The sequence below is a fragment of the Apium graveolens genome, chromosome 11 (genome assembly GCF_009905375.1).
Source record: "Apium graveolens cultivar Ventura chromosome 11, ASM990537v1, whole genome shotgun sequence".
Taxonomy (NCBI): domain Eukaryota; kingdom Viridiplantae; phylum Streptophyta; class Magnoliopsida; order Apiales; family Apiaceae; genus Apium; species Apium graveolens.
In genome coordinates this window covers 205848567-205985285 of record NC_133657.1, presented here as the reverse complement: position 1 = coordinate 205985285, position 136719 = coordinate 205848567, and the positions used below count along the sequence as shown (strand labels likewise).

General features: G+C 33.4%; 12 protein-coding genes and 1 pseudogene across 13 annotated transcripts; 12 read left to right on the top strand and 1 right to left on the bottom strand.

Moving 5' to 3' along the window:
• Positions 1-8382: 8382 nt before the first annotated feature.
• LOC141696605 (uncharacterized) lies at positions 8383-8952 on the bottom strand. The gene has a single exon (XM_074500728.1). It carries the CDS (start codon positions 8950-8952, stop codon positions 8383-8385), a length of 570 nt encoding a protein of 189 aa, XP_074356829.1.
• A 4989-nt stretch (positions 8953-13941) lies between these two features.
• LOC141696604 (uncharacterized) lies at positions 13942-15171 on the top strand. Its single transcript, XM_074500727.1, has one exon. The coding sequence runs from the start codon at positions 13942-13944 to the stop codon at positions 15169-15171; it is 1230 nt and encodes a 409-aa protein (XP_074356828.1).
• A 2047-nt stretch (positions 15172-17218) lies between these two features.
• On the top strand, positions 17219-17980 carry LOC141696603 (secreted RxLR effector protein 161-like). The gene has a single exon (XM_074500726.1). The coding sequence runs from the start codon at positions 17219-17221 to the stop codon at positions 17978-17980; it is 762 nt and encodes a 253-aa protein (XP_074356827.1).
• Positions 17981-36259: 18279 nt separating this feature from the next.
• Positions 36260-37360, top strand: LOC141696602 (uncharacterized). The gene has a single exon (XM_074500725.1). It carries the CDS (start codon positions 36260-36262, stop codon positions 37358-37360), a length of 1101 nt encoding a protein of 366 aa, XP_074356826.1.
• A 2169-nt stretch (positions 37361-39529) lies between these two features.
• LOC141696601 (secreted RxLR effector protein 161-like) lies at positions 39530-40204 on the top strand. Its single transcript, XM_074500724.1, has one exon. It carries the CDS (start codon positions 39530-39532, stop codon positions 40202-40204), a length of 675 nt encoding a protein of 224 aa, XP_074356825.1.
• A 12923-nt stretch (positions 40205-53127) lies between these two features.
• On the top strand, positions 53128-53889 carry LOC141696600 (secreted RxLR effector protein 161-like). The gene has a single exon (XM_074500723.1). The coding sequence runs from the start codon at positions 53128-53130 to the stop codon at positions 53887-53889; it is 762 nt and encodes a 253-aa protein (XP_074356824.1).
• A 14696-nt stretch (positions 53890-68585) lies between these two features.
• On the top strand, positions 68586-69686 carry LOC141696599 (uncharacterized). The gene has a single exon (XM_074500722.1). It carries the CDS (start codon positions 68586-68588, stop codon positions 69684-69686), a length of 1101 nt encoding a protein of 366 aa, XP_074356823.1.
• Positions 69687-71855: 2169 nt separating this feature from the next.
• Positions 71856-72530, top strand: LOC141696598 (secreted RxLR effector protein 161-like). Its single transcript, XM_074500721.1, has one exon. It carries the CDS (start codon positions 71856-71858, stop codon positions 72528-72530), a length of 675 nt encoding a protein of 224 aa, XP_074356822.1.
• A 20065-nt stretch (positions 72531-92595) lies between these two features.
• LOC141695051 (cation/H(+) antiporter 18-like) lies at positions 92596-97506 on the top strand. 2 transcript variants are annotated; one of them, XM_074499286.1, is made up of 4 exons: positions 92596-92764; positions 94010-94213; positions 94978-95979; positions 96071-97506. In XM_074499286.1, the coding sequence occupies exons 2-4, from the start codon at positions 94016-94018 to the stop codon at positions 97295-97297; spliced, it is 2427 nt and encodes an 808-aa protein (XP_074355387.1). In that variant the 5' UTR covers positions 92596-92764; positions 94010-94015; the 3' UTR covers positions 97298-97506. The 2 variants fall into 2 exon arrangements, with proteins under 2 accessions (XP_074355387.1, XP_074355389.1); XM_074499288.1 differs by lacking the exon at positions 92596-92764 and adding an exon at positions 93343-93870.
• Positions 97507-98457: 951 nt separating this feature from the next.
• LOC141696597 (cation/H(+) antiporter 18-like) lies at positions 98458-100449 on the top strand (annotated as a pseudogene).
• Positions 100450-101063: 614 nt separating this feature from the next.
• On the top strand, positions 101064-105484 carry LOC141696596 (uncharacterized). The gene is made up of 6 exons (XM_074500719.1): positions 101064-101306; positions 101382-102165; positions 102310-102401; positions 102498-102656; positions 103332-104225; positions 104288-105484. Exons 1-6 carry the CDS (start codon positions 101064-101066, stop codon positions 105482-105484), a joined length of 3369 nt encoding a protein of 1122 aa, XP_074356820.1.
• Positions 105485-107029: 1545 nt separating this feature from the next.
• On the top strand, positions 107030-114199 carry LOC141696931 (calcium-dependent protein kinase 1-like). The gene is made up of 8 exons (XM_074501084.1): positions 107030-107775; positions 109646-109789; positions 110225-110377; positions 110761-110876; positions 110989-111156; positions 112312-112439; positions 112573-112672; positions 113829-114199. Exons 1-8 carry the CDS (start codon positions 107148-107150, stop codon positions 113910-113912), a joined length of 1521 nt encoding a protein of 506 aa, XP_074357185.1. The 5' UTR covers positions 107030-107147; the 3' UTR covers positions 113913-114199.
• A 13098-nt stretch (positions 114200-127297) lies between these two features.
• On the top strand, positions 127298-128441 carry LOC141697919 (ethylene-responsive transcription factor 5-like). The gene has a single exon (XM_074502481.1). The coding sequence runs from the start codon at positions 127541-127543 to the stop codon at positions 128126-128128; it is 588 nt and encodes a 195-aa protein (XP_074358582.1). The 5' UTR covers positions 127298-127540; the 3' UTR covers positions 128129-128441.
• The last annotated feature ends 8278 nt before the right edge of the window (positions 128442-136719 follow it).

The window sequence follows — 136719 nt, the reverse complement described above, 5'->3', positions numbered from 1 at the left end:
GACACTTCTAAAGAATCTCATCTATATTACCTGCAACATCATTATCATCACCATTATTATCAGCAACATCACTAGGATGTGGCATGCATGTCAGGATCATCATTATGAGAGAACTGTTCTACTACACCCTTAAGTTTTAGGTCAACTTTAGATTTGATAATTTTCTTATCCTGATGTGTAGATGAAATAGAAAGACCCTTAAATCTATTTATTATTTTAAAACAATCTCATCATTTCTCACACATATATCACTTTTCAATAGCAATATTTAAGGCACTAAAAGTCCCAGACTTCGCTCTCAAGTCTACCTCTCATTTTTCCACCATAAAAGACGATCTCTCAGTTTCTTAATTTTTCACTAATTATTTTCCCAAACTCCCACTTTAAAGGCTCAAATCACTCCCAAATGAAGAAATAAGATAGGGCCAGAAAGAGTGGTCTACAGTTATATAAATAGGGGTATCCTCACACAAGGGTCTATTTTTAGTCATAATAGCAGATAAAATAATAGTACTAATTAGATATGTACCTTCAACAGAAGAATCCATATGAATGGATATTAGAGGAGTTACAAGAATAACAATAGTATTCTTCTTTGCAGCAAACCATTTTCAACCTTAGGATCAAGAAATATTGAAGTGTTAGCATATGCAGCATCATCGGGAGTCGTAGTGGTGCATTCATCAAGACTTTGACTTGATCGTTCTTGTAGGGCATGACGCTTTGAAGCTTCTTCAACCCTTTGAACTAAGGGTTCTTTTTGGGTTATCGTAAATATTGAATCATTCAATAAAGTATCAAACTCAGCTCTATGATCGTGATGAGCTTCTTTATCCTTTGTGTGTGGTATAATATCAAATTCCACTTATTCAGAACCTCCTTCAGCAGTGTCATGGAATGTCCTTCCAATAGCAGTGTGTGAACCTTCACTTTGAGAAGCTCGGTCTTATGTGATAAGGTCATTTAGCACCCGTTGAATCCCTTTGAGATTCAACTTCTTGTATGTTGTAACCTTTCTGTGGAGATTGATATCTTGATTTCTTTCTGTAATATACAACTTTATCTTTTATCTTCCTTTTCAAATTGTCAGTACCAGGTTGACCAGCATCAAGACTAGATATTGACTTGTCAAGAATTCCACCAACATCAGGAATAGAAGCATCTTTATCTGTATTGGCCTCCTTTAGAGGAATAGCTCCTGATGATTCATGTTCTATATAAAAGTAGACTGTGTAGGAGAGTAATGTATAGTCATTTGCACCTTGAGCAATATCCTTTTCCTCTTTGACAAAAGTCCAGATGCAGTGACCTCCTTACTTGCGTCATTATCTGCAACTTTATTAATATTTAGCTTTGAATTTAGAGTTGTAGTGTCATCTTCATCAGAATCTGACTTAACAGTCATTCTCAATGCCGTTATTTTCTTCTATTTTACAAATAAGCTTCTTGTGTCAGGAACATGGTTGGAAAGAAGTGACAAGAGAAGCGTCAAGATTTGTTGCCACATACTGAGTAAAGTTTTCTTTGGAAAAAATGCTTGACCTCCACAAGAATCACAACCTTTCATGTAATTTATTTTTCTCGTCCCTACTCTCATTATCTTGAATGTCATTATTAGTAATTTTGAACATAAGTAGCCATTCATCATCAACGGTATGAATAACCAATTTGCAGAGACACAACTAGAAGAGTATCAAAGTTAAATACATTGCTGACAAAGCATCTAATAATACTGTCAAAATAGAAATTCTGCATTTCCTAAGCTTGGTTCTGAACAAAGCATATATAAAAAGATATTAAACAATGGAAGTGTGGACTGACAATCACCCTCCTACTAATGCAGAAAATTTTGAATGACTAATAATAATTCTCTTAATCAATTAATTCTCTAGTTAAGAGTATTTCACCAGACCAAACTCTGGGTATATGTCATAATGATCCAACAAAAACTTAAAACACATTTAATTGTAAGACACGGTCAATTACATAAAGCAACACTTGAAAGCTACAATAAATTTAGCTTATCCTGCACTAGTCCCCCAACTTGCGCAAACCACTAGTCAAAATCTTCATGGCCTGAATTTGCTTATCCTGCCATGCATTGTTAGTAATTCATGTGAGATTCAGTATGACAAGCAGGAGAACGTGCAACACGCATGTTTGTTCTATGAATTTATCTTAATTATGTAATAATATTAGCTGGGGCAGAAATAAAATTTTATATTGCAGAAGTGTACCCTAATTTTGACACTAATCATTTAAGGCATCAAACTTTATATAATCATGGTCCTCATGGACGGATGAAGTTGTGTGGATGGGCAAAGGTGTGCCACAACAACTAATAAAAGGTCATCTTCTCATTTACAAAATCAAATGTGATACTATATATATATATAGTTATCATTATATTATCTGTAGTCATCATGATCTAGACCATGTAACAAGTTAATAACATTTTCATCTCAAATTTTAGAAGAATTGTAATGATGGTCCTCCTGTTGAAAAATAATCTTAAACTTATTTTATTTGTAGTAAATTAATAATGTTTTCTTATTTGATTTGTTCAGTTGATGACTTAGTCATGCTGTTAGTGAAAAAATTGTAGGACTCATAATAAGTGGCGGGGGATTAGTAGGAGTTGTTAGGCCCATTACTAGTTTTCGTGATTTATAGCTACCAGTACCTTAGTTCCTTTCTATATATATTGTATCATTGATTAAAGAAAAGTAGATTTTTTGGTGTGCAAATCTGTGTGTGTGATTTGTGTTTTACTAGTGAGAAGTATACAGATATATACTTATGTATAAATAATCATTAAAATTCTACACTTAGTATCCGAGCGTCATGATCTAGGGCTTTGTGAGATATTTTAAAATATACACCTATATATACATATGTTAAGTATTTATTTATCATATTTAATGGCATCAAAAAATTTATCAATTTATATTTAATGAGGTATCAAGAAAAAAGTCTACTAGAGAGAAGCATGGGCAGAAGAAAGAGAAGCATGATAAAAAAATTAAGGAGAAAATTTAGCAGTGAAAATAATGAGAAAGATAACATGGCACAAGTGGTTATGAAAGAAATTTTGTTTTAGAAGTGTGGGTGATTATGTGCACCAGGAGAGAAGTGCTTCAGCAAACAAAAATGACGTTGATGAGAAGTGCATCAACAAAAAAATTATTTTTGTTGAGAAGTGCCTCAAACTTGATAGTGGTGAGAAGTACATCACAAAATGAAGAGATGGTGGTGAGAAGTGCATCATAAAATGAATAAAATGAAGAGAAGTGCTTCATAAATTTTGTTCAGGTAAGTTTAAGATTACAGGGGAGATTGTTGAAAAATTATCTTAAACTTATTTTTATTTGTAGTAAATTAATAATGTTTTCTTATTTGATTTGTTGAGTTGATGACTTGGTCATGCTGTTAGTGGAGAAATTGTAGGACTCATAATAAGTGGTAAGGGATTAGTAGGAGTTGTTAGGCCCATTACTAGTTTTCCTGATTTATAGCTACCACTACCTTAGTTCATTTCTATATATATTGTATCATTGATTAAAGAAAAGTAGATCTTTTGGTGTGAAAATCTGTGTGTGTGATTTGTGTTTTACTAGTGAGAAGTATACAGATATATACTTATATATAAATAATCAGTTAAAATTCTACACCTCCTACAACAATAATGGTTAGTTTTCTCAGACGGCCTAAATATTATATGTAAGCAAGTGACCTGAAGGAAGATAAACAAACTAAAGAAATACCTTGACGAGAGCCAAATCAGTTTCAATTTTGTTGAGCTTTTCTTTTAGTTGCTGATTCTCTATTGTAAGAGACTTGTTTTCAAGATTAAGAGAATGACAACGTTCTTTAAGTTCCTCGACATGGTTCTGGTATAAAATATGGTTATGAATCTTATAGTAGTAGACGTTAAAACATACAGTAGAACATGTATTAGGCATACCTTTTTTCTTTTTCTGTATTCACGAGATGCGATTTTTCTTTTCTCTCTTTTCATCTCTTCTGGATCTTGTTCGCTATGCAGAATCAATTAGATCAGTTTAGCAATAATAAAAGACAGTTTCATGAAGAGAGTGTTGAGCCTATAAAACAAATGGAAACTTTATTATAAGAAAAATAAAGGGGTCGTAATTTTTCAACTACAAGCTGCCCATATCAGCACAAAGGCTGTGATGCATATTCTTTAGTTACTTTGGGTTTTAGTGAAGTTGGTTTTTGATTTTTTGGTAGAGGCTTTGGTTCGTTGTTGTCAAATTTGGATTCAGTTGATTGTTGTAAAATAAAGTGAATGAAGTTTCATGATGCAGTTGATGATTATATCTTCCTGCTTGATTATCATATCTTGATACGTAATGAAATTATCATTGTTTTATGCAGTAAATGAGACTGATAATCACTTATTTCTGCTCTGCCACTATAGTCGTTTTGTTCCCCCTGACTTGTTGTATAAGTTAGATCTATCAATTGTTGGCGACACCTGGTTGGAAGTTCTCAACCACATGCTGCATATTCAGGACAAAGCCAAGAGTAGTGTAGCTCTTGGTTTCATCCAGGTTTTTTTTTGCCAGCTATGGCAAGAAAGAAATGTTGGAAGAAAGGATCTCACTCAAACCTACTCAAGACAATTTAGGAGAAGAAATGTATTACTTGAAAAAAAAATTACTTGATTACAAATGACTTGGTACAAGGCTTTATATAGGACTCCATAGAAAGATCTAGATAACTCTTATACTCCAATAGACATCACTTGACCAAGATACATGTATGTAGAGATTATATATACCTACACCAATACATTGAACATAGAAAAATACTAATACATGTACCAAGATAGTAATACATGTACCAAGATTATTCCAGAGACTTCCACACAATTCTATTATTTTAATAGTCAAAAATATATTATTTATTTTTAACACCCCTCCTTAATTTTGACTATCCCAAGTAGACTTCGGATGAAGGCGTCACTTTTGAGAGGCTTTGTAAATATGTTACTAATTTGATCTTGGAACTTCACATAATTCAACTCCAATTCACGCATTTCGATACATTCCCGAATAAAGTGATATTTTGTATCAATGTGCTTGCACCGTTCATGAAAGACCGGATTTTTGGCCGAAGCTATTGTCGACTTGTTATCAACCAATACTTCCGTGGACTCATTTTGTGGCATGTGGAGCTCTTCCAAAACTCTCCTTAGCCATATAGCTTGACAAACACAAGAACACGCCGCCACATACTCCGCCTCACAAGTGGACAGGGTAACAATGGGTTATTTCTTTGAACTCCATGAAAAAGATGTGTCACCAATAAAGAATACATATCCGGTGGTACTCTTTCGATCATCAATGTCACCGGCTCAATCACTATCACAATAACCAACAAGTTTGAACTCATTTGAGTAATGATACAACAATCCATAATCCATTGTGCCTTTGAGATAATGAAGAATTCTCTTGGCCGCCTTCATGTGTGTTGTTGTTGGAGCCTCCATATAGCAACTAATAAGTCCAACACTATTGAGTATGTTGGGCCTCGTGCATGTCAAATATCTCAAACTTCCCACAAGACTTTTGAAATATGTAGGATCAACCTTCTCACATTCTTCAAATTTCGACAACTTCGTTCCACATTCAATGGGGGTGCTTACGGCTTGACAATTTTCCATCTTGAATTTCTTCAAAATCTCCCTTGTATAGCTTCCTTGTGATATTAGTATTCCATCATCCATTTGCTTTACTTCAATGCCAAGATAATATGACATAAGCCCAATATCGGTCATCTCAAATTCTCTTGTCATGTCTTGTTTAAATTTCTCAAACATACTTGGACTATTTTCCGTGAATATTAAATCATCCACATACAAGCACGCAAGAAGAAATTCTCCATTTTTAGCAACCTTGGCATATAGAGCATGTTCATGAGGACACTTGTAAAATCCTTGAGCTTGAAAGTATTTGTCAAGTCTATTATTCCAAGCCCTCGGCGCTTGTTTCAATCCGTACAAGGCCTTCTTTAACTTTAAGACTTTTCCTTCTTGTCCTTTTACGATGTATCCCAATGGTTGCTCCACATACACGGTTTCTTCAAGAACACCATTCAAGAAAGCGGACTTCACATCCATTTGATGAATTTTCCATCCATTTTGAGCCGCTAATGAGATGATTAGCCTTATAGTCTCCATTCTTGCAACCGGGGAAAAAACTTCGTCATAATCAACTCCATGTCTTTGATTGTAGCCTTTGGCCACCAATCTTGCCTTATATTTTTCCACCTTACCTTGGGCATTCTTCTTCACCTTATAAATCCACTTTACACCAATAGCTTTTTGTCCTTTTGGAAGTGTTGCTAACTCCCATGTGTCATTCTTCTTTATAGACTCAATCTCGTCGTCCATTGCTTTCTTCCACCTTTCATCTTGCACGGCTTCTTTGAAGCTTGTTGGTTCGGTTTCCGCTAGAAGACAAAGAAGTGTTAATTTGGAAATAGCGGGAACCTCTTCCGTTTCATCGTATATTTCTCCAAGACTTCTATAACGTCTTGGTGGTGTCTCCTCATCATCACTTGAAAAAGATAAAGGAGTTTGTCCATTACTTGTTGCTCGTGGTGATGTGGGAGGAGTGATATTTTCTTCACTTTCTTCATCAATAAATGGGAAGAAATTATAATCTTCTTATGTGTTGCTCTAATCCCATGAGCTCTCTTCGTCAAATACAACATCTCGACTAATAACAATCTTTCCATTGATGGGGTTGTAAAGTTTCTACCCCTTTGCTCTTGCATCATAGCCAACAAACACATACTTTTCACTCTTATAATCCAACTTTGTTCTTAGCTCATCATCGACGTGTGCATAAGCTATGCTTCCAAAAACTCTTAAGTGAGCAATAGATGGTCTCTTTCCTTTCCATGCTTGTTGCGATGTTATGTCTTTAACACTTCTCGTGGGACATCTATTTGACAAGTAGACGGCACAATCTACCGCTTCGGCCCAAAATTCCTTAGGCATATTCTTGCTCTTTAGCATGCTTCGAGCCATGTTAAGAATGCTCCTATTTTTTCTTTCGGCGACTCCATTTTGTTGCGGTGATCTTGGAACCGTTGCGGGTCGTCTAATACCATGAGCTTCACAAAATTGCAAGAACTCCTTTGAATTGAATTCACCTCCTCGATCCGAACGAATGGCTTTTATTTGATACTTGGTCTCTTTTTCAACTTGGGCTTTGAACTTTTTGAAGCATTCAAAAACTTGAGACTTCTCTTTGAGAAAGTACACCCATATCTTGCGGCTAAAATCATCAATGAATAACAAGAAATAGCAATTCTTACTAAAAGATGGAGGATTAAAAGGCCCACATACATCGGAGTGAATGAGTTCAAGTGACTCCTTTGCTCTTGACATAGATTCCTTTGGAAAGCTCTTTCTTGATTGTTTTCCGAAAAGACATCCTTCACAAATTTGGTTTGGATGGTTGATGTGAGGCAATCCATTCACCATATGCTTCTTTGATAGTGAATTTAGTCCATCAAAGTTCAAGTTCCCAAACCTAAGATGCCAAAGCCAAGAAGAATCTCCAACACAAGCCTTAAGACATTTTGCAACATCATTTTGAATTTTGAGAATAAACATACGATTCTTCGTCATATGCACCTTTGCAATTAAATTATCATTAGAATCTCTCAAATTGAGAAATCCATCTTTCATGGTGATGGTATAGCCTTTCTCCATTAGTTGCCCCAAACTCAAGATATTATTTTTCATGCTAGGCACATAATAAATACTTGAAATAAAATTATGATCTCCATTTTTCAAGCGAATTAAGATGTTACCTTTGCCTTTGATGGGCACTCCCGAAGAGTCTCCAAAAGTAACTTTTCCATTCACTTTCTCATCAAGATCCACGAACAAATTTTTACTGCCACACATATGATAACTTGCGCCGCTATCAAGATACCACAAATTATCTTCACAATTTACTTCTCCTTTATGCGCTAGAAATAAAGTGGGTTCATCAACATTGCCTTTATCTTCAACAAAATTAGCTTTCTCCTCCACTTGATTTTTTGAAGTGTGACACTCGGAAGCATAGTGACCAAATTTTTGATAATTATAGCATTTAACATTTGACTTGCCATACCTTGGTGTAACTCTTCCTCTTCCACGGCCTCTTGAATTTCTTGTCTCGTACAATCTTTCATACTTTTGACTTTCCTCCCTTTGTTGGCCACGACCTCTTCTTTGTCCATATAGAAATCCTCTTCCACGTCCTTGTCCAAGACCTCTTTGGTTCCTCATATACCTTCCATCATTATCTTTAAAAGATAACTTTGATTGTAAGGCTTGTTCAATTGGCTCCTTCTTTAACATTTTTTCTTCATGGGCTTGTTATCTTTAGCCTCCTCAATTGCCACAACTTTGTAATCAAATTTAGAGTCAAGTGAACGAAGAACTTTTTCAATAACACGAACATCACTTACCTCTTCTCCATTGCTTTTCATTTGATTGACAACGGTCAAGACCCTTGAAAAATAATATGAGATTGATTCGGATTCCTTCATTCGCAAAGCCTCAAACTCGCCACGAAGTGTTTGTAGCCGAACTCTCTTTACTTTAATATCGCCACTAAAAGAAGATTTGAGAGTATCCCAAACTTTCTTTGACGTTATTGCGGAAGTCACTTTTTGTAACATTGAATCATCCAAACATTGATGAATGATCATGATCGCCTTTTGATCATTCTTTCTTTGGGCTTGAAGTTGATCTTTTTGAACTTGATTCAAATTTGCTTCATTTTCGGGCACCTCCAATCCTTTCTCCATAATTTCCCACACATCATTTGCTCCAATGATCGCCTTCATACGAATGCACCAATTCTCATAATTATCTTTGGTGAACTTTGGCATTTGCCATTGAGACATTCCACTTTCCATGATCTTCTTCTTCTTTACACCACACAAGCATTCTTTGAAGACAAGTAGAAGTAGAATTTTTGGCTCTTGATACCACTTTGTTGGAAGAAAGGATCTCACTCAAACTCACTCAAGACAATTTAGGAGAAGAAATGTATTACTTGAAAAATTACTTGATTACAAATGACTTGGTACAAGGCTTTATATAGGACTCCATAGAAAGATCTAGATAACTCTTAGACTCCAATAGACATCACTTGACCAAGATACATGTATCCAGAGATTATATGTACCTACACCAATACATTGAACATAGAAAAATACTAATACATATACCAAGATACTAATACATGTATCAAGATTATTTCAGAGACTTCCACACAATTCTATTATATTAATAGTCAAAAATATATTATTTATTTTTAACATGCCGAGCCCATGACAAAGGAATTTTTGGCCCAATGAAGCCTATAGATTGTATTCTAGTTGATGTTAAACCAGGCTTAACAGCTCAACTTGGTTCTCTAGAGTAGTATATAATAGGCCTCATCTTATTTTGATGTAATCAGCTTATAGTTTTGCTTTCTATCTCGAGAATTGGTTATAGAGCATGGGAGATCTCCCTTGTATATTCTCTTTTCTAATACATCTCTTAATTTAGCAAAAAAATAGCACTTCTGCTATTGTCATTTCTTTCGGCCTACAACTAATTTGTAACACTAATTATAAAAAAGAATGACAGAACTAATTTGGATATTCCCTTACATTTTTCTTCAGATAAAAATTTGGAATCATATGAAGGCCTAAGGGTAACAAACCTTTGGGTATCCGAGGAGAGAACGATCAATGTTGGTGGAAGAGAGGCTCGCGACATATCACCCTCCTGACATTACAATACATGTTCAACTCTAATAAAGATATTAAGTTATTTAAGGTTGTAACTCTATAGGTATCTTAGTACAGTGTAGGTAATCACTCCTACCACATATAAAAGCATGAAAATGTTACAGTACAACTTCATATGATAGAGCATTGTTTTGTTTTTCTTTTAATATCTAAAAAAGTAATTGGAAGAGATATACATATCAATTAATATATAGGTAGAAAAGAGAGAGAAAAAGGAGAGAAAATCTTGAGTGATATCATAGCTGCTGTAACTTAGATAACTAATAATTGAAACATAAATTTGTAATTTGAAAACCTGGAGTGATACCATAATTGCCAAAATTGATTAGTAATTAGTTCAAGCATAAAGTTAGTAAATAATTGTCAATTATAAATGTATGCTTTACAAGAGTACTGCATATTATCATTATATAAATTTCCATCTAAAGTGGAAACATCCTGCAATTGCAACTTAGATTAAAATTATAATTATAAATATTATCTGCAATTATAATATTGCAACTTAGATTGTCTCAACGGGCAACTAAGCCAAATGCCAAGTATGTGCAACGTGAATAGTGCATGATGAATGTTTTGTTTGTTCGACAATGCAATGCACTTCTGAATCTATGCTTTGTAATTCTGTTACTAAAGTACTATATATGCATGTAGATGTACATCTTTTTTTAGACAATGCAATGTCAGAACTCAAAATGCTTATAAAAATCGATGCTGCAGAAACTGTGAAATGCTCTGAACTTGAGTGTCAGTAATATTGGCATTGGATAAGCCTAAAAATATTAATGGAGTCTGTAGCTCCCATACCAGCTCCGGTACTGTTAGAGTTTTAGGTACACTTAAACTCTCAAAGCAATTGCAGGATGTTAACTTTACAAGAGTACTGCATATTATCATTATATAAATTTACATACTTGCACGAAAAGGCTTACTTGCATGTCCATTTGTTCTTTCACGACAGCTTTACCCTTCTCCATCTGTTTAAAGCAAAAACAATGACTTTCTACAGGTTAATGAAACAGAGGTTACTATGTATTCGCCAACTACAGGTTAATGAAACAGAGGTGTGGATGGTATATTGGAGAAGTTAAGATATTAGCAGGTTTGTAATATGTTTTGTTTAAACATTGTAAATTGTAACTTTTGAGTTTGGATGATCGAATTTATATTATAATAAAATTATTTTTTAATGTACAAGGAGTGCGATAAACAAGTAACTTATTTAATAGGTAGAAAGGGAAGAACCAAAAAGTTGAGAAAACCTCTTAATAAATAAGACAATAAGATAGTTAGACTAATTTGTTTACACTAAGATTATATGTAGACTAAACATTAAGATTGTGATTAGTAATTCAAGTATAAATAGCTTACACTAAAATTATATGTAGACTAAGTTTATATTAAAATTGTAATTAGTAATTCAAGTATAAGCTTAGTAATTTTTTACTGCTATATCTCCATATATATAACAAAAGGCTTACCTGGGTGTCTATTTGTTCTTCCATAACAGCCTTGCCCTTATCCATTTGTTTAATTTCCTAAAAATCTAAGTAACTCATCAAAGTGGCACAAAACAGAAGTTGAAGAAAAAATAATGGCTTGAGCTGTGACTTAAAAAAAACAGAACAATGTGAGTGTCATGATAAACTATCAAAATTATTCTAAATACCGTTATACTACTCCCTCAGTCCCATCCAATTTCCGTTATACTACTCCTCAAGTCCCATCCAATTTTTTATATTCAACTCTACACACAGTTTAAGATTCTTATAAAAGTATAGTTGCCAACATTTAAAAAAAAAATCTTCTAAATAAGAATATAATGGCCATATTTTTATACAGAAAAGGAAAATTTCAAAAATAAATTATGAAACTATACATTATAATCGCCTTAAAATGCGTGTCAAATACGTAAAAACTGTAAAAAAATGAGAGGGACTACAACAGTATTATGCAACTTATACTTAGAAAACTACAAATCGAATTTCAATTTCGTACACAATCGAAAAGTGCGTATTAATTAACAAACTTAAACAACCATTTTCGGTTTGAGGCAGAATGAAATATAAACATATACTTACACACTACAAAGCTAAAATTTATATTCAAAGAACACTTCCTCACCTAATCTTCTTTGAATTTGTTAAATGATATAGATTGTAACAATTTTGCAAAAAAAACAAAAGGTTTATGAAAAGTATCATTTCTTTCAAAAGGTCCATTGACAAAAGAGGTAGATTAATGGATCTAACATGTAAATCCTTCTCAATAATCTTTGTAAGAACTATTAAAAAACATATATAAATCAAAGATAGAGATAAATAGTTTACCATCAACATGATCCACAAGAATTAAGATGCACATATATAAATCACAAAACATAGAATTCAATACAACAATAGATAATAATTTTATCAAATAATGAGAATTATAGAAGCACAAAAATAAAATCTTAAGATTAAATATAAAAAAGCATAATTTCACAACAACAAAACTAGCTACACAATTTTAAAAGCTATATACCTCTTTCAAACGATCTGCTGGAGCCTATACTCACCTCTGTAGCAATGAAATGTTTTAGCCTACTAAATACTTATAAAAATATGTTCGTGAACAATCTTTAATAAAATCATAATATATAAGTCAAATTATAAAATCATAATAAGTCAAATTATGACGACATTATCTGCATAAACTTTTAAATTTACATGCAGAAGCATTCAATTTTGTCATTATGATTAAAGATAGAGATAAAAAGGTTACCATCAACAACTTCTTTTTGTCTTTATTTGAGTAATTTAAAATATTTAAAAATTATGTAACTTAATATTTGGTAGTAATGCATTTATCTTTTCTTATCAAACGCAGAAGAGGCCACTAATATTTAATTGTGTCAAAATATTTACTCTCTAAATGCCCCACCCACCGCCCAACCACCATCCCCCCACCCCCACCTCTCACCCATCCAATTGTTAATGTTTATGATATTGTGTTTGACACACACTTTAACATAAATATAAAATATATCTTTATAATTTATTTTTATTTTTTTATTTTTTAAATAAATATTTAAAATATTCTACTTTTATTTTTTTTCTAAAATAATATAATTATACTTTACATTAATCTTAAAATATTTTTCGTAACACTCTCCCACAAACACATTAACAATTGGGTGAGATGCTAAGTACATTTACACTTTAATTTTTAAAAAACTACTCTTACATACATGTTAAAAATTGGTGGGACGATGTTAGGGTGGGGACAAAGAGAGTACATTTCAGTTTTAATTCTTAAAAATGCACAGACGTACTTGTTTGAAATAGTCACATTAATTTGAAATTTTATGAATGTATGTTATATATAAGTTTGGTGTATAATTGATATGTACTATAGTATATTCACTTTTCAAGTTTAAGTAGCAGAATAAATATTGTTTTATTAATGTAAAATTTGAATATTTCATAAAAATTAAGCATATTTTGTTTATATTTTTAGTTTTGATAAAAAAGATTTTAGTAAGCTGTGAAATTACCTTAATCAACTTATAAACTAAATGTTCTTAACCTCCTTTACATATCCCTTTGGCTGAGTCGCACACCTCCAGCGACTCAGTAATCATTGTTTTCACGTCTAAATGATGAACTTGCCAATTATTTTTGGTTGACACAGCCAATAACAAACGAACAGTTTCCAACATCTCACTAGTGCAAAAATCTCATGGTAGTCTATCTTGTGCTCTTGAGCATATCCTTTTGCAACCAATATTGTTGGGCTTGGGCTTAATCTAAACATATTTATTTGAGTTTATGTTATTGAATAAAAAGTCTCGATTATTGTAGTTGGTTATAGTAGTGTGCCGCAAGTTTAGGATTAAAATAAGTGAGAGATAAATTAGGATCAATTATCCTAGTTTATAGCACAATTCTGTTACAAGTTGTTTAAGTAGCAGTGCTGGTTTATTCTGTAAGATCTCATCAATTGTAAGAATTTCATACAAGTAATCAATCAAATATTAGCTGTGTTATCTCTTTCTTTATTTGCTCTAACATCTGGTATCAGAGCACTCAAGTCACCTGTGAAACACGATCGTGGTTAAACAGTGAAATGGAAGCTAGCAAGAACAAGGAGGGGTCATTTGGACTGAGTTATCCTATGCTAACTAAGACGAACTACACCACATGGGCCATCAAGATAAAAGTCTTTATGCAGGCACACGGTGTTTGGGATGCAATAGAACCAAAGGATCCAAAGGGTACAGTCGAAGAAAAAACAGACAAGCGAGCACTAGCCATTATCTATCAAGGGATTGCAGATGACATGCTGTTAACGATAGCAGAAAAGAAAACATCGAAGGAGGCTTGGGGGGGTATAAAAATAATGTGCCTAGGTGCGGATAAAGTAAAGAAGGCTAAAGCTCAGACCCTAAAATCAGAGTTTGAGTCTCTAAAGATGAAAGACACTGAAATGTTGGATGACTTTTGTATGAAATTAAACGGCTTGGTTTCGAAAATCAGGGCGTTAGGAGAGACAATTGCTGAAGAGTATGTCGTTAAAAAGCTACTAAGGGTTGTCCCAACTAAGTTCCTCCAAATTGCGTCTGCAATCGAACAATTTGGTAACTTAGACACTATGTCCGTGGAGGAGGTCGTTGGTTCTCTTAAAGCCCATGAGGAACGCTTGGGTGGACAAACGGAGAACAACGAGGGGCAGCAACTACTCTTGACTGAGGATGAGTGGCTCAAGAGAGAAGGCAACGACAGGAAACTTCTTCTCACTCGAGAAGAGTGGTTGAAGAAGTCAGGAAAGGCTGGGCAAAGCAGTGGTAGTGATTATCACACAAGGGATAACCGTATGGCTCGAGATAGAAGCCAGGTGAAATGTTACAATTGTGCTGCATATGGACACTTCGCTTATGAGTGTCGTAAGCCTAAGAAGAACAGGCCACAAAGAGGGGAAGCAAATATGTCATTTATAATCGACGAAGAACCTGCACTCTTGATGAATTTATGCGAAAACATCAAACCTGATGTGATTGGCATTACCGAGGATAAGATTATAGTAAACATCAAGGAGAGAGATGAAAACGTATGGTATCTTGATAATGGAGCTAGTAATCACATGACTGGACGTCGTGAGAAATTTGAAAAGCTTGACAGGACTGTGAAAGGGGAAGTGAAATTTGGTGATGGCTCAGTAGTCCAAATTCAGGGCAGAGGTTCAATCAAATTCCTGTGCAAGAATGGGGGAGACCAGAATTTTAAGCGAAGTCTGCTACATACCTACTTTGTGAAGCAACATCATCAGCTTAGGACAGCTCTCGGGGGAGGGAAATAGAGTTGTCATGAACGGAGAGAAGCTGTGGGTTTATGATAGTTGTGGAAGGATGCTTATGCAAGTCTAAAGGTCTGCAAATCGACTCTATAAGATTCACATTCAGGAAGCTAAACATTATTGTCTACTAACAAAGGGTGACGAGGAAGCATGGTTGTGGCATAAGAGACTCGGACACGTAAATTTCAAGGAAATGCAACTGTTATCAAAGAATCATATGGCTCATGGTGTACCAAACATTGTTCACCCCAAAGAAATCTGTGAGAGTTGCCTTATGACAAAACAAACACGTAAGCCTTTTCCAAATAAATCTAATTTTATTGCTAAGTCTGCTCTAGAATTGATACATTTGGATTTATGCGGTCCTATATCCCCTTCCACACCGGGGGGGAACAATTATTTTATGCTTCTTGTTGATGACTACAGCCGTATGATGTGGGTTTATTTCCTTAAACACAAGAATGAGGCACTGAATTATTTCAAGAAGTTTAAAGTTCTTGTTGAGAATTGAAAATGACAGGGTATTCAAGTTTTAAGAACCGATCGAGGAGGCGAATTTTGTTCAAAAGAGTTCAACCTTTTTTGTGAGGAACATGGCATACTTAAGCACTACACGGAATCCTACACACCACAACAAAATGGTGTCGTAGAGCGCCGGAATCGTACAGTAGTTGCCATGGCATGAAGCATGCTCAAGGAAAGACAGGTGCCAGCTACTTATTGGGGAGAGGCAGTCACTCATGCCATTTATATTTTAAACAAGCTGCCAACACGAGCAATGTCGAATCTTACTCCTCATGAAGCCTGGTTTGGAACAAAACCAAACTTGCATTATGCCAAAGTATTTGGTTGTACTGCTTATGTCAAGATTCCAGCTGTACACACAAAAAAACTCGACGATAGAAGTCGACTAATGGTTCATTTTGGCAGAGAAGCTGGAACCAATATATTTCGATTGTTTGATCCTATAACTGGCAGTATTCACATCAGCAGAGATGTGTTTTTCAACGAACAGAAAGCCTGGAATTGGGATGACTCTATTAAATCTGCGCCTAACAGCGGTGCACACTTTATCCTGGAAAATGATCCCACCGAACCTGAGAATTCTAGCGAAGAAAAAACTGACAGTACAACACCTACCACTCCAGACACGACATCTTCTGATGAAACTGCAGAAACACCGCCCCCAAGGCTCCGCTCACTTGCAGATATTTATGACCACACGACTGAGGTGGAATTAGCTGAAGATGAACTTATGTTAATGGGTATTGATGAACCCATTTCTTTTGAGCAGGCTGTTGAGGACGATGCCTGGAAGACAGCAATGGATAATGAAATCGCCTCTATTGAAAAAAACAATACTTGGCAACTAGTGGATCTTCCAAAAGGGCATAAACCTATAGCACTTAAATGGGTTTACAAGTTGAAGACTGATCAAAATGGAGCTATCACTAAACACAAAGCCCGTCTTGTGGCTAAAGGATATGTTCAACGTCATGGAATCGATTATGAAGAAGGCTTTGCCCCGGTTACTCGACTTGAAACAGTCCATTTACTCCTTTCATTGGCAGCTAAAAATGATTGGGAGATTCACCATCTTGACATTAAATCTGCTTTCTTGAATGGTGTTTTACAAGAGGAGGTTTATGTAACACAACCCAAAGGCTATGTCAAAAACGGCTCCGAACATCAAGTCTATAGGCTTCCCAAGGCTTTGTATGGGCTTCGTCAAGCCCCTCGAGCGTGGTATGCTCGTCTCAACCAGTACCTTCTCACACTCGATTTTGTTAAATGCCCATATGAGCATGCTGTATATACTCAGAAGGATGGAGCTCATTCTCTAGTTGTTGGTGTCTATGTCGAAGACTTATTAGTTACTGGCTCATCTCTGTCACACATTGCCAAATTCAAGGGGGAAATGAATCGTGAATTTGACATGTCTGACTTAGGGCTGCTGTCTTACTATTTGGGGTTGGAAGTTACTCAAGACAAGGAGTTTATTGAACTCAGGCAGTCGACTTATGCGCAGAAGGTGCTCGAATAGGCAGGCATGGCAGAATGTAATAGTGTGAGATATCCTATGGAGCACAAGATACAATTACATGCTGACAGCTCGGGTGAAGTTGTAAATCCTACGCAGTTTAAAAGCATTATAGGCGGGCTCAGATACCTAGTGAATACAAGACCTGATATTGCTTATTCTATAGGGATTGTTAGCAGGTTTATGGAAAGGCCTACACAGCTGCACATGAACGCAGTTAAAAGGATTTGTCGATATCTGAAGGGAACGCTACAGTACGGACTAATCTACACAAAAGGCCAAGGAAATTATATACTTTCGGGTTTTTCGGATAGTGACTTAGGAGGGAGTATGGATGACCGAAAGAGTACGGGAGGAATGGCTTTCTATCTTGATGAGAATTTAATTACTTGGGTGTCACAAAAACAACGGTGTGTTGCACTCTCTTCGTGTGAGGCTGAGTTTATGGCGGCTACGGCGGCTGCCTGCCAGGCGATTTGGTTGCAGCGGGTACTGAGTCATATCATGGGCATCAAGGTTGCTCCTGTCACATTGTACATTGATAATAGGTCAGCTGTGGACTTGGCACGTAATCCAGTTTTCTATGGACGAAGCAAGCATATTGACTTGCGCTATCACTTCATCCGTGATTGTGTTGAACAAGGATTGATAATTATAAGACATGTCCGCACGAATGAACAACGAACTGACATCCTAACGAAGGCATTGGCAATATCCAAGTTTGAGAAGATGCGTCAGTTGCTTGGTGTCAGAAAGCTGGAGAATGTTTAGATTAAAGGGGAGTTATGTTGGGCTTGGGCTTAATCTACACATATTTATTTGAGTTTATGTTATTGAATAAAATCAATAACAAGTCTCGATTATTGTAGTTGGTTATAGTAGTGTCCCGCAAGTTTAGGATCAAAATAAGTGAGAGATAAATTAGGATCAATTATCCTAGTTAATAGCACAATTCCTTAATGATATAAAGTATAAGAATATAAGATATAGATATAAAATTACCCATTTTTCCTTTGTAATATCATTATTATTAATTTTAGTACACATATTATATATGGTGCTGGATTGACCCGTTGTGAGGTACTACATGTTTATAGTGTCATAAGTTAATCTCACAGTAATAATGATGTATTGGTCTTTTGACTTGAAATCATTATATTTCTATACGAGAATTAATATACTTTGATACTATTGAAAGTTATCCTTGACCGGGTAATAATAAAAGTAGAGATTGGGTACATTATGAATCGTATGAGAAATATGAATGATCTAGATGGGATTTAGCCCTCATGTATTAAAGGAGTGATATTATTGGCCCTTGATTGAGTAAGACTATAAAATGCATGGTCGTGCTCAAATACTGATTTGTTTAATAGTTTACTCATTGATCAAGGAAAGAAGGATTGAACGTTAACAGGGGATGACACAATGCATGCCTCGAGTTTGATCTATAATATAAGGCTAAAGGGATTATATTACATTGTACATTATTCACGAAAGGTTTAATTGATCACTGATTAAATAATTAATACTTGGGTAACAATGATGTATTACTAGATGCCGCTCATTGTTTATGATTTGAAATTAGATTTAAAATTGTTGCCAACGTAACAATAACCTAAAGGGTCGCACAAAGAATGATTGAAGGATTATTTAATTTAAATTCGGACTTAAATAAAATGTAAGTATTTCGAATTATTTGTTATTAATTAAGTGTGACTTAATTAATTAAATAAATAGGAAATTCGAATTTAATATTGCATGACCAATTTTTTAGATATATTATGTTATGTTATTCAGCACTGCATGTTTCATCGATAAATTATTTATTTCTTTGAAGTTGCTTTTATGTCTTTGGTTTCTTTTATGCACACATTATTTACTTTCAAGTTCTATCTAGTTTTGTGATTTTTATGGTCATTCCGGCTTATATTTGATTATCTAGATATGGTGATGGTATGTAGTTAGTGATGCCACTGGTTATTGTGATGGTGGATACGTGGTGAAAAGTGGTCGCTAAGTAGTCGTTCCTGTGATATTTAAATATTTGGAATTTGTGACAGTTTGATTTTAGTAAGTGTGTATGATTGTGATAATATTCTTAAATCAGGTGGTTTACATATAGTTTTTGGTATTGGCATATGATATTGAGTGGAAAGAAATGGATGGAAAAAGTGGTCATGCAATGATTTGAACTTTGAATGTAGTTATTTTTTAAAATAAATTTATTATCTACGTAATGATATTGGTGGCTAAAGTTCATGGTTGTATGTGGTAGTGGATGGTTGTGGGCAATCGTTGTTCAAGTAGAAAAGAGATGATTGTGGTTTATGAAAATTTGGATAGAATTAAAGAGTTGTGGAAAATGAATATAAATCATATATTGGATTAATATACATAGATATGTATGACTGGCTGGAATTAAATTTTATTATTTATTAATTAAGTGTTCTCATTGAAATATGAATATCTCTCAATAAATATATCCTAATATGTTAGAATCTTATAAGACGTTTTAATCTTAGAAGACGTTTTAATCGAGGATATCTTTCTTTTGTGACTAAATATCTCCTAAGATAGTATCTTACAATCTTAGTCAAATCCCACCATATTTCTTTTTTGACTAAATATATCATAATATCTCCTAATATCTTACTATCTTAGAAGACATTTTAATTTTTAAACATCCATGGATTTCATTGAATAAATTCAAAATCAAAATCGATCTTTGAAACATATATGCTCACAATCTCAATTTTATTATACCCCTAAATTTCATATAAATACACAATTATGTATTAGTTTCATACATGTTTAATAAGTTTAAAGGATAATATAGAATTTTAGTCAAATATTAAGATCTTTCTTTTTTGACCCAATATATCATAATATCTTAATATTCTAAAAGACGTTTTAATTTCCATGATGTCCATGGATTTTACTAAATTAAGTCAAAGTCAAAAATCCAAATTGAATCTTTGTAATCTAGCATATCCTGTCAATTCCAATTTATTATACCCCTAAATTTCATATAAACAAGGCATATGTATTAGTTTCAACATGTCAATGTCTTAAAAAAACATCTCCATTTTCATTCATGGATAAATCTCATACATGTCTCCGCTAAATTATAGACAATGCAGAACCCATATCTGGCGATGCAAGGAGTAGATGAAGCTGATATCGAACTAAGAATCCTGAGATGTGATGTTATCATCAAATCACATCAGTCACACACTGTTCCTAGGATGGGCTATCCTGCGGCATATGCATCTTTCAAGATTAAGCCTCGAAATTTTCCAGGAAATGCTGTGGTTATTGTTTCACATACGCAATTGGAGAATCGGAAGGGGAACTCACAACTTGCAGGCTGGAAGGAAAAACTGAATCGGGACGTACGGACTATTGAGTTAGAGTTAAATATATTTAGCAAGGTGTTTAACGAGCATGGATTTGAATGTCCGCAGATCAGAGGATCAACAAAAGAAGAAAAAGTCTTGAGCGGTAAAAACTTCGAGAAAGTTATTAAGGGGCTTGAAGTCATCACTTTATTCAAGCTCTACCAAAGATGTTAAACTTAAGCATATGCTAGAATGTTTTACGAATTATGTATGATTTGAATTAATTGTACTCTAATATTATAAATATTTTTGTGAACTGATGTATATTATACATAATAGTACAATACTAGTATTTTATGATTTTATAAATTTAAAATTAATTGATATTAGATGTTACTAATAATTAGTTACACTAAAACTTGAGTTCATTACTTTTTTATCACAATAATGAATTATTTGATTGATGGCAACGAGAAGTTATTGATAAATATATTTAGAAGTTGTGCGAATAATAATAAGAAATTACGACGAACATGAACATAAACTTTTTGTGGGACACATTTTTGATGTGTTTGGTCATATTAAATTAATGAATGATATTGTTAGATAATTTATCATAAATACTATATTGAGGAACACCGATAGAAAAATTTGAATGATGATTTTATAATATCTATGTATTATATTATACATTTCATGCATGATTAATTAATAATATAAAATATAATTGTAATACAATTTTTATGATAATATATTCATTTCAATATTTTTAAAATTAAAAAGTAACTAATGTGATACACGGTATTGGTGTTACAGTTTTCTTCAACATTAGCTTTATCGCTATTGTAACACTAATTGAGAGCGGTAACAATAGAATAACAATTTTTTAACTAATGTAACGTTGCTTGTAACACTGACATTATAGTATCCCACTTATGGCATATTGGTAGTAGCTTTAAGAGCAACAACATGAACATGTGCAACTTGATAAGAGATATTTTTTGTCGATAATCTCCAAGAATTGGTACATTCATGTTATCTTAATATCTTCAATTCAACATCAAGGCAAGATGAGAGAATCGAAATATATAAGCTTTAGAGGCTTTGATCATAGATTTTAGAATTGTTGGGCTTTTGCTGAGAAGGCCTAAGTCCACATTAATATGATATTGTCCACTCTAGGCCGAGCCCGCACGGATTTGTTTTTGGGCACCTCCCAAAAGGCCTCATACTAATGCAGTTATCTGGCTGCTTATATTCTAGTCATCTGCCCCTCCCACAAATGATGTGGGATAACTCCTGACAATCTCACCCTTCAAATATCGAGCCCAGCACCTGTCGATTTTTCCTGCTGATTGTGTGATCTGGATCCCCCTTGACCCATACTGGAATTCTTTTAGCTTTCTGCCTCCCCCTTGGCCCATACTGGAAGTTCCACCTGCCTTTTCCTTGAGCCCATATGGGGTTAGCCCATCTGCCTTTCCCTAGGCCTATCTGGGATTCCGTCTGAGATTGTTTTGGACCGTTACAACCTCAAGCTCTAATACCACTTGTTGGGCTTTTACTGAGCAGGTCTAACTCCATATTAGTATGATATTTTCCACTCTGGGCCGAGCCTGCACCGATTTGTTTTTGGGCACCTCCCAAAAGGCCTCATACTAATGGAGTTATTTGGCTGCTTATATTCTAGTTATCTGCCACTCCCATAAATGATGTGGGACAATTTCTAATAAGAATCTCATCTATATTACCTGCAATATCATTATCATCATCAATATTATCATCAATATCACTAGGATGTGGCATGCTTGTCAAGATCATCATCATGAGAGAAATGTTATACTATACCCTTAAATTTTTAGTCAACTTTAGATTTGGAAATTCTTTATCCTAATATGTAGCTGAAACAGAAAGACCTTTAATTCTCTTTATTATTTTAAAGCGATCTCATCACTTCTCACACATATATCACTTTTCAAAAGCAATATTTAAGGCACTAGAAGTCCCTGACTTCTCTCTCAAGTCTACCTCTCATTTTTCCAGCATAAAAGACGGCCTCTCAGTTTCTTAATTTTTCACTAATTGTTTCCCACATTCCCACTTGAAAGGCTCAAATCACTACCAAATGAAAAAATTAGAGAGGGCCGGAAAGAGTGGTCTACAGTCATATAAATAAGGGTATCCTCACACAAGGGTCTATTTTTAGCCATACTAGAATATAAAATAATAGTACTAATTAAATATGTACCTTCAAAAGAAGAATCCATATGAATGGATATTAGAGGAGTTACAAGAATAACACTAGCATTCTTCTTTGCATCAACCACTTCAACCTTAAGATCAAGAAATATTGAAGTGTCAGCATATGCAGCATCATCTGGAGTCGTAGTGGTGCCTTCATCAAGACTTTGACCTGATCATTCTTGTGGGGCATGAAGCTTATATAACCCTTTAAGCTGAGAGTTCTTGTTGGCTTATCGCAAATATTGAATCATTCAATATTGCATCGAACTCAGCTATATGCTCCTTATGAGCTTCTTTATCCTTTGTGTGCGGTACAATATTAAATTCCATTTTTTCAGAACCTCCTTGAGCAGTGTCAGGGAATTGTCCTTCCAGTAGTAGTGTGTGAACCTTCACTTTGAGAAGGTGGTTCTTTTGTGACAAGGTCATTAACGCCTGTTGAATCCCTTTGAGATTCAACTTCTTGTGTGCTGTAACCTTTCTGTGAAGATTGATACCTTGATTTATTTCTGTAATATACAATTTTATCTTCTGTTTTCGTTTTCAAATTGTCAGTACCGGCTTGACCAGTATCAAGACTAGATAATGACTTAGCTGATGACTTGTCAAGAATTCCACCAACATCAGGAATAGAGGCATCTCTATCTATATTGGCCTTGTTTAGAGGAATAGCTCACAACTTGCAGGCCGACAGGAAAAACTGGATCGAGATGTACGGACTCTTAACTTAGAGTAAAATATTGTTAGCTTTGGCAAGGTGATTAACGAGCATGGATTTGAATGTAGCAGATGAGAGGATCATCCACAGAAGAAGAAGTCTTGAGTGGTGAAGAGTTGGAGAAATTTATTAAGGGGCTTGAAGTCATCACTTCATTCAAGCTCTACCAAAAATGATAAACTTAAGCATATGTTAGAAAGTTTTACTTATTATGTATGATTTGAATAAATGGTACTCTAATATTATAAATATTTTTGTGAATGTGATGTATATTATACATAATAGTACAATACTATTATTTTATAATTTTATAAATATGAAATTAATTGATATTGGATATTACTATTTGTAATAATTAGTTTCCCTAAAACTTGAGTTCATTAATCTTTTTATCACAAAAAAAATGAATTACTTGATTGATGGCAACGAGAAGTTAGTGATAAATATATTTAGAAGTTGTGTAAATAAAAATGAGAAATTATTGCGAACAGGAAAATAAACTTTTTGTGGGACACATTTTTGATGTGTTTGGTCATATAAAATTAATGAATGATATTGTTAGATAATTTATCATAAATACTATATTGAGGAACACAAATAGAAAATTTTGAATGATAAATTAATAATATATATGTATTATATTATACTTTTCATGCATGATTAATTAATTATACAAAATATAATTTTAATACAAGTTTTATGAAAATATATTCATTTCAATTTTTCAAAATTAAAAAGTAACTAATGTGATACACGGTATTGGTGTTACATTTTTCTGCAACATTAGCTTTATCGCTATTGTAACACTAATTGAGAGGTGTTACTATAGAACAATAATTTGTTAACTAATGTTAAGCTTTTAACACTTGCATTATAGTAGCCCATTTATAGCATAGTGGTAGTAGCATCTAGAATAGTTTGCATATCTGGATTTGAAAGTGCATTGGGAGTCAGATCAGCATGAACATGTACAACTTGATAAGAGATATTTTCACTCGACAATCTCCATGAATTGTTCCATTCATGTTGTCTTAATATCTTCAATACAACATCAAGGCAAGATGAGAGAATCGAAATATATAAGCTTTAGAGGCTTTGATCATAGATTTTAGAATTGTTGGGCTTTTGCTGAGTAGGCCTAACTCCACATTAGTATGATATTGTCCGCTCTGGGCCGATCCCGAACGAATTTGTTTTGGGCACCTCCCAAAAGGGCTCATACTAATAGATTTATCTAACTACTTATATTCTAGTCATCTGCCCCTCCCACAAACAATATGGTACAACTCCCAATAATCTCCCCCTTCACACATCGGGCCCGACACCTGTCTTCTGGCTTTCTGCCTCCCCATTGGCCCATACTGGAAGGTCCACCTGCCTTTTCCTTAAGCCTATATTGGGTTAGCCCATCTGTCTTTCACTAGGCCTATTTGGGAGCCCTTCTGAGATTGTTATGGACCGTTATAACTTGAAGCTCTGATACCACTTGTTGGGCTTTTGCTGAGCAGGCCTAACTCCATATTGGTATGATGTTGTCTGCTCTGGGCCGCGCCCGCACTTATTTGTTTTTGGGTACCTCCCAAAAGATCTCATAATAATAGAGTTATGTGGATGCTTATATTCTAGTCATCTGCCCCTCCCACAAATGATGTGGGACAACTTCTAATAAGAATCTCATCTATATTACCTGCAACATCATTATCATCACCATTATTATCAGCAACATCACTAGGATGTGGCATGCATGTCAAGATCATCATCATGAGAGAACTGTTCTACTACACCCTTAAGTTTTAGGTCAACTTTAGATTTGACAATTTTCTTATCCTGATGTGTAGATGAAATAGAAAGACCCTTAAATCTATTTATTATTTTAAAACAATCTCATCATTTCTCACACATATATCACTTTTCAATAGCAATATTTAAGGCACTAAAAGTCCCAGACTTCGCTCTCAAGTCTACCTCTCATTTTTCCAGCATAAAAGATGATCTCTCGGTTTCTTAATTTTTCACTAATTATTTTCCCAAACTCCCACTTTAAAGGCTCAAATCACTCCCAAATGAAGAAATAAGATAGGGCCAGAAAGAGTGGTCTACAGTTATATAAATAGGGGTATCCTCACACAAGGGTCTATTTTTAGTCATAATAGCAGATAAAATAATAGTACTAATTAGATATGTACCTTCAACAGAAGAATCCATATGAATGGATATTAGAGGAGTTACAAGAATAACAATAGTATTCTTCTTTGCAGCAACCATTTCAACCTTAGGATCAATAAATATTGAAGTGTTAGAATATGCAGCATCATCGGGAGTCGTAGTGGTGCATTCATCAAGACTTTGACTTGATCATTCTTGTAGGGCATGACGCTTTGAAGCTTCTTCAACCCTTTGAACTAAGGGTTCTTTTTGGGTTATCGTAAATATTGAATCATTCAATAAAGTATCAAACTCAGCTCTATGATCGTGATGAGCTTCTTTATCCTTTGTGTGTGGTATAATATCAAATTCCACTTATTCAGAACCTCCTTCAGCAGTGTCATGGAATTGTCCTTCCAATAGCAGTGTGTGAACCTTCACTTTGAGAAGGTGGGTCTTATGTGATAAGGTCATTAGCACCCGTTGAATCCCTTTGAGATTCAACTTCTTGTGTGTTGTAACCTTTCTGTGGAGATTGATATCTTGATTTCTTTCTGTAATATACAACTTTATCTTTTGTCTTCCTTTTCAAATTGTCAATACCAGGTTGACCAGCATCAAGACTAGATATTGACTTGTCAAGAATTCCACCAACATCAGGAATAGAAGCATCTTTATCTGTATTGGCCTCCTTTAGAGGAATAGCTCCTGATGATTCATGTTCTATATAAAAGTAGACTGTGTAGGAGAGTAATGTATAGTCATTTGCACCTTGAGCAATATCCTTTTCCTCTTTGACAAAAGTCCAGATGCAGTGACCTCCTTACTTGCATCATTATCTGCAACTTTATTAATATTTAGCTTTGAATTTAGAGTTGTAGTGTCATCTTCATCAGAATCTGACTTAACAGTCATTCTCAATGCCGTTATTTTCTTCTATTTTACAAAATAAGCTTCTTGTGTCAGGAACATGGTTGGAAAGAAGTGACAAGAGAAGCGTCAAGATTTGTTGCCACATACTGAGTAAAGTTTTCTTTGGAAAAAATGCTTGACCTCCACAAGAATCACAACCTTTCATGTAATTTATTTTTCTCGTCCCTACTCTCATTATCTTGAATGTCATTATTAGTAATTTTGAACATAAGTAGCCATTCATCATCAACGGTATGAATAACCAATTTGCAGAGATACAACTAGAAGAGTATCAAAGTTAAATACATTGCTGACAAAGCATCTAATAATACAGTCAAAATAGAAATTCTGCATTTCCTAAGCTTGGTTCTGAACAGTTCTCTCATCTTGGAAAACTCATAACTGTACATCAATATCCTGAGATAATAAAATAGGACCTCAGTAGAATGATATAAGGAGATTTGTCAATTAGAATAGGTAGCTATAGAGCTGCTTGAATCACTTCAGGGGTGATTTCATACCTCCTATTGCCATTGTGAAAAAAGATACTACCTTTTTTCTTATGTACTTTTTTGTGTCCCAAATCCGCATAGCATCTAATAGTGGGGTTAGTTAAGGCAAAATCAATGTTGCTTTTTTCAAGAAAATCTTGAATGACGTGAAAATTAGGATGGATTTCATTGTGATCATGATGTGCTTTGAAGTTGTTTGGGCCGATTTCATGATTATGTTGAAAGTAAGGTTTTGTTGAAGAAGCTTGAAAGGCATGTAGAGACACTAGTATTTGTCATTGTAGAGAATTAGAGTTCTAGTTTAAGTTTACGAGAGAGGGGAGAAATGATATTTGTGTATAAAAACTGATGTGGAAATATTATTAGTTTTATAAAAACTAACATGATTTTAGACAGTCTATAGACAAACAAAACAAGCGACTTGATGTGATTTGTGAGAATAATTGGCGGTGCTAGTTTCTTGTAATCATAGTTAATTTATTAATGTATATCTACAATAGACAATAGACTTGTATACTACGCCTAGAAATACGCAACTGTGTGCATAATTATCTCACATGAATTAGAATCGTTTCCGCATAATTATCTCACATGCATTAGAATAGTTTCTTTAGAAACAAAATAATTAAAATTTCTTCACTTAACTCATAAAATCATGTGATATCAAAGAGATATTAGTATTTATTTTTAGAACAAATACTGAATTTGAATGGTTTATATATATTATTGATGTGTCATAAGGATTACACAATACTTTTAGAATTTTACTCGATCAGGATTTGACGTGCAATAGGATTTGACCATGTTAGTATTTTATCTACTTTGTCTCACCTGTGCATCAGTATTTGTACTACTTACTACTTTTTATAACTTATCATTTCAAGTTCATTGATTTGGTTTGTGAATGTGACTTCTAATAATGACTTGGCGAAAATGTCTGTCGTTTATTGTTACTTTCATGACATGATCCGTTACAAAATGAAATCTAATATTAATATGCTTTGTCAGGAAATTGGGTACTGGACTTCCTGTTGTGGTAATAACATTTGTATTGCCTAGTAAGATAATAATTATTTCAGACCGTTGGATATAATTGTATAGATGAATGGAATAAGTAAGGATGTAAATATGAAACAATTTTATAATTTGTGATATAAAACTGTTACAAACTCATCAGCTAACTAAAATGATACTAGAGATAATCAAGCAGTTAACCTATTATGCTAAGCTATATCTCCCTCATATCTTTATAAGCTTTTTATTCTTATACAGAGCAAAATTAATAAATAATGGAGGTATAAAATATTACAAATGTATTGGTTGTTCTTAATTATAATTAGAAATGGGATTGTAATGTTTGTATTGCAATAAAGAGATTATTATTATGTACAATATATATAGAGGATGTACCCTAGGATTCAAAAAGTAAAATTTAAGAAATATAAACTTGGACTAGTGCACTTCAATTGCACCAAACCACTTCTCCCAAAGCATATATATATATAAAGATATTAAACAATGGAAGTGTGGACTGACAATCACCCTCCTACTAATTAATTTAAACAAATAATTTTTACGTTAAGCCTTTTATATATGTAAGTGACAAAAATTGTACGAGTAGGCTCAAATGGAGAAGTATGTTCTCCAACAAGTTTTGCTTTAAAGTATTACAAAACATAATGCGGAAAATTTTGCATGACTAATAATAATTCTCTTAATTAATTAATTCTCTAGCTAAGAGTATTCCACCAGACCAAACTCTGGGTACATAATGATCCAACAAAAACTTAAAACACATTTAATTGTAAGTCACGGTCAATTACATAAAGCAACACTTGAAAGCTACAACAAATTTAGCTTATCCTGCACTAGTCCCCCAACTTGCGCAAACCACTAGTCAAAATCTTCATGGCCTAATATTAGCAGGAGAACGTGCACACGCATGTTTGTTCTATGAATTTATCTTAATTATGTAATAATATTAGCTGGGGCAGAAATAAAATTTTATATTGCAGAAGTGTACCCTAATTTTGACACTAATCATTTAAGGCATAAAACTTTATATAATAATGGTCTCATGGACGGATGAAGTTATGTGGATGGGCAAAGGTGTGCCACAACAACTAATAAAAGGTCATCTTCTCATTTACAAAATCAAACGTGATACTCTATATATATATAGTTATCATTACATTATCTGTAGTCATCATGATCTAGACCATGTAACAAGTTAATAACATTTTCATCTCAAATTTTTACAATTGTAATGATGGTCCTCCTATTGAAAAATAATCTTAAACTTATTTTATTTGTAGTAAATTAATAATGTTTTCTTATTTGATTTGTTCAGTTGATGACTTAGTCATGCTGTTAGTGGAGAAATTGTAGGACTCATAATAAGTGGCAGGGGGTTAGTAGGAGTTGTTAGGCTCATTACAAGTTTTCCTGATTTATAACTACCAGTACCTTAGTTCCTTTCTATATATATTGTATCATTGATTAAAGAAAAGTAGATCTTTTGGTGTGCAAACATGTGTGTGTGATTTGTGTTTTACTAGTGAGAAGTATACAGATATATACTTATGTATAAATAATCAGTTAAAATTCTACACTTGTATGCGAGCCTCATGATCTAAGGCTTTGTAAGATATTTTAAAATATACACCTATATATATATGTTAAGTATTTATTTATCATATTTAATGGCATCAAAAAATTTCTCAATTTATATTTAATGAGGTATCAAGAAAAAAGTCTACGAGAGAGAAGCATGGGAAGAAGAAAGAGAAGCATGATAAAAAATTAAGGAGAAAATTGAGGAGAAAATTGAGCAGTGAAAATAATGAGAAAGATATCATGGCACAAGTGGTTGTGAAAGAAATTTTGTTTTAGAAGTGTGGGTGATTATGTGCACCAGGAGAGAAGTGCTCCGGCAAACAAAAATGACGTTGATGAGAAGTGCATCAACAAAAAAATTGTTTTTGTTGAGAAGTGCATCAAACTTGATAGTGGTGAGAAGTGCATCACAAAATGAAGAGATGGTGGTGAGAAGTGCATCACAAAATGAAGAGAAGTGCTTCATAAATTTTGTTCAGCTAAGTTTAAGATTACAGGGGAGATTGTTGAAAAATAATCTTAAACTTATTTGTATTTGTAGTAAATTAATAATGTTTTCTTATTTGATTTGTTCAGTTGATGACTTAGTCATGCTGTTAGTGGAGAAATGGTAGGACTCATAATAAGTGGCAGGGGATTAGTCGGAGTTGTTAGGCCCATTACTAGTTTTCCTGATTTATAGCTACCAGTACCTTAGTTCCTTTCTATATATATTGTATCATTGATTAAAGAAAAGTATATCTTTTGGTGTGCAAATCTGGGTGTGTGATTTGTGTTTTACTAGTGAGAAGTATACAGATATATACTTATTTATAAATAATCAGTTAAAATTCTACACCTCCTACAACAATAATGGTTAGTTTTCTCAGACGGCCTAAATATTATATGTAAGCAAGTTAAAGCAAGTAACCTGAAGGAAGATAAACAAACTAAAGAAATACCTTGACGAGAGCCAAATCAGTTTCAATTTTGTTGAGCTTTTCTTTTAGTTGCTGATTCTCTATTGTAAGAGATTTGTTTTCAAGATTAAGAGAATGACAACGTTTTTGTTAAGTTCCTCGACATGGTTCTGCTATAAAATATGGTTATGAATCTTATAGTAGTAGACGTTAAAAACATAAAGTAGAACATGTATTAGGCATACCTTTTTTCTTTTTCTGTATTCACGAGATGCGATTTTTCTTTTCTCTCTTTTCATCTCTTTTGGATCTTGTTCGCTATGCAGAATCAATTAGATCAGTTTAGCAATAATAAAAGACAGTTTCATGAAGAGAGTGTTGAGCCTATAAAACAAATGGAAACTTTATTATAAAAAAATTAAAGGGGTCGTAATTTGGATTAAGTTGGTTGTTGTAAAATAAAGTGAATGAAGTTTCATGATGCAGCTGATGATTATATTTCCTGCTTGATTAACATATCTTCCTACGTAATGAAATTATCATTATTTTATGCAGTAAATGAGACTGATAATCACTTATTTATGCTCTGCCACTATAGTCGTTTTGTTCTCCCTAACTTGTTGCATAAGTTAGGAACTTCTCAACCACATGCTACATATTCAGGACAGAGCCAAGAGTAGTGTTGCTCTTGGTTTGATCCAGGTTTTTTGCTGCCAGCTATGGCGAGAAAGAAATGCCCGAGCCCATGACAAAGGAATTTTTGGCCCAATGAAGCCTATAGATTGTATTCTAGTTGATGTTAAACCATGACAAAGGAATCAGCTTATAGTTTTGCTTTAATTGGTTATAGAGCAAGGGAGATCTCCCTTTTATATTCTCTTTTCTAATACATCTCTTAATTTAGCAAAAAAATAATAGCACTTCTTCTATTGTCATTTCTTTCGGCCTACAATTAATTTGCAACACTAATTATAAAAAAGAATGACAGAACTAATTTGGGTATTCTCTTGCATTTTTCTTCGGATAAAAATTTGGAATCATATGAAGGCCTAAGGGTAACAAACCTTTGGGTATCCGAGGAGAGAACAATCATTGTTGTTGGAAGAGAGGTTTCCGACATATCACGCTCCTGACATTACAATACATGTTCAACTCTAATTAAAATATGAAGTTATTTAAGGTTGTAACTCTATAGCTATCTTAGTACAGTGTAGGTAATCACTCCTACCACATATAAAAGCATGACAATGTTACAGTACAACGGCATATGATAGAGCATTGTTTTGTTTTTCTATTAATATTTAAAAAAGTAATTGAAAGAGATATACATATCAATTAATATATAGGTAGAAAAGAGGGAGAAAAAGGAGAGAAAATCTTGAGTGATATCATAGCTGCTGTAACTTAGATAACTAATAATTGAAGCATAAATTTGTAATTTAAAAACCTGGAGTGATACCATAATTGCCAAAATTGATTAGTAATTAGTTCAAGCATAAAGTTAGTAAATAATTGTCAATTATAAATGTATGCTTTACAAGAGTACTGCATATTATCATTATATAAATTTCCATCTAAAGTGGAAACATCCTGCAATTGCAACTTAGATTAAAATTATAATTATAAATATTATCTGCAATTATAATATTGCAACTTAGATTGTCTCAACGGGCAACTAAGCCAAATCCCAAGTATGTGCAACGTGAATAGTGCATGATGAATGTTTTGTTTGTTCGACAATGCAATGCACTTCTGAATCTATGCTTTGTAATTCTGTTACTAAAGTACTATATATGCATGTAGATGTACATCTTTTTTTAGACAATGCAATGTCAGAACTCAGAATGCTTATAAAAATCGATGCTGCAGAAACTGTGAAATGCTCTGAACTTGAGTGTCAGTAATATTGGCATTGGATAAGCCTAAAAATATTAATGGAGTCTGTAGCTCCCATACCAGCTCCGGTACTGTTCGAGTTTTAGGTACACTTAAACTCTCAAAGCAATTGCAGGATGTTAACTTTACAAGAGTACTGCATATTATCATTATATAAATTTACATACTTGCACGAAAAGGCTTACTTGCATGTCCATTTGTTCTTTCACGACAGCTTTACCCTTCTCCATCTGTTTAAAGCAAAAACAATGACTTTCTACAACTTAAATAGTAACATTGTTAAATAAAAAAATTACCAATGTGAGTACCATTAAACTAGTAAAACTAATCAAAACATCATTACATTATGCAACTTATACATAGAAAACCTAAATATTGGTCTTTCAATTTTGTACACACAGCTAGAAGAATATCCATTAGTTAGCAAACTTAAACAAACATTTTGCACTTATGGAATGAAAATTAAAATACAAGAAATTGACACGGAGGACTTGTTGTCAGGTCCGTTTTTAGTATGGAGCTTCCCAAGTCTATAGTTGATTGTTAGGAGAGTAAGTGTTTACTTGCTTGTAATGTACTTAGTTGTAATTTTGTTATTGTTTCAAAACTAGTACCCAATATTATTTTACACTCTCCACAATTATTGGACTTATTTAGGTTGATCCATTTTTTTAAATTAAAAATTTCAGGTTACTATGTATTCGCCAACTACAGGTTAATGAAACAGAGGTGTGGATGGTATATTGGAGAAGTTAAGATATTAGCAGGTTTGTAATATGTTTTGTTTAAACATTGTAAATTGTAACTTTTGAGTTTGGATGATCGAATTTATATTATAATAAAATTATTTTTTAATGTACAAGGAGTGCGATAAACAAGTAACTTATTTAATAGGTAGAAAGGGAAGAACCAAAAAGTTGAGAAAACCTCTTAATAAATAAGACAATAAGATAGTTAGACTAATTTGTTTACACTAAGATTATATGTAGACTAAACATTAAGATTGTGATTAGTAATTCAAGTATAAATAGCTTACACTAAAATTATATGTAGACTAAGTTTATATTAAAATTGTAATTAGTAATTCAAGTATAAGCTTAGTAATTTTTTACTGCTATATCTCCATATATATAACAAAAGGCTTACCTGGGTGTCCATTTGTTCTTCCATAACAGCCTTGCCCTTATCCATTTGTTTAATTTCCTAAAAATCTAAGTAACTCATCAAAGTGGCACAAAACAGAAGTTGAAGAAAAAATAATGGCTTGAGCTGTGACTTAAAAAAAACAGAACAATGTGAGTGTCATGATAAACTATCAAAATTATTCTAAATACCGTTATACTACTCCCTCAGTCCCATCCAATTTCCGTTATACTACTTCAGAAGTCCCATCCAATTTTTTATATTCAACTCTACACGCAGTTTAAGATTCTTATAAAAGTATAGTTGCCAACATTTTTAAAAAAAAAATCTTCTAAATAAGAATATAATGGCCATATTTTTATACAGAAAAGGAAAATTTCAAAAATAAATTATGAAACTATACATTATAATCGCCTTAAATGCGTGTCAAATACGTAAAAATGTAAAAAAAATGAGAGGGACTACAACAGTATTATGCAACTTATACTTAGAAAACTACAAATCGAATTTCAATTTCGTACACAATCGAAAAGTGCCTATTAATTAACAAACTTAAACAACCATTTTCCTTTTGAGGCAGAATGAAATATAAACATATACTTACACACTATAAAGCTAAAATTTATATTCAAAGAACACTTCCTCACCTAATCTTCTTTGAATTTGTTAAATGATATAGATCATAACAATTTTGCAAAAAAAACAAAAGGTTTATGAAAAGTATCATTTCTTTCAAAAGGTCCATTGACAAAAGAGGTAGATTTATGGATCTAACATGTAAATCCTTCTCAAGAATCTTTGTAAGAACTATTAAAAAACATATATAAATCAAAGATAGAGATAAATAGTTTACCATCAACATGATCGACAAGAATTAAGATGCACATATATAAATCACAAAACATAGAATTCAATACAACAATAGATAATAATTTTATCAAATAATGAGAATTATAGAAGCACTAAAATAAAATCTTAAGATTAAATATAAAAAAGCATAATTTCACAACAACAAAACTAGCTACACAATTTTAAAAGCTATATACCTCTTTCAAACGATCTGCTGGAGCCTATACTCACCTCTGTAGCAATGAAATGTTTTAGCCTACTAAATACTTATAAAAATATGTTTGTGAACAATCTTTAATAAAATCATAATATATAAGTCAAATTATAAAATCATAATAAGTCAAATTATGATGACATTATCTTCTTTCTTCGATCGTTCTATGATTAAAGATAGAGATAAAAAGGTTACCACCAACAACTTCTTTTTGTCTTTATTTGAGTAATTTAAAATATTTAAAAATTATGTAGCTTAATATTTGGTAGTAATGCATTTATCTTTTCTTACTAAACGAATTTTTATATTGCAGAAGAGGCCATTAATATTTAATTGTGTCAAAATATTTATTCTCTAAATGCCCCACCCACCGCCCAACCACCATCCCCCACCCCTCACCTACCTCTCACCCATCCAATTGTTAATGTTTATGATATTGTGTTTGACACACACTTTAACATAAATATAAAATATATCTCTATAATTTATTTTTATATTTTTATTTTTTAAATAAATATTTAAAATATTCTACTTTTATTTAGATTTTTTTCTAAAATAATATAATTATACTTTACATTAATCTTAAAATATTTTTCGTAACACTCTCCCACAAACACATTAACAATTGGGTGAGATGCTGAGTACATTTACACTTTAATTTTTAAAAAACTACTCTTACATACATGTTAAAAATTGGTGGGACGATGTTAGGGTGGGGACAAAGAGAGTACATTTCAGTTTTAATTCTTAAAAATGCACAGACGTACTTGTTTGAAATAGTCACATTAATTTGAAATTTTATGAATGTATGTTATATATAAGTTTGGTGTATAATTGATATGTACTATAGTATATTCACTTTTCAAGTTTAAGTAGCAGAATAAATATTGTTTTATTAATGTAAAATTTGAATATTTCATAAAAATTAAGCATATTTTGTTTATATTTTTAGTTTTGATAAAAAAGATTTTAGTAAGCTGTGAAATTACCTTAATCAACTTATAAACTAAATGTTCTTGACCTCCTTTACATATCCCTTTGGCTGAGTCGCACACCTCCAGCGACTCAGTAATCATTGTTTTCACGTCTAAATGATGAACTTGCCAATTATTTTTGGTTGACACAGCCAATAACAAACGAACAGTTTCCAACATCTCACTAGTGTAAAAATCTCATGGTAGTCTATCTTGTGCTCTTGAGCATATCCTTTTGCAACCAATATTGTTGGGCTTGGGCTTAATCTAAACATATTTATTTGAGTTTATGTTATTGAATAAAAAGTCTCGATTATTGTAGTTGGTTATAGTAGTGTCCCGCAAGTTTAGGATTAAAATAAGTGAGAGATAAATTAGGATCAATTATCCTAGTTTATAGCACAATTCTGTTACAAGTTGTTTAAGTAGCAGTGCTGGTTAATTCAGTAAGATCTCATCAATTGTAAGAATTTCATACAAGTAATCAATCAAATATTAGCTGTGTTATCTCTTTCTTTATTTGCTCTAACATCTGGTATCAGAGCACTCAAGTCACCTGTGAAACACGATCGTGGTTAAATAGTGAAATGGAAGCTAGCAAGAACAAGGAGGGGTCATTTGGACTGAGCTATCCTATGCTAACTAAGACGAACTACACCACATGGGCCATCAAGATAAAAGTCTTTATGCAGGCACACGGTGTTTGGGATGCAATAGAACCAAAGGATCCAAAGGGTACAGTCGAAGAAAAAACAGACAAGCGCGCACTAGCCATTATCTATCAAGGGATTGCAGATGACATGTTGTTAACGATAGCAGAAAAGAAAACATCGAAGGAGGCTTGGGGGGCTATAAAAATAATGTGCCTAGGTGCGGATAAAGTAAAGAAGGCTAAAGCTCAGACCCTAAAATCAGAGTTTGAGTCTCTAAAGATGAAAGACACTGAAATGTTGGATGACTTTTGTATGAAATTAAACGGCTTGGTTTCGAAAATCAGGGCGTTAGGAGAGACAATTGCTGAAGAGTATGTCGTTAAAAAGCTACTAAGGGTTGTCCCAACTAAGTTCCTCCAAATTGCGTCTGCAATCGAACAATTTGGTAACTTAGACACTATGTCCGTGGAGGAGGTCATTGGTTCTCTTAAAGCCCATGAGGAACGCTTGGGTGGACAAACGGAGAACGAGGGGCAGCAACTACTCTTGACTGAGGATGAGTGGCTCAAGAGAGAAGGCAACGACAGGAAACTTTTTCTCACTCGAGAAGAGTGGTTGAAGAAGTCAGGAAAGGCTGGGCAAAGCAGTGGTAGTGATTATCACATAAGGGATAACCGTATGGCTCGAGATAGAAGCCAGGTGAAATGTTATAATTGTGCTGCATATGGACACTTCGCTTATGAGTGTCGTAAGCCTAAGAAGAACAGGCCACAAAGAGGGGAAGCAAATATGTCATTTATAATCGACGAAGAACCTGCACTCTTGATGAATTTATGCGAAAACATCAAACCTGATGTGATTGGCATTACCGAGGATAAGATTATAGTAAACATCAAGGAGAGAGATGAAAACGTATGGTATCTTGATAATGGAGCTAGTAATCACATGACTGGACGTCGTGAGAAATTTGAAAAGCTTGACAGGACTGTGAAAGGGGAAGTGAAATTTGGTGATGGCTCAGTAGTCCAAATTTAGGGCAGAGGTTCAATCAAATTCCTGTGCAAGAATGGGGAGACCAGAATTTTAAGCGAAGTCTGCTACTACCTACTTTGCGAAGCAACATCATCAGCTTAGGACAGCTCTTGGGGGAGGGAAATAGAGTTGTCATGAACGGAGAGAAGCTGTGGGTTTATGATAGTTGTGGAAGGATGCTTATGCAAGTCCAAAGGTCTGCAAATCGACTCTATAAGATTCACATTCAGGAAGCGAAACATTATTGTCTACTAACAAAGGGTGACGAGGAAGCATGGTTGTGGCATAAGAGACTCGGACACGTAAATTTCAAGGAAATGCAACTGTTATCAAAGAATCATATGGCTCATGGTGTACCAAACATTGTTCACCCCAAAGAAATCTGTGAGAGTTGCCTTATGACAAAACAAACACATAAGCCTTTTCCAAATAAATCTAATTTTATTGCTAAGTCTGCTCTAGAATTAATACATTTGGATTTATGCGGTCCTATATCCCCTTCCACACCGGGGGGAACAATTATTTTATGCTTCTTGTTGATGACTACAGCCGTATGATGTGGGTTTATTTCCTTAAACACAAGAATGAGGCACTGAATTATTTCAAGAAGTTTAAAGTTCTTGTTGAGAATTGAAAATGACAGGGTATTCAAGTTTTAAGAACCGATCGAGGAGGCGAATTTTGTTCAAAAGAGTTCAACCTTTTTTGTGAGGAACATGGCATACTTAAGCACTACACGGAACCCTACACACCACAACAAAATGGTGTCGTAGAGCGCCGGAATTGTACAGTAGTTGCCATGGCACGAAGCATGCTCAAGGAAAGACAGGTGCCAGCTACTTATTGGGGAGAGGCAGTCACTCATGCCATTTATATTTTAAACAAGCTGCCAACACGAGCAATGTCGAATCTTACTCCTCATGAAGCCTGGTTTGGAACAAAACCAAACTTGAATTATGCCAAAGTATTTGGTTGTACTGCTTATGTCAAGATTCCAGCTGTACACACAAAAAAACTCGACGATAGAAGTCGACTAATGGTTCATTTTGGCAGAGAATCTGGAACCAAGACATTTCGACTGTTTGATCCTATAACTGGCAGTATTCACATCAGCGGAGATGTGTTTTTAACGAACAGAAAGCCTGGAATTGGGATGACTCTATTAAATCTGCGCCTAACAGCGGTGCACAATTTATCCTGGAAAATGATCCCACCGAACCTGAGAATTCTAGCGAAGAAGAAACTGACAGTACAACACCTACCACTCCAGACACGACATCTTCTGATGAAACTGCAGAAACACCGCCCCCAAGGCTCCGCTCACTTGCAGATATTTATGACCACACGACTGAGGTGGAATTAGCTAAAGATGAACTTATGTTAATGGGTATTGATGAACCCATTTCTTTTAAGCAGGCTGTTGAGGACGACGCCTGGAAGACAGCAATGGATAATGAAATCGCCTCTATTGAAAAAAACAATACTTGGCAACTAGTGGATCTTCCAAAAGGGCATAAACCTATAGCACTTAAATGGGTTTACAAGTTGAAGACTGATCAAAATGGAGCTATCACTAAACACAAAGCCCGTCTTGTGGCTAAAGGATATATTCAACGTCATGGAATCGATTATGAAGAAGGCTTTGCCCCGGTTACTCGACTTGAAACAGTCTGTTTACTCCTTGCATTGGCAGCTAAAAACGATTGGGAGATTCACCATCTTGACGTTAAATCTGCTTTCTTGAATGGTGTTTTATAAGAGGAGGTTTATGTAACACAACCCAAAGGCTATGTCAAAAACGGCTCTGAACATCAAGTCTATAGGCTTCTCAAGGCTTTGTATGGGCTTCGTCAAGCCCCTCGAGCGTGGTATGCTCGTCTCAACCAGTACCTTCTCACACTCGGTTTTGTTAAATGCCCATATGAGCATGCTGTATATACTCGGAAGGATGGAGCTCATTCTCTAGTTGTTGGTGTCTATGTTGAAGACTTATTAGTTACTGGCTCATCTCTGTCACACATTGCCAAATTCAAGGGGGAAATGAATCGTGAATTTGACATGTCTGACTTAGGGCTGCTGTCTTACTATTTGGGGTTGGAAGTTACTCAAGACAAGGAGTTTATTGAACTCAGACAGTCGACTTATGCGCAGAAGGTGCTCGAATAGGAAGGCATGGCAGAATGTAACAGTGTGAGATATCCTATAGAACACAAGATACAATTACATGCTGACAGCTCGGGTGAAGTTGTAAATCCTACGCAGTTTAAAAGCATTATAGGCGGGCTCAGATACCTAGTGAATACAAGACCTGATATTGCTTATTCTGTAGGGATTGTTAGCAGGTTTATGGAAAGGCCTACACAGCTGCACATGAACACAGTTAAAAGGATTTGTCGATATCTGAAGGAAGCGCTACAGTACGGACTAATCTACACAAAAGGCCAAGGAAATTATATACTTTCGGGTTTTTCGGATAGTGACTTAGGAGGGAGTATGGATGACCGAAAGAGTACGGGAGGAATGGCTTTCTATCTTGATGAGAATTTAATTACTTGGGTGTCACAAAAACAACGGTATGTTGCACTCTCTTCGTGTGAGGCCGAGTTTATGGCGGCTACGGCGGCTGCCTGCCAGGCGATTTGGTTGCAGCGGGTACTGAGTCATATCATGGGCATCAAGGTTGCTCCTGTCACATTGTACATTGATAATAGGTCAGCTGTGGACTTGGCACGTAATCCAGTTTTCCATGGACGAAGCAAGCATATTGACTTGCACTATCACTTCATCCGTGATTGTGTTAAACAAGGATTGATAATTATAAGACATGTCCGCACGAATGAACAATGAGCTGACATCCTAACGAAGGCGTTGGCAATATCCAAGTTTGAGAAGATGCGTCAGTTGCTTGGTGTCAGAAAGCTGGAGAATGTTTAGATTAAAGGGGAGTTATGTTGGGCTTGGGCTTAATCTAAACATATTTATTTGAGTTTATGTTATTGAATAAAAAGTCTCGATTATTATAGTTGGTTATAGTAGTGTCCCGCAAGTTTAGGATCAAAATAAGTGAGAGATAAATTAGGATCAATTATCCTAGTTTATAGCACAATTCTGTTACAAGTTGTTTAAGTAGCAGTGCTGGTTTATTCTGTAAGATCTCATCAATTGTAAGAATTTCATACAAGTAATCAATCAAATATTAGCTGTGTTATCTCTTTCTTTATTTGCTCTAACAAATATTAACTATATTACCATTGGCATCCTTCTTAAGCTTAAAAACCCACTTCAAACCAATCACTTTATGCCTCTTGGCAATTCATTTAACTTCCAAGTGTCGGTTTTCTCAATCGAATTGAACTCACTTTTCATGGCATGTTCCCGGTCGTGTTCCTTAATTTTTTACCCATAATTTGAATGCTCATATGTTCCAATGAGAATTAATTATTCATGAATTTTTATCTCTTTAAATATCATTTAGCAATCTGAAATATTTTGGTTCACCGTTATCATCATAATTCTCAGCATTTGAGTTGTCAGAATGTGTATGCATTAGAGTTGTATCACTTGCTCCCCTTTGTCACCAGTATATTCATCTTCAGTGCTCGTACGTCCCACTTCTGTTATGTACGTCTCAATTGTAGAAAAATTACCAAGCATCGCGACTCTTTCTCCTTCTGTTGTGACCATGGCCAACTTTTTCCTTCGTCAAAAAATGACATCCTTGATAACATGAACTTGATTGCTTACTAGAACATATAAACGAAATTTATATAAACATATAAATTTCCAGGCAGTTTTACCGCATGTATGCTTCGATCATCTAGTTGCTTTCTATGGACGTTTGAAACTTTCTATAAACATACAAAAACCCGATTATGTCCAAAGTTTGGTTTTCAACCCGTCCAAGCATTCTATGGAGTCTTTCTTGTAAGAGCTCGAGTTGGGAGCCGATTCAAGACATAAATAGCATGCCTCATAGCCTTTCCCCATAGCATTTGTGATAGAGTCATCTCCTTTAAGTAACTTCTAGTAATCTTGATAGAGTCCTATTTCTACTCCCTACGAAAATTCCATTTTGTTGTGGTGTGTTTTGTGTAGTTAAGTGTCATTATATTCCAGATTTCTCACAATACATAGTAAAATCCTTGGACACGAACTCACCATCTTGGTAAATTCTAAAAATCCTTATTATCATGTCTGACCTATGCTCCATAAGAACTTAAAACTTCTTGAACGCGGTGAATGCCTCATCTTTATTTTTTATTTTTTGCCCGCAAGGGTCGGTGGTGTCACTGGTCCACCTAGATCACCATAAACTCACTGTAAAATATGAGTAGCACTGTAGAGTGTCTTTGATGGAAAAAAGCTCCTAGTTTATTTTGATATGAGATACTCGGTACATGTTTTCTTGGACTGACTCGCATTTGGTAGACCATACACCATTCCATCCCTAAATGTTAATATCATTGACTGGTAATTCATACATCCTAGGAAGCATGCCACATACGTGATTTTTCTTAAGATTTTGAAAGCATAAAATCAGGTTTAACATTTTTAATAATAAGTCTATACAATCTGTTATGAGATCTCTTAACCTTCATAAATATTCTCCCACTTTTTTTAAAAACCCACAAGTAATTTCCATTCAACACCACTTTGTTTCCTTCTTCTAATAGTTGTCCTAAACTTATTATAGTACACGTTCTTTCCCGTTCTCGCACTTGAAGACTATGGAACTCTTTCCCTCGTCGATATTTAATTCCCTCATCGAGTTCCTTAAATTTTTAGTCTTTTCACCTCGCATATGGTTACTAGTGTCGTTGTCAAGATACCACAAATTTGATTCCACTATTATTTCCTTCCCATTAGTCACCAACTTTGGTACAACATCCTTCTCATTAACAAAAACACATTGTTATATTCTTGTTCATGTTTCACCAGTAAAAGTGTAGGTTTATCATCTTCCATTTGCACGATATAAACTTCCAATGGTATCAACTTCTTGTTTCATTTCCTTCATACGTTGAGGCTTCCGGCACTCTGTTGCATAGTGACCATATATATTAAAATTCTAACATTTTATTTTAATTTTGTCTCTTCCCCAACGTTCCTTCCATAAGCTGACACCTTCTTTTTTTTATTTCTCTCAAGTATGAAGTAGCTTCCCTCATTCGCCTTCTTTTTTTGGGCCATTCTCCCTCTGTAAGTAATAACTGACCACCTGACCTCTCCATTTGTACCTTCAGTCGGTCTTCATATAATTTCAATAATCCAATGACTTCCATCACAACCATGGTTTGAATATTTCTAAAGTGTTCCATCGTAGAAATTATTTAAAGAAACTTTTGAGGTATTGCATACAATAGCTTCTTCACCATATAGGGTTTCCTTCATTCCTTTTCCAAGGGCCATTATGTTTGTAACAAGACCATTAAGTGGCATACAAAAATCATCTAGCTATTTTATATCTTTCATACTCAATGACCCAAATATCGTCTTAAGCGTTTGAACCTTAAGAATTTTCAGATTTTCAGCACCTTGACATAAGGTCTTAATCGCCTCCCAGGCATCCTTATCTTTCTTCTTCTCAGGTATCCCCTAATAAATCATGGCAAGAGCATTTTATTTGTTCTTTCTTCTGCCCCTCCTTTTGGATCTCTTGGTTTGTTAGCCCCCCAAACTGTGTGAGCCTGCATAAATAGTCTCATCTTCAAGGCCCATGTTGTGTAATTAGTTTTGGTTATCATCGAATAACTCAAGCCCATCGTTCCTCCCTTACTCTTCTCAAATCCATCATGGTCTCGTTAAACATGTACTGTGTAAACAGAGATCACCAAGAGCTCTGATACTAAATATTAGAAACGTTTAAATAGGTAACTATATATAAAAATATATGTATTAGCTGTTTCGAAAAAAATATAGAGAACATAAGTACATTTACCCAAAAGCTCTATTCTTCAATGACTTCAACCAATATAGATGTAAAGGTAACAGCTCCACAAAGTGGCTAAAAACTAGGAAATAACTAAACATACTCTTATGAACAATCTCCAGTACTATTGTTATTAAACCACGATCCTAAAAATAATCCAGCTAATACTCTGACTAAATCAATCAACTGATATTCTGGACTGCAGAATATAAAAAAAATAGTTAGTTTAAGTTAAAAACCAGCATATGGTACTTTTAATGTTCTTGTTTTCCTCTTGCAACCGATTATTCTCAAATGTAGGAGATGTTATTAGAAGAGCCTTCCCTTGACAACTTTCTTCCAGAGATTTGATATAGGTCATGTATCAAATATCATTATGAATCATGTAGCAGCACTTTAGAAAGCATACACAAGAACATATATCAGGTAAACATTCCTCCAGCTTCACGGTTTGCGAGGATGACCTTCTGCCGTTTCTCCTCCTTGTGTTCCTGTTCACTATAAAGAATAGATTCCATCAGTTAAGCAATTATAATCTTTAGTTTACGGTGATATATATCTATCTCTATATATATATTATGAGAATTTTGAAAACCAAAAGTTACTTAACCAATAGTCGCTATGCACTACAACAAATCTGACCATTTACGACGGTTTTTTTGAACTGAAATCGTCATAATTGAGCCATTTACGACGGAAAAAAATCGTTGTTTTTGGTCGAGTAGTAAGTTCGTTTTTTCGTCACAAGATAAAATTGCGTCGCAAGTTAGAAAGTAGGGGCCCACGTGTTCAATAAAATAATAAATATACTTACGATGGAAAATATTGTCGTATGTTTAGAACTTACGACAGATAATATTATCGTATTTTTAGAACTTACGACGGAAAAAGCGTCGTATTAACGAAAATAAGAATTAAAAAAACATCGGAATCTGGAAAATACAGATTCCTTTGAAGCACCAAACTCAACAAAAATATCATTTTTAATGCAATTTAACATGTCAAATAACTATAAATCTATGAAGCATGAACGAGTTTAACCATTCAAAGAGTTCACGCCGGAAAATCTTGACTTCCGACCAACAAAGCACAGTTAATCATTACACTAAATGTCCTGGAAATACAGAAGTTACTAGATTTAACCATCAGGAACGTAACCATCAACAATACGTGCAATCACCACAACAATTACTTTAACCATCAACAACATTTCTGTTTAATATAATTTGCAGTAGCGATTAATCACAATAAGATTACAAGGTTCGTAAAAAAGTACAACCCAGAATATAATTTAATTGAAACACAGATGATGGGCATGCAAATTCGCCGGACACGGCCGTCGACCTTGCTGTGCCGGTCCTTCGCCGGCGGTTTCTTCACTGGCACATGGACGACGCCTCGTTGTTGTGTGCCGATAATTGTGCTTTTGAGTCCATCAGAGTTTAACATGCTGAGTTAGTTTTAGATAAAGAAAGTGAGGGGTTTTAGAGAGAGGTGGGAGAAGAATGAGAGAGAGAGAGAGGAGGATGTAATCCTCTGAGGATGTAATCCTTGTTGTTGTAGTGATGGTCAGTAATACACTAAACCCGGCAAATTGTTCATAAAGTGATCAAGTTTTAATATTTATTTTACCATGAGGTGGAGGTGATATATTGTTGTTTGTCATTAAATCATGTATGTAAACTTGCCTAGTTATAATGAGATAACACTTTTAATATTTATTATAGGGAAAATCAAAAAATATAGTTGAGACATACTTTAAAAATTCTCGGTATAAAAGATATATACATTTGAAAAAAAAAAGCTAACCTCATTCATAACTTGTTTATTAACCTCAATTTTGTGAGATACCTTTTGACTGTGAGCCTTCTCTAATTGTTTAATTTTAACAAACTATTTTATTTTCTATAATGTAAAAAAATATAGCAATTGAGTATTGATATTAAACACTAGTAAAATATACCTAATGAGATAGATAAAAACAAGTGATATTATTTTTATTGGCGTTTTACTCGTGCTATGCATAGAACCACCTACCCATAATTATTAATATTAATGATATAAAGTATAAAAATATAAGATATAGATATAAAATTACCCATTTTTCCTTTACGTATATCATTATTATTAATTTAAGTACACATATTATAAAAGATGTTATCGTATTATGAAATTATATAATTTTATATATATATCCGGTAAATTAGTCATTATTATTTGTTAGATAGATTGTGCAATATTGGCATAATTATTATATATATATTCGATAAACTTTTTGAAAATACAGTTTTGGAAGTAATTATAATCACTCATTTTTTGTAGGACTTTCAATTTAGACCACTAATTTTAAATCTTACATAAAAAATAATATATATATATATATATCTTTTTATATTTTTCGCTGATCTTTGTGTTTTGGACAATATCATGGAATATGAATTTTAGTTATTACTTCCGCTTTTTCTAACTTTTATTCTCGGCCAATTTTTTAGATATATTATGTTATGTTATTCACAAATGCATGTTTCATCGATAAATTATTTATATCTTTTAAGTTGCTTTTATGTCTTTGGTTCCTTTTACGCGCACATTATTTACTTTCAAGTTTTGTGATTTTTATGGTCATTCCGCCTTATATTTGATTATCTCTATATGGTGATGGTATGTAGTTAGTGATGCCATTGGTTATTTTGATGGTAGATAGGTGGTGAAAAGTGATAGCCAATGGCAATATAGTTGTGGTGGTAGTCATATTTAAATATTTAGAATTTGTGATGGTTAGATTTTTGTAAAGTGTGTGTGATTGTGATAATTTTTTTAAATCCGGTGGTTTACATATAGTTTTTCGTGTTGGCATATGATATTGAGTGGAAAGAAATGGATGGAAATGGTGGACATGCAATGATTTGAACTTTGAATGTAGTTATTTTTTAAAATAAATTTATTAATTATGTAATGATGTTGGTGGCTAAAGTTCATGGTTGTATGTGGTAGTCGATGGTTGCCGGAAATGGTTGTTCAAGTAGAAAAAAGATGATTGTGTTTTATGAAAATGAAGATAAATCATATATTGGATAAATAGACATAGATATGTATGACTGGCTGGAATTAAAGTTTATTATTTATTTATTAAGGATTCTCATTAAAATATGAATATCTCTCAATAAACATATCCTAATATCTTAGAATCTTATAAGACATTTTAATCTTAGAAGACCTTTTAATCAAGGTTATCTTTCTTTTGTGACTAAATATCTCCTAAGATAGTATCTTACAATCTTAGTCAAATCCCAGCATGTTTCTTTTTTGACTAAATATATCCTAATATCTCCTAATATCTTACTATCATACAAGATATTTTAATTTTTAAACGTCCATGGATTTCATTGAATTAATTCAAAATCAAAATCCAACCTGAATCATTGAAACAGATATGCTCACAATCCCAATTTTATTATACCCCTAATTTTCATATAAATAGACAATTATGTATTAGTTTCATACATGTTTAATACTTTTAAAGGATAATATAGAATTTTAGTCAAATCCCAAGATCTTTCTTTTTTGACCCAATATATCATAATATCTTAGTATTCTAAAAGACGTTTTAATTTCCATAACATCCATGGATTTTATTAAATTAAATCAAAGTCAAAAATCCAAATTGAATCTTTGAAATCCAATATATCGTGGCAATTTTAATTTATTATACCCCTAAATTTTATATAAATAGGGCATATGTATTAGTTTCAACATGTCCATGTCTTAAAAAACATCTCCATTTTCATTCGTGGGTAAATCACATATTTGTCTCCGCTAAATTATAGACAATGCAGAACCCATATCTGGTGATGCAAGGAGTAGATGAAGCTGATATCGAACTAAGAATCCTGAGATGTGATGGTATCATCAAATCACATCAGTCACACACCGTTCCTAGGATGGGCTATCCTACGACATATGCATCTTTCAAGATTAAGTTTAGAAATTTTTTAGGAAATGTTGTGGTGATTGTTTCACATACTCAATTGGAGAATCAGAAGGGAAACTCAGAACTTGCAGGCCGGCAGGAAAAACTAGATCGGGATGTACGAACTCTTAACTTAGAGTTAAATATTGTTAGCTTTAGCAAGGTGTTTAATGGGTATGGATTTGAATATCCGCAAATTAGAGGATCATCCATAGAAGAAGAAGTCTTGAGCGGTGAAGACTTGGAGAAAGTTATTAAGGGGCTTGAAGTCATATCACACACCGTTCCTAGGACGGGCTATCCTACGGCATATGCATCTTTCAAGATTAGGCTTGGAAATGCTGTGGTGATTGTTTCGCATACTCAATTAGAGAATCAGAAGGGGAACTCACAACTTGCAGGCCGGCAGGAAAACTGGATCGGGATGTACGAACTCTTAACTTAGAGTTAAATATTGTTAGCTTTAGCAAGGTGTTTAACGGGCATGGATTTGAATATCCGCAGATCAGAGGATCATCCACAGAAGAAGTCTTGAGCGGTGAAGACTTGGAGAAAGTTATTAAGGGGCTTGAAGTCATCACTTCATTCAAACTCTACCAAAGATGCTAAACTTAAGCATATGCTAGGTTTTACTTATTAAATATGATTTGAATAAATGGTACTCTAATATTATAAATATTTTTATGAATGTGATGTATATTATATATAATAGTACAATACCAGTATTTTATTATTTTATAAATATAAAATTAATTGGTATTGGATATTACTATTTATAATAATTAGTTTCCCTAAAACTTGAGTTCATTACTCTTTTTATCACAAAAAAATAAATTACTTGATTGATTGCAACGAGAAGTTAGTGATAAATATATTTAGAAGTTTTGTGAATAATAATGAGAAATTATTGCGAACATGAACATAAATTTTTTGTGGGACACATTTTTTATGTGTTTGGTCATATAAAATTAATGAATGATATTGTTTAGATAATTTATGATAAATACTATATTGAGGAACATCGATAGAAAAATTTGAATGATGATTTTATAATATCTATGTATTATATTATACATTTCATGCATGATTAATTAATAATAATAAATATAATTTTAATACAAGTTTTTTTATAATATATTCATTTCTATATTTTTAAAATTAAGTAGTAAATAATATGATACACAGTGTTGATATTACATTTTTCTGCAACATTAGCTTTATCGCTATTGTAACACTAATTGAGAGGTATTATAATAAAACAACAATTTTTTAACTAATATAACGATGTTTGTAATACTTACATTATAGTAGCCCACTTATGGCATAGTGGTAGTAGCTTTAAGAACAGTTTACATATCAGGATTTGAAAGTGCATTGGGAGTCAGATCAGCATGAACACGTGTAGCTTGATAAGAGATATATTTTCACTCGACAATCTCCAAGAATTGTTCCATTCATGTTGTCTTAATATTTTCAATTCATCATCAAGGCAAGATGAGGGAATTGAAATATATAAGCTTTAGAGGCTTTGATCATAGATTTTGGAATTGTTGGGCTTTTGCTGAGCATGCTTAACTCCACATTAGTATGATATTGTCCGCTCTGGGCCGAGCCCGCACGAATTTGTTTTTGGGCACCTCCCAAAACGCCTCGTACTCATGGAGTTATCTGGCTGCTTATATTCTAGTCATCTGCCCCTCCCACAAACTATGTGGGACAACTTCTAACAATCTCCCCATTCACACATCAGGGCCGACACCTGTCAATTTTACCTCCTGATTGTGTGATCTGGCTCCCCCTTGACCCATACTGGAATTCTTCTGGCTTTCTGCCTCCCCTTGGTCCATACTGTAAGGTCCACCTGTCTTTTCCTTGAGCCCATACTGGGTTAGCCCATCTGTCTTTTCCTAGGCCTATTTGGGAGTCCGTCTGAGATTGTTTTGGACTGTTACTGTTAGTGTTTGTGCCCTAGAGACAACACTATGATGTTTTAGTTTAAGAAATTAGGATATTAATGTTTATGTTCTATCGATTATTCTCTTTATAATTTATTAATTCTTAATTTACTGCGATATAAATGTTAGATTAATAAATATCCTTGGAATATGATATGCAATTCTATATTTCTAAGTACGTTACTTAGAAATAAGATTTTGAGATTAGTATCAATATTCCTAAAGGTCTCAAGTCGAGTATTATTATTAAGGGACAATAATAATGTATTAAGACTGATGTGTTTGTTGACTGATGATCACATCTCATTGATCATAGGTATAGTGATACTAAAGTCAAAAACACTGGCAGATGTATATGCACATGGTGCTGGACAGACCCAATGTGAGATTCTACATGTCGGTTGTGTCATAAGTAATTCTCACAGTGATAATGATGTAATGGTCCTTAGACCTGAAGTCATTATATTTCTATACGAGAATTAATATACATTGATTCCATTAAAAGTTATCCTTGACCGGGTAATGATAAAAGTGGACGTTGGATATATTATGAATCGTATGAGAAATATGAATGATCTAGATGGGATTTAACCCTCCTATTTTAGGAGTGATATTATTGGTCTCTTGTGTGAGCTAAACTATGAAATGCGTGGTCACGCTCAAATGTTGATTTGATATGATAGTCTACTCATAGATCAAGGAAACTTGGATTAAACTATGATGAGGATGACACGTTACATGCCTCTAGTTTAATCTATAATATTTGGTTAAAGGGATTATAATACATTGTACATTATTTACAAAAGGTTTAATCAGTCACCGATTAAATTATTATTACTTGTGTAGCAATGATGTATTACTAGATGTTGCTCATTGTTTACAATTTTAAATTAGATTTAAAATTCGTTGCCAACGTAATAATAACCTATAGGGTCACACACTAAGAATGCTTGAAAGATTATTTAATTTAAATTGGATTTAAATTATATTAAAGTAATTCGAATTATTTATAATATTAATTAAGAATTACTTAATTAATTAGATAAATATTGATATTCAAATTTACTAATATTAATTATGAAATTTATTTGTTAAATTATTAAGTGAGACTTAATTATAATACAAACAGAAATTTCAAATTAATAATAACTCCTAATTAGTTAAGAGTTATAATTCGTTTTTCTACTCTCTATATAATATCTCTTGTGTGGCTGATTTTGGAAGCAAGACTTTTACTACTAAAACCCTAGCCACCAAGAGAGAAGATGGAGAGAGCAAGAAGAAACAAGTTTGTGCTAGTACACATTCAATCCTTGAGTTGCATTCGTGTGGATACCGATAGAGCGTATATCGCGAGAGCGGGATGCGTGGTGATTGAAGAAGCTTTGGATCTCAATTAGTCAACCAATTGGTAAAGTTTCTTAAGGTAAACAATCTGATCTACGAATTAAATATATGTTTTTTGCATGGATCCTGCTGTGGATTTCGAAAATTCTGATTTTTTAACATTTTTAATTACTGTTTCTGTTGCGTTTATCTGCTAGAAACCCAACAATGGCATCAGAGTTACTTGCAAAAAGTGTTTAATTCGTTTATGTGTTTACTGGTTTTATGATGATAACATGTATACAATATTCCATGACTGTTACGTATGCGATTTTGTATGTTTTACATGTTGTTATGTTTATATATGTGTATGTATATATATGTATTGAATATATGATATTCATGAGAGTTGTATAATCATATGATGATTATATAATCTGTATATATACTGATATATACATGTTTTGTGTTTGTTCTTATTATAAGAATCGTATTTGATACGATTCTGAATCGGATGCAGCGGATTAGCTGAAATCTGGGTCTGGTGTCCGATTTTGGCAAACAAATACGTTATTTCATATGTAATTGAGCTTCTGAACGTAACTGATAGCTTTTGCTATCAGCGACTGATCTGTAAGGCGTTTGACTTCATTTAGGCCCTGTAATCTGTGATTTAATGTTATCAGATTTAATTTCAAATTTTCTGATTTTTTCAATATTTGGTTTTTATGATTAGATCATGATGGGTATAATATGTTAATATCAGATTATGTGTTTTAACATGTTATTTTGTGTTAATTGATCATGGTGGATGGTTATGGCTTATGACCTTAGGTTAATGGTTTGGGTTTTTCAAATACGGCTTGCATGTCTTTTAATCTTGTAATTATTAAATCTCGAATGTAACTCGAGTTCTTCTTGTAATTTCATTAGATTTGTTTTCATATTTCATTCTTGTAATGTACATGAAGACATGAAGATTTGAAGATCAAGGGTAATCCCACAAGGAGGCCATCCAAGGAAGCAATACAAGAAAGAAGACATGTAATAGTTAGCCTGTATTTATTTTCCACCTTAGATTGACCTAGATCTTTGTCATTAACTTGATAAAGATCACATAGGATGAAGTCATAACCAACCACATTTATTTATTGCACTTTACATATATATGCGCATATGATGAATGTATGTGTAGAGTAGTTTATAAAGATGCATGATTAATTAGATTAAGGATGTATGTATTAGATACGACACCCATGTCATGCTTGTTAAACAAGATAAAATCTGTAATGACTCAAGATTTTAAAATGAACAAACGATTATGAGATTCTCGTGTTTATGAAACACAGAATAAAATACAAAGTTTCTTTGTTTCTCACATGGGGTGATTTTGTCAAAAGCGAGTTCATTGAACTTGTAAGGTTGTGGGTTTTAAGCGAGACCGTTGTGACTCCCTCACTACGTGGAAATCAAACCATTGACGAATATTGATTTGAAATATTTTATTCACGGAAAAATTGGGAATCTCTTTATGATGGGATCATGATCATTTTAAAATTAACAAAACCCTAAAGTTAATATTAAATCTGCGCCTAACAGCGGTGCACACTTTATCCTGGAAAATGATCCCACCGAACCTGAGAATTCTAGCGAAGAAAAAACTGACAGTACAACACCTACCACTCCAGACACGACATCTTCTGATGAAACTGCAGAAACACCGCCCCCAAGGCTCCGCTCACTTGCAGATATTTATGACCACACGACTGAGGTGGAATTAGCTGAAGATGAACTTATGTTAATGGGTATTGATGAACCCATTTCTTTTGAGCAGGCTGTTGAGGACGATGCCTGGAAGACAGCAATGGATAATGAAATCGCCTCTATTGAAAAAAACAATACTTGGCAACTAGTGGATCTTCCAAAAGGGCATAAACCTATAGCACTTAAATGGGTTTACAAGTTGAAGACTGATCAAAATGGAGCTATCACTAAACACAAAGCCCGTCTTGTGGCTAAAGGATATGTTCAACGTCATGGAATCGATTATGAAGAAGGCTTTGCCCCGGTTACTCGACTTGAAACAGTCCATTTACTCCTTTCATTGGCAGCTAAAAATGATTGGGAGATTCACCATCTTGACATTAAATCTGCTTTCTTGAATGGTGTTTTACAAGAGGAGGTTTATGTAACACAACCCAAAGGCTATGTCAAAAACGGCTCCGAACATCAAGTCTATAGGCTTCCCAAGGCTTTGTATGGGCTTCGTCAAGCCCCTCGAGCGTGGTATGCTCGTCTCAACCAGTACCTTCTCACACTCGATTTTGTTAAATGCCCATATGAGCATGCTGTATATACTCAGAAGGATGGAGCTCATTCTCTAGTTGTTGGTGTCTATGTCGAAGACTTATTAGTTACTGGCTCATCTCTGTCACACATTGCCAAATTCAAGGGGGAAATGAATCGTGAATTTGACATGTCTGACTTAGGGCTGCTGTCTTACTATTTGGGGTTGGAAGTTACTTAAGACAAGGAGTTTATTGAACTCAGGCAGTCGACTTATGCGCAGAAGGTGCTCGAATAGGCAGGCATGGCAGAATGTAATAGTGTGAGATATCCTATGGAGCACAAGATACAATTACATGCTGACAGCTCGGGTGAAGTTGTAAATCCTACGCAGTTTAAAAGCATTATAGGCGGGCTCAGATACCTAGTGAATACAAGACCTGATATTGCTTATTCTATAGGGATTGTTAGCAGGTTTATGGAAAGGCCTACACAGCTGCACATGAACGCAGTTAAAAGGATTTGTCGATATCTGAAGGGAACGCTACAGTACGGACTAATCTACACAAAAGGCCAAGGAAATTATATACTTTCGGGTTTTTCGGATAGTGACTTAGGAGGGAGTATGGATGACCGAAAGAGTACGGGAGGAATGGCTTTCTATCTTGATGAGAATTTAATTACTTGGGTGTCACAAAAACAACGGTGTGTTGCACTCTCTTCGTGTGAGGCTGAGTTTATGGCGGCTACGGCGGCTGCCTGCCAGGCGATTTGGTTGCAGCGGGTACTGAGTCATATCATGGGCATCAAGGTTGCTCCTGTCACATTGTACATTGATAATAGGTCAGCTGTGGACTTGGCACGTAATCCAGTTTTCTATGGACGAAGCAAGCATATTGACTTGCGCTATCACTTCATCCGTGATTGTGTTGAACAAGGATTGATAATTATAAGACATGTCCGCACGAATGAACAACGAACTGACATCCTAACGAAGGCATTGGCAATATCCAAGTTTGAGAAGATGCGTCAGTTGCTTGGTGTCAGAAAGCTGGAGAATGTTTAGATTAAAGGGGAGTTATGTTGGGCTTGGGCTTAATCTACACATATTTATTTGAGTTTATGTTATTGAATAAAAAGTCTCGATTATTGTAGTTGGTTATAGTAGTGTCCCGCAAGTTTAGGATCAAAATAAGTGAGAGATAAATTAGGATCAATTATCCTAGTTAATAGCACAATTCCTTAATGATATAAAGTATAAGAATATAAGATATAGATATAAAATTACCCATTTTTCCTTTGTAATATCATTATTATTAATTTTATACACATATTATATATGGTGCTGGATTGACCCGTTGTGAGGTACTACATGTTTATAGTGTCATAAGTTAATCTCACAGTAATAATGATGTATTGGTCTTTTGACTTGAAATCATTATATTTCTATACGAGAATTAATATACTTTGATACTATTGAAAGTTATCCTTGACCGGGTAATAATAAAAGTAGAGATTGGGTACATTATGAATCGTATGAGAAATATGAATGATCTAGATGGGATTTAGCCCTCATGTATTAAAGGAGTGATATTATTGGCCCTTGATTGAGTAAGACTATAAAATGCATGGTCGTGCTCAAATACTGATTTGTTTAATAGTTTACTCATTGATCAAGGAAAGAAGGATTGAACGTTAACGGGGGATGACACAATGCATGCCTCGAGTTTGATCTATAATATAAGGCTAAAGGGATTATATTACATTGTACATTATTCACGAAAGGTTTAATTGATCACTGATTAAATAATTAATACTTGGGTAACAATGATGTATTACTAGATGCCGCTCATTGTTTATGATTTGAAATTAGATTTAAAATTGTTGCCAACGTAACAATAACCTAAAGGGTCGCACAAAGAATGATTGAAGGATTATTTAATTTAAATTCGGACTTAAATAAAATGTAAGTATTTCGAATTATTTGTTATTAATTAAGTGTGACTTAATTAATTAAATAAATAGGAAATTCGAATTTAATATTGCATGACCAATTTTTTAGATATATTATGTTATGTTATTCAGCACTGCATGTTTCATCGATAAATTATTTATTTCTTTGAAGTTGCTTTTATGTCTTTGGTTTCTTTTATGCACACATTATTTACTTTCAAGTTCTATCTAGTTTTGTGATTTTTATGGTCATTCCGGCTTATATTTGATTATCTAGATATGGTGATGGTATGTAGTTAGTGATGCCACTGGTTATTGTGATGGTGGATACGTGGTGAAAAGTGGTCGCTAAGTAGTCGTTCCTGTGATATTTAAATATTTGGAATTTGTGACAGTTTGATTTTAGTAAGTGTGTATGATTGTGATAATATTCTTAAATCAGGTGGTTTACATATAGTTTTTGGTATTGGCATATGATATTGAGTGGAAAGAAATGGATGGAAAAAGTGGTCATGCAATGATTTGAACTTTGAATGTAGTTATTTTTTAAAATAAATTTATTATCTACGTAATGATATTGGTGGCTAAAGTTCATGGTTGTATGTGGTAGTGGATGGTTGTGGGCAATCGTTGTTCAAGTAGAAAAGAGATGATTGTGGTTTATGAAAATTTGGATAGAATTAAAGAGTTGTGGAAAATGAATATAAATCATATATTGGATTAATATACATAGATATGTATGACTGGCTGGAATTAAATTTTATTATTTATTAATTAAGTGTTCTCATTGAAATATGAATATCTCTCAATAAATATATCCTAATATGTTAGAATCTTATAAGACGTTTTAATCTTAGAAGACGTTTTAATCGAGGATATCTTTCTTTTGTGACTAAATATCTCCTAAGATAGTATCTTACAATCTTAGTCAAATCCCACCATATTTCTTTTTTGACTAAATATATCATAATATCTCCTAATATCTTACTATCTTAGAAGACATTTTAATTTTTAAACATCCATGGATTTCATTGAATAAATTCAAAATCAAAATCGATCTTTGAAACATATATGCTCACAATCTCAATTTTATTATACCCCTAAATTTCATATAAATACACAATTATGTATTAGTTTCATACATGTTTAATACGTTTAAAGGATAATATAGAATTTTAGTCAAATATTAAGATCTTTCTTTTTTGACCCAATATATCATAATATCTTAATATTCTAAAAGACGTTTTAATTTCCATGATGTCCATGGATTTTACTAAATTAAGTCAAAGTCAAAAATCCAAATTGAATCTTTGTAATCTAGCATATCCTGTCAATTCCAATTTATTATACCCCTAAATTTCATATAAATAAGGCATATGTATTAGTTTCAACATGTCAATGTCTTAAAAAAACATCTCCATTTTCATTCATGGATAAATCTCATACATGTCTCCGCTAAATTATAGACAATGCAGAACCCATATCTGGCGATGCAAGGAGTAGATGAAGCTGATATCGAACTAAGAATCCTGAGATGTGATGTTATCATCAAATCACATCAGTCACACACTGTTCCTAGGATGGGCTATCCTGCGGCATATGCATCTTTCAAGATTAAGCCTCGAAATTTTCCAGGAAATGTTGTGGTTATTGTTTCACATACGCAATTGGAGAATCGGAAGGGGAACTCACAACTTGCAGGCTGGAAGGAAAAACTGAATCGGGACGTACGGACTATTGAGTTAGAGTTAAATATATTTAGCAAGGTGTTTAACGAGCATGGATTTGAATGTCCGCAGATCAGAGGATCAACAAAAGAAGAAAAAGTCTTGAGCGGTAAAAACTTCGAGAAAGTTATTAAGGGGCTTGAAGTCATCACTTTATTCAAGCTCTACCAAAGATGTTAAACTTAAGCATATGCTAGAATGTTTTACGAATTATGTATGATTTGAATTAATGGTACTCTAATATTATAAATATTTTTGTGAACTGATGTATATTATACATAATAGTACAATACTAGTATTTTATGATTTTATAAATTTAAAATTAATTGATATTAGATGTTACTAATAATTAGTTACACTAAAACTTGAGTTCATTACTTTTTTATCACAATAATGAATTATTTGATTGATGGCAACGAGAAGTTATTGATAAATATATTTAGAAGTTGTGCGAATAATAATAAGAAATTACGACGAACATGAACATAAACTTTTTGTGGGACACATTTTTGATGTGTTTGGTCATATTAAATTAATGAATGATATTGTTAGATAATTTATCATAAATACTATATTGAGGAACACCGATAGAAAAATTTGAATGATGATTTTATAATATCTATGTATTATATTATACATTTCATGCATGATTAATTAATAATATAAAATATAATTGTAATACAATTTTTATGATAATATATTCATTTCAATATTTTTAAAATTAAAAAGTAACTAATGTGATACACGGTATTGGTGTTACAGTTTTCTTCAACATTAGCTTTATCGCTATTGTAACACTAATTGAGAGCGGTAACAATAGAATAACAATTTTTTAACTAATGTAACGTTGCTTGTAACACTGACATTATAGTATCCCACTTATGGCATATTGGTAGTAGCTTTAAGAGCAACAACATGAACATGTGCAACTTGATAAGAGATATTTTTTGTCGATAATCTCCAAGAATTGGTACATTCATGTTATCTTAATATCTTCAATTCAACATCAAGGCAAGATGAGAGAATCGAAATATATAAGCTTTAGAGGCTTTGATCATAGATTTTAGAATTGTTGGGCTTTTACTGAGAAGGCCTAAGTCCACATTAATATGATATTGTCCACTCTAGGCCGAGCCCGCACGGATTTGTTTTTGGGCACCTCCCAAAAGGCCTCATACTAATGCAGTTATCTGGCTGCTTATATTCTAGTCATCTGCCCCTCCCACAAATGATGTGGGATAACTCCTGACAATCTCACCCTTCAAATATCGAGCCCAGCACCTGTCGATTTTTCCTGCTGATTGTGTGATCTGGATCCCCCTTGACCCATACTGGAATTCTTTTAGCTTTCTGCCTCCCCCTTGGCCCATACTGGAAGTTCCACCTGCCTTTTCCTTGAGCCCATATGGGGTTAGCCCATCTGCCTTTCCCTAGGCCTATCTGGGATTCCGTCTGAGATTGTTTTGGACCGTTACAACCTCAAGCTCTAATACCACTTGTTGGGCTTTTACTGAGCAGGTCTAACTCCATATTAGTATGATATTTTCCACTCTGGGCCGAGCCTGCACCGATTTGTTTTTGGGCACCTCCCAAAAGGCCTCATACTAATGGAGTTATTTGGCTGCTTATATTCTAGTTATCTGCCACTCCCATAAATGATGTGGGACAATTTCTAATAAGAATCTCATCTATATTACCTGCAATATCATTATCATCATCAATATTATCATCAATATCACTAGGATGTGGCATGCTTGTCAAGATCATCATCATGAGAGAAATGTTATACTATACCCTTAAATTTTTAGTCAACTTTAGATTTGGAAATTCTTTATCCTAATATGTAGCTGAAACAGAAAGACCTTTAATTCTCTTTATTATTTTAAAGCGATCTCATCACTTCTCACACATATATCACTTTTCAAAAGCAATATTTAAGGCACTAGAAGTCCCTGACTTCTCTCTCAAGTCTACCTCTCATTTTTCCAGCATAAAAGACGGCCTCTCAGTTTCTTAATTTTTCACTAATTGTTTCCCACATTCCCACTTGAAAGGCTCAAATCACTACCAAATGAAAAAATTAGAGAGGGCCGGAAAGAGTGGTCTACAGTCATATAAATAAGGGTATCCTCACACAAGGGTCTATTTTTAGCCATACTAGAATATAAAATAATAGTACTAATTAAATATGTACCTTCAAAAGAAGAATCCATATGAATGGATATTAGAGGAGTTACAAGAATAACACTAGCATTCTTCTTTGCATCAACCACTTCAACCTTAAGATCAAGAAATATTGAAGTGTCAGCATATGCAGCATCATCTGGAGTCGTAGTGGTGCCTTCATCAAGACTTTGACCTGATCATTCTTGTGGGGCATGAAGCTTATATAACCCTTTAAGCTGAGAGTTCTTGTTGGCTTATCGCAAATATTGAATCATTCAATATTGCATCGAACTCAGCTATATGCTCCTGATGAGCTTCTTTATCCTTTGTGTGCGGTACAATATTAAATTCCATTTTTTCAGAACCTCCTTGAGCAGTGTCAGGGAATTGTCCTTCCAGTAGTAGTGTGTGAACCTTCACTTTGAGAAGGTGGTTCTTTTGTGACAAGGTCATTAACGCCTGTTGAATCCCTTTGAGATTCAACTTCTTGTGTGCTGTAACCTTTCTGTGAAGATTGATACCTTGATTTATTTCTGTAATATACAATTTTATCTTCTGTTTTCGTTTTCAAATTGTCAGTACCGGCTTGACCAGTATCAAGACTAGATAATGACTTAGCTGATGACTTGTCAAGAATTCCACCAACATCAGGAATAGAGGCATCTCTATCTATATTGGCCTTGTTTAGAGGAATAGCTCACAACTTGCAGGCCGACAGGAAAAACTGGATCGAGATGTACGGACTCTTAACTTAGAGTAAAATATTGTTAGCTTTGGCAAGGTGATTAACGAGCATGGATTTGAATGTAGCAGATGAGAGGATCATCCACAGAAGAAGAAGTCTTGAGTGGTGAAGAGTTGGAGAAATTTATTAAGGGGCTTGAAGTCATCACTTCATTCAAGCTCTACCAAAAATGATAAACTTAAGCATATGTTAGAAAGTTTTACTTATTATGTATGATTTGAATAAATGGTACTCTAATATTATAAATATTTTTGTGAATGTGATGTATATTATACATAATAGTACAATACTATTATTTTATAATTTTATAAATATGAAATTAATTGATATTGGATATTACTATTTGTAATAATTAGTTTCCCTAAAACTTGAGTTCATTAATCTTTTTATCACAAAAAAAATGAATTACTTGATTGATGGCAACGAGAAGTTAGTGATAAATATATTTAGAAGTTGTGTAAATAAAAATGAGAAATTATTGCGAACAGGAAAATAAACTTTTTGTGGGACACATTTTTGATGTGTTTGGTCATATAAAATTAATGAATGATATTGTTAGATAATTTATCATAAATACTATATTGAGGAACACAAATAGAAAATTTTGAATGATAAATTAATAATATATATGTATTATATTATACTTTTCATGCATGATTAATTAATTATACAAAATATAATTTTAATACAAGTTTTATGAAAATATATTCATTTCAATTTTTCAAAATTAAAAAGTAACTAATGTGATACACGGTATTGGTGTTACATTTTTCTGCAACATTAGCTTTATCGCTATTGTAACACTAATTGAGAGGTGTTACTATAGAACAATAATTTGTTAACTAATGTTAAGCTTTTAACACTTGCATTATAGTAGCCCATTTATAGCATAGTGGTAGTAGCATCTAGAATAGTTTGCATATCTGGATTTGAAAGTGCATTGGGAGTCAGATCAGCATGAACATGTACAACTTGATAAGAGATATTTTCACTCGACAATCTCCATGAATTGTTCCATTCATGTTGTCTTAATATCTTCAATACAACATCAAGGCAAGATGAGAGAATCGAAATATATAAGCTTTAGAGGCTTTGATCATAGATTTTAGAATTGTTGGGCTTTTGCTGAGTAGGCCTAACTCCACATTAGTATGATATTGTCCGCTCTGGGCCGATCCCGAACGAATTTGTTTTGGGCACCTCCCAAAAGGGCTCATACTAATAGATTTATCTAACTACTTATATTCTAGTCATCTGCCCCTCCCACAAACAATATGGTACAACTCCCAATAATCTCCCCCTTCACACATCGGGCCCGACACCTGTCTTCTGGCTTTCTGCCTCCCCATTGGCCCATACTGGAAGGTCCACCTGCCTTTTCCTTAAGCCTATATTGGGTTAGCCCATCTGTCTTTCCCTAGGCCTATTTGGGAGCCCTTCTGAGATTGTTATGGACCGTTACAACTTGAAGCTCTGATACCACTTGTTGGGCTTTTGCTGAGCAGGCCTAACTCCATATTGGTATGATGTTGTCTGCTCTGGGCCGCGCCCGCACTTATTTGTTTTTGGGTACCTCCCAAAAGATCTCATAATAATAGAGTTATGTGGATGCTTATATTCTAGTCATCTGCCCCTCCCACAAATGATGTGGGACAACTTCTAATAAGAATCTCATATATATTACCTGCAACATCATTATCATCACCATTATTATCAGCAACATCACTAGGATGTGGCATGCATGTCAGGATCATCATCATGAGAGAACTGTTCTACTACACCCTTAAGTTTTAGGTCAACTTTAGATTTGACAATTTTCTTATCCTGATGTGTAGATGAAATAGAAAGACCCTTAAATCTATTTATTATTTTAAAACAATCTCATCATTTCTCACACATATATCACTTTTCAATAGCAATATTTAAGGCACTAAAAGTCCCAGACTTCGCTCTCAAGTCTACCTCTCATTTTTCCAGCATAAAAGATGATCTCTCGGTTTCTTAATTTTTCACTAATTATTTTCCCAAACTCCCACTTTAAAGGCTCAAATCACTCCCAAATGAAGAAATAAGATAGGGCCAGAAAGAGTGGTCTACAGTTATATAAATAGGGGTATCCTCACACAAGGGTCTATTTTTAGTCATAATAGCAGATAAAATAATAGTACTAATTAGATATGTACCTTCAACAGAAGAATCCATATGAATGGATATTAGAGGAGTTACAAGAATAACAATAGTATTCTTCTTTGCAGCAACCATTTCAACCTTAGGATCAATAAATATTGAAGTGTTAGCATATGCAGCATCATCGGGAGTCGTAGTGGTGCATTCATCAAGACTTTGACTTGATCATTCTTGTAGGGCATGACGCTTTGAAGCTTCTTCAACCCTTTGAACTAAGGGTTCTTTTTGGGTTATCGTAAATATTGAATCATTCAATAAAGTATCAAACTCAGCTCTATGATCGTGATGAGCTTCTTTATCCTTTGTGTGTGGTATAATATCAAATTCCACTTATTCAGAACCTCCTTCAGCAGTGTCATGGAATTGTCCTTCCAATAGCAGTGTGTGAACCTTCACTTTGAGAAGGTGGGTCTTATGTGATAAGGTCATTAGCACCCGTTGAATCCCTTTGAGATTCAACTTCTTGTGTGTTGTAACCTTTCTGTGGAGATTGATATCTTGATTTCTTTCTGTAATATACAACTTTATCTTTTGTCTTCCTTTTCAAATTGTCAATACCAGGTTGACCAGCATCAAGACTAGATATTGACTTGTCAAGAATTCCACCAACATCAGGAATAGAAGCATCTTTATCTGTATTGGCCTCCTTTAGAGGAATAGCTCCTGATGATTCATGTTCTATATAAAAGTAGACTGTGTAGGAGAGTAATGTATAGTCATTTGCACCTTGAGCAATATCCTTTTCCTCTTTGACAAAAGTCCAGATGCAGTGACCTCCTTACTTGCATCATTATCTGCAACTTTATTAATATTTAGCTTTGAATTTAGAGTTGTAGTGTCATCTTCATCAGAATCTGACTTAACAGTCATTCTCAATGCCGTTATTTTCTTCTATTTTACAAAATAAGCTTCTTGTGTCAGGAACATGGTTGGAAAGAAGTGACAAGAGAAGCGTCAAGATTTGTTGCCACATACTGAGTAAAGTTTTCTTTGGAAAAAATGCTTGACCTCCACAAGAATCACAACCTTTCATGTAATTTATTTTTCTCGTCCCTACTCTCATTATCTTGAATGTCATTATTAGTAATTTTGAACATAAGTAGCCATTCATCATCAACGGTATGAATAACCAATTTGCAGAGATACAACTAGAAGAGTATCAAAGTTAAATACATTGCTGACAAAGCATCTAATAATACAGTCAAAATAGAAATTCTGCATTTCCTAAGCTTGGTTCTGAACAGTTCTCTCATCTTGGAAAACTCATAACTGTACATCAATATCCTGAGATAATAAAATAGGACCTCAGTAGAATGATATAAGGAGATTTGTCAATTAGAATAGGTAGCTATAGAGCTGCTTGAATCACTTCAGGGGTGATTTCATACCTCCTATTGCCATTGTGAAAAAAGATACTACCTTTTTTCTTATGTACTTTTTTGTGTCCCAAATCCGCATAGCATCTAATAGTGGGGTTAGTTAAGGCAAAATCAATGTTGCTTTTTTCAAGAAAATCTTGAATGACGTGAAAATTAGGATGGATTTCATTGTGATCATGATGTGCTTTGAAGTTGTTTGGGCCGATTTCATGATTATGTTGAAAGTAAGGTTTTGTTGAAGAAGCTTGAAAGGCATGTAGAGACACTAGTATTTGTCATTGTAGAGAATTAGAGTTCTAGTTTAAGTTTACGAGAGAGGGGAGAAATGATATTTGTGTATAAAAACTGATGTGGAAATATTATTAGTTTTATAAAAACTAACATGATTTTAGACAGTCTATAGACAAACAAAACAAGCGACTTGATGTGATTTGTGAGAATAATTGGCGGTGCTAGTTTCTTGTAATCATAGTTAATTTATTAATGTATATCTACAATAGACAATAGACTTGTATACTACGCCTAGAAATACGCAACTGTGTGCATAATTATCTCACATGAATTAGAATCGTTTCCGCATAATTATCTCACATGCATTAGAATAGTTTCTTTAGAAACAAAATAATTAAAATTTCTTCACTTAACTCATAAAATCATGTGATATCAAAGAGATATTAGTATTTATTTTTAGAACAAATACTGAATTTGAATGGTTTATATATATTATTGATGTGTCATAAGGATTACACAATACTTTTAGAATTTTACTCGATCAGGATTTGACGTGCAATAGGATTTGACCATGTTAGTATTTTATCTACTTTGTCTCACCTGTGCATCAGTATTTGTACTACTTACTACTTTTTATAACTTATCATTTCAAGTTCATTGATTTGGTTTGTGAATGTGACTTCTAATAATGACTTGGCGAAAATGTCTGTCGTTTATTGTTACTTTCATGACATGATCCGTTACAAAATGAAATCTAATATTAATATGCTTTGTCAGGAAATTGGGTACTGGACTTCCTGTTGTGGTAATAACATTTGTATTGCCTAGTAAGATAATAATTATTTCAGACCGTTGGATATAATTGTATAGATGAATGGAATAAGTAAGGATGTAAATATGAAACAATTTTATAATTTGTGATATAAAACTGTTACAAACTCATCAGCTAACTAAAATGATACTAGAGATAATCAAGCAGTTAACCTATTATGCTAAGCTATATCTCCCTCATATCTTTATAAGCTTTTTATTCTTATACAGAGCAAAATTAATAAATAATGGAGGTATAAAATATTACAAATGTATTGGTTGTTCTTAATTATAATTAGAAATGGGATTGTAATGTTTGTATTGCAATAAAGAGATTATTATTATGTACAATATATATAGAGGATGTACCCTAGGATTCAAAAAGTAAAATTTAAGAAATATAAACTTGGACTAGTGCACTTCAATTGCACCAAACCACTTCTCCCAAAGCATATATATATATAAAGATATTAAACAATGGAAGTGTGGACTGACAATCACCCTCCTACTAATTAATTTAAACAAATAATTTTTACGTTAAGCCTTTTATATATGTAAGTGACAAAAATTGTACGAGTAGGCTCAAATGGAGAAGTATGTTCTCCAACAAGTTTTGCTTTAAAGTATTACAAAACATAATGCGGAAAATTTTGCATGACTAATAATAATTCTCTTAATTAATTAATTCTCTAGCTAAGAGTATTCCACCAGACCAAACTCTGGGTACATAATGATCCAACAAAAACTTAAAACACATTTAATTGTAAGTCACGGTCAATTACATAAAGCAACACTTGAAAGCTACAACAAATTTAGCTTATCCTGCACTAGTCCCCCAACTTGCGCAAACCACTAGTCAAAATCTTCATGGCCTAATATTAGCAGGAGAACGTGCACACGCATGTTTGTTCTATGAATTTATCTTAATTATGTAATAATATTAGCTGGGGCAGAAATAAAATTTTATATTGCAGAAGTGTACCCTAATTTTGACACTAATCATTTAAGGCATAAAACTTTATATAATAATGGTCTCATGGACGGATGAAGTTATGTGGATGGGCAAAGGTGTGCCACAACAACTAATAAAAGGTCATCTTCTCATTTACAAAATCAAACGTGATACTCTATATATATAGTTATCATTACATTATCTGTAGTCATCATGATCTAGACCATGTAACAAGTTAATAACATTTTCATCTCAAATTTTTACAATTGTAATGATGGTCCTCCTATTGAAAAATAATCTTAAACTTATTTTTATTTGTAGTAAATTAATAATGTTTTCTTATTTGATTTGTTCAGTTGATGACTTAGTCATGCTGTTAGTGGAGAAATTGTAGGACTCATAATAAGTGGCAGGGGGTTAGTAGGAGTTGTTAGGCTCATTACAAGTTTTCCTGATTTATAACTACCAGTACCTTAGTTCCTTTCTATATATATTGTATCATTGATTAAAGAAAAGTAGATCTTTTGGTGTGCAAACATGTGTGTGTGATTTGTGTTTTACTAGTGAGAAGTATACAGATATATACTTATGTATAAATAATCAGTTAAAATTCTACACTTGTATGCGAGCCTCATGATCTAAGGCTTTGTAAGATATTTTAAAATATACACCTATATATATATGTTAAGTATTTATTTATCATATTTAATGGCATCAAAAAATTTCTCAATTTATATTTAATGAGGTATCAAGAAAAAAGTCTACGAGAGAGAAGCATGGGAAGAAGAAAGAGAAGCATGATAAAAAATTAAGGAGAAAATTGAGGAGAAAATTGAGCAGTGAAAATAATGAGAAAGATATCATGGCACAAGTGGTTGTGAAAGAAATTTTGTTTTAGAAGTGTGGGTGATTATGTGCACCAGGAGAGAAGTGCTCCGGCAAACAAAAATGACGTTGATGAGAAGTGCATCAACAAAAAAATTGTTTTTGTTGAGAAGTGCATCAAACTTGATAGTGGTGAGAAGTGCATCACAAAATGAAGAGATGGTGGTGAGAAGTGCATCACAAAATGAAGAGATGGTGGTGAGAAGTGCATCACAAAATAATGGCTTGAGCTGTGACTTAAAAAAAACAGAACAATGTGAGTGTCATGATAAACTATCAAAATTATTCTAAATACCGTTATACTACTCCCTCAGTCCCATCCAATTTCCGTTATACTACTTCAGAAGTCCCATCCAATTTTTTATATTCAACTCTACACGCAGTTTAAGATTCTTATAAAAGTATAGTTGCCAACATTTTTAAAAAAAAAATCTTCTAAATAAGAATATAATGGCCATATTTTTATACAGAAAAGGAAAATTTCAAAAATAAATTATGAAACTATACATTATAATCGCCTTAAATGCGTGTCAAATACGTAAAAATGTAAAAAAAATGAGAGGGACTACAACAGTATTATGCAACTTATACTTAGAAAACTACAAATCGAATTTCAATTTCGTACACAATCGAAAAGTGCCTATTAATTAACAAACTTAAACAACCATTTTCCTTTTGAGGCAGAATGAAATATAAACATATACTTACACACTATAAAGCTAAAATTTATATTCAAAGAACACTTCCTCACCTAATCTTCTTTGAATTTGTTAAATGATATAGATCATAACAATTTTGCAAAAAAAACAAAAGGTTTATGAAAAGTATCATTTCTTTCAAAAGGTCCATTGACAAAAGAGGTAGATTTATGGATCTAACATGTAAATCCTTCTCAAGAATCTTTGTAAGAACTATTAAAAAACATATATAAATCAAAGATAGAGATAAATAGTTTACCATCAACATGATCGACAAGAATTAAGATGCACATATATAAATCACAAAACATAGAATTCAATACAACAATAGATAATAATTTTATCAAATAATGAGAATTATAGAAGCACTAAAATAAAATCTTAAGATTAAATATAAAAAAGCATAATTTCACAACAACAAAACTAGCTACACAATTTTAAAAGCTATATACCTCTTTCAAACGATCTGCTGGAGCCTATACTCACCTCTGTAGCAATGAAATGTTTTAGCCTACTAAATACTTATAAAAATATGTTTGTGAACAATCTTTAATAAAATCATAATATATAAGTCAAATTATAAAATCATAATAAGTCAAATTATGATGACATTATCTTCTTTCTTCGATCGTTCTATGATTAAAGATAGAGATAAAAAGGTTACCACCAACAACTTCTTTTTGTCTTTATTTGAGTAATTTAAAATATTTAAAAATTATGTAGCTTAATATTTGGTAGTAATGCATTTATCTTTTCTTACTAAACGAATTTTATATTGCAGAAGAGGCCATTAATATTTAATTGTGTCAAAATATTTATTCTCTAAATGCCCCACCCACCGCCCAACCACCATCCCCCACCCCTCACCTACCTCTCACCCATCCAATTGTTAATGTTTATGATATTGTGTTTGACACACACTTTAACATAAATATAAAATATATCTCTATAATTTATTTTTATATTTTTATTTTTTAAATAAATATTTAAAATATTCTACTTTTATTTAGATTTTTTTCTAAAATAATATAATTATACTTTACATTAATCTTAAAATATTTTTCGTAACACTCTCCCACAAACACATTAACAATTGGGTGAGATGCTGAGTACATTTACACTTTAATTTTTAAAAAACTACTCTTACATACATGTTAAAAATTGGTGGGACGATGTTAGGGTGGGGACAAAGAGAGTACATTTCAGTTTTAATTCTTAAAAATGCACAGACGTACTTGTTTGAAATAGTCACATTAATTTGAAATTTTATGAATGTATGTTATATATAAGTTTGGTGTATAATTGATATGTACTATAGTATATTCACTTTTCAAGTTTAAGTAGCAGAATAAATATTGTTTTATTAATGTAAAATTTGAATATTTCATAAAAATTAAGCATATTTTGTTTATATTTTTAGTTTTGATAAAAAAGATTTTAGTAAGCTGTGAAATTACCTTAATCAACTTATAAACTAAATGTTCTTGACCTCCTTTACATATCCCTTTGGCTGAGTCGCACACCTCCAGCGACTCAGTAATCATTGTTTTCACGTCTAAATGATGAACTTGCCAATTATTTTTGGTTGACACAGCCAATAACAAACGAACAGTTTCCAACATCTCACTAGTGTAAAAATCTCATGGTAGTCTATCTTGTGCTCTTGAGCATATCCTTTTGCAACCAATATTGTTGGGCTTGGGCTTAATCTAAACATATTTATTTGAGTTTATGTTATTGAATAAAAAGTCTCGATTATTGTAGTTGGTTATAGTAGTGTCCCGCAAGTTTAGGATTAAAATAAGTGAGAGATAAATTAGGATCAATTATCCTAGTTTATAGCACAATTCTGTTACAAGTTGTTTAAGTAGCAGTGCTGGTTAATTCAGTAAGATCTCATCAATTGTAAGAATTTCATACAAGTAATCAATCAAATATTAGCTGTGTTATCTCTTTCTTTATTTGCTCTAACATCTGGTATCAGAGCACTCAAGTCACCTGTGAAACACGATCGTGGTTAAATAGTGAAATGGAAGCTAGCAAGAACAAGGAGGGGTCATTTGGACTGAGCTATCCTATGCTAACTAAGACGAACTACACCACATGGGCCATCAAGATAAAAGTCTTTATGCAGGCACACGGTGTTTGGGATGCAATAGAACCAAAGGATCCAAAGGGTACAGTCGAAGAAAAAACAGACAAGCGCGCACTAGCCATTATCTATCAAGGGATTGCAGATGACATGTTGTTAACGATAGCAGAAAAGAAAACATCGAAGGAGGCTTGGGGGGCTATAAAAATAATGTGCCTAGGTGCGGATAAAGTAAAGAAGGCTAAAGCTCAGACCCTAAAATCAGAGTTTGAGTCTCTAAAGATGAAAGACACTGAAATGTTGGATGACTTTTGTATGAAATTAAACGGCTTGGTTTCGAAAATCAGGGCGTTAGGAGAGACAATTGCTGAAGAGTATGTCGTTAAAAAGCTACTAAGGGTTGTCCCAACTAAGTTTCTCCAAATTGCGTCTGCAATCGAACAATTTGGTAACTTAGACACTATGTCCGTGGAGGAGGTCATTGGTTCTCTTAAAGCCCATGAGGAACGCTTGGGTGGACAAACGGAGAACGAGGGGCAGCAACTACTCTTGACTGAGGATGAGTGGCTCAAGAGAGAAGGCAACGACAGGAAACTTTTTCTCACTCGAGAAGAGTGGTTGAAGAAGTCAGGAAAGGCTGGGCAAAGCAGTGGTAGTGATTATCACATAAGGGATAACCGTATGGCTCGAGATAGAAGCCAGGTGAAATGTTATAATTGTGCTGCATATGGACACTTCGCTTATGAGTGTCGTAAGCCTAAGAAGAACAGGCCACAAAGAGGGGAAGCAAATATGTCATTTATAATCGACGAAGAACCTGCACTCTTGATGAATTTATGCGAAAACATCAAACCTGATGTGATTGGCATTACCGAGGATAAGATTATAGTAAACATCAAGGAGAGAGATGAAAACGTATGGTATCTTGATAATGGAGCTAGTAATCACATGACTGGACGTCGTGAGAAATTTGAAAAGCTTGACAGGACTGTGAAAGGGGAAGTGAAATTTGGTGATGGCTCAGTAGTCCAAATTTAGGGCAGAGGTTCAATCAAATTCCTGTGCAAGAATGGGGAGACCAGAATTTTAAGCGAAGTCTGCTACTACCTACTTTGCGAAGCAACATCATCAGCTTAGGACAGCTCTTGGGGGAGGGAAATAGAGTTGTCATGAACGGAGAGAAGCTGTGGGTTTATGATAGTTGTGGAAGGATGCTTATGCAAGTCCAAAGGTCTGCAAATCGACTCTATAAGATTCACATTCAGGAAGCGAAACATTATTGTCTACTAACAAAGGGTGACGAGGAAGCATGGTTGTGGCATAAGAGACTCGGACACGTAAATTTCAAGGAAATGCAACTGTTATCAAAGAATCATATGGCTCATGGTGTACCAAACATTGTTCACCCCAAAGAAATCTGTGAGAGTTGCCTTATGACAAAACAAACACATAAGCCTTTTCCAAATAAATCTAATTTTATTGCTAAGTCTGCTCTAGAATTAATACATTTGGATTTATGCGGTCCTATATCCCCTTCCACACCGGGGGGAACAATTATTTTATGCTTCTTGTTGATGACTACAGCCGTATGATGTGGGTTTATTTCCTTAAACACAAGAATGAGGCACTGAATTATTTCAAGAAGTTTAAAGTTCTTGTTGAGAATTGAAAATGACAGGGTATTCAAGTTTTAAGAACCGATCGAGGAGGCGAATTTTGTTCAAAAGAGTTCAACCTTTTTTGTGAGGAACATGGCATACTTAAGCACTACACGGAACCCTACACACCACAACAAAATGGTGTCGTAGAGCGCCGGAATTGTACAGTAGTTGCCATGGCACGAAGCATGCTCAAGGAAAGACAGGTGCCAGCTACTTATTGGGGAGAGGCAGTCACTCATGCCATTTATATTTTAAACAAGCTGCCAACACGAGCAATGTCGAATCTTACTCCTCATGAAGCCTGGTTTGGAACAAAACCAAACTTGAATTATGCCAAAGTATTTGGTTGTACTGCTTATGTCAAGATTCCAGCTGTACACACAAAAAAACTCGACGATAGAAGTCGACTAATGGTTCATTTTGGCAGAGAATCTGGAACCAAGACATTTCGACTGTTTGATCCTATAACTGGCAGTATTCACATCAGCAGAGATGTGTTTTTAACGAACAGAAAGCCTGGAATTGGGATGACTCTATTAAATCTGCGCCTAACAGCGGTGCACAATTTATCCTGGAAAATGATCCCACCGAACCTGAGAATTCTAACGAAGAAGAAACTGACAGTACAACACCTACCACTCCAGACACGACATCTTCTGATGAAACTGCAGAAACACCGCCCCCAAGGCTCCGCTCACTTGCAGATATTTATGACCACACGACTGAGGTGGAATTAGCTAAAGATGAACTTATGTTAATGGGTATTGATGAACCCATTTCTTTTAAGCAGGCTGTTGAGGACGACGCCTGGAAGACAGCAATGGATAATGAAATCGCCTCTATTGAAAAAAACAATACTTGGCAACTAGTGGATCTTCCAAAAGGGCATAAACCTATAGCACTTAAATGGGTTTACAAGTTGAAGACTGATCAAAATGGAGCTATCACTAAACACAAAGCCCGTCTTGTGGCTAAAGGATATATTCAACGTCATGGAATCGATTATGAAGAAGGCTTTGCCCCGGTTACTCGACTTGAAACAGTCTGTTTACTCCTTGCATTGGCAGCTAAAAACGATTGGGAGATTCACCATCTTGACGTTAAATCTGCTTTCTTGAATGGTGTTTTATAAGAGGAGGTTTATGTAACACAACCCAAAGGCTATGTCAAAAACGGCTCTGAACATCAAGTCTATAGGCTTCTCAAGGCTTTGTATGGGCTTCGTCAAGCCCCTCGAGCGTGGTATGCTCGTCTCAACCAGTACCTTCTCACACTCGGTTTTGTTAAATGCCCATATGAGCATGCTGTATATACTCGGAAGGATGGAGCTCATTCTCTAGTTGTTGGTGTCTATGTTGAAGACTTATTAGTTACTGGCTCATCTCTGTCACACATTGCCAAATTCAAGGGGGAAATGAATCGTGAATTTGACATGTCTGACTTAGGGCTGCTGTCTTACTATTTGGGGTTGGAAGTTACTCAAGACAAGGAGTTTATTGAACTCAGACAGTCGACTTATGCGCAGAAGGTGCTCGAATAGGAAGGCATGGCAGAATGTAACAGTGTGAGATATCCTATAGAACACAAGATACAATTACATGCTGACAGCTCGGGTGAAGTTGTAAATCCTACGCAGTTTAAAAGCATTATAGGCGGGCTCAGATACCTAGTGAATACAAGACCTGATATTGCTTATTCTGTAGGGATTGTTAGCAGGTTTATGGAAAGGCCTACACAGCTGCACATGAACGCAGTTAAAAGGATTTGTCGATATCTGAAGGAAGCGCTACAGTACGGACTAATCTACACAAAAGGCCAAGGAAATTATATACTTTCGGGTTTTTCGGATAGTGACTTAGGAGGGAGTATGGATGACCGAAAGAGTACGGGAGGAATGGCTTTCTATCTTGATGAGAATTTAATTACTTGGGTGTCACAAAAACAACGGTATGTTGCACTCTCTTCGTGTGAGGCCGAGTTTATGGCGGCTACGGCGGCTGCCTGCCAGGCGATTTGGTTGCAGCGGGTACTGAGTCATATCATGGGCATCAAGGTTGCTCCTGTCACATTGTACATTGATAATAGGTCAGCTGTGGACTTGGCACGTAATCCAGTTTTCCATGGACGAAGCAAGCATATTGACTTGCACTATCACTTCATCCGTGATTGTGTTAAACAAGGATTGATAATTATAAGACATGTCCGCACGAATGAACAATGAGCTGACATCCTAACGAAGGCGTTGGCAATATCCAAGTTTGAGAAGATGCGTCAGTTGCTTGGTGTCAGAAAGCTGGAGAATGTTTAGATTAAAGGGGAGTTATGTTGGGCTTGGGCTTAATCTAAACATATTTATTTGAGTTTATGTTATTGAATAAAAAGTCTCGATTATTATAGTTGGTTATAGTAGTGTCCCGCAAGTTTAGGATCAAAATAAGTGAGAGATAAATTAGGATCAATTATCCTAGTTTATAGCACAATTCTGTTACAAGTTGTTTAAGTAGCAGTGCTGGTTTATTCTGTAAGATCTCATCAATTGTAAGAATTTCATACAAGTAATCAATCAAATATTAGCTGTGTTATCTCTTTCTTTATTTGCTCTAACAAATATTAACTATATTACCATTGGCATCCTTCTTAAGCTTAAAAACCCACTTCAAACCAATCACTTTATGCCTCTTGGCAATTCAGTTAACTTCCAAGTGTCGGTTTTCTCAATCGAATTGAACTCACTTTTCATGGCATGTTCCCGGTCGTGTTCCTTAATTTTTTACCCATAATTTGAATGCTCATATGTTCCAATGAGAATTAATTATTCATGAATTTTTATCTCTTTAAATATCATTTAGCAATCTGAAATATTTTGGTTCACCGTTATCATCATAATTCTCAGCATTTGAGTTGTCAGAATGTGTATGCATTAGAGTTGTATCACTTGCTCCCCTTTGTCACCAGTATATTCATCTTCAGTGCTCGTACGTCCCACTTCTGTTATGTACGTCTCAATTGTAGAAAAATTACCAAGCATCGCGACTCTTTCTCCTTCTGTTGTGACCATGGCCAACTTTTTCCTTCGTCAAAAAATGACATCCTTGATAACATGAACTTGATTGCTTACTAGAACATATAAACGAAATTTATATAAACATATAAATTTCCAGGCAGTTTTACCGCATGTATGCTTCGATCATCTAGTTGCTTTCTATGGACGTTTGAAACTTTCTATAAACATACAAAAACCCGATTATGTCCAAAGTTTGGTTTTCAACCCGTCCAAGCATTCTATGGAGTCTTTCTTGTAAGAGCTCGAGTTGGGAGCCGATTCAAGACATAAATAGCATGCCTCATAGCCTTTCCCCATAGCATTTGTGATAGAGTCATCTCCTTTAAGTAACTTCTAGTAATCTTGATAGAGTCCTATTTCTACTCCCTACGAAAATTCCATTTTGTTGTGGTGTGTTTTGTGTAGTTAAGTGTCATTATATTCCAGATTTCTCACAATACATAGTAAAATCCTTGGACACGAACTCACCATCTTGGTAAATTCTAAAAATCCTTATTATCATGTCTGACATATGCTCCATAAGAACTTAAAACTTCTTGAACGCGGTGAATGCCTCATCTTTATTTTTTATTTTTTGCCCGCAAGGGTCGGTGGTGTCACTGGTCCACCTAGATCACCATAAACTCACTGTAAAATATGAGTAGCACTGTAGAGTGTCTTTGATGGAAAAAAGCTCCTAGTTTATTTTGATATGAGATACTCGGTACATGTTTTCTTGGACTGACTCGCATTTGGTAGACCATACACCATTCCATCCCTAAATGTTAATATCATTGACTGGTAATTCATACATCCTAGGAAGCATGCCACATACGTGATTTTTCTTAAGATTTTGAAAGCATAAAATCAGGTTTAACATTTTTAATAATAAGTCTATACAATCTGTTATGAGATCTCTTAACCTTCATAAATATTCTCCCACTTTTTTTAAAAACCCACAAGTAATTTCCATTCAACACCACTTTGTTTCCTTCTTCTAATAGTTGTCCTAAACTTATTATAGTACACGTTCTTTCCCGTTCTCGCACTTGAAGACTATGGAACTCTTTCCCTCGTCGATATTTAATTCCCTCATCGAGTTCCTTAAATTTTTAGTCTTTTCACCTCGCATATGGTTACTAGTGTCGTTGTCAAGATACCACAAATTTGATTCCACTATTATTTCCTTCCCATTAGTCACCAACTTTGGTACAACATCCTTCTCATTAACAAAAACACATTGTTATATTCTTGTTCATGTTTCACCAGTAAAAGTGTAGGTTTATCATCTTCCATTTGCACGATATAAACTTCCAATGGTATCAACTTCTTGTTTCATTTCCTTCATACGTTGAGGCTTCCGGCACTCTGTTGCATAGTGACCATATATATTAAAATTCTAACATTTTATTTTAATTTTGTCTCTTCCCCAACGTTCCTTCCATAAGCTGACACCTTCTTTTTTTTATTTCTCTCAAGTATGAAGTAGCTTCCCTCATTCGCCTTCTTTTTTTGGGCCATTCTCCCTCTGTAAGTAATAACTGACCACCTGACCTCTCCATTTGTACCTTCAGTCGGTCTTCATATAATTTCAATAATCCAATGACTTCCATCACAACCATGGTTTGAATATTTCTAAAGTGTTCCATCGTAGAAATTATTTAAAGAAACTTTTGAGGTATTGCATACAATAGCTTCTTCACCATATAGGGTTTCCTTCATTCCTTTTCCAAGGGCCATTATGTTTGTAACAAGACCATTAAGTGGCATACAAAAATCATCTAGCTATTTTATATCTTTCATACTCAATGACCCAAATATCGTCTTAAGCGTTTGAACCTTAAGAATTTTCAGATTTTCAGCACCTTGACATAAGGTCTTAATCGCCTCCCAGGCATCCTTATCTTTCTTCTTCTCAGGTATCCCCTAATAAATCATGGCAAGAGCATTTTATTTGTTCTTTCTTCTGCCCCTCCTTTTGGATCTCTTGGTTTGTTAGCCCCCCAAACTGTGTGAGCCTGCATAAATAGTCTCATCTTCAAGGCCCATGTTGTGTAATTAGTTTTGGTTATCATCGAATAACTCAAGCCCATCGTTCCTCCCTTACTCTTCTCAAATCCATCATGGTCTCGTTAAACATGTACTGTGTAAACAGAGATCACCAAGAGCTCTGATACTAAATATTAGAAACGTTTAAATAGGTAACTATATATAAAAATATATGTATTAGCTGTTTCGAAAAAAATATAGAGAACATAAGTACATTTACCCAAAAGCTCTATTCTTCAATGACTTCAACCAATATAGATGTAAAGGTAACAGCTCCACAAAGTGGCTAAAAACTAGGAAATAACTAAACATACTCTTATGAACAATCTCCAGTACTATTGTTATTAAACCACGATCCTAAAAATAATCCAGCTAATACTCTGACTAAATCAATCAACTGATATTCTGGACTGCAGAATATAAAAAAAATAGTTAGTTTAAGTTAAAAACCAGCATATGGTACTTTTAATGTTCTTGTTTTCCTCTTGCAACCGATTATTCTCAAATGTAGGAGATGTTATTAGAAGAGCCTTCCCTTGACAACTTTCTTCCAGAGATTTGATATAGGTCGTGTATCAAATATCATTATGAATCATGTAGCAGCACTTTAGAAAGCATACACAAGAACATATATCAGGTAAACATTCCTCCAGCTTCACGGTTTGCGAGGATGACCTTCTGCCGTTTCTCCTCCTTGTGTTCCTGTTCACTATAAAGAATAGATTCCATCAGTTAAGCAATTATAATCTTTAGTTTACGGTGATATATATCTATATATATATATGGCTGAGTTCTATGGAGTCCACCTTTTTGTCGGAGTCCTCGGAGTCCATCTACGTTCTGCAAATAAAATATCTTGTAAAACGTGTTATTTTGCAAAACATGTCAAACAAATAGCATAACTTTAACAAAATCATGCAAATCTCATATATTTACAGTACAATATGTATGTTCTGTAATATGTTCTGCAACATGAACATTTATGTTCTGCAAACTAAACATGTTTTGTAGAATAATATATTTTTGTAATGTTCTGCTTGTAAAATGTATGCAATCTACAAGATTTTTAATAGAATAGTGATGTTTGACAAAAAATAATATGTTTTGCAATATTTTAAGCTATATTTTACTTGCAGAACATATATGGACTCCGAGGACTCCAATTAAAAGTGGACTCCATAGAACTTTACTCTATATATATATTATGAGAATTTTGAAAACCAAAAGTTACTTAACCAATAGTCGCTATGCACTACAACAAATCTGACCATTTACCGAAATCGTCATAATTGAGCCATTTACGACGGAAAAAAATCGTTGTTTTTGGTCGAGTAGTAAGTTCGTTTTTTCGTCACAAGATAAAATTGCGTCGCAAGTTAGAAAGTAGGGGCCCACGTGTTCAATAAAATAATAAATATACTTACGATGGAAAATATTGTCGTATGTTTAGAACTTACGACAGATAATATTATCGTATTTTTAGAACTTACGACGGAAAAAGCGTCGTATTAACGAAAATAAGAATTAAAAAAACATCGGAATCTGGAAAATACAGATTCCTTTGAAGCACCAAACTCAACAAAAATATCATTTTTAATGCAATTTAACATGTCAAATAACTATAAATCTATGAAGCATGAACGAGTTTAACCATTCAAAGAGTTCACGCCGGAAAATCTTGACTTCCGACCAACAAAGCACAGTTAATCATTACACTAAATGTCCTGGAAATACAGAAGTTACTAGATTTAACCATCAGGAACGTAACCATCAACAATACGTGCAATCACCACAACAATTACTTTAACCATCAACAACATTTCTGTTTAATATAATTTGCAGTAGCGATTAATCACAATAAGATTACAAGGTTCGTAAAAAAGTACAACCCAGAATATAATTTAATTGAAACACAGATGATGGGCATGCAAATTCGCCGGACACGGCCGTCGACCTTGCTGTGCCGGTCCTTCGCCGGCGGTTTCTTCACTGGCACATGGACGACGCCTCGTTGTTGTGTGCCGATAATTGTGCTTTTGAGTCCATCAGAGTTTAACATGCTGAGTTAGTTTTAGATAAAGAAAGTGAGGGGTTTTAGAGAGAGGTGGGAGAAGAATGAGAGAGAGAGAGAGGAGGATGTAATCCTCTGAGGATGTAATCCTTGTTGTTGTAGTGATGGTCAGTAATACACTAAACCCGGCAAATTGTTCATAAAGTGATCAAGTTTTAATATTTATTTTACCATGAGGTGGAGGTGATATATTGTTGTTTGTCATTAAATCATGTATGTAAACTTGCCTAGTTATAATGAGATAACACTTTTAATATTTATTATAGGGAAAATCAAAAAATATAGTTGAGACATACTTTAAAAATTCTCGGTATAAAAGATATATACATTTGAAAAAAAAAAGCTAACCTCATTCATAACTTGTTTATTAACCTCAATTTTGTGAGATACCTTTTGACTGTGAGCCTTCTCTAATTGTTTAATTTTAACAAACTATTTTATTTTCTATAATGTAAAAAAATATAGCAATTGAGTATTGATATTAAACACTAGTAAAACATACCTAATGAGATAGATAAAAACAAGTGATATTATTTTTATTGGCGTTTTACTCGTGCTACGCATAGAACCACCTACCCATAATTATTAATATTAATGATATAAAGTATAAAAATATAAGATATAGATATAAAATTACCCATTTTTCCTTTACGTATATCATTATTATTAATTTAAGTACACATATTATAAAAGATGTTATCGTATTATGAAATTATATAATTTTATATATATATCCGGTAAATTAGTCATTATTATTTGTTAGATAGATTGTGCAATATTGGCATAATTATTATATATATATTCGATAAACTTTTTGAAAATACAGTTTTGGAAGTAATTATAATCACTCATTTTTTGTAGGACTTTCAATTTAGACCACTAATTTTAAATCTTACATAAAAAATAATATATATATATATATCTTTTTATATTTTTCGCTGATCTTTGTGTTTTGGACAATATCATGGAATATGAATTTTAGTTATTACTTCCGCTTTTTCTAACTTTTATTCTCGGCCAATTTTTTAGATATATTATGTTATGTTATTCACAAATGCATGTTTCATCGATAAATTATTTATATCTTTTAAGTTGCTTTTATGTCTTTGGTTCCTTTTACGCGCACATTATTTACTTTCAAGTTTTGTGATTTTTATGGTCATTCCGCCTTATATTTGATTATCTCTATATGGTGATGGTATGTAGTTAGTGATGCCATTGGTTATTTTGATGGTAGATAGGTGGTGAAAAGTGATAGCCAATGGCAATATAGTTGTGGTGGTAGTCATATTTAAATATTTAGAATTTGTGATGGTTTGATTTTTGTAAAGTGTGTGTGATTGTGATAATTTTTTTAAATCCGGTGGTTTACATATAGTTTTTCGTGTTGGCATATGATATTGAGTGGAAAGAAATGGATGGAAATGGTGGACATGCAATGATTTGAACTTTGAATGTAGTTATTTTTTAAAATAAATTTATTAATTATGTAATGATGTTGGTGGCTAAAGTTCATGGTTGTATGTGGTAGTCGATGGTTGCCGGAAATGGTTGTTCAAGTAGAAAAAAGATGATTGTGTTTTATGAAAATGAAGATAAATCATATATTGGATAAATAGACATAGATATGTATGACTGGCTGGAATTAAAGTTTATTATTTATTTATTAAGGATTCTCATTAAAATATGAATATCTCTCAATAAACATATCCTAATATCTTAGAATCTTATAAGACATTTTAATCTTAGAAGACCTTTTAATCAAGGTTATCTTTCTTTTGTGACTAAATATCTCCTAAGATAGTATCTTACAATCTTAGTCAAATCCCAGCATGTTTCTTTTTTGACTAAATATATCCTAATATCTCCTAATATCTTACTATCATACAAGATATTTTAATTTTTAAACGTCCATGGATTTCATTGAATTAATTCAAAATCAAAATCCAACCTGAATCATTGAAACAGATATGCTCACAATCCCAATTTTATTATACCCCTAATTTTCATATAAATAGACAATTATGTATTAGTTTCATACATGTTTAATACTTTTAAAGGATAATATAGAATTTTAGTCAAATCCCAAGATCTTTCTTTTTTGACCCAATATATCATAATATCTTAGTATTCTAAAAGACGTTTAAATTTCCATAACATCCATGGATTTTATTAAATTAAATCAAAGTCAAAAATCCAAATTGAATCTTTGAAATCCAATATATCGTGGCAATTTTAATTTATTATACCCCTAAATTTTATATAAATAGGGCATATGTATTAGTTTCAACATGTCCATGTCTTAAAAAACATCTCCATTTTCATTCGTGGGTAAATCACATATTTGTCTCCGCTAAATTATAGACAATGCAGAACCCATATCTGGTGATGCAAGGAGTAGATGAAGCTGATATCGAACTAAGAATCCTGAGATGTGATGGTATCATCAAATCACATCAGTCACACACCGTTCCTAGGATGGGCTATCCTACGACATATGCATCTTTCAAGATTAAGTTTAGAAATTTTTTAGGAAATGTTGTGGTGATTGTTTCACATACTCAATTAGAGAATCAGAAGGGAAACTCACAACTTGCAGGCCGGCAGGAAAAACTAGATCGGGATGTACGAACTCTTAACTTAGAGTTAAATATTGTTAGCTTTAGCAAGGTGTTTAATGGGCATGGATTTGAATGTCCGCAAATTAGAGGATCATCCATAGAAGAAGAAGTCTTGAGCGGTGAAGACTTGGAGAAAGTTATTAAGGGGCTTGAAGTCATATCACACACCGTTCCTAGGACGGGCTATCCTACGGCATATGCATCTTTCAAGATTAGGCTTGGAAATGCTGTGGTGATTGTTTCGCATACTCAATTAGAGAATCAGAAGGGGAACTCACAACTTGCAGGCCGGCAGGAAAACTGGATCGGGATGTACGAACTCTTAACTTAGAGTTAAATATTGTTAGCTTTAGCAAGGTGTTTAACGGGCATGGATTTGAATATCCGCAGATCAGAGGATCATCCACAGAAGAAGTCTTGAGCGGTGAAGACTTGGAGAAAGTTATTAAGGGGCTTGAAGTCATCACTTCATTCAAACTCTACCAAAGATGCTAAACTTAAGCATATGCTAGGTTTTACTTATTAAATATGATTTGAATAAATGGTACTCTAATATTATAAATATTTTTATGAATGTGATGTATATTATATATAATAGTACAATACCAGTATTTTATTATTTTATAAATATAAAATTAATTGGTATTGGATATTACTATTTATAATAATTAGTTTCCCTAAAACTTGAGTTCATTACTCTTTTTATCACAAAAAAATAAATTACTTGATTGATGGCAACGAGAAGTTAGTGATAAATATATTTAGAAGTTTTGTGAATAATAATGAGAAATTATTGCGAACATGAACATAAATTTTTTGTGGGACACATTTTTTATGTGTTTGGTCATATAAAATTAATGAATGATATTGTTTAGATAATTTATGATAAATACTATATTGAGGAACATCGATAGAAAAATTTGAATGATGATTTTATAATATCTATGTATTATATTATACATTTCATGCATGATTAATTAATAATAATAAATATAATTTTAATACAAGTTTTTTTATAATATATTCATTTCTATATTTTTAAAATTAAGTAGTAAATAATATGATACACAGTGTTGATATTACATTTTTCTGCAACATTAGCTTTATCGCTATTGTAACACTAATTGAGAGGTATTATAATAAAACAACAATTTTTTAACTAATATAACGATGTTTGTAATACTTGCATTATAGTAGCCCACTTATGGCATAGTGGTAGTAGCTTTAAGAACAGTTTACATATCAGGATTTGAAAGTGCATTGGGAGTCAGATCAGCATGAACACGTGTAGCTTGATAAGAGATATATTTTCACTCGACAATCTCCAAGAATTGTTCCATTCATGTTGTCTTAATATTTTCAATTCATCATCAAGGCAAGATGAGGGAATTGAAATATATAAGCTTTAGAGGCTTTGATCATAGATTTTGGAATTGTTGGGCTTTTGCTGAGCATGCTTAACTCCACATTAGTATGATATTGTCCGCTCTGGGCCGAGCCCGCACGAATTTGTTTTTGGGCACCTCCCAAAACGCCTCGTACTCATGGAGTTATCTGGCTGCTTATATTCTAGTCATCTGCCCCTCCCACAAACTATGTGGGACAACTTCTAACAATCTCCCCATTCACACATCAGGGCCGACACCTGTCAATTTTACCTCCTGATTGTGTGATCTGGCTCCCCCTTGACCCATACTGGAATTCTTCTGGCTTTCTGCCTCCCCTTGGTCCATACTGTAAGGTCCACCTGTCTTTTCCTTGAGCCCATACTGGGTTAGCCCATCTGTCTTTTCCTAGGCCTATTTGGGAGTCCGTCTGAGATTGTTTTGGACTGTTACTGTTAGTGTTTGTGCCCTAGAGACAACACTATGATGTTTTAGTTTAAGAAATTAGGATATTAATGTTTATGTTCTATCGATTATTCTCTTTATAATTTATTAATTCTTAATTTACTGCGATATAAATGTTAGATTAATAAATATCCTTGGAATATGATATGCAATTCTATATTTCTAAGTACGTTACTTAGAAATAAGATTTTGAGATTAGTATCAATATTCCTAAAGGTCTCAAGTCGAGTATTATTATTAAGGGACAATAATAATGTATTAAGACTGATGTGTTTGTTGACTGATGATCACATCTCATTGATCATAGGTATAGTGATACTAAAGTCAAAAACACTGGCAGATGTATATGCACATGGTGCTGGACAGACCCAATGTGAGATTCTACATGTCGGTTGTGTCATAAGTAATTCTCACAGTGATAATGATGTAATGGTCCTTAGACCTGAAGTCATTATATTTCTATACGAGAATTAATATACATTGATTCCATTAAAAGTTATCCTTGACCGGGTAATGATAAAAGTGGACGTTGGATATATTATGAATCGTATGAGAAATATGAATGATCTAGATGGGATTTAACCCTCCTATTTTAGGAGTGATATTATTGGTCTCTTGTGTGAGCTAAACTATGAAATGCGTGGTCACGCTCAAATGTTGATTTGATATGATAGTCTACTCATAGATCAAGGAAACTTGGATTAAACTATGATGAGGATGACACGTTACATGCCTCTAGTTTAATCTATAATATTTGGTTAAAGGGATTATATTACATTGTACATTATTTACAAAAGGTTTAATCAGTCACCGATTAAATTATTATTACTTGTGTAGCAATGATGTATTACTAGATGTTGCTCATTGTTTACAATTTTAAATTAGATTTAAAATTCGTTGCCAACGTAATAATAACCTATAGGGTCACACACTAAGAATGCTTGAAAGATTATTTAATTTAAATTGGATTTAAATTATATTAAAGTAATTCGAATTATTTATAATATTAATTAAGAATTACTTAATTAATTAGATAAATATTGATATTCAAATTTACTAATATTAATTATGAAATTTATTTGTTAAATTATTAAGTGAGACTTAATTATAATACAAACAGAAATTTCAAATTAATAATAACTCCTAATTAGTTAAGAGTTATAATTTGTTTTTCTACTCTCTATATAATATCTCTTGTGTGGCTGATTTTGGAAGCAAGACTTTTACTACTAAAACCCTAGCCACCAAGAGAGAAGATGGAGAGAGCAAGAAGAAACAAGTTTGTGCTAGTACACATTCAATCCTTGAGTTGCATTCGTGTGGATACCGATAGAGCGTATATCGCGAGAGCGGGATGCGTGGTGATTGAAGAAGCTTTGGATCTCAATTAGTCAACCAATTGGTAAAGTTTCTTAAGGTAAACAATCTGATCTACGAATTAAATATATGTTTTTTGCATGGATCCTGCTGTGGATTTCGAAAATTCTGATTTTTTAACATTTTTAATTACTGTTTCTGTTGCGTTTATGTGCTAGAAACCCAACAATGGCATCAGAGTTACTTGCAAAAAGTGTTTAATTCGTTTATGTGTTTACTGGTTTTATGATGATAACATGTATACAATATTCCATGACTGTTACGTATGCGATTTTGTATGTTTTACATGTTGTTATGTTTATATATGTGTATGTATATATATGTATTGAATATATGATATTCATGAGAGTTGTATAATCATATGATGATTATATAATCTGTATATATACTGATATATACATGTTTTGTGTTTGTTCTTATTATAAGAATCGTATTTGATACGATTCTGAATCGGATGCAGCGGATTAGCTGAAATCTGGGTCTGGTGTCCGATTTTGGCAAACAAATACGTTATTTCATATGTAATTGAGCTTCTGAACGTAACTGATAGCTTTTGCTATCAGCGACTGATCTGTAAGGCGTTTGACTTCATTTAGGCCCTGTAATCTGCGATTTAATGTTATCAGATTTAATTTCAAATTTTCTGATTTTTTCAATATTTGGTTTTTATGATTAGATCATGATGGGTATAATATGTTAATATCAGATTATGTGTTTTAACATGTTATTTTGTGTTAATTGATCATGGTGGATGGTTATGGCTTATGACCTTAGGTTAATGGTTTGGGTTTTTCAAATACGGCTTGCATGTCTTTTAATCTTGTAATTATTAAATCTCGAATGTAACTCGAGTTCTTCTTGTAATTTCATTAGATTTGTTTTCATATTTCATTCTTGTAATGTACATGAAGACATGAAGATTTGAAGATCAAGGGTAATCCCACAAGGAGGCCATCCAAGGAAGCAATACAAGAAAGAAGACATGTAATAGTTAGCCTGTATTTATTTTCCACCTTAGATTGACCTAGATCTTTGTCATTAACTTGATAAAGATCACATAGGATGAAGTCATAACCAACCACATTTATTTATTGCACTTTACATATATATGCGCATATGATGAATGTATGTGTAGAGTAGTTTATAAAGATGCATGATTAATTAGATTAAGGATGTATGTATTAGATACGACACCCATGTCATGCTTGTTAAACAAGATAAAATCTGTAATGACTCAAGATTTTAAAATGAACAAACGATTATGAGATTCTCGTGTTTATGAAACACAGAATAAAATATAAAGTTTCTTTGTTTCTCACATGGGGTGATTTTGTCAAAAGCGAGTTCATTGAACTTGTAAGGTTGTGGGTTTTAAGCGAGACCGTTGTGACTCCCTCACTACCTGGAAATCAAACCATTGACGAATATTGATTTGAAATATTTTATTCACGGAAAAATTGGGAATCTCTTTATGATGGGATCATGATCATTTTAAAATTAACAAAACCCTAAAGTTAATATTAAGTTGATCAGATGCCTTCCAATGAGTCCAATGCGTTAACCCCTAGATCGACCAGGAGTGGGTTCGCCAAAGCGAAGTACTCCTATCTATCGTGGGAGATGTGTTGAAGTATATTGATACTTTTTGACTATTGGGTTTGACTTAACTAAGTTATCATAATAGGATTGTGAACTTAGAGGCATAGATTTTGGCGAGATTTATTAGATAAATATGAACAAATGTTGTTCCACCAAGCTATCCAAGAGTTATATAGTTGATATAATTGACAAATGTTGTCTACCTAAATAATAATATTTTAGGAGAAAAGCCAAAGCTGACCTAACGCATGGTGAAATATGGATCTTGGCTCACTAGAAAGGATATAGAAGATATTTTTTCTGAATTAATAGTTAGTGCTATTGATTTGATAAAAATAGTGGGAGATATATATTGTATATTTATATATATGAATAATCACTTGAACATAATTTAATGATAATCTGTAGATTAAGTCATTTTATGCACTTTAATATTGTAGATATCAAATGACACATAACATAAATAACTTCTTTATGTAATAGTCCTTGAGAAGGACAAGCTCACATGAAATAATTTCCTCAATTGACATGGGAACTTGAGGATTGTCCTCAGGTTCAAGGATGTCACTCAAGCCTCTCCCTTATTTTTTCTAGCTGAGAATGAAACATGTATTGAACAAAATGCTTACCATAAGCAAATTGATGATGCAACTGATGTTTCATGTCTCATGTTTGTAATTATAAATGTTGAGCTTTAAAAGCAACAAGAGCATAATGATGCTTATGATATGATTGATCACCTTCAAAGGATGTTTGAAGGATAGGCTCGTCAGAAAGATTTGACAATAATAAGGCACCATACTTTTGCATTAATGGGAGAATGATATCTGGTTGGACCACATTATAGACATATGTACCTTGATATTTTGGGTTTCAAGAATGGTCTAGAGACTCAGCTTGATTTGATCAAACAATCTTTGAACAACTTTTATTCTTAGTTTGTTAAGAACAAAAGAAATGAGATAGACAGAACACTCACTAAGTTGTTAAGCATGTTTAGAATTGCTGAAAATAACACGGTAAAGGCATGAATTACGTCCATATTGATGATGTACACATGGAATGCAAATGGGAAAGGAAAGTGGACAGGCAAGTTGAAGATTTGGTCTTATTCGGTGCCAAACCAAAGTCCAATCCCAAAGTGCTTTTGAAGCTTGATAGTGGTGTTGCTAAAGGAGATGATTGTCATTTCTGTGGAAATAACTGGATGATTGGAAGTTAAATATTCGAGCTTGTTTGGAAGATCTAAAGAAGAAGACTAATAATGGTCAAGTTTCAGGTATCGGGTTAGAATTGGAGCAAATGTTGTTGCTCTAGTTGAATGAACTCGATACCTAATTTTGCCCATACAGGAGATATTGAGAATTTGATAAATTGTTATTACGTACCTGCCTTTAGGGGATACATTAAATCAATTTCCTATCATGACAAGAAAGGCTTTTATTTTAATTAAATAAATAATAGTTGTTTATTCTATTTTAATGATAAGGCCTATAATGTTGCACAAGTAGTTAACAATTTATATGTTCTAAGATGACTCAAATCAAACATTACCTCTACCATTGTCGTTAAGCCATATAAATGAGAAACGCATTTCTGAGTTACATATAGATGAATACTTGGATAAGTTTGATTTTGAATCATACGGAAGATGCGAACTTTGTCTCATTGGCAAAATGACTAAAGCTTCTTTTACCTGATCAGGTGTAAGGGCCACCGAATGATTATGACTTATACATAATGATGTATGTGGTCTAATGCATATAATCGTAAGGGGTGGCTTATACTACTTCATAACATTTACTGATAATTTCAGTAGATATTGATATATGTTTCTTATGAAGAATAAATTTGATTCTTTTGAAATATTCAAAGAATATAAGGCCGAAGTAGAAAAGCAAACAGAGGAAAGTATAAAAGTTCTACGATCAGATCGTGAAGGAGAATACTTAAACCTCAATTTCAAGAGTTTCTTGAAGGAGTGTGATAGTGTATCATAACTTACTCCTTCTGGAACACCTCAATGGAATAGAGATTCTAAGAGGAGAAATCGTACCTTGTTGGACATAGTGCGATCGATGATGAGTCAAGCGGATCTTCTATTCAGTTTGTAGGGTTATGCTCTAGAAATGGTTGCATATACACTTAACCAAGTTTCGACTAATGCTGTTCAAAATACTTCGTATGAGATATAGAGTGATGAATGTCATAGCATGTCATTTATGAAAATTTGGGGACGTGAAGCCTTTGTAACACGTTTAGCCTCTGACAAGCTTGGACCAAAATTAGATAGATGATATTTTGTGGGATATCCAAGTGAGACTAGGATATAGTTTTATAATCCTTTCGAGAATAAAGTGTTTGTTGCTCGGGCCGCTGTATTTTTTAGGGAGAACTACTTTCTAAGAAAATCAGTGGGATAATACATCTCGATGAAGATCGAGAACCACATGATAACATTGAACCAGAGTTGGAATAAGATCATGATGTACATCAAAATATTGAAAGTAATCCTGTTTAGGAAACACAGGTTATTCGTAGATCTAGTAGGATTCACCATGAGCCCGGGAGAAATTATGAATTTCTTTTGACTCAAGATGGTTATGTGATGCTTACGGATAATGATAAGCCTCTCATCTACCAAGATGCTATGAACAGTTCAGACTCCGAGAGATGGCTGAAGGCCATGAGTTCGAGATGGAATCCATGTATCAAAATAAAGTATTGACTTTAGTTGATCCACTCGAAGGGGTAAAACCTATAGGGTGCAAGTAGGTTTTCAAGAAGAAAACTGACATGGATGGTAAAGTACAGACCTATAAGGTGTGACTAATGGCAAAAGGTTTCAAACAAATTCATGATATAGATTATGATGAGACTTTTTCACTAGTTTCTATGGTCAAGTCCATCAGGATTTTGTTAGCAATAGTTGTTTACTTTGACTATGAGATTTGGCAAATGGATGTCAAAACTGCTTTCTTATATGGGAGCCTTGAAAAGGATGTATATATGATATAACATGAGGGTTTTGTCGATCCAAAATTTGCTAAGATAGTTTGTAATTGCTTCTATCTATTTATAGATTGAAGCAAGCCTCAAGGAGAATGAATATTCATTTTGATAAAACGGTCAAAGAGTTTGGCCTTATTCAAAACAAAGATGAACCATGTGATATTCCTAGTATTATATGTAGATGACATATAACAGATCTGGAATGACATACCATCTCTACAGGCTGTTAAGACTTGGTTGAGAAATAGTTTCTCGATGAAAGACTTAGGCGATGCTACCAATATATTAGGGATCAAGATCTATAGAGATAGATTGAAAAGATTAATCGACCTAGTCGGAGTACATACATTGATAAAATATTGCATCATTTTAGGATGCAGGAGATATAGAAAGGATATGTTTCGATGTCTCATGGGATAGTGATCTCAAAAGATAACTGCCCCCTAAATCATTAGATGATAAGGGCCGTTTGAGAAAGCTCCATATGCTTTAGCAATTGGATCTATAATGTGTACAATGATATGTATTTATCCTAATATTTCGTATGATTTGAGCATGACGATCAGATACCAGTCTAATCCAGGTGAGGGTCACTGGATAAGTTTCAAGAATATTCTTAAGTACTTAAAGAGGACTAAAGATTTATTTTTGGTGTATGGAGAAGATAGGGAACTGGTTGTAAAGGGTTACACCGATACTAGTTTCTGAACCTAATTTTTGGACAGACAAGGATGATTACGAGTTTATGTATGTTTTGTGTTTTGTCTAAATATAATTGATGTTAGCCTGAATAGTTTCCCAGCAAGAACATTGATGATATCATGGAAGCCGAATATATTGATATTTTTTTGAAACAACCATGGAGACTGTTTAGGCATGTCCTTAGAAAATATCGCCTTATTAATGAGTTAATAATTAAGAGGATATAAATGTAAAGTGCATAGTAATGATAATGTTGCAGACCCACTGAGTAAGGTTTTGTCGCAGCAGAAGTACGATGGTCATACTAGTTCCATGAGTATTAGATACATAGGTGATTGGCTCTAGTGCAAGTGGGAGATTGTTAGTGTTTGTGCCCTAGAGACAACACTATGATATTTTAGTTTAATACATTAGGATTATTAATGTTTATGTTCTATCGATTATTCTCTTTATAATTTATTAATTCTTAATTTACTGCGATATAAATATTAGATTAATAAATGTCCTTCGAATATGATATGCAATTCTATATCTCTAAGTATGTGACTTAGAAATGAGATTATGAGAATAGTATCAATATTCCTAAAGGTTCCTAGTTGAGTATTATTATTAAGGGACAATAATAATGCATTAAGACTGTTATGTTTGTTGACTGATGATCACATCTCATTGATCATAGGTATAGTGATACTAAAGTCAAAAACACAGGCAGATATATATATGTACATGGTGCTGAACAGACCCAATGTGAGACTCTACATGTCTGTTGTGTCATAAGTAATTCTCATAGTGATACTGATGTAATGGTCCTTAGACCCGAAGTCATTATATTTCTATACGAGAATTAAAATATACATTGATTCCATTAAAAGTTATCCTTGATCGGGTAATGATAAAAGTGGACATTGGGTATATTATGAATCGTATGAGAAATATGAATGATCTAGATGGGATTTAACCCACCTATTTTAGGAGTGATATTATTGGCCTCTTGTGTGAGCTAGACTATGAATGCGTGGTCACGCTCAAATGTTGATTTGATATGATAGTCTACTCATTGATCAAGGAAACTTGGATTAAACTATAATGAGGATTACACATTACATGCATCTAGTTTAATCTATAATATTTGGTTAAAGGGATTATATTACATTGTACATTATTCACAAAAGGTTTAATCGATCACCGATTCAATTATTATTACTTGGGTAGCAATGATGTATTACTAGATGTCGCTCATTGTTTACCATTTTAAATTAGATTTAAAATTCGTTGTCAACGTAATAATAACCTATAGGGTCACACACTAAGAATGCTTGAAGGGTTATTTAATTTAAATTGGATTTAAATTATATTAAAGTAATTCGAATTATTTATAATATTAATTAAGTATGACTTAATTAATTAGATAAATATTGATAAATAATTAAGCCATACTTAAATATGATTTAATATTTTGATACTTTATTATTTTGCCTTAAAATATGGTTATAGGAGTATAGATAGATGTATAAAAGGTTTCTTCAAAATTCCATAAGAAGAGTAATTTGATTAAAAAGTGTAAAAGAATGGAAATATAGAGAGGATGGTTTGTATCATAAACTTATCATATTACTTTACTAGATTAGTTCCCGGCAGATACCCAGTTATATTTTAATTATTTTTGAACAATTATTTTAAAATAGCTGATTTTGAATATATATTAATGCAAAAATTTTAAAATATAATAATGAGAATGAAATAATATTATAAATATACAAACTTAAAAAATAATATTACCCAAATTACAAATATTGATTATCAATTTATTATTAAATATAAAAATATAATAATAAATATTTGTGTAAATAAAATTAATTTTAAATAAAATAAAATTAGTAAAGGAAATGGAATTATTGAAAATTATTAATTTAAAAATATAAAAATGAGGAAGAGAGGAAATGAGAAATGAGGTGGAGGTAATAAATGAAGGGGGAGATATTTGATTGAAAGTAAATTAAATGAGAGGATTGATAGTGTAGGATGACATCCTCAAATTAATGACAGTTTGAAGGAGAACTTGACATATAAGTTATGATGATGTCCATGTACTTTTTTATATTATAATGTAGATGTGAGGGAGGTGATAACGGAGTCATACTCTTTCATCATGATGTAATTGAAAGATTTTGTTGACTTAAACAGAAAGTTTAGTAAAATATATTAAAAGAGAATTTAAGAAAATAAAATGATGATAAGTTAGTTTTAAGAAAAAAATTATGAAAATTTAGAAAATCTAAATTAATTGTATTTTCTAATAATTTTTAATTTGAAAAAAAAATTGAAAATAAAATGAGATAATTTGAAAGATGTCATGTAAACGTCCACGTATTCCACTTATATAAATTATATATATTGATTATTGATTGATGATGATTGACTGATTGATGATGATTGACGGTTAATGACGAAAGAAATTTGTAACCTTTTATTTTGATATAAAATAAAACTAATGTGCGAAAAGTATTATTCTATCTAGGGCTTTCTCATAAATACCTAAATTTTATAATTTTTTTGTAAAAATACTGTCAGTTTTTAAAATAAATTGTAAAAATACTATCTTTCAAAAAATATTTGTAAAAATATGTAGGTTGCATTTGCAATCATATCTGCAACTGCTAGCAACCATATATGCAACCACAAATTTAAATTTGAAAAAATATGTTAAAAATTACATTTAGTTGCAAAATAAGTTGTTCAGGTGGTTGCAAATGGCGAAAAATGAATGCCCTGTTGGGCCAATACTAATACCACAAAAGCAACCATGAAAACAACTGAAAACAACTCCACCTAAAAAGTATAATACCCACAATTTTCTAACAAATATTCATTCTGAATTTGCAGATCATCAACGATCGTGAAACAGGGAGATCAAGAGGCTTTGGATTCGTTACATTTAAGGACGAGAAGTTGATGCGTGATGCAATTGAGGAATGAACGGCCAGGAGTTAGACGGCCGGCCGTTACATCACCGTCAACGGAGCTAGGCGGCAGTGGACATCGTGAAGGCGGCGGAGGTTATGGAGGTGGCGGTGGATATGGAGGAGCCCGTCGTGAAGGCGGTGGAGGTGGATATGGAGGTCGTCGTGAAGGCGGTGGCGGTGGATATGGAGGCGGCGGTGGTGGTTATGGTGGAAGAAGAGAGGGAGGTGATGGTGGTTACGGAGGCGTATGAGTGGAGGAGGTGGTTATTGGAGGTGAGCGGTGGCGGATAAGTGGAGGAGGTGGTTATTGATGAAATTGTGGAGGATGAGGTTGTGTAATGAGGAGGAGAGAGAGACAGTGAGAGAGAGGGTAGAGAAGTTAAAAAAAGGAGGGGGAAGATGAAGATGGTATTATTGCAATTTAATTATTTCATGTTTAAAAAGATAGTAAATTTGCAAGATTTTAAGTAAGGTAGTAGATTTGCAAATAAATTTTCAAAAGTTGGTATATTTGGCAAATTCCCTTCTATCTATATATATCAAGATGCACCTAATTAATATATTAATTTATAAATTGTTTTTAACTGAACGTGAGTTTGTAGAAAGGCCCCAAATTATATATTAGTTTATGATTTTTTTTTAAACTGAACATGAGTTTGTAAAAAGTTATAAAAAGGCCTTCTTACGTGATATTTGCACGTCGAAATAAACAGATGGGTAAAGTCATTTTGGCTTTTTTAAGTATTAAGTCTAAATTATAGTGATCATCCAGCAAAGAAAATTACCAGATCCAAATTAAATATTGACGCACAAATTCACTCGAACTCTTCATTCGTTTTCGACTAGAACACGGCTTGCAAATCTAGCTAGTAATATTTTTTTTGTTTACGACTTCTTATTAGAATCGTACTTCAGATTAAAAATATAATATGATTCTTTGAGTTTGATCATTCAACTTTTTTCTATAAGATAGAAGGCGGTAGAGGAGTAGAGACAGTATCTATCATACACACTCTTTGTGTTCCTTTCTTCCTCCCCGAAAACTTACAATTTATATATATTTATTTAAGTCTGGTGTCTCTTTCCCTGAATCCTGACAAGAAAAAAAGAGTCTGGTATCTCTTTTAGGCTTGTTTGCATTACTCTTCCATCTTTCAGGGACATTCAGGTATATCTCTCTCTCTCTCTTTCTCTCCCTCTCCCTCTCTCCCTCTCCCTCTCCCTCTCCCTCTCTCCCTCTCCCTCCCTCTCTCTCTCTCCCTCCCTCTCCCTCTCTCTCCCTCGCTCTCCCTCTCTCCCTCTCCCTCTCCCTCCCTCTCCCTCTCTCTCTCCCTCTCTCCCTCTCCCTCTCCCTCTCCCCCTCTCCCTCTCCCTCTCCCTCCCTCTCTCTCTCCCTCCCTCTCTCTCCCTCTCCCTCTCCCTCTCTCCCTCTCTCTCTCTCTGGCTGGAATCAGAGTTGCATGCCAATCTTGTGACCGAACAATATTTCCGGCAACATGCAACTTCTGCAACTAATTTAATTTATTATTTTTTTCGGATGACAGCATTTATTTTAGTTGCTTACAGTTACCAATATGCAATTGAATTCTATAGTAAAAAGACAAATTTAGTTGCACTCCTATTTCCCTCCTACATTTAGTACGTGTTATTCTGTTATGCATGTGTGTACCTCTGTCACTACTATATATACATGCAAATACTAAATTTACCAATGCTATTAAGGTAAAAAAATCTAAAAGTTGTTAGAAATAGAATCAATATTTTCACATTAATACTTTTAGAAACCTCAATTATTTTTTACTGAAAAAGGATAAGCCTTTTCAAGTGGGTCACCTCCTACTGTATGTTTGCCTAGTCATACATAGTATTCCCTCCGTCTGATTCAGATTATACAGTTTTTTTCAATACTTACACACACGCTTTAAATATAAAGTATAATTTCATGATTTATTTTTAAATTTTTCTTTTTTGGTATTAAAATTCAAATATCAAATGTTTTTTTAGAAAAAAAATAATTGAAAATTATTTACAAAACTATATTTTAGAGGAGTATTAAAATACGTGTGGAGGCTCGTCCCCGATGTCTACGGGATTGAGGGAGTATCTTTATAGTATCCTAGATTTAATGAGAATCCTTGTAATACTAGACTTTTAGTTTGACAAAATATTTAAATTCCTCAATCGGAATAAATTTTATTAAAAGGTCTACAAAATCCAAGCGATTCATATCTCTGCGCATTTATTAAATTTATTCTCACACATCATCTAACCACGGTAAAAAATCAAGATTGTTGATTATATACGCCATTCACACTGCAGTTTGTTGGAACAAAAAAGAAATAGCTTATAGTTTTATGTTGTTTCTTTCTATGATCTAGCTTTTATAAGTCGAAATTGACTCTCTTTCTTGTAGTGAAAGATGTTCGGCTCCAATGGTACAGTCAAGTGTCCAAGTCCGATGAAAGCTACATCTAATGGAGTGTTCCAAGGAGATGATCCTCTTGATTATGCACTTCCTTTAGCAATTTTGCAGATATGCATAGTGCTGATACTCTCAAGGTTTCTGGCTTACATTCTTAAACCCTTACGGCAGCCTAGAGTCATTGCCGAGATCGTCGTAAGTTCTTTCTTTCTCACTTTTTTTAAAGATGGTACCATTGCTATGATTTGTTGTTGTTGTCTATATGATAGTACTTTATGAGTCTGGTATTCGAAAATTCCAAAATAAATATTCTTGAAATTCGGGGTCTTAAAACAAATAAACTTGGTTTGGTTCATGAATGTATGAATTTGGACTGCGTAAAAGATGAATAAGTTTAATGAAAACTTGTTCTTATCTTTTTTTAACTTACATTAGTAAAGAAAATTACCAGTTTTGCATATGATATGCACTAATGCAAATTACCTTTTTAAGTAATCTTCTGTAACCTTAATTTTTGAGTTTGTAACATGCTTTGCCCCCAAATCTTCTTCAGAAACCGCGTTAAACGCCATACTTTACCTTATATTGCTCTGTCAAAAAACCTTGAACATGCTTGCTGGTTAAACGTGTATCATACTGGATGTTACATTATAAACAGGGTGACAAAAGATGTTTCTTAGAGTTGACTAAGTTAAGAGAAATTTATATGCAATAAAACTTATAATCCCTTCAAGTGATGGGAATTGGAAAACCAGTAAACTGATGAATTGCTTTGTCTAATAATCTACATTGCTCATGTATTATGAATTGATATGGCCTTAATATTTTTGGAGGCCGTGAGGGTATGTTCTACACATGTGTGTTTGATTAAGAATAATACCATGTACTAGTCTTGCAATCTATGAGAACTTGGCTATTCAGTTGTCTTGGTTACTCACATTGGTTATTAATTTTGTCAGGGAGGAATTTTACTTGGTCCGTCAGCTCTGGGTCGTAACAAAAGCTTTCTCAACACAGTTTTTCCACCTAGAAGTCTAACAGTGTTGGATACGCTAGCTAACCTCGGTCTCCTCTTCTTCCTGTTCCTTGTTGGGCTTGAGTTAGACCTGAAGTCCCTTCGTCGGACAGGAAAGAAGTCTTTGTGCATTGCCCTTGCAGGAATAAGCGTTCCTTTTGTGTTGGGAATTGGAGTATCATTTATCCTCCGTGGAAGTGTTTCCAAGGGTGTGAGTGAAGGTCCTTTTCTGGTTTTCATGGGAGTGGCCCTTTCTATTACTGCCTTCCCTGTCTTGGCTCGAATTCTTGCTGAGCTCAAACTTTTAACTACTGATGTTGGCAGAATAGCAATGTCCGCAGCAGCAGTTAATGATGTTGCAGCCTGGATTCTGCTAGCTCTTGCCATTGCGCTCTCTGGAACTGGACGCTCTCCTCTCATTTCACTGTGGGTTCTTCTGTGTGGTGCTGGCTTTGTTTTAGCTTGCACGTTTATTGTGCCACCCCTATTTAAAAGGATGGCTCAACATTGCCCTGAAGGTGAACCAGTTGATGAAGTTTATGTCTGCGCTATTTTAGCATCAGTTTTGGCTGCAGGGTTTGTAACTGATACTATAGGTATCCATGCTCTCTTTGGGGCCTTTGTGGTTGGAGTTCTTGTTCCAAAGGAAGGACCAATTGCTGCTTCCCTTGTTGAAAAAGTTGAGGATCTAGTTTCTGGACTTCTGCTCCCACTGTATTTCGTCTCAAGTGGTTTGAAAACTGATGTGACCACCATCCAGGGTGCTCAGTCATGGGGTCTCCTTGTTTTGGTCATATTCACAGCTTGTTTTGGGAAGATCATTGGAACTGTAGTGGTGTCACTTTTGTCTAAAGTGCCGTTTCAAGAGGCTATAGCTCTGGGTGTTTTGATGAACACAAAGGGTTTGGTGGAGCTCATTGTCCTTAATATTGGCAAAGACAGAGGGGTAAGTTTGATTTAATAAATTCGGTAATTCATGTCTTCAAATTTTTCTATTTTCTGCATTTTTTGATGTTTCAAACTGATTTTTGTTTCAGGTATTGAATGATCAAACATTTGCCATTTTGGTTCTGATGGCTCTCGTCACTACTTTCATGACAACGCCAATAGTTCTAGCAGTATATAAGCCAGCTAAACAATTGGCTAAAGCTGGATACAAGCATAGAACAGTTCAGAGGAATGACACTAGCTCTCAACTCCGGATGCTGGTGTGCTTCCATAGTTCTAGGGACATCCCCTCGTTGATCAACCTCATCGAGGCTTCACGTGGGATAGGGAAGAAGGAAGGACTTCGTGTTTATGCCATGCACTTAATGGAGCTGTCCGAGAGATCATCTGCTATGCTAGCGGTCCACAAGGCAAGAAGGAACGGACTTCCCTTCTGGAATTCAACACAGAATTCTGATTCCACCCAAATTGTTGTTGCCTTTGAAGCTTTCCAACAATTGAGTAAAGTGTCCATTCGACCAACAACAGCAATTTCACCAATGTCCAATATGCACGAGGACATCTGTAACAGTGCTTACAGTAAAGGGGCTGCTATGATAATTCTTCCATTCCACAAGCATCAGAGGCTAGATGGACACTTAGAGACAACTAGAGCCGATTTTAGACATGTAAACCGCAAAGTTCTTGAGCATGCACCTTGCTCAGTTGGTTTATTAATAGATCGAGGACTTGGTGGACCAACACATATAGCTGCCAGCAATGTTAACTCAGTCATGACTGTCCTTTTCTTCGGAGGCCATGATGATCATGAAGCACTTGCTTATGGTGCTTGGATGGCTGAGCACCCTGGTATAAATTTGATCATTGTTCGTTTTAAGTTGCAGCCAAAAGTTATGGGAGAGGTTGTCAGCATCAACATGGATGATGTTTCCAATGCTGAAGAAAGCAACTTTGATGAAGAAATTCTAGATGCCTATAAGAAGAATGTGTCAGAACATAGCTCCATCACATATGAAGAGAGAGTAGTGAGTACTGCTGCAGAAACAACTGAGGCTATTCGCGAGTATAATCGCTGCAATCTGTTTCTGGTTGGAAGAATGCCCGACGGGGAGTTAGCTGCCGCTTTGAAAACTAAATGTGAGTGCCCAGAACTGGGGCCAATTGGGAGCTTGTTAACATCCCCAACATTCTCAACAACTGCTTCAGTTTTGGTGGTGCAGCAGTATCATAGTCAGCTGTCTACGCATGCCTTAGCTTCACTAAAAGAGGAAGGAGAGGTAGAAGACATCAACAAGGATGACTCTGATTCCAACTGAATGTTGCAGTTCACAAACTTCTTATGTCAATGTTGTAAATATTAGTAGTTACAACATGCTTGTAAGCCTAAATTCTCCATAACTTATCTCCAGCAACGTCTTGAAGACAATTAGACAATACTGGAACTAGTCTCTGTCATCCTTTTCTTTTGCATGATGCAACTTCATTTCAGCAATAACTACAGCAATCTCACAATTGCTTTGTTACATTTCTCGATTTGTCAAATTGTCTCATAGCAAAGAATTTTATTATCTCGTATTTGAATATTTTTTAGGCAGTACTGTTTCATTTGTTCGTGTATGGCAGGCACTACATTTCTAACGTTTTATCTACAGAATTAGTTCAAGAACAGGCGTTTTGTTAGTCTCCCCTAGTATTATACATTCACATTTACAGCAGTCTGCTCCTTACTCCCCACAGGTACTAATTATACAATGTCATTGATTCTTGGCATTCTTGCTGTATGTTTATGTACTTTGGTTCAGGTTATAAATGATGTATCCTGTCAGTCTGTCTTTCGTGTTTGTTTTTGGTTCTTGATGATGAAGTCACAGAGTAGTGTATAATGTTTTTTTGCTTGAGTTTTTTCACACTGAAACAACACTTAAATATGTCGATAATGTAGCTTCGCCTAAGATATGTGTAGTTTGTATCTTTGTCGATAATGTAGCTTCGCCTATGATATGTGTAGTTTGTATCGTTCCATTTCCGCGCTTAAAAAGCCCATATTTGGGACTAAAGAGTGGATCAAGGGGATCACATCTTGGCATAAGTGAAACAAGATCATTCAGAATTTGTTTATTTAGGTTTAATAGTGGTACTGAAGTAGTTACCAAAAACTACTACTAGCCACAGAGTGAGGTTAACTTGTATCTCGAAGATCAGATCAGTTTTGAGTTTTATTAGCATACTCCGTTATCGACTACAAAAAGTTGAAATGAGACTAATTTTGTTGAAAGGGGGTATGAATTGTGATTACGTTCTTCAATTTTGTTCAGTAAGGTGCTACAGATCTGGAAAACTCAAGTCATCGTTCTATGAAATGATACAAGCAATTTAAGAATTCTTTTTAGCCATTTTAAGATATGAGCTAGTTCATCAATTAAGCAGTTCTGTATGTCCATTTTGCAGGTAGTTTTCAGTTTCTCTGATTTGTACAATGGCGTCCAATGGTACCTTGGGTCAGACATGTCCACATCCAGTGAAGGCTACATCAAATGGAGTCTTCCAGGGGGATAGTCCTCTTGATTTTGCGCTACCTCTTGCGCTTTTGCAGATTTGTGTGGTTTTAATAGTCACTCGGGGTCTTTCCGTTCTGTTAAGGCCGTTAAGACAACCACAACCACGAGTAATTGCAGAAATCGTCATAAGTTGAATTAACGCCATGTTGAATAAAAGCACAGAAGAAAAATTGCAAAAGTTAAAAAAGAAGACAGAATAATTCATAAAAAATGGACACAAGGAAAAGAGAAAGCGGGACAGAAGAAAAATTGCAAAAGTTGAAAAAGAAGACAGAAGAAAAGAAAAAAGGAATGGATGAAATAAAAAAAGAAGGAAACAGAAAGAATAATATGTCAGAAAAGAATATCATGTAATAGAAATCTCTTCCTCTATAAAAGAGGAGAATTGTAATGAAAAAGGTGTGGTTTTTTTTTCATTTTGGTAGGGAGGAATTTTACTTAGACCATCAGCTCTTGGAAGAAATAAGGCCTATCTGCAGGCAATTTTCCCACCCAAGAGCATAACTGTGCTGGACACTCTTGCCAATCTCGGTCTTCTATTCTTTTTGTTCCTTGTTGGCTTAGAACTAGATCCTAGATCCCTCCGTAGGACAGGAAAGAAGGCTCTTGTCATTGCGATGGCAATATTGGTCTTCCGTTTACATTAGGAATTGGTTCATCATATGTCCTCCGACAAACTATTGCAAAAGGTGTAATGGGACCGCGTTTCTTGTATTCATGGGTGTCGCTCTTTCAATCACTGCTTTTCCAGTCTTAGCTCGAATACTAGCTGAAATAAAACTTTTAACAACTGATCTTGGAAAAATGGCTATGTCAGCTGCAGCAGTCAATGATGTTGTTGCATGGATTTTACTTGCTCTTGCAGTTGCACTATCTGGCAATAATGTCTCTCCAATTGTCTCGTTTTGGGTTTTCCTTTCTGGTTTTTGCTTTGTTGTTTGTTCATTTCTCATTGTCCCGTCAATATTTAAATGGATAGGTAAGCGTTGTCATCAAGGTGAACGAGTTAATCAAGGGTCCTCAGCAATATTAATGGTGCACAAGGCGAGAAGGAACGGCTTACCCTTTTGAAACAAAGGACTGCGTGCAGATTCTAACCAAGTGGTAGTGGCTTTTGAGGCATTTCAGCCGCTAAGCCAGGTGTCTGTAAGACCAATGACATCCATATCTTCTCTCTCTGACATGCATGAAGACCTTTGCGCAACTGCAGATAGTAAGAGGGCAGCAGTCATAATTTTGTCATTCCACAAGCACCAACGACTGGATGGCTCACTGGAAACCACTTGAACTGACTTCCGTGAAGTTAACATAAGAGTTCTTAAGCATGCCATGTGCTCAGTAGGAATATTTCTTGACCGTGGACTAGGTGGAAACGACACATGTATCTGCAAGAAATGTCACTTATTCCATTGCAGTCCTCTTTTTTGGTGGTCGTGAAGCACTTGCCTATGGGGTTCGCATGGCTGAACATTCTGGCATCAGATTGACCATAATCAGATTCATAGTAGAACCAGAGTCTAACAAGAAATTTTCATGGTTGAAACAAAGGCTGCTCTTGCAGCTAAATTGGTTTTGCAAGACGACGACTTCTTAACTAAATTCAAGGGAACACACTCCAAAAATGCTTATATAGCATATGAGGAGAAGTCTGTTAGAAATGTTGCAGAAACCATTGCTATATTATTGGTGAACTTAATCGATGCAATTTGTTTTTGGTTGGTCGCAAACCTGAAGGTGAAATAGCTTTAGCATTGACTGGATATAATGAGTCTCCGGAACTGGGACCTGTTGGGTGTCTGTTGACCTCAGAGTTTTTAACAACAGCCTCAGTTTTGGTTATGCAGCAGTATCACCAGAAGTTGTCTACAAACTCTGAGGATCTACTTAACAGAGATTCAAGTACAATCTGAGCGGCTTATGTGTTACCTAGGAGTCGCACTGCACTCACATGATTCGTCGATAGGCATTTGATCACAAAGAATGAAATGAAAGAACACGAGCCTAGCCTTAGAAGGGGTCGCCTCCCTCTAACTTACGTTGTTTCTCTATTGTCTTGGGGTCGCATGAGAGAAATGATCACTATGTGAAAATTGATAAATTAAATTTGTGTTTAGCTGAAGTAATTAAAACATTTGTCAAACTGTGATCCTTGTTACAGATATAGAGAGTACAGAGACATTGCCAAATATAGAGAGTAAAGACTGCAAAGACTCAAGGAAAGAAAAGGCGGGAAAAGCTGTTGAATCATCAAGCCACATCAGCATAGTTAGTTAGAGTTATACATACAGATTGTATATGTCATATAGTCTAGAAGATTCATATGTACCTGTATATAAACAAAACTATCTCTATGTAATTGTTAGGCTTTGTAATACATATTTTCATTCTTCATCTTCTACATTTACATTAAAGCTTCAATCTGTCATGGTATCAGAGCTTCGTCTCTGCTTGTTTTCTTTGAATGTATAAATCGTATGCTTCCGTTGTAAAAAACTCGGCATCTACTACTTCAACAACGCAATCCATGGCATCTTCTTCTACTACTCTAGTCATCGACATTAATCATCCTTATTATCTTAGCACATCCGATCATCCTGGACTTTCGCTTGTAAGTGAAGTGCTTACTGATCAAAATTATCACCATTGGAGTCGTTCTGTATCAATTGCACTATCTGCGAAACTCAAACTCGGTTTCATTGATGGATCTCAAGTGAAACCAGCTGCAAACTCGCCTCTTCTTGTGCTCTGGATGCATAGCAATGATTTGGTAATCTCCTGAATCTTAAACTCAGTCTCATCATAAATTCGTAAAAGTGTTGTTTATATGTCAACTGCTAAGCAGATTTGGGACGATTTACATCATCGCTATGCTCAAAATAATGTTCCTCGTCTGTTTAGTATACGCAAAGAATTATCATCACTTACTCAGGGTACAAAATCTGTTACAACTTATTTCACTAAGTTTCGAGGATTAATGGATGAATTAGATAATCTTGCACCTATTCCTCGTTGTGTTTGTCAAATTCCTGCTTGTAATTGTCAACACACACAGAAACTCACACAGTATGAACAATTGATGAAACTTAGTCAGTTTCTAATGGGGCTCAATGAGCAATTCACGAGTATTCGTGGACAAATATTGTTAATGAGTCCTCTGCCAGATTTAAGTCATGCTTATGCAATGCTTCTTCAAGAAGAAAACCAGAGGGAGAGTGTTAATCACACTGGATTTCTTCCTGAAAATGCTGCTATGAATGTGAAGTTTGGTAATAAGCCAAAATTTGTGAAAAAGGATGATCGTAAGTCAGAAAATACATCTGTTGTTTGTGATTACTGCAAGTTCACAGGGCATTCAAGGGAGAAATATTTTGCACTGCATGGTTATCCAGAATGGCATCGTTTGTATGGGCAACCAAAGCCTAAAGTCAAGCCTAAGAAGACAAATCAAGTTGTTAATCTGGCTCAGAATTCTCAGAATTTTTCAGATGTGGTTTCTCAGGTTTCATCAACTGATAGTCTATCAGAAACTCAGTGTCAACAGTTGATTTCTATGTTGCAAGCAAAATTGCCTTCACATACTGCAAATTATGCTCCTTGGCTTAATACTGATGTCAGTCAATGTGCAGGTACATATTTCGCCAGTTCTGTTATTTTTGCTGGTAATACTAAATTTTAGTCATCACATTATACTTGGATAATTGACTCTGGAGCTACACATCACATTACTCCTCATTATCATTTGCTTCAAGATGCAATACTTGTTAATTCAGAAATTCACTTACCAAATGGTAATATATCAATAGTGAGCCATATTGGTACAGTACAATTAACTCCAGAGATTCAACTTAGAGATGTTTTGGTGGTGCCTACATTTGAATGTAATTTGTTATCTGTTCCACAACTCACCAAATCACTTTCTTGCTCTATTGTTTTTTCTTCCAATAAATGTATTCTGCAGGCCCTTGCATCCAAGATGGAGAAAGAGATTGGTGAGTTGGAAGAGGATTTGTACAAACTGTATAGTGACAAATTGCAGCACACTCATGTTCAGGTTCATTCTGCTACTTCTATTCAAGGTCATCACTGGCATTGGAGGCTAGGTCACCCTTCTAATAGTGTACTTAGTCATATTAAAAGTATTTCTCCTTGTAATATTACTCCAATTGAGCATTGTGATGTGTGTTATTTGTCTAAGCAAGTCAGACCTAGTTTTCCTACTAGTGCTACTGTTACTACAGAAATATTTTGTCTAGTTCATTGTGATATCTGGGGACCATATAAACATGTCACTCATGGTCAATGTAATCTGTTTCTTACAATAGTAGATGATTGTTCCAGATGTACATGGGTCTTTATTCTAACTGCAAAATCTCAAGTAGCACAGCTACTCAAAAACTTCATTCAGTATGTACAAAATCAGTTTAAAACCTCTGTCAAAATTCTAAGAACAGATAATGACACAGAGTTTGTTAATCATGATCTGTCAACTCATTTACTATCTTTAGGAATAATTCATCAGACCAGTTGCTCACATACACCTCAGCAAAATGGCACTGTAGAAAGAAAACATCAACATTTACTCAATGTAGTCAGATCTCTCAAAATTCAGTCAAACTTACCTATTCAGTTTTGGGGAGACTGCATTCTTGCAGTTACTCACATCATAAACATGTTACCTTCTCCTATTCTCAATTTTAAATCACCCTATGAGATACTGTTAAAAAAAGTTCCAGATTATTCTTCACTGAGAGCTTTTGGTTGTCTCTGTTACATTTCTGATCTTTATTCTCAGAAAGACAAATTTGCAGCCAAAACACTCAAGTGTGTTTTTATTGGCTATCCTTTTAACAAAAAAGGGTACAGAGTTTTAGATATTTCATCAAAAAAATGTTATATTACCAGAGACATTGTGTTTGTAGAAGATTGCTTTCCTTTTCACAATAAGACATTTGATACTGTCTCTACTTCTTTATCCATATCTTCTACATACATATTTCCTGATACACCATTGTTTACTGATGATAATGTCATATCTGTTCAAACTATGCCTTCATCTATTCCACATATATCTTCACCATATATTGATAATAATTCTAATACACATGTTGTTAATCCTTCATCATCATCTATACCTGTTGCTCAAACTAGACCTGTTAGAACCAGGACTGTGCCTTCAAAATTCAAAGACTATACAGGCTTCCCTCTTTTCAACAAGCATCAATCTACTCCATCTGCAGGAGCTCTGTCAGGTACATCTTTTTGTGCTTATCCACTTCACAACTATATGTCATATCAGGATTTCTCATCTTCATATTACAAATACTTGTGTGCTACTGTTGTCATACCTACACCATATACTTATCAACAAGCTGCTACTGATTCTAAATGGCTTGCTGCTATGAAGTTAGAGTTACATGCACTTGAAAGTAATCACACTTGGGAATTGGTTCCCAAACCTGCCCATACTCATATTGTTGATTGTAAGTGGTTATTTAAAGTAAAATATAATTCTGATGGTACTGTTGAAAGATACAAGGCAAGGTTAGTTGCCAGAGGATTTACACAAACATTTGGCCTAGACTACTTTGAAACTTTTGCACCTGTGGCAAAAATGACTACAGTTAGGATTTTAATTGCTATTGCGGCTGCTCAAGGCTGGTCCATATCTCAACTGGACATAACCAATGTTTTTCTACATGGTGATCTACAAGAAACTGTCTACATGAGAGTGCCCCTGGATACTTTCAGCTTTCATCTATTCCAGTGTTAAATGTCATTAAGAACACTTCTGATTGGGTTTGTAGACTCAAGAAATCCATTTATGGACTTAAGCAAGCTCCTAGATGTTGGTTTACAAAATATTCTGATGCTTTGAAATATGTTGGATATAAGCAATCTCATTCAGATAACAGTTTGTTTACTCTACACACTTCTTCTCAATTTGTGGCCATCTTGGTATATGTAGATGACATTCTAGTTACTGGTAGTACAAAGTCTGCAATTCAGCAAGGGATTGATTTTTTCAGCACTCGTTTTAAAGTCAAAGACTTGGGTGATTTAAAGTATTTTTTAGGTGTTGAGGTAGCTAGATCTTCTGCTGGTATTTACTTGAATCAGAGAAAGTACACATTAGACATACTTGCTGACTCTGGACTTCTAGGTGCAAAACCATCTAAAATACCTAAAGAACAAAATCATAATCTACAACAGAATACTAGCATGCTTTTATCTGATTCTGAGTGTTCTACTTATAGAAGGATAGTAGGCGGGCTGCTCTATCTTACAGTCACAAGACCAGACTTGTCTTATGTTGTACATGTTCTATCACAATTTATAGCTAAGCCCAGAATTGATCATCTTCATGCTGCCTACAAAGTTATCAAATATCTGAAAGGTTCACCAGGTCAAGGTTTGTTAATGTCTGCAACTTCTAAACCTGTTCTTACTGTATTTTGTGATTCTGATTGGGGTGGGTGTCAAACCACAAGACACTCTTTGACAGGTTATTTTGTTAAATTTGGTGAATCTTTAATTTCTTGGAAGTGTAAGAAACAGCATACTGTTTTTAGATCATCAGCAGAAGCTGAGTACAGATGCATGGCTGATACTTGCTGTGAGCTGGTTTGGTTGCTTACCTTATTTCAAACATTTGGTTATTATAATATTACTCCTGTAACCTTGTTTTGTGACAGCAAATCAGCTCTTTATATTGCTTCAAATTCTGTGTTCCATGAAAGAACAAAACATATTGAGCATGATTGTCACATAGTCAGAGAAAAGATTCAGCTTGGGGTTATTACTAATGCACATATTTCTACTACATCTCAGCCTGCTGATATTTTCACCAAGGTTGTATCTTCATCTCAATTGCAGTTTCTGATCTCAAAGTTGGGAGTGTGTAATTTGTTTCTCCCCTCCAACTTGAGGGGGATGTTACAGATATAGAGAGTACAGAGACATTGCCAAATATAGAGAGTAAAGATTGCAAAGACTCAAGGAAAGAAAAGGCGGGAAAAGCTGTTGAATCATCAAGCCACATCAGCATAGTTAGTTAGAGTTATACATACAGATTGTATATGTCATATAGTCTAGAAGATTCATATGTACCTATATATAAACAAAATTATCTCTCTGTAATTGTTAGGCTTTGTAATATATATTTTCATTCTTCATCTTCTACATTTACATTAAAGCTTCAATCTGTCAAAACTTCACTCTTTTAGTTATAAATATTTACTTCTATAATCATTCTCTCAAACTACATAAAATGTTCATTCGTATTTGTCAGTTCCTAGCCTAGTTAATTTCACTGCATTTGCATACCAATTTAAATCAAATACACTACTAGAGAAATTTGATTATATGTATTGGTATATCCATGTCCCCTTTAATCCATATTATAACATACCAATTTTGCTTGAAGAAAAATAAACCCTAGTGGATCAATTATTTAAGTTTTCTCTAATACATCACATTTAGTTCACTTTTAACAAGACATGTTAATTTTGCAACTTAAGCAAGACCACCTTAACCTTAGAACTACATAAGAGATAAGTAGGGTATTCATGGCACATATTAATTTTGTTGAAATGCTGATTTCAACAAATTTGCATGAAAAATCGTATATCATGAGATGATGTTCAAAATTCAGAACTGAAAAATGCATGCAAATAGCACATTACACGATCAGAGATGATAATAACATGAGAGTTGTTAATATTCCTAATTAATCAAATAATTATGAGCACTGTACCTTGGGCTTATTCCAGATTTTCATGTGTTGTTTATATTCCTAGTTAATCAAATAATTATTTTGTAGAAAGGATTTGTAAAACATTGCCGAGCCTATTCAAATTTCAAATACGGAAAAAAAAACTGGTTAATTTGGGGAGAGGAAGATTATTGACTTGTGCGGTGTGCCATAACTAGACCTCACAAATAGGATAATCAGATCAGTTTCAGATCGGGTTAATTTCGGATCGATTTTACTTTCGGATTATGATATAACTGGAGATCAATTGAATTAAATGTGATTCGAGTTGGGTCTAATTCAGATTAAAAGCGGATGAAATTCGGAGAAAATTAGGTTCGGATTAAGTTCAATTCAGATATTTTCATATCATAATTTATTCATTTTTTCAATTTGTGAAACTTAAAAGAATATTTTTATTAAATATTGTACTTTTAATGTAATATAATGTACTTTTACGAAATATTATGATTAAATAATTATATTATCATATATATAAAAGACTTTTAAGTTTAAATTTTACTTATTTCTGATCATTTTCGGTTCTCATAATATATGATTCGGTTTTATCCGGTTCTAATTTATAATCGGATCTAGTATTTAGGAATATTTTCGACTAAATTTTGGATCACGTAATTTTTGAATTGATTTAATTTAATTTTTAAATAATTATCGAATTATATAATTCGAATCTAGCATCGGATCTAGGATCCGTGAATCTTCAGTTGGATTTTTCAGATGAAGACCCATTTTGCCGGTTTGGCCATAACGCATATACAGACAGGTATACTCCCCTCACTGTAATAATTCCCCACATCCATCCAATCAGGTCAATTCAAGTCAACAAACTTCTCCTAAATGGGTAACCGCAACACCACCCAATCCACCACCACTCCACCACCGCACCAACCGCCTCAAACCACCGTCAAACCCTCTCCTCCGACGAAACAACCACCGCCTCCCCGATCCCCTCTAATCGGCCGCATCCTCGGCAAACCAATACAAGACGTTCGCGCCACCTACACCTTCCACAAAGAACTCGGCCGTGGCCAGTTCGGCGTCACTTACTTGATCACGCACAAATCTACTCACAAACAATACGCTTGCAAGTCAATCGCGACGCGTAAATTAATTAATAAGGATGATATTGAAGATGTGAGGAGAGAAGTTCAGATAATGTATCATCTTACTGGGCATAAGAATGTTGTTGAGCTAATAGCCACGTTTGAGGACCAGCATTCGGTCAATTTGGTGATGGAGCTTTGCGGTGGTGGTGAGCTGTTTGATCGGATTATTGCTAAAGGGCATTATTCGGAACGAGCTGCTGCGGAGATGTGTAGGCAGATGGTTACGGTTGTGCATTATTGTCATTCGATGGGAGTCATGCATCGCGATTTGAAGCCGGAGAATTTCTTGTTGTTGAGTAGTGACGAGGATTCGCCATTGAAGGCTACTGATTTTGGACTTTCAGTGTTTTTCAAACCAGGTATAGATCCTTTATCCATTTGAACTATGATAGATATTCAGAGTATTCAAATTCAATCTAATTTAGTTTGAGAATGGTAATATTGAGTTGAAATGTACTTTCGGTGTTTTTCAAACCAGGTATAGATCCTTTATCCATTCAACTATGATAGATATTCAGAGTATTTGTTTGTGATTACCTGATTGTCAAGTAATGTATCCCCACATTCAAATTCAATCTAATTTAGTTTGAGAATGGTAATGTGGAGTTGAAGTGTAAGTGGTTTCTAAACTGAAGGTTTCATTTAAATGTAATGCAATTAAATATTATTTTGATAAAACAAAAGTATTAAGTTGTGAAGAAAAAGGTTACATTTATCACAATTGTTCGACAAATATTTACCAAATAATGAGATATTGGAATATTAGTGTCTAGAGATTCAATAAGAAATAGGGGTATAGAAGGGGTATTGTTGGTTAGTTTTATAGTTTTCTCTAATATATCACTAATCCTATACTATAATCCTAAATAACTAGAATATACGACAACATTATAATGTTGCAAGAACTAGTAAAAACTGATTTATAACAATATAACACATGGATTATAACAATATAACACATGGATTGTATCCACAACTTATGTATGTTTCAAGTGCTAACTTTCAACTTTGCATGAATAATAAAATTATCCATTGAACAAACTAATTATTACTTGTAATGCAATTATACGTCTATGCTTACAATTTGTTATTTAAGATAAGAAGTTGAGCTTTGTTCTAAAAATCTATCACCTCAACTTGACTTCTGATCCTAATTATTTATTACTTTTAACCTAAGCATTTATGTATTGCCTTTACTACAACAACTATTTGTCAAAACTTTTTGATGTTCTATTTCTAAAATTTTAATATTAACACTATATTAAGTTCCCGTTTGAGAAATCTTAAAATAAGTAACTTATGACTTAAAATTAATAAGTGGCTTAAAAGTGATAAGTAGAATAATACTTATAAGTTATGTAAGAGTTTGGTTAATTTTACTTATAAGTAAAAAAAATTAACTAAAATTAATAATTTTTAAATATGATTATCTTAATTCATGACTTTAAATTAACTTAACATTTAAAAACATATATTTAAAAACTAAAATTAATAAAAAAGTGAAAAATCAAAATAAGTTGAGAAAAAGTACGTCGTTACTAACATTCAATTTATCAACTTATAAGTTGTAAATTCAACTTATAAGTTGTGTCGACAAACAGTACGAGATAAGTACTTACGGGCTTATAAGCCGGAAGACAAACAGACCCGAATTATGAAAACATTGTGTTCAACTGTTCATAATAAGTTATGAGAATATTGGGGTTGCAGGGTACCGAACAGACCTTCTCAACCTGAGCTCTGATACCATGTCAAATTATTAGTTCTCCAAAATCTTAGGATTCTAAGAGGACTTGTGTGAATCTTATATAATTTATGAAATTACATTTCTGGAACAAGCTGGTGCTTCTTTGTATAGTTTTTTTCTTGTCAGTTACAACTGTGGCTTGAACCCTTGACTTCTCACACCAACAGAGGGTATCTGCTCGGCTAAGCCTTGCTGTTGATCTGTTTTGTTTGTAGGCTAAAATGGTTTGTAGCAGAATTTGATCTATCTATATATATATATATGATGTGTCTTGTATTTTCTGATCTCTTGTTACGAGCTATATTTGTCTCTTGGTTGAAATGCTATCCAGTCAATAATAAGAATGGACGCCATCAGTTTCTCAGAGCTATGATATGTGTTGTATTTCACATATAATGAAGTTAACACATGAGAATATGAGATGTATTCATAGAATCTCTTGGAAGTGATCTTTTAAATTTTTTAGTTTATTGTGCACACAGGAGATGTATTTACGGATCTTGTTGGTAGTGCATATTATGTGGCTCCTGAAGTGCTAAACCGAAATTATGGAGCCGAGGCTGATGTTTGGAGTGCTGGAGTGATTCTATATATTTTACTCAGTGGGGTTCCACCATTCTGGGGAGGTATGTACTCACTCACCAATAAAGTTATAACATGTCCTTACTCTGCTAAACTATAGTCATAGTAAAGTGCAAACAAGTCCTCAGTTTACGAGATTTTGATCATAAGCAAATAAAACATCTTGGCCTTGTCACAAATTGAGACTAAAAATTAGTTTCAAAAACTTCGTGGATAATTAGATTATTTTAGAAATTATGTCTATATGATAAATTAATTCACTATTTGTTACTGTCATTGTCCGAAGTTAGTGAATTTCAATGTCCAATTTCAGGAGATTAAATTTATAGAAAAGTTGTAGAACTCTATAGTGTTTACAAAATGACTTTTCAGGTCGGACAACCACCATTTTGGATGTCAGAGCTAATACTATTAGTTACTGTATACTTCCATGTAGTGATAATGGTTTCTCTCTTCTGTACTTTTTGTTTCTTGTGCAGAAACCGAGCAAGGTATCTTTAATGAAATTCGACGGGGACATCTTGATTTCGCAAGTGCTCCTTGGCCATCCATATCAAGTAGTGCCAAGGATCTTGTTAAAAAAATGCTATACTATGACCCTAAAGAAAGGATATCTGCAGCTGAAGTCTTAAGTAAGTTTCACTGGTTAAATAAATAAAATATATTTCTTCAACTAATCATGATGGACTTCCATATATTTTTTCACTGTTTTATTATTAAATAAATGCATTCATTATATTAGAAATAAAAGTTTTATTAAATAGAACATTTAAGTTCATACCAAATTACTCAAATTACCCATGTAAACCATGAACTTCATTCAAAGTATTCCAATGTATCATAAGCTACAGAAGACAGGGGGTCAAAATAAATAAAATAAATTATACAAACTTCAATGCATCAATCTATAAATATTCCGCTGCTTGAGGCGATTCCCTTCCCTAGCAGCTCCCTATCTCCGCCCGATTGTTCCTTTTGTATTTTCGAGATTATTGTAATATGTCATGCTATACAGATCATCCATGGATGAGAGAAGATGGTGATGCATCTGATAAGCTAATTGATATTGCTGTCTTAACTAGAATGAAGCAGTTCCGTGCAATGAATAAATTGAAAAGAGTAGCTCTGAAAGTAAGTTATGTTCTGTAACTACTTTACTATTTAATTTGTTAATATCCAAACCATCTTTTCAACTTTCCAAACCAGACATATATTCTGATTAGGGATCGTCTTCGACTTCTAGGTAATTGCAGAAAACCTTTCCGAAGAAGAAATTATAGGTTTGAAGGAAATGTTTAAATCTATAGACACAGATAACAGTGGGACAATTACTTATGTAGAGTTGAAAGATGGCCTTCGGAAACTGGGAACAAAGCTTTCCGAGTCAGAAGTGAAGCAGTTAATCGAAGGGGTACTACTCTATTCTTCCTTCTGTGGTAAATATGGTGTGTTGAGATTAAGAGTAACAGTAATTGTTAGTAATATACTCATGCTTTTTTAGCCATACAATTGTCTACAACCTATATATGAACTGATTGAGATATAGTGGGCATTAGTAGTTGTACAGCCTTTTGATCTAGGACTTTGCTTGCCCAAAACTCAACTAATGATTTGTTGCTTCTGAAATCTGAACTATGCTCATGGTCTAAATTGCTATCGGTTGCTGGCATTTGCATGATATCTATCTGGATATATTTGTATATATTTAAAAGGTACTCACCTGCTAGCTGACAGACACAGAATAGCTGCATTTAAAATTTCTCCTTTATCGGATATGTGTAAGCTGACCTAACCTTATATATCCCATAGCTCATGTTATTCTTTTGAAATTACTTTGAGCCTGTTTGGCATTGTTTTGTCGGAGCCTAAAAGCAACTTCTAGCCTTTTCAGCTAAATGCAGCGTATGGTAACACAACAACTGCTTTCCTTAGAAGCCGTAAATTTGGAGAAGTTGTTTTGAAAAAAAAACTATTATTTGTGGTTTTTGTGGTATAGTCAAAACATATTCTATAACTTGTCAGGAAAACTAATATAAATTTTGGTGGAGAAAAGTAATAATAACTTTTCACTTAGTTTCGTGCAAATTTAGTATTAACCTTCTTTTGACCTTCAACTTGAAACTTGTGTCATTCGTATAAAAAATACTTGCACAAACCTTACCCCTGCAACAGGTTGGCTTACGCAATTCAAAAGTCGGCCTGTTGTCACTTTATCTATTATATAAGGTAAACATGAAAATTGTGGTGTCAAGTTGCGTTGAAAATGGCAGATGGCAGATGTGAGCGTCTGTTGCTTCTATAGGTTTGCAGAATCGAAACTCCATGTAGATCTCCGTTTTTATGTTTTTATGGGTTAGATAACAAGAAATTTGCCCACACACACATTTGTCTTCACTGAGGCTTGAACCCCCAACCTTTGGCAGCTAAGGACGAAGGACATCTGCTGGGCTAAGCCATGCAGTCTGAAAGCTCTATTTGGTTCACAATTGGGTGGATTGTTCTTAAAGTGCTTTGAGCTGGGAGTTTTCATTTCAATAATCTCTTACATGAATGTTAACAATGTCAGGCTGATGTGGACGGAGATGGATCAATTGATTATATTGAGTTCATAACAGCCACAATGCACTTGAATCGGGTGGAGAGGGAGGACCATCTGTACAAAGCATTTGAATATTTTGACAAGGACAAAAGCGGGTTTGTATCTCTGTTGAGCATCTATTGCACAAGGAACATGTCATTTGTTTATACTTTTGACACATGCATGTACCATTTGCTATCTTCATTAACTATTATTTTGCTTTTGATGTCTTATATTTATTTGTTCCAGGTTCATTACAAGGGACGAATTGGTACATGCCTTGAAGCAGTATAATATGGGTGATGAAAAAACAATTAAGGAGATAATAGATGAAGTTGACACCGACAATGTATGGTTTCTTTCCTAGTAATTCGTGATAGAGTTCCTTTCTTTCCTCTGTTAGTTCTAAGATTTCTATAAAATAATACTTTATACTTCGACTCAAATTTTGCACTTTCTAGTTGTTCATTTTTATATCTTGAAAATGCTTGTTGGTTGTGTCTATGTTGTATATAAAGTCCGCAACCTTGCCTTTGCTTTATCAACTGATTTGGTAATGTAACCTGTTTACTTGAAATCAAGTAATCTATCCATTTTTGAAGAAGCCTGCAGAAGTTCAAAACAGATTGGCAAACTTGTAAATAACAATTGAGAAATAATAGATAAACTTAGTTGAATCATGTAGCTTGAGATTGTCTTAATGTAGAAGCATACCCACTTCCCCTCCATCTTGTTTTACTTTGACACAAAGATGGGAATGAGGACCCTTGCACCTTGTGGAATTCAAACCTTTCTGGAGATGAAGAAACTAATAGGAAATCAAGTTCCCTTGCAAATGGAAATGTAAGACCTAAAAAAATAACTGTGGAAGGCAGTATGGGTAGAACATCAGTATGTATGGTGAGAGTAGGATCTCACTCGGACGTAGATTAGGGACTGTGGAGGGTGAGATGTACGTAGAGCTTACCCCAACTCTGAGGAGAGAAGTGAATAAGTTCTTCACATTGTTCCCTAACTTTAAAAGTAAACGTAGAAAGTATGGTGTTGCTGACAATATATTTTGCACATATGTCATGCATCTAAATATCTTTTATATTCCTCAAGTAATTTATTAGCTATTTTTATTATGTTCTTGCGCATAAATAATTGTCCTTATTCAATACCTATAATCAGGAAAGTATAGACATCTCATTAGTTTGACAATGTACTTGTATCTTTTTTTTGCTCACATATTTTTGTTCCATTTACAGTTTGTAGAGTTTTCTTTTTTAAGCGTTTAAACCTGGGAACATTTCGGTTACTGATTAAGATAAAAAAAAAACCTTTGAACATTATTTTCTCCATATTTTGGTCTAGTCAAAGATAGTCAGGTTTACCTTTACAGGAAACAACTAATTTCTGGTTTATTTGTGCTTTTGTGGCATCTAATGATCACACAAGATTATTCTTGCACCACTGTCCAAGTCGAATTCAGCTAACAATGATAGAGTACAATCTTGTTACAGGATGGAAGAATCAACTACGATGAATTTGCAGCCATGATGCGGCAAGGCAATCCAGAGTTTGTTACAAATAGGCGCCGCAAATAGTGGAGAACAAGATATCACATGAGACCATGTTTTCTTGGCGGTTAACCCCAATGAGTATGTTGGTGTTTAAGTTTAAACTTTTGCACGCATTGACTGGGAGTCTGAGACCATACTTTGTTTTCAACTTGCATGGAATTATTAGAAGATTTTCCGTTGCACTTTTGGTCTGTGGTTCTTGTCTCTATGGAAGTACCTGCTATTCTTTACAGACCAGGTTTAACTATTATCATTTGTACATATTATCCTTGTTCATGTTTGGCCGTGCATTAATAGACTCTTTTAGATTACTCCCTCCGTGATTAGTACACGTAGGAGGTGTGACACGGAGGTTAAGAAAAATGGTAATTTAGTAGAGAAACGTGAGAAAAGTGGGTTAAATGGTGGACCGATTAACATTTAATGTATAAAGTGACTGTAATGGAAGAAAGTAGTGGGTGTAGTTTTTTATATTATAAAACTTTACTATATTTAGAACGTATATAGAATTGGACGAGAATAACATTGATCTCATACTCTATTTCTAGTGTAGACAATGTTTCATGTGTCTATAGTCCAGTTTCTTACTGATATTGTCAATGACAGGATATTCCTTGCAAACGTAACAATTGGGATATGATATATATAAGTTTGGGATCCTTTGTCTTTGAACACAGGTTTGCTTAAGAGATTGAACGGAGTCAACATGATGGAAAATATAGACTAAATTTATAAGTAATATTAATTTTTTATGTAATTTAACAATAAAGTTTAAGTAATTTAGTGGTACTTTATACATGTCTTGAAAACATTTCTTTTAAAAATTACCAATAAATTCGATATTCGTCTAAGTATTTCATATTGACTATCAACTTAAATTTACGAAAAACGAACTCATAAACTGCTATCCCCTCTCCCCAAGGCCTAATTCTTAACTGCGTGTTGGGAATTATATTTTTGGTTTTAAAGTTTTCTCCGATAAGTCATTTATTTCTAATATGATATTAAAGATAAGAAAAAAAAACATAATACTTTTGCAAAAAAAAACATAATACTTCTTCAAAATTAGTGGACACTGTTATATAATTATGAAACACAAGATTTGCATTTGAAACATATTCATGTTTCAGATACAAAGTATCATATATAGTTCACCCAATAATTGCTTGAGAGGCCTTAAAATACATAATAAACCTCAGATTTAATATACTTCATATTAGCTTATAACTAATGTTTATATTAACTAGATCTTTCTTCCAAAGATCGACTAGATTTCTTATAATTTTATTTGACTTGATATTCCAAGCAAATTTACTTTTTGCTAAATCAATTTATGTGTTCGTTTGTAAAATCTTAAAATAAGTAACTTATGATTTAAAATAAATAAGTGTCTTATAAGTGGTAAGTAGATTAACACTTATAAGTTATTTGATTGTTTGAATTTTACTTATAAGTCAGAATTTTCGTACTTAAATGAATTAAAATAAATAATTCTTAAATATAATTATCTTAATTTGTGAATTTTAAATTATATTAATGTTTTCAAATTACTATTACAAAACTGAAGCTAATAAAAAAGTAAAATATCAAAATAAGTTGAGAAAAAGTACGTTGATACTAATATTTAACTTATCAACTTATAAGTTATAAATTCAACTTATAAATTGGATCGACAAAAACTCATCAATAAGTTATTGTGGGCTAATAAGGTATAAGTAACTTATAAGCCGCGAAACAAACGAGCCCTATATTTGCAGTTTGCACCATAGTCAAGATAGTCTATATTTGTAGTTTGCACCATAGTCAAGATAGTGATATACTATAAATTAAATTTAATTACGAATTGTGTAAATGTTTGAATTTAAATAGCCGTTTACATGGGTGATTACGTTAGCTACGTACTGGCTTGCTCTCGCTCGATTTTATGCTTGGATTCTAATTTACATCACTACTGTTATGCAGTGTTATTTATCGGCTGAAATATCGGAAATTTGTCAACTGCCGATCTTACAAGCCAAAATCAGTGTACTAATCGTTTTCTGCATATCGGGTCAAAATTCGGTAGAAATCGGTCAACATCTGAGTTCCGAAGAAAAGGTCGGAGATATTACGAAGCTACGCTTTTCCGGCAGAAGCTTAAGTGTGTTAATTGGAGTTCCGTTATACAAGTGAAGAAAATGATGAACATATACAAATGGAAGAAACATGAAAGAGGGAGAGAAGACGGTAATAAATACTTAAGAAAGAGAGAGAAGGGGTGGATGTATAAGAAGGTAGATAGATGATGATGAAGGATGGGGATGATGGGACTGAACAACCCAAATTCCTTGTTCTTTTATGTTTATTTACTTAGAATCTGCTTTTCAATTTTTTCACGGGGAATATACTTTATTTTATTAAATTAAATATATTTATATTTATTTTTGTGTAATAAGATAGGTAGGGTCATTGTTCCACAAATTCATTTATGTACGTTTTTTTAGGAAACAATCGTATACTTTAACAAACAAATCTCATAGTGACAAAATAATAAATCTCTTCATATAAAAAAAACTTTTAAAAGTAAAAGTTTAATATATTTGTGTTTATAATAATAATAATAATAATCTAATTTGATATATATTTTATAAAAAATTAATATTTAAATATATCCGATTTTATATACCGATAAATCCCCGATTTCCGATAAATCGCAAATCGGTAGTTCAACCGATCAAACCCGATTTCCGATTTCTATAACACTGCTGTTACGTAACAATTTGATGATTGGATGTGTAAGGTATTAATATCAAAAGCTTTTTATTCTTTTTATTGCAAGTCTTATTTTTTCAGATTTTTTTAGATAACGAGCTACTGAGCTAGTTCCTTTAAAATTAGGGAGAACGTGGTCGGTTCGGTCCACTTTTTGATTAGAACTGAAATCGATAACTTATATTTTTGATTTTTAAAATTAAAAAAAATATAATAACTGAACTCATCGGTTTGATTTCGGTTTCAAAAAATCTCGATTAGGTTTTATCAGCTCGGTTTCGATTTTAAAACCGACAAAAAATAAAAATGATAAAAAATAGCAAGTTAGTTAAACAAAACAAAAATAAAGAAATAATTTAATCCTACATAAAATTACCAGTAAAATCAATACAGTGTTGCATTTACCATTATCAAATTATCAACCTTTAACTTACAAATAGTAGTTGTTAAATAAATCTGTTAAAATGTTTTACCAAACATGATTTTTAATTAGGATTTTAAGTCCAACATCTCAGAACTTGTGGGTTGCTAATATCGCACGTGTTTTTATTGCTAAACCTCCGTTAAGGGAATAATAGTTCAACCACTGTACCAATTTTTTTAATTTTCATAATTTTTTGGTCAAGATATGTTTTCATGTATTACTTTAGAAACGATTTTACCCTTTTGCAAAAACAAGAAATAAATGATTTTATTCGTGTTAGTTCAATCTATCTATGTTTCCTATCTATTTGTCCGGTTAGTTGTATTGGTTGCCCCTTCTGTTTTGAGCTTTATTTTAAACTAACTCGGTACCCGTGTAATGCACTTACATATTTTAGATTGTGTTAGTTGAAATTATTTTAGTTATAATTATTGAAGATATATTTATGTTGTTATCTGGTTAAATAATTTATTTATTTATGCATATGAGTACGAGTGATTGTGGTATATTTGCAATGACGCATTCGCACGAAATAACAAATTATGTTAGTATCATTTTTTGTTACTTTATAATTAAATGATATTTATAATATGTTAATACTTAGAAAGTAAACTAAATATAAGTAATTATGGGCGTTGTTGTATATCAATTACTTTAAATATAAAATAATTAATAATTTGTTTATAATTTTTTAATATGTTTATGTGTTAGAAATGTTATTGATGATTCAAACTCTATAGGCAATTGACGTCGGTACTGTAGTTTGTTCACTGAATGACATACGATACTTTCCGTTCGAATAACTTTTTATTTTAGGATGTTGCAACATATTATTAACTACTCCCTCTGTCTCGTTTAATTCTATACATTTTCTATTTTGGGACGTCCCTCTCATTTCTCTACGTCACCAAAAATAGTAAGTTAATAATAATATAAAAATCATTTATGTTATATTATATTCCCTGCACATGTACCAACTTCATTATTAAACTATATCATTAAACACATATGTTCCTTGTAATTAAGTTAATCACTCCCTTTTTTCCTACCTTTTATTTTTTTATTCCCATTTCCTTTCATTACACATCTGTTCTACACATCCCTCTCTACACATATGTTCTCTCTCTCTCCCATCCGTAGTTCAAGAACCCTAAAAATCTCAACAACCCCCATCCCTACGATGGAATCTCAATTGGTAGATGACTCTGCCCCTTCTTTTGAACCAGACTCCGAAACCCAAACTTCGACATCTCCATTTGTTCCGTTTGTACAAATCACTCAAGACTCCCCAAAATCACCAGATCTGTTAGACCAAGTTATTGAAGATACCCCGGAAGCTGAAATCAGTAAACGAGGAAATAGGATGAAACATACCTTAAAGGAGAGGCCAAGTAGTTCGATAGCAAAGAAGTTGGATTTCGACGACGCGAAGTTGGATGACCCAAGTGGTATACTCAGCATTTTTTATCCTCAATTTTTCAAGTAAATCAAGCCGGGTTCAAATAGGGAGTTAGGAAATTGGTTGTTCTGGTACTCGATTACTTGGTCTGTACTTCGTAGTATGTTGTGAAATTTGTTTAGGTTTGATTACTTAGTATGTACTTATTATTTCTATGTGTATTGATTATATAATGAAAATCCTTGATTTTTGGTGTTACTTGTGTTACTTGTGTTACTTGTGTTACTTGTGATTTTATTGTAAATGATTTTAATTGAAAATTTAGTCCAGTTTTAATTCTTGTGGACAGAGTGAAGATCTTGTGGTTTTCTTGTCACTTGTTGAGAAGTGCTGGAAAGATTTTTGTGATCAGATGTTGATGATCCGTGGCATAACATCGAACAGGACATTTGGTGGTGGTCGGAGGAGCAGACGGAATGTATAATTGCAATCTGTGCCTCCCAGAAACCCTTTCTTCTTCGAACTGAGGTCATATTTCTTGGACAATTGAGGCATGCACATTTGGTGAAGCTAATCGGATACTGTTGCGAATATGAACACAGACTCCTGGTATATGAATATATGGCTAGAGGCAGCTTAGAGAATCAGCTTTTCAGAAGTACGTTCCCTCATCTTTTCGATCAACTGACTTTCTTAATGCTTCTTCGTAAATCTACTTTACTTGTAAGCATGAAATCATATCTACATTTCTTATTGTTAAACCTTGTTTAGACACATTGTTAATAGATAAAATAATTTTTTGACTAAATGTGTAGCTTAATTAGTTGTAATCTTAATAGAAACACCATCTTTGTCATACCTAGGCCTTGCAACCGCACTCATAAACATAACTTTTGTTATAAATCTCTTAGATTTGCTAGTTCTATGCGGTTCCGGTTCACTTGGCAATAAGTAGTATTTTTGTGATGTTCTTGTCATATAAAACCACTTCTCGTCTATGTGAACCATACAATACATGTGTACGTATGTTGAGCTTGTATGGAGTGTTGAGTTTTCAATATGGCTTAAAATAAAGCTCACTCTTACTTCCATATTTTGAGATGTTAAAAAAGGGTTCAAGGCATTTGAATCTGATCTAATTTTTCCCCTTTCAATAAATCTATGGACCGTGGATTTAGGTGCATTTAGTTGACAAGTAAGTGTCCGAATATTGGTTCTCAAGCGTAAAGGAATTGAACTTACCTTCTCTAAATCAAAAACTTTACTCTTGTTGCCACCCTTGTACTTTCTTTGCACATCAAGATCATCACCACTTTTAATTGCTTGTAGAGTTTCCTTCCATATCCTCGAAATTGCCGACCTCGAGACTCCATAGTTAAAGGCAACTTGGTTGATCGTTCCTTGTTTAAGCTTGCCATTGTTGTAATTTAAAGTAAAAGTACGAACAATATGATGCTTCTCTAAATTCGTCAATCGCTTTCCTTTTGCTTTTGCAGGACCCATGGGAGGAATATCATTTAAATCTGGAATTGGGTCTTCATTCAAATCTGGAAGCATGAAATTTGTGTTGTATAAATCACTAACAAATATAGCAACATAGAAGCAAGTGTATAAAGAATTTAACAAGTTTAGGCCAAGACCACAGTTAACAAAACAAAACATGCAGGTAAACAAAATCAGTAACTGAAATAACGTAGATAGAAAGAAAGATGTACCCGAAACCATAGCTTTTAACAGTGAATGAAATACAGGTTCACAGATACAAAATGTCAAGAAAAAATGATCACAGCTGAGTCACCAGGCCTTGCTCGAAGTCCTGGCTGCTCTTGAAGAGAATATTGCCCCTACCTGCTGCGTTTGGGATGCGTACAATATCTCCACCAGGATAAAACAGCTCGGAGTTTATGTTAACAGCAGTAACAAAAGCTCCACTTCGACCAGCACCTCAGTTGCCGGAAAATATCAGCACTTCAGGACTTGTGGAAATGCAGAGAGGTTGAAGAGAAGAGAAGAGAATGTAGTGTGTTACTACTTATTCATTCAGTTTAGCCTCTATTTATAGGAGAGGAAAAATGAAACTGTCCACACACTTAATGTCTGAATTAAACTGCTTCATTAATGAAAAAAAAACAAAACTGATCAGATTTTGAATTCATTAATGAAAAAATCAAAACTGAACAGCTTTTGAATTTAAATTATTTGTAACAGCGTTTCACATTAACACCCACATTATTATCAGAACTTAAGTTAAGTTCTGATTTGATTCATCAGTACTTAAGTTCTGATTCTGATATCAGAACTTGTTAAGTTCTGATTTTATTCATCAGTTCTTAAGTTCTGATTCTGATATCAGAACTTGTTACAGATCAGATTATTTGCAGGTTCAATATACTTAGACTAAGCCCACTAATCCAGTCACCGATAAATAAATTCGAATTAAAATAATTCTCAAATATATAAAATCCTCGCCCAGGTCGCCTCGCGTACGCGAGACGCCGAGACATTCGCCCAAATCGCCCTTCGACCCGACCCGGTGCGGGGCGGGGCGGGGCGCGCGTGTGTGTGTGCGCGTGAAGCACACAACAACACAATGGACCATCACACACCTTAGTAGTTGTATACTACTCATGTGGGTAATACCATATAAAGCACACACCCTCCTTTATTTATTTCAATGTGGGACAAACATTCTCAAATTTTTTCCAAGTTTTTCCAAGCTACTTTCAACTCTCATTTCATATGGATTTCATTAAGAAAATTCTTAAAATCATACATGAAAATTTAAGTTCAAATATCATTGAACAATTTCCAATCATTAGATTTTAGGATTAACATCAAGAACATAATTAAATTAAGCTCAAAAATCCTAATTTTCTAACAATTTGTTGTCATTGCTATTGTAATCTGCTAATGTATTTGTATTAAATAAATTTTCAAAGAAAGTGTTTATATTAATCAATCCAGGGAGTATGTAAATTAGTCCAGGGGTATTTATTTGTGGTATATCAGTTGACACAAAAAGGAGGGAATAAGTTGATACTGTAATTTAGTTTGGGCGGGATTTTTTAATCACTTCCCACCCCCCAAAGCTAACCTGTACTTTTATTATATTTTATTCAGTTTTGTTCCATTGATTCAATATTTTATAACTTATCTTGTCCTCCGTGCCCATTTGATATGTAGACATATCAATGGGACGGAGGGAGTAACATTTTGTGAAATAGTATATTATCTTTATAATGAATCAAAATATAACCCAATAACTTTTGATTTGCTACATGTTACGTGTTGTGTCATTGTGTGTGATTGGCTAAACGCCACGAACACCGGATGAAATACTATGCACGCCACTTTGTATGTTACATGAAAGCTACCATACATTGGAATATTTAAATTGAGGGTGTAATCAAAAGAAGGATACTCTGTGATTAACATAATGCTTAGTGATTTGATAATGGTGTGCAAAACTATTACTACCTTCGTCCCATTTTAGTTATCACGTTTCCTTTTATAAAAATTAAATTGACCAATTTTTGACCAAAAATTAAACATTATTCTTATATTATTTTAAAAAATTAAAAATTATATATTAAAGTAGATATGTAATTTTTTTTATTTTGTTCAATTATAAATTATTAATAAATTTCGGTCACACTTAAGTCAATTTGACCGGCATAAATCCGAATGTGACAACTAAAATGGGATGTAGGGAATATTATATTATTCTTATAAGGAAGTTTCATGGATATGTAATATTTAGTATTAAATATTTTAATGAGCTCTTGTTTTTTTGCCTTGAAACCCTAAATTATGCTCATGTTAGCGGTCTGATGTGTACCTTTTTTTTGAGTAAGAAATTAATTTAATAAATAAAAGGCATACGGCATCGATAAAGATAGTCGCGTCGAATAAACATAAAATAGAAACAATAGCTGATCAATCCATCTATTTTGAACAAGCAATCACGTTATTTGTTGAAGATGATATATTTACATGTACCCGCTTCATCACATCCAGTTGGAACTAATCATGTTTGAGCTATCGACCATAATTGTAATCTCATCGAAATTTTAATCATTAAATCAAAAATCATACTCTCACAAATAAATGAGAGAAATACCAAAACTCTCACTAAAAAGAAAGTATAATCAAATAGAAATTACGAAATAAAAACAAGACTTAGATCCACAAAACAAATCACAAAAACAAGAGAACATGGATCCCTTGAAAACGAAGAAGATAGAAAATCCTGATACTCCAATAATTTTTTATCTAAGAATTATTATGAAAAAAAACGATAGAAATCAAGATTTAATAATAAAGATAAAACAATGAAAGAAAATAAAAATAATGGGGCTTTTTACCGGAGAAAACCGGTAAAAGCCCGGACAACGGCTATATTTTGAGAAAGAGAGGAGGCTAGAGAGAAAAAAGAGAGTAGGGCTATATTTTTGATTTGGTTTGATGTGTACCTTAATTTCGCCTATAATAAGAGGTTTCAATACCTAAATTCAATACATTAAAACACCAGATAGAAATACAGAACAAATCAGTTTGCAAATTAAGCAGCTAGAATACATATACAGATTTAACAAACACATGCAACGTAGGAAAAAAAAAAGAGCATCTCCGATTGTCGGCACCTTGAAAATATGCCAATTTTATCATATAAAAAAATATTATATTTTATTATTTTTTTTCTTCCACATCAATTTTAACACTTTTTTTTTATAAAACATTTCAATGGTTGGCAATCACATATGTCAATTTTTCTAAAATTATAAAAAAAAAGATGTGTAATACAAATAACTTAGAAATATAATAAATTATTCATTATTGGGACAAAAATGAAATTCCGATAATAATTTATTCATAATTGCGACCATAAATGAAGTTGACATCTTATTTTATAGAATGACAACTTTTGGCACTCCAAGTCAGCACTCAATGGCATCTCATGGCATCCCAATAACTATAATAGAGTGCTAATTAATAAGGGTGTCAGTCACGTCATGACACATATCATTGGCACCTCTCTTATCATCCATAGTTGAAATTACTCTAAAAATATATTTTTATGTATATCTAATTATACAAGAAATGGGGTGTTTTCGCATCACTTTACCACCGCCCTATTTTATTTCTATCTATAAAAAATTTGTTTCCCTCTTTTTTAACACATCTATCTCCTCCATCTTTGCTCTTCCCTCCAATTTTAATTTAAATATATTATTATTTTAATAATTGGGCATAACTATAAGGCAAATTATTGGAACTCATATATCAAACTAATGTTCTAAATTAATAGGACACCATTATTTATTATATTCATAAGATATATGTTAGGACATTGTTGGAATTGCTCGGCCAGACGTGTATCAACTATATTTACTCGTTCACGTGAACAATGAATTTGTTTGACCACGTGCATATAGTAGGCCACATCAATCTACGTACCCTGTCAGTTACTTGTGAGATTGCATGTAGTCAAACTATTGAAATATTTATTTTAGTTTTATGGATTGTGTGAAATTTTGACTGGTGAATAGATGTGGAATGTAATTATTAGTAATTTGCGTAAGCGTTTGTCTACTGTATACTCTCTCGATCTTTTTCATTTCTTTACCCTTTCCTTTTTTGATGTTTCATCCATTTTTTTACATTTCAAAACTTAACAAAAATAGTAAATGGGTCCCTCCACTTTCCCACTTTTTTTTCCTTTTCACACTACTTTTACCCCACTATCATCTTTTTATACATTAAAAATTAATGGGCTCCACCACTTCACCCACTTTTCTTTCTCTTTTTCATTACTTTATATATATTTCTTAATCTCCGTACCCAATCCTTTTGATAACAAATCAAAAGGACGGAGGGAGTATGAGAAATGAATTCTTGGTCAGGGTAATTTTAGATTTAAATTATTTATTTATTAGTCCAGTAATTTACGTAATTCTCATCTAACTTACTTATTTATTTATTTTTTAAATAAATAAATTACTTTTATCTTTGAGTTTTTTATTTAAGCAACACAATAATGGATTTCACCATTGGCGTAAGGCCAAATTCTCTAATCTCTTGACTTTGACTTAGCTATACTTAATTACTTACCCCAAAGATTTGATTTGTTATCTTGACTAAATACTTAACATGAAGATGTGAGTAACATTTTCCACTATATTTCTTTTACTACAGTTTATTGAATGGCAAATATTTTATGTTTATATAGACTACACACGGTCAAACTATCACTTCCAATGACTCTAAAATTCTTCCATTGACGGAATTATTAATTAAAAATAAAACAGGAATTATGATTTACGAGATAGAATTTTTATCTGAAAACGATGTTTTTTGGTTTATAAAAATAAAATCATACAATAGAGAGAACTAGTCGATAATCCGTGCTTCACACGGGCCGGGATTAAAAGTTTATTTTTTTATTTTTATTTTTAATCGTATGATTATAAATTCTCCTAACGTGCGATTCGAACACTAAGAGGATAGTTATCCCTCTTTAACCAACTGAGCAAACCCTTCCGGGCGGGATTAAAAGTTTAAATTAGTGTTTATATATAATTGAAACTCATAACTCCAGCAAAACACAGATCGAAATTAATATATTATTAGTATAAAATATGAAATTGATATTTGTAATTAATTGATATGATAAGAATATATAATAAATAACTTCTATTAAATTATTTAGTTAAAAATAATCGAATTCCTGTATTTAAAAAATTTCACCGTATAGTTTTAGTTCTAGACCCTGTAATTGTTTTAGTTGTTATTCAAATATAACATGTTAGCTATATTACTAATAGAATTCTTTTATGAAATGAATTGCATAATTATCATATGAACCAAATATTTTTATTTATTTTTTTGCTAAGTGAACCAAACATCTTTTTAATTTAGATAAATTAATATTAATTGAAAATTATCTTTTTAATATAGTTTATATAATATTACTTAATTATTGATAAGAATTTATTTTCAAATTAAAAGTAATTAGATAACATTTTATTTAATTTATTACTACAATATACTTTATAGAAACTTCGAAATACGTGTAAATAGTAAACGTATGTAATCGAACGGGACGGAGGCGATAGTAATTAATAAAGAGCGTAAAGTATAGATGGGAACGGAGAGCAACATTAACAAAAAACGGTAATCTGCTTACTTTTTATAGTATTAAGTAATTTTATGCCTCAAGAATTATAAACTAAAATTTTCAAATGCAGCTAGCCCTGCTTGAACATGCAGGCGTAAATTTCGAGACCAGACCCCGTTACGACCACAGGGAGATCACACACTACAGTCTACCCAGCACGATATGCTCAGTGTTACGCGGTCCAAATTTACTCGTTTTCTCCGGCACTGCTTACCCCTCGTTCCCGAATTTTAAAAAGACGGGAAAGTGACTGAAGCTTAAATAAAATTGTTTGATTTTAATTTTTGATCGTCTTCCCGAATTTTTAAAAAGAACAAACCAAGCGATGATAAATATAAATTTTTAAATATTTTATCTCCAAAATTTTTATTTCATTTTTTGGATGAAAATATTTTATCTATCTATCACTTACTTTGTCCCTAACCCGAGTTTAAAAACAAGACGTTAGTACTTACTGATTAAAGCAAAGCATGAAACACGATTATTGCATTACGCACGTCACATTCATGGTCGTCTGATTTTAATTATATTTCATAATTTATACGAACATATTATTAACTTATATTACATGTTTAGATAGACATACTTAGTGCCCGTTTGGGAAATTTTAAAATAAGCATCTTATTACTTAAAATTATTAGATGACTTAAAAGTGATAAGTAGATGAATACTTATAATTTATGTAAGTGTTTGGTTAATTTTACTTGTAAGTCAAAATTTTTTTTAACTTAAATGAACTAAAATAAATAATTTTTAAATATTATTATCTTAATACATGACTTTTAAATTAACTTAACATTTAAAAACATATATTTAAAAACTAAAATTAATAAAAAAGTGAAAATTCAAAATAAGTTGAGAAAAAGTATGTCGTTACCAACATTGAACTTATCAGCTTATAAGTTGTAAATTCGACTTATAAGTTGGGTCGACAAACACTCTTCGATAAGTACTTACGGTTTATAAATTAATAAGCCCATTATAAGGGGATGGCCAAACAGGCACTTAATTAGAGATATTTTTTTCTTTTCTTATTAAATCTTAGGCAAAGAGGCTAACTACAAGTTATTTTTGTAATACTTTTTCGCAGTGCTCAGTCAAAACCTAATTACATACAAATTAACAATATATTATTCCGTGCACAGGACTGTTAAATAAATAAAAGAGTAAGATAACGAGTGACAGAGTACACGCACATATATTTTAAAGTCACAGAGTCTCAGAAAGTTGCTGCTTACAACTGATAAGTTAACATGAGTAATCTATTTTTAGACCAGAAATAATACTACATCATTTTGAACTTGTGCTTGTTGATAAGGAAGATGATGAATATGTCCAAGTTGAATAAGTAGCTCGAGCAAAGAATACAGAATAGTAGAACCAACATTTATTATACACTGCAGAAACTAGAGTCTGATATTATACATGTATATTACGGGTTTGTCTGGTGTGTGTCCATGAACCCATGTTAAACACTAAAATATATAATTTTGAAATATTTTGATTGGTATATTTGTTGTGAATACAGGAGATTGACAACTATTAAGAAGTGTTGGTCAATTAAAAAAAATCAAAATGATAAAATTTTTTGTTTATTATGCGTACATGGGCACACCATAGAAAAACTCGTATATTATCCCTTTGTTCCGAATGGATGAATGTTTCCGGCTTCTATCGTAAGAAGACTGGAACCAAGTCTCCGAGTCAATACTTCCAAACCCAACAACTTTTATATGTTCCTCTCCTCTATATAAACACCAGTCTCTTCTCATTTTACATCTATCATTTTCACATTCATACATCTGTGTCTCCTTCTCCAGAATATACACTTGTTATTTAGCTTGTCATCCTTCAAGTACTATATATATACCTGCAACTTTTACAATATTCAATCAATTATCATGGCATCTGATACTGAAGTTCTTGATTTCATTAGGCATCATCTTCTCGACGAGTTTTCACCTGTCGAGAATTTTATCAGCTATTTTAATGATCATACCAATGACGATGTTCAGTCTGATTCTTCTTCTTCTTCTTTTTCGTGTTCATCAGAAATCCCGATTTTCAATAATTTTGCACAAGAGAATCAAATGGAATCGTTTTCACTCTCACCTGACTTGTTCAGCTTTGACCAAATTAGAAAGCCAACATTTGAAGTGGAGCTTCCTGATCATCACAACAAATTCGACTTCAACAATGGCACCAAAGAGACCTCGAACAAAAGTGCAGCTGCTAATAAAGAGGAGGACAGGAAGCACTATAGGGGAGTTCGAAAGAGGCCATGGGGAAAGTTTGCTGCAGAGATTAGAGACCCTAACAGAAGAGGTTCAAGATTATGGTTAGGTACTTATGACACTCCTGTTGAGGCTGCTAAGGCTTATGATCGTGCTGCTTATAATCTTCGTGGAAGAAAGGCGATTCTTAATTTTCCTTTGGACGTCGCAAATTGTACTGTGGACAGTGGAGAACAATCTTCTAAGGGAGCATGAACGATTTAAGGTCTGCTTACATCTTACCCTTCTTAAACCCGAGTCAGATTTTCGGGGTACTTTTGGTTTGCTACATGGTGTTGTGTGTGACTGGCTAAACACCAATGACAAACACAGGATGAAACACTATGCACCTTTGTATGTTACGTGAACTGTGTGATTAACTGATCATTAACATTATGATTAGTGATTTGATTAAGGTTTACGAAGTATTGCTCCTAATTAAAGCAGTGTGCAAAAACTATCAATATATTATTCATGTATGGACGTTTCATGGATATGTAATATTTAGTATCAAATATTTTAATGAGCTCTTTTTTTCCTTGAAACCCTAAATTATGCACATGTTAGATGTCTGATGTGTTCCTTAATTTCGAGTTTAATAAGAGGTTTCAAATTTCAATACCTGAATTCAATTCATTAAAACACCAGATAGAAATACAGAACAAATTAGTACTCCATCCCCTCCCTCCCTATCACGTTTGTCAATATACACTTTTATTTGTTAAAATTTTTAATTTTGTATTAGTATTAAATATAAAAACTTCATTATATTAAAATGTTCATAAATACGAATCCAACAAAATTACTCATAAAAATATTTGATTTTATAAATTAGACGTAAATTAATAGTCAATCATTTACTCATAAACGGTCAAAAAATCAAAACAGGAATAACATTTTGGGAAGGACCGAGCACAGATCTAACAAACACTTGCAACATCAGGAAAAACTAAACCTAGCTATGGCCCATACCTCAATGTGGGGGCAGAGTTCATAATACTACTACATACATACAAGAAATTACGTATAACAAACATTGAACTGTTGATGTTTATCCTACGAATACAAGAGCATCTTGGGTCCCAGGCCCTCCTTCCCTATCTTTATTCTGTGCAAGTAAATGTGAGAATTTCTAATCAACAATATTCAGTCGGTTAAAATAATTGCCATCGAAAATTACTATGGATAATTAAAGTGGATAGTTAAAATGGAAATAATGATAAAAATAACATTTTTTTGGAATTAAGTGACAAGAATACTTATTTTCAATATTCTGGCCATTTTTACTAATCAAATACTCATTCTCAGATTGGGTATCTCAATTTTTATTTTTATTTTTTGTAAAAAACATTTTTCAAAAAAAAAACAAAAAAATGTTAGTTGAAATACCCAATGTGAGAATGGATATTCGGGTATATACCCAATCTGAGAAACCGTATTTCATATATCCAATCTCAGAAAGCGTATTTCAACTTTAAAAAAATGAAAAAAATTGGTTGAAATACCCGGTCTGAGAATAGATAATCGGGCATATACTCAATCTGAAAATGGGCAATCGGGCATATACCAAATCTAAGAAAGCGTATTCCAAATACCCAATCTGAGAAAAGGTATTCCATCGGTATTTTTGACCGTATTTCTCAAATTTGGTATTTTGGTCACAAATTTCAAAAAAAATTGTATTTTTGGCCATTATCCGTTAAAATGAGTCTCTTATTATAGACTAACCCGCTTATTTTACTTCGTAGCTTGATCTTCATCTCTGATCGAGTTTATTAAGAAATTCGAACTGAAAAGGAATAAATCGGTTATAATTTATTAATTTTTTATTAATTTTGTTTAACGATAATTTAATATATTTTAACCAAATGTTTTTAACAAATTATTTTAATAAATTATAGTAATAGTTTTGGTACATTTTACTTGGCACATCTAGGTCATTAGGTACGGATAGACATGTAGAAATTATATTTATTCTTTCACGTGAACAATGAATTTTGTTGACCACGTGCATATAGTAGGCCAGATCAATCTACCTACCCTGTCGACTTTCTTTTTGTTGCTAAATTACGTACTCTATCCTGCTCCCTCCGTCCCTCCCCATTATTATCGTTTTTGGGAGAGTGTTTGACACGCGTTATTAGATTAATAGAAAGTATAGTTCTATAATTTTTTTAAAAAATTTTCTTTTTGTTAATAAAAATAGAATATTTAAACTTTTATTCAGAAAAATAAAAAAATTTTAAAAAAAATTAATGAACTATACTTTCTTTTTATCTTAAACTATGTGCCGGACACTCTCCTGAAATGATAACAATTGGGAGCGACGGAGTAAGTATCTTGTTACTTGTGAGATTGCCTATGTAGTCAAGCTATTGAAATATTTATATTAGTTTTTGGGATTGTGTAAAAATTTGACTTTAAGAATTGATTTAAAATGTTATGTAATCTACCGTATTAACTTTCTTTGTGAATGAGCCCCGGAGATCAGCATTTGTCTACTTCTCTCAGAATAATGAAATCTACCTTTAAACCTCTATGTATGAATATTTTCAAAAAATTTATTCATTTAACAAGATTATTCGTTTATCGAATATTCATTTATCGAGTTTCTACTGTCATATGTTAGTGGTATAATTTTAAATTTTAAATTTATTTATTAACATTTTAAAAAAAATGCATTTGTCCAGCAACTTCAGTAAATCTCAATAACTTGCCTCTTTTTTTTACATTTTATATTACCGTGCAAAAAGGAAGCCCACGGTAATTTCTTTCCTTTTTTTATCATAGGTAACCCGCAACCGCTATCATTCGGGTGCGCATCGGGTAAACCCTACGTACCTACGTACGAGCTCACACAATAACCTATAAATCACGTGAATCAAGGTAAACCGCATTTAAGCGACAGACTCAGTGGCTCAGGAGGCATAATCATAAATTCTCCTCCCATGAAATTCGAACTGTGACCCTCTTTAACTAACTAAGTCAACCCTTGCGGGCAAACCACGGTAATTACATTATTTACTTTTGGGTTTTTTATTTGAGTAATGTTAAAAACATAAATATAGTTACAAAAAATTATTACAAAATAAAATGACCGGAGTGATGTGAAAATATGGCATGGTACATCTGACACATGATATTTGTAACTACTTTGAAACTAATTTTGTGTTTCCGGCATTTTTCCATTTATTTTACCTTGAGTTTCTGATTTAAGCAGCACTGTAATGGATAAGGGAATTAATGAGTTCCACCATGGTCCATTGGCGTAAGGTCAAATTCTTTAATCTCTTGACTTTGACTTAGCTTTACCATATTTATTTGTTATTTTGACCAAGTACCTAGCACGAAGATGTAACATTTTCCACTAGTTCTATTAATTACTGAATGACAAATATTAGTATATGTTTATATAGATTCATTTATAGTCCCTGCCTGTTGATCGAGTCCCTGAATAAAAGTCTGCTGTAACGATGCTAGAGAGATCCTTGCATAGTTCTGGAACCTATATAACCCAGATCCAATTCATTGTTTCCTACTCCCTCCGTCCCGTATTGTTTTTCCCATTTTGACTTTATGTACTGTTCGTGATAAACGATTAACTACTAATTTACGTTTAATTTATAAAATCAAACATAGTCATGAGTGATTTTGTTGGATTCGTATTTATGAGTACTTTAATATAATGAAATTTTTATATTTAATACTAATACGGTATTAAAAATATTAACAATCAAAAGTGTGCATTGACAAATGTGTCCAACACAAAGATGAAACGTTTTTAGGGCCGGAGGGGTAGCAAGTTTGAGCAGGGCCTATTGGCTTATACATATCCTTATGTCATACTTACTTTATTGACAGCCGGATGCCAGCTAGCTAATTTGTTACTAGGAGTTAGTTGCTTCTTTTGTTTTGATATATAAGAGAATGCACAACTTATATGTTTTTCAACTTTTACTGAAATTCTAGTTCTTATTTAATAACACAGAAATGAAACTTTATCTTCTTCCTTGAGCTAGATCCACCATTAACGTGGTGGTTCCATATGGTATCAGAGCAAGATCTAGCTCATTCTCTTCGTTAATCTTCATTTCATCTTCGTCTTCGTTCTTCAATTCTTTTCTACATCTTTATGTCATGCTTACTTCATTGACAGCTGGATGACTTAAGGATCCGTATCAGCTAATAGGACCTGCTAACAATAAATTTAAAAGCCATTTTTCTAACTTATGATCGTACTTAAGAAAAATAGATATTAGAAGAAACTAATTCTTATTTATAATATGTATACTAATGTTAAATGCATGAAAAACGAAATTAACAGGAAAAAATTCAACAGGAAAAGAAAATGATATTCAATTGTTATTTTAATTTCTTTCCATAAGTTTTTTCGTTAATGTTTATTAATTAGTAGCAATTATAAACCAACATATTTCGGTGGACTAATTACATACACATGCATATAAAACAAAATTCGAACATTAAAATTTAAGAAATTAAAAATAAATGTTGTAAGCAAACTTTTGTAGTGTTAAGCAAACGCACAGAAGACAGCTAAAGCAAAGCGATAACAAGATCTAAAGGGATTATATATAGATTATAGGCAACATTAACGAAAATTTAGTAATCTGCAAACTAATACTTTTTACAATATTCGGTAATTTTATACCACAAGCATATATTATAATCTATATTTTTAAGAATGCAGCCTACTTAAACAACATACATGCGTAAATTTCCGGACAAGACACAGTTACGAGTTACGACCACATAGAGAACCCGTCTGAACATAATATTACTAAGCATGAACCCTAAATGGATTACTAGTTTATATTACGTGCGATGCATAATTTCTTTAATATTATATAATATTTTTATTTAATTAATTTTGATTATATTTCGTAAATGAATACTCATACACTAATTTTATCATTAAAAATATAATTTGCACCCATGTAATTAAATTATTCCTGTCTGCAAGGGGTGGTGGCTCAGTTGGTTAAAGAGGAGTCCTATTGATCATAAGTTCGAATTTCACGGGAGGAAAATTTATGATTATGTCTCTTAAACCAGTTTCTATCGCTTAAGTGCGGTTTATCTTGGTTCACGTTATATGCAGGCTATTGCGTGAGCCCGTGAGGTTTATCCAGTGCGCACCCGTAGGGTAGCAGCTACAGGTTCTCTACGATAAAAAAAATTAAACTATTACGTAAATATGTTCTCTTCTCAATGATATGAAATCAAATAATTAATCCAAATAGAAGATGGGCATTTGATAATCACAAAATAATAGATTATATAATTAAAAAAAATTATTAACATATTATATATCTATATCTATACTATACTATTTTAATAGAAATATGATTTCGTTTGATCGATTGGTTAACACCTTCCTAAAACATTTGTTTTCACCTTCCAAAATAAAGTTAAAAATAATAATTTATTTAACTAAAATATTTGTTTTCACCTTCCAAAATTAAGTTAAAACAAAAATAATTTATTTAAATATATTAAATCATGTATATAATATAACTACAAACTCTTTGAACTACAATTCAACTTAACTTCTAATCACCCTCGACTTCTTTCTCACCTCTTTCACATAAAACCAACCACTTCCAAACTTAATTTTAATAAATCAAATTTTAATATTAGAAAATAATTCATATTATTTATTCTTATTTTAAATCCGTCAGTATCACCATACATACAACAAATTAACTTCTTTAATTTCAATAATACATAATTATTATCTTTCATAATTTATTTTATATAATAAGCAAATTGCAAGTATTACGGGTTATAGGCTAGTATACTGGATATTTAGATAGACATACTTAATTAGGAACATCTTTTCCTTTTATTGTAGAATTTATATTAGGAAGAAAAGGGTAGTTAATTGCAAATTTGCAAGTCATTTTTGAATTACATTTTCTTTGACCACGTGCATGCTACATAGCTAAGCCAAATTAATCTACGTACCCTATCTTGTTACTGGTGAAATTGCATATAGTAGTCAAACTATTGACTTGTATGTAGTAGTCAAACTAGCAGTAATTCTCCGAATTGTGTAAAAATTTGACTTGAGGTTAGATGTGGAATGTAATTATGTAAGCTATCGTGTCAACTTCTTTTCTGTATGAGAGCTGAGGAGATCAGCATTTGGCTACTTCTCTGAAAATTGAAATCTGGGGATGTCAGGTAGCTTAGTACTATATATTTTTATATTTGGAACTTTTCTGGCTCATAGAATTTGACCAGCATTTTTATGTTCAATTTTAATTACATATGGTGTGATTATATTGACATACAGAGATGACGTTTGAATTTGTGAGAGAGAAAATTATTTATTTTTGAAAAGTAATTATTTTTTTACGAGTTGGTTCGCTAATTTGTTCGGTTTTATTTATAAACCAGTCGAGATAAACACAATTTTATTGTTCGGTTAGGTTATAAGTAAATTCAATTTAAAGAAAATGCAAAATACTTTCTCCGTCCTATTTTATTTGTCACATTTAACTTTGACCTAGTCAAATTGATTAAAATTAAAATTTGACTGAAATTTATTAATATTTTATAATTGATCAAAACAAAAAATTATATCACTCGAAAGTATATTTAATCTACTTTAATATATAATTTTTAATTTTTTGAAATAATATAAGAGTAATATTAATTTTTGGTCAAAAATTTATTATATTTTATAATTGATCTAAACAAAAAATTATATAACTGGAAAGTATATTTAATCTACTTTAATATATAATTTTTAATTTTTTGAAATAATATAAGAGTAATATTTAATTTTTGCTCAAAAATTTATTAATTTCACCTTTATAAAATGAAATATAACAAGTAAAATGGGACAAATGGAACACTAAATAATTGTGCAAGTTATAATGGAGAAGGGAATTAATGAGTTCCACAATTAGCGTAAGGTCAAAGTCTTTAATCCCCTCACTTTGACCTAGGTTGTACTTGCCCCAAAGATGGTACTCCCTCCGTCCCTAAAAACGTTTGCTCTTTGTGTTGTACACGTTAGCTAATGCACACTTTTTATCGTTAATATCTTTAAATTCGTGTTAGTATTAAATATAAAAATTTCACCGTATTAAAGTACTGATAAATACGAATCCAACGAGATCACTCATGACTATGTTTGATATTATAGATTAGACGTAAATTAGTAGTTAATCGCTTACCGTGAACAGTACCGAAAGTCAAAAGAGGAAACGTATATTGGGACGGAGGGAGTAGTATAGTACTCACATTTTCCACTATATTTTTACCTTATTGCATCATTGCATGGCAAATAAATTATGTGAATTATGTTGTTTGACTATCTTTATCTATTGACGGGAATGGAACACAATTTCATATTTTCAAACAGACCGCGTAAACATAATAATCACATGATTGAAAATGAACGCATAACAAACGTTTTACACAGTAAAATATGCTCAGTGTTACAGTAATTTCCCGGACAAAAGTTACTCGCTTTTATAGTTCTATAGCTTAATTTTGTATTTTTAATAAGAATTTAAGCATTTAATATTTATTAAGAAGAAAAAATAATAATTTATGTAACTATAATAAATAAGAGCCTTATATTTCATGTTGTTAAATATATGATCCTATTGGGGCCTTCCTCTAAGACCTTAAGGTTTTAGATGAGCTGATTACTCAACATGGTATCAGAGCTTAGGCTGGCGGGAGAACTAAGGTTCGATTCCCAACCACCCCCAACATTCTCACAATTTAATGTGGACACTAAAGACAATTAATACCCCAAAGATGGGCGCCATTCTTCGACCCATAAATGGGCTTTCGAGTGAGGGGAGTGTTAAATATATAATCTTATCGGGGCCTTTCTTTAAAACCTTAAGGTTTTAAAATTTTTGACATCTTGTACAAAAGGAAAAAAAAAATATCGCTTGAATAAGAGATTTTCAAAATTCACACTTCTTCAAATTCAGAAAACAGACGGAATACGAGAATTTTTCGTAAAATTCGTTTATCGCATATATATGTATCCGCTAACAACAAAATAAATAATACTCCCTCCGTCCCTCCCAAATGTTTACATTTGGGTGGGGCGCGGAGTTTAAGAAAAATGATAAAGTAGTGGAGAAAAGTTGAAAAAATGAGTAAAGTAGTGGGACCGATTAATATTATATGTATAAAGTGGTTATAGTGGAGGAAAATAGTGGATGTAGTTAATTTAAAAACTATAAAAACTTTACTATTTTTGGAAAGTTTTGAAATGTAAACAATTGGATGGGACATCCCAAAAAGGAAAGTGTAAACAAATGGGAGGGACAGAGGGAGTACATCTTAAGTAAAATTCGTTTTTCGTATATATACGTGTCTGCTAACAATAAAGCGCACAAAATTTATAGCAATATTACGAATATTTGAAAATTGGCGGTTTATTATTATTATTCTATAATTTAAATAGTACGTACAATGGCTGATGTCATAGCAATATTAGATGAAAATTAGAGAGTGATATTCACATTTTTGGCATTTATCGATAACAACAGATCTAGTATGTACATTGTGGTAAACAAATTATATATTAAATATTTAAAACATTAAACAGAATTTGCAGTACTCTTTGCCGAATACAAAAGTATATATTTGCCGAATACAAAGATTCAATATGTCTCCTCAACGTGATCAAGTAAATTAGTTGTTCTCTTTTCAAACGCTTGAGAATCATTTACGTGTTACAATATTTTATTTCCACGTACAATCGTACAACTCAACGTTAAATCGTACAATTCCAAAGTACTTAACAAGAA

Bases quoted from the DNA above. Each gene is read 5' to 3' on its own strand.
- LOC141696605 (XM_074500728.1), bottom strand. From the start codon at position 8,952: ATGGAAAGTGGAATGTCTCAATGGCAAATGCCAAAGTTCACCAAAGAT.
- LOC141696604 (XM_074500727.1), top strand. From the start codon at position 13,942: ATGGAAGCTAGCAAGAACAAGGAGGGGTCATTTGGACTGAGTTATCCT.
- LOC141696603 (XM_074500726.1), top strand. From the start codon at position 17,219: ATGGCAGAATGTAATAGTGTGAGATATCCTATGGAGCACAAGATACAA.
- LOC141696602 (XM_074500725.1), top strand. From the start codon at position 36,260: ATGGAAGCTAGCAAGAACAAGGAGGGGTCATTTGGACTGAGCTATCCT.
- LOC141696601 (XM_074500724.1), top strand. From the start codon at position 39,530: ATGGCAGAATGTAACAGTGTGAGATATCCTATAGAACACAAGATACAA.
- LOC141696600 (XM_074500723.1), top strand. From the start codon at position 53,128: ATGGCAGAATGTAATAGTGTGAGATATCCTATGGAGCACAAGATACAA.
- LOC141696599 (XM_074500722.1), top strand. From the start codon at position 68,586: ATGGAAGCTAGCAAGAACAAGGAGGGGTCATTTGGACTGAGCTATCCT.
- LOC141696598 (XM_074500721.1), top strand. From the start codon at position 71,856: ATGGCAGAATGTAACAGTGTGAGATATCCTATAGAACACAAGATACAA.
- LOC141695051 (XM_074499286.1), top strand. From the start codon at position 94,016: ATGTTCGGCTCCAATGGTACAGTCAAGTGTCCAAGTCCGATGAAAGCT. The intron at 94,214-94,977 runs GTAAGTTCTTTC...TAATTTTGTCAG, and splicing joins GAGTCATTGCCGAGATCGTC to GGAGGAATTTTACTTGGTCC. The intron at 95,980-96,070 runs GTAAGTTTGATT...TTTTTGTTTCAG, and splicing joins ATATTGGCAAAGACAGAGGG to GTATTGAATGATCAAACATT.
- LOC141696596 (XM_074500719.1), top strand. From the start codon at position 101,064: ATGGCATCTTCTTCTACTACTCTAGTCATCGACATTAATCATCCTTAT. The intron at 101,307-101,381 runs GTAATCTCCTGA...ACTGCTAAGCAG, and splicing joins GGATGCATAGCAATGATTTG to ATTTGGGACGATTTACATCA. The intron at 104,226-104,287 runs GTTTTTCTACAT...GGATACTTTCAG, and splicing joins CTCAACTGGACATAACCAAT to CTTTCATCTATTCCAGTGTT.
- LOC141696931 (XM_074501084.1), top strand. From the start codon at position 107,148: ATGGGTAACCGCAACACCACCCAATCCACCACCACTCCACCACCGCAC. The intron at 107,776-109,645 runs GTATAGATCCTT...TTGTGCACACAG, and splicing joins TTCAGTGTTTTTCAAACCAG to GAGATGTATTTACGGATCTT. The intron at 109,790-110,224 runs GTATGTACTCAC...TTTCTTGTGCAG, and splicing joins GGTTCCACCATTCTGGGGAG to AAACCGAGCAAGGTATCTTT.
- LOC141697919 (XM_074502481.1), top strand. From the start codon at position 127,541: ATGGCATCTGATACTGAAGTTCTTGATTTCATTAGGCATCATCTTCTC.